General features: G+C 35.1%; 1 protein-coding gene and 1 non-coding gene across 2 annotated transcripts; one reads left to right on the forward strand and one right to left on the reverse strand.

Moving 5' to 3' along the window:
• Positions 1-5,671: 5,671 nt before the first annotated feature.
• LOC145672847 (uncharacterized) lies at positions 5,672-78,633 on the reverse strand. The gene is made up of 6 exons (XM_081742001.1): positions 78,362-78,633; positions 47,803-47,988; positions 46,596-46,787; positions 45,101-45,501; positions 31,890-32,040; positions 5,672-8,611 (listed from the first exon to the last, which is right to left on the reverse strand). The coding sequence occupies exons 2-6, from the start codon at positions 47,981-47,983 to the stop codon at positions 8,307-8,309; spliced, it is 1,230 nt and encodes a 409-aa protein (XP_081598127.1). The 5' UTR covers positions 47,984-47,988; positions 78,362-78,633; the 3' UTR covers positions 5,672-8,306.
• Positions 54,256-54,330, forward strand: TRNAR-UCG (transfer RNA arginine (anticodon UCG)). The gene has a single exon. It is a non-coding gene; the product is annotated as a tRNA-Arg (tRNA).
• Positions 78,634-144,179: the final 65,546 nt, after the last annotated feature.

Here is a 144,179-nt window from a genome sequence, read left to right on the forward strand (position 1 = left end):
ACGCTTCTACAAGGTTCATTCGATTCCCCCCCCCCCCCCCCCGACGAATGTGGTGTTCAAAATAAAAACACACATGTTATCCACGCCTTAATCATGTGGTTGCTGTGAAGATCGTCTTCTCTCAAGAATATTACTGCCGACAGATTATTTGGAGTGTTAGAAAAGTCATTTCGAAATCATTCCGAAATTTTAACCTTGATATTTACAGTGCAATGTATCGCGAAATTGGGTCTGTGAAAGTTCGGGATTGGCTTTTGAGGGATGTAAAAGTGTTAGGCAATTCCCTACAAAAATTACAGGTATCAGTGACATGAAACGCGTGTTCCTGACGAAAGCTTTGCACCAAGGACGTCCCGGGGTTGTTTTCAAAATGGAATCAACGTACAATTTTAACGATCCTTCTAAACAGTATGTGTCGCTACTGAAACGAGGAATGAAGTTTGCCGGCGTACCAGATGCCCCAGTACTACCCCTGGAAAGTCGAATCACTAATACACAAAGAGCTGACATTGCAAATCTTTTGAAAAAAACGATTCGGAGATCACTGGAGACTTGAATCTGTGCTTCAGTTCTACATTGGCGGAGTGGACGCACAGCCTGCACGTTGTACTGAAAACGAAAGTGTGTCCGAATCTTGCTTGGAAAAGGAAGTGGTAGTCGTATGAAACACAACACGAAATTGAAATCATATTACTGCGTGTATTCTTATAGCAAAAGTTCATTGTTTTCAATCGGTAGTATGTATGTTCGTTTTATGCCGTGTAACCCTTTAATATTTGCATACAGAGAGAGAGAGAGAGAGAGAGAGAATTATACGTGTACATGCCTCATACATGCCAGTGTACCATTGTAAATAAAATATGCTCAAATGGAATACTTTTGTATTTCATTTATGGAGTCTCAGGTACATCATTTTCGGTGTGTTCGCATTAAAATGCACTTTGTCCAAAATGTTTTTAACAATAACTCGCCTATTACTGAAAAAAAAAATGTATTCATTCCATCTCAGTTTGTAATACTTTAATTAACATATACCATTAACAGTTTACTTAAGTCCGTGACAGTTTCGGAGCTATTAGTTTTTCCTGCTCTCCTAATTTTTTTTTTTTTTTTTTATTATTTTTGATTATAGACTTAGCGCTTTTTGCCTTGGAGCCCCTCGTTTCTATGAAGGTGCAAATTGTCTAAAGCAGCCTTCGTCACTAATTGTTGCTGTGATGTAATATACTCTTTCCTTTCGCTTGGACTTCTTTACTTACAAACTACTGAAAGAAATTAGTATTCTCAAATGCTTAATTTCCTTTCTTTCTCAGTAACTATATGCAAATGTTGATATAGTTCTTGAGTAATGTTAGTGTATGTTATGTTTATTTTGGCTATTTAATACGCCTTTTTTAGTTCCTGTTTACTGATTTTTGTGTTTGTTTTTTTCTGTTTGAAGTGCCTAAATATTCGTTCTTAACTCATTTTTTAAAAAAATTTTCATTCTTCAAATGTTAAAGTCTTTCTCTATTTGCGCACTCATCTGATGCTTCATAAAGAGTTCTCCACTTTAATTCAACAACTGCGGATGTGATGCTCGCAGGTTTGATTCTTATATTTCAGTAAATCATAATTTTCCTCAGAATACTGTATATAGGGTGACCCAAAAGTTGATATAGTCCCGTAATGATCAGCTCACTGCATTTTATATAATTTCTTATTGCTATCCATAGTTCCTTTATTATTTGTTCTTAATATCTTTTTACTTATATCTTAAGCTCGGAACAGCCGAAGCAAATAAACCTATAAACTAGAATATTATACTTGATCAATGCAGGGGTGTATACCTACTTGGGCCACCCTGTAGATGCTGTCCAATTATAATTCCTCCAATTCTAACCTTGCATGTGTGAATGTATATCTCTCTGTCTCCACATTTGAATATCGCTCAATCCTCTCTTTTTCTCTTCCTCAATAGTGTCCGTCACAAACTCATGGCTGGAACCAAACCTCTGACTCTTGAAACCAAATATAAGCGCTCTACAACGGATTATCGTCACTCTCTATAGGTTTCTTGTTATTAGGCTGTGGGTATTTAGGCATTTCATACAAGAAACATAGACACAAAAATTAGTAAAGAAAGTAGCTTTCGTTCTGGAAATTTTGTCTAAGATCCTCCTTGCAGTGGGCGACCAATCACAGTAAAAGTGGGTGATATTTTGAAAAAAGTTGAGGAAAAGTGACATGTGAATAGTCGTGATACCGACAAGAATCTAAACATCCATCACCAGTGTTAAATCATTTGGAGAAAGCTAGCTGAAAAGGGTTCTTACCCCTTGAATGTATGTAACCCATCTTACTTTCTTGAATTTCTGGTTGGACATATTTTAGGATAAGTTTTTCTCATTCGATATTGCAAATTATTCTTTTTAAAAAATATTCAATCAATTGATTTTTTCAAATATCTATAATTCTTTCTTGGAAATAACTTACTTGAGTAGTGAAAACCACATCGAAATACGACTAAAGTTTCTCGATATAATCGTGTTAGCCCTACAAACATATACACATACAGATCAAACTGAAAACCTCCTTTAAAAAAAAACTGCAAAAAATAAAATTTGTTTCATGATCATTCGAAGTTGCATTTTATGTACGCAACAATATCCCTTTTCTAATGCCTTTCGTTTGTTTAATTTACAACAAGACATTACATTTTTTTAGCTTTAATGTTTGTTAGTGTTTCGAATAATGAACAAACAAACATAACGATAGCGGACGTGACGAAGCTGTGACGTATATGGCCACATGATTTTTGCTTAATAGCTATATCCTCAATGTTATAACTTCCTTGATGAAATTGCAAGAGAGCTCCTTTGTGATTATATGGTTAGCTCACATACCTTTAGTGCGAGCGGTCCCGAATTCGATTCCTGGTGGAGACACTCTGTCGAATAAGTGTAAAAGGGTTTTCAGGCCAATCATTCTAAATAAGGGTTTCCTTATTTACATCAAGTAAATGTTGGGATGGTGTCTAACATAATGGTCCCAGTCCGCTTCTTCAATCCACATTCCTTTCTTCCTCCCTTATTCCTTGGGCAATGTGATCGCCAAGCGACGTCATACGTGACGGGCTAACCGAAAGTTCAGATATCTAATTCCTAATCCTAACACTTTTGGCGCGGGAGACCCAGATTCGATTCCTGGTGTAAGCTTATGTAGTTCGGATCCCACGTCAAGTTGTAGATTCGTCTCACATAAACCTCGCTGCTGAAAGAGTATTCTAAACTCTAATCCAACCAAATTGCAACAATTTGAATCTTTCAGGCTAGGATCGAATTCTTGTATTGAGAATATCAAATTTTGAGTAAGGGAATAAAATATGTTATTTAGCCAGACTTTAGACCTTGTAGTTGTAATAAGATGTCTTCTTGGGCTGACGCAATTGTCTTGCAGTTTCAGCTAAGTTACTGGTAATAACTAGTGGTGATGAAATTTCAACTATAACTAAACGGTGTGACAAACATTTTGGCATTTGAAGGCGGCGCTCCAAGTTCTCTTTAAATGCTGCTAGCAAATGAGAGGCTAGCGGTATTGCCACGTTTATTTTGTACACATCCACGTCTATCCCATGCCACCTGATCGCACTGTAGTTTGTCTGCTTAGCCATAGCCACACTCCTTTACCACTTGGCAACGTCGCGCCAGAGCTTGTGTTTTATTCGTTTAGCTGAAATGCCAAGATGTTTGTCACAGGCTTTAACTCCTTCGGCCTTTTGTGGTAACCTAGGTGCAAATATTTCTAATAAAGAAGCAAATTTCAGATGGCAATGATAAGAAATGTGTATCAATGAAAGAAATTTAATCTCATCTATTTTTTCTCTAATTATTTTGAGAATTGAAAAAACCTGGTAAATACACAGACTTGCTCCTAAAGTAACTCCGACTGTTGAATATGCTGCATACATTTATTATAGTGACAGGCTTACACATGTGCGGAATAAATAAATAAACACTTTATGTAAAGAAAATGAATAATATTTATTTGTTAAACTGCAACGACAACATAACAGTTGCGTTTGTCATGTGTTAAAACATTTTTATTTTATTGATTTATTTAAATTAACAATAGATAACCTGTAATATATATAAAGTCTAGAGAGAATATTTTATGTAAAATTTTGTTTACATATTTTTTTAGAAAAGCAAAATAATATTGTATAGATATATTAAAAAATGCACTACTACGAAGATGTACAATCTCTTTGGTGACTAGCTGCTTGCAGACTTTGTTTTCTACTAGAATTAAAGTGCAACAAAAACTATATAGGAAAACAGTGCATAAATAATAATAATAATCATAAATGGATACGAAACAAATTAGATACACAAAATACATATAGATACATTATTTTATACAATTTATACGTTTTTATATTTTTTTTTTAAAAAAATGAAAAAATCAAAGGAGAGGTTATTTCTTTCAAGAATGAACAACAATGTTTTCGCTTTTGGGGTCGCAAGAAACTTACATACTTTAACTGCAAATCGGCAAAAAAGGTAAAAGGCAGAGCAAAAACAAGCAAGTACAAAAGTTTTTGTATTTATTTACAAATTGTTTACCTTTAAGAAAAGAAACAAAGAAAGAAAGAAAATTGAAAAATACTTTGGTTGCAATGTATTATTACAATATGACTAAATTTACAGTGATAAAAAATGCTTTAAAAAATTAGCACAATAAACAAAGAAAAAATATTGATGGCAAAACAGTGTGACTAATTCAACAATAACTAGAATAAATTAATGATGGCCACCTTGATTGCTTGACTTAAATTAACTATTATTTTGGTGGGTAACAACTCTCATACAAAGACTAGGTAAATTTGTGTTTGTTTGTTAATTTTTAAACTTAGGTCGGTAAATTTCTTGTCGAAATGTTTTATTAGATATTACCTGATACTGAATGTAAAAATACTGTAATTGTATTATTTTTATATATTAAAAAACAATAAATTTTATAATACTGATAAGATTTGACTCAGAAATTAAATTAAATGCTTTGTGACAGTGTCTAAGATTGAAATAATAATATTTATAAATCGTCACATGCTAACACCAGTAACTGATGTGTTTCAACAAGCGGAATGATAATAAGTCATATGTTTATGAAACATTACAATAGTTGTATAATGACAATAACTGTCAATTTGTATTATAGTTTAAAAATAAATCTGTTTTAGTTTTATTGATTCCGTATTCTTTATATATATAAAATCAGTTTACTTTAAAATTCGTCACAATTAATATACAATGTAGTTTTTAAAGTACTGATCGAAAAACTCAATCCATACACATATTATGGAAAAACCGATAGCGTTTCTGCGATTGTATGTTAAAGTGTAGATTTATGTGATTTTGAGTATAACCACATTGTGTTAGTCAATAGGCTAAAACAAAGGTGTTTTGAGTACATTGGGATTTAGGATTAAGTTGTGCATACAAAAATATTTTGTGTGCAATCATGTTCAAAAAAGATTAAACACTCATTTCTTTCTTCAGAAGCTCTCAACGTTTAATCTTCAGCTACATTTTTTTAAATCCTTAATTTCAGACTTTTTTGTAAAGTTTTGTATCAAATCATATCAGTAACAAATATGAGAACGAGCTTTCAAAAGAAAGACAAAAGTGTTTTTTAATATGATTGTACGTGTCAATTTATTTTTTACTAATCATACAACATTTATTGAAACAACTCATACTGAATAATTAGAAACTACTCTTGGTCCCATAATTTGCATTTTCAAAAAGGCAAATAAGAAATCAATTTTTAACAGTTGATAGGTAATTTATAATAATACTGTAGGTCCAGTCAATCTTTGAAACTTAATTTTACTATAGAATATATTCAATTAATGTCTTATATCTAATTGATAGTTTGTAAAAAGAGTAATCGAAACAAAAAACATAAAATTATATAGTCAATCTTTTTCATGAAATAGAAATATGTTTACTTAAGAACATAAGAAATTATGTATTAAACTTAAAAGTACTTTAAGATAATACAAAGAATTCAAAATCAATTAATATTTGATATAGTCAGTCTTTTATCAAACACATAGAATCATTTTCCTGAATACCTGATAGACAATTTGAATTTTAAAAATATCAACTTAATATAGTACACTTAATAGATAGTTAATGATGATGATGATGATAAACATTCGGAAACAATTTCTAATCAATATATTCAATCCTTGAATTCAAATTGAATTAATTTTGCAAACTACTTCAGAATTATTTTTTTACATAATAAAATTAAACTTTAAAAAACACCGCTTAGTGGTGATTATATTAATCTATTGATATGTATTATTCAGTAAAACTACACAAAACTACTGCACTTTGTACATAGTAAATAGAAATATAATGGGTTTATTGCGTATACAATGTATCCAAAGTTCACTACTGTTCAATGAAAACTGTTAAAGCTTGTGTTTGTCAACTCAAGAGAAAGCTCACACACACACGCGTTGTCCTTCATTTTTGACTAATTTTTTAAAATGTAAAATTCAAAACTGATCACAGACTATTTTTGGAGGGAAAATACATAACCCTTTAGCAAGCCAGTATTACTGGGTCTTTAAGGTTAGTTTCCTGTATATGTACTGGCATCATACTGACCATAACTTGTTCGCTGTTGTACTTTATATTACAATCTACTAATAAGAACACTTTGCCACGCTGAAGACAATTTGTATCATGAACTCTAACATTTTACAGTTAACTTGTAATATGGTATATAAATAAAATGTTATACTGATTCTTATCGTATAGATATTGTAAACTGGGATATGGATTATACTGCATGTTGTAAAATAAATATATTTTTAATATGTATAACGTTTACATACTTGGTAGTTCTTTTAAACTTATAATGTAAATTAAAAAAATACTTGGCAGTGATATTCAGAGATATAACTGATATTCGGGGAAGAAAAGGTTAAGTTTTTGTTTCTCATTTCTCCTTATGAACTTACGAGATTTTAACAAGTTCTTAGTGAATGATAAATACCAAAACTCTTTACCACTAGCAAACCCAATTGTTTTGGTTTTTGAAATAAAAATTTTTGGTCTAAATTTCTTTGGTAAGTAGCTTTTTTAAATTTTGTATCACTGTGGAATTTTCAGAACTAACTCAAAATTATTTATTTATTTTTTTAAAGAAAGAAAGAAACAAAATAGTTCCAAACTGGAAAGGAATATACATATTCACTCTAATATTTGACTGTTCTTTTATTGCAATATTTAAATACGTTGTATTCGTATACCCTTTATATTTTCGGAGCTAAAGTATTTCTTTCTTCAATTACAAAACCATTTGACTCATGTAATGAGTAAGTTCAGCATTTACAATGAAAAGGTGACAATATTCAATGGATTTCTGGATTCGAAAGCCGTTTTTAACATTAAAACATTTTATACGTACAACTTAAGAGGGCGCTTTGATTATTTTTTTAAAATTTAATTATCATCATTATTATTATTCTTATTGAATAAATCAATATAACAGTTTTCAAAAACAGTGGAGGTAAGCGGGGCGTAAAGAACCACCGTTCTTCAAGTTATGCAATATATATATATATATATATATATATATATATATATATATATATATATATATATATATATATATATATTCCCATGACCTTGCGAGCTTGGTTCTTCTCCTTCTGCTCGTAATTTTAGTATATGCAAACCACTATGAAACAGACCAGTAATGCCATAAATGATTTATTGTTGATGTCATCACTGGTAGGAAAACATCTTATTCAAACTAAGCAATATCTCTAAAATACTTTTTTTTACAACACATTTTAAATATAATACTACCAGTTTTCGAAACTCAAAACACGTACGTTTTGTTACTTTAAATTACTTGAAACGACATACATGAATGAAATGCTACAGTTCGCCCTCTTAAGCATGTTGTGTCATGTTAAAAATATTCGTGAAAATAAGTTGCTACAAGGACAATTTTATTTTTTAAAAAAAAATCCAAACAAGTAAGGCACACATGAGTTACATAGAAACAAATATATTTATTACGTGTTTTGTACATATACCGAACGAATATCACAGCACGGACGGTATTGTAGTTTTCTTGAAAAATCTTCTTTCGTGTATTATGACTACTTCTCAAAGACCGTTTCATTGCTTTTGATCAACATTAATCTAAGTGCAAATTTGTCCTCTTTATATGTATATATATACATACACACGTATTTTTAAAAAAAAATGTCCGAAAACTCATAGAGAGTCAGTCTATCATGTGCTAATTTCGTTGATGAGTTTGAGAGTCGTTGGAGGTCCGAGACGAGATTGAGGCGTGGGCGAATGATTATTATTATTATTATTGTTGTTGTTGTTGTTATTAGGCAAATGAGACATACTTGTTGACGTAGGATGTTGACTCTCACGATGCCTTCGTAGATCTACTTTTCTTTGGAATGCCTTGTCACACAGTCCACAGGAGAATGGCTTATACCCAGTGTGTTTCCTCATATGAGTGATAAGATTTGAAGATTGGCTAAATGCCTTACCACATACTATACATTTGTGAGGCTTCTCTCCTAGAAAAAAAAAAGAGAAGAAATCATTAACTTATGCAATAGATATTTAAAATTTGACAGGTTCAACTCGAATTTTATATTTTTAATGAGTTAGGTTTCTCTAAACAAAACTCTAAACAATCTCCTTTTGCTCTATTTTTTTTTAATCAAGAGATCCAATAAATTTCATGTGAAAATTTTCTTGTACGCCTTATATCTGGAGAACTACATATAGTGTTGCCAAACCCAAACTATCACTTAACTCAGTATGATATACTTATTCCGTTAAATATATATATACGAAAACTCGATTTAGGAGCCGTTCAAAAATGTTGTGGTCCCTGATCCAAAGACTAATTTTTGGTCAAGATCGCAATCTTTTGATCCATTTTTTGGATCATTTCTAATTTTTTTTTCTAAAAATATAGGTAGAAGTACTTCATAGTTATGGTACTTATTGGGTACAAATAAGTTGGGTATCCGTTCAATACTACATAGACGCAGCGGTTTGTAGTATTAGATCCCCTCCCAAAGTTTGGACCCACCCAACAAAAATTTCTAGGTATTCGCCTGCTTCTATCCAAACCGAAAGTATTACAGAAATCAACCACTTCCGATCTTAATGTTGATCGCTATAAAGTAAATACCAGAAATTTCTATCGAATGATATCTAGAAGTAATTTTCTGCAAATAATTAACTGTTCTAATAATGTATTTAATCTTCACTCTAACCTTGCTACTAAACTGGGAAGTGGTAGAAATTCAATACCATTTATGGTTTCAATGTTGACACAATATCACGCGATATAAACCTTATGTACACGTGACACTGTTACTTGATTTATATTACTCGATCTCTTCCCGTTATTAATAAAACTTTAGGGAACGACTCGATATGGAAGTTCATTAAAAAAAAAAAAAGACAAAGTAGTGTCTCGTTTTCACCACACGAAATAAACAAATTGTAAACAATCTGTTTTATAATACAGAGTAGCCGAAAAGTAAGTATACAGAACCTGCAATGATCAAGTATGACATTTAAATTGATTAAGATAATGAATTTATTTGCTTCGGTTTGTTCCGAGCTTAACGTATAAGTGAAAATAAATTAAGAACAGATAAGGAAGAAACTAAGTCAATACCTATATGGATAACAATAAGTACGTGATATAAAATATCATGACCGATCAGTACGGGACTCTATACCTACTTTTGGGCCACTCTGTACTTTGAAGAAGTATGACCCTAAAGAGAGAAATACAGGAATAGTTCCCCTTCCCTTCTCCTAATGGATTGACAGGTCAAATCGTCAGCAGGAAGCAGGTGAGGAAGTGGGTTTGGTATTTTCCGGGGTGTGAAGGGAGCAAGAAAGGCCTGAATGATTTCATAAAACTGCCCGAACTACTCTTCACGGTCCTGAAGAAGTATTAATTCAAAATGTGACACGTATCATTAAAACTTATTTTAATTCCATAACTTCGATTTCTTGACGTATGTGCATATGTGAGTGTGTTTTATTGAAACTGCTTGCTCATTTGTCCTACCTCTCTTGATGAGAGAATTAGAAACAAAAGGCCCTTCCTATCCTATTGTTCTTCCAAAGCAAACATTAGTTTTATTATGAGGCGTGAGTTGAAATGATTGGTACGCGTTATGCACAAGATACAACAACAAAAAAATAATCTCTTTTATTTTCAGTGTTGAGTAATTGAGGCCGTTCCATGAAAAATGTACGATTCTTCTTAATACACTTTATACACGTAGCAAATAGTCTATTGTATCTTCGGCAGACGAGAAGAAAACATTTTCTGTTGTTTTAATTCTTCGTACACCTTCAAAAACATACGCCAATCACTTTGCCTGTATGGGGATGAAAAACGTTTTTCCAAGAATTTGTCTTGTTTCAAAGATTGTATGTTTCTTTCACAAAGTCTGTCTTGCCTCTTCATCTTCCTTTTTCCAAGCAGACATGTATGTTTATCAATTAACATAATTGCTCTCTTTTCAGTAGATGGATCGTATGTTTTTCTTTGCCGCCAGTAATTTTCGTCTGATTTTTTAAAGAAGTGCTTTTATTTTTATTTTTCATGAAAATAAAGTATGGTCTGAGTGAAAACACTTTTAAGGAAAAGGTCCAAACACACACAGAGACACACAATGAAAAAAAAATAGTTTCCTTAACGCTTCGTCACAAAGCTGCTTTTAAAAAAATGGCTTGCGTCAATATTTTTCTGAACTGTCATTCTGTGTGTCCTTATACAGCTTCTTTTTCTTCTTTCTTCTCGGAAAATTATTACAAAGGTAAGATGTTAAAAACTGAAGGTGAACTGAATAGCTTTATGTCTTAACAAGTTTTTGATTGTCTCTCTTTTTTCAATGTACTCTTTTCTTATCATTTTTAAAAACTATGTTGTAACTACAAATTATTTCGTTACATTTTTGTTTATTCATGCCATCTTGGTAGTTGTTGCTAAGAAAGCTTTTCAAAAAGGGTTGTCCATTATATTACGTTTCAATGATTCTATTGAGATACTATAGATTATTCTGTTGAGGCTAGTTAGAAAAGACGCGAGAGGAATGCTTCTTGTGTTTGTTCAGGGACGTTGTTCTAACGTATTTTAGCTGTCTTAAGCTTCTCACAAAGTAGCCGCTCGTAACTACTAACCTATGTCCTAATTAGAATTGACGTAACTAACCTATGTCCTAATTAGGGTTGACCACAAGACGAAACGAGACAGATTTTTCTGAAAGAAACAATTTCCGAGACGGGACATCAATTCCACTACATCTTTTCCGAGACGAGACAATTGCAAATTTTGTCTTGTAGGCGATCCTAGTCCTCATATTATCTGGGATTATTGTAACAAGTAGTATCATATTATGCAATTCATACTTTCTACGCTATAAAATAAATTATAGTTTTTCAAAACAAATAATAATAATAATAATAATAACGTGTAATTGTTTTACTGGTTTTAAAATGTCACATAAAGATATTACAATGAAAAAAATCTTGATCTTTAAAATATTACCACTGAAAAACAAAACATTTTTGGTACTCATTTATAATGTTATCAAATATGAGTTTTTTCTTTGTGATAAACTACGGATGGAATTACGGTCAATCAAAACCGCATCCACGAGAGGGTCCACTGGGTCAGGAGCCCCCCCCCCAAAAAAAAACTTCCTAACTCAGTACATTTGCACACTTTCTGAATAAAACTATACTTTTTTAACAGGGAAATGATTGACGTAGCATACAAATTTGATTTTACACTTCATCTGCGTTTTCTCTTATAAAAACAAATCTAGTTCTATCACTTAAAAAAAAAGTAGGTGGGAATGTTTTACAATAACTTATCGTGTTTTTGGGTGCAGAATAATACCCGTTTAATGCAATATAGGCGTAATCGCTTGTAGTATTGGACTTCTTCCTAAAGCTTAAATCTCCAAACAAAAATTTCTGAATGAGTGCCTGTAACCAATGAAAATATCTACATGAGGAAAATATTCAGAACCAAGAGAAACTGGAGTGGAGAATGACGGACACTTCATAACGAGAAATTGCATAATTCATACCCTTTACCTAACACTCTTAGGATCATTACGTCTATATAGGAGGCTCAAGCGGGCAGTTCATGGTGACTTCAACTTTCGCCTATTCAAGATCCGCTTAATAACCTCAGGCAATGGAATTTACAGATGTTAACTCAAGAGAAAGTGTAGGCGAATATTGCATTCAAGATTCGGCTTTCAAGATTTCCCTAATGCGATATTATGTTGGTAGTACTGACAAGAAATGACACAAAAAATTATATATAAATCACATATTAAAACAGTATAAGCCCAATAATTACAGTATATGACTAGATATTAGTTATGTTTCACATCCGAATATGAAAATATTACACCAAATTACAAAATGTATTATGGAAAACATAAAATGAAGTAACATAAATTCTACGAGAGTTTGCATAAATCTTAAAATAAACAAAGCACTAAGAATCATTAGTCACACGTAAATGAAATGCAGTGATATAGCCTACAGCATCAACGTACTGTATTATGTCTGCTTCTTGTGATTCAAACTTTCTTTTGAGTTCCACTATACGTCGATTAAGGCGGCACCACTTTGCTTTCGTTAATTTAGCGACGTGTCCCATTTGAAGTTGATACATTGTCATTTAATTTCCTTCTTGCTCCTGTTTCAAAAGATCTATAAGTATGTATATATTCAAGTGTTTTCTTGTTTATTTTGGATTTCGAGTACCATGCTGCCGCTCGATTAGTTGTTCTGTCTCCATTGTTATTGTAGGCTTGTGTCGCTTAATCTTTAATCTGTTTCTTTCAAGTGTATTTTTCTAATTTTTTAAAATACTCTTTCATAAAGAAGGCAGATTTCATCAACCAGTTAAAATATTTAAATACATGAAAATAAGGAGGAAACGGGAATGATGTGATACTGTGTTTAAATGAATTTTCAGGAAGTTACACGACCTTGTCTCTGTTCCAATAAGAGAAAGAAAAACTTATTAGAAACTACTCGAGAGATGGACAGTCAATTGCAACAGTTTGTTAGTATATTCAAGAAATCTACTACGAATTCTGAAGAACTTGTAAAAGTGAAATAACATTTCCGATTACACTTCTATGCATCTCATGATTGTTGCGCACTGGCTTTCTATCGATATTTCACATACAGAAGACTTATTTTACATCAATCACTCATCCCTCAGTTTTACCCATAAGAGCAAGTGCGAATAGAGGAAAGTACTGTAGGTGTATTATCAAGGGCAAACTTGGCTGGAGCAAGATATTCCAGCAATTGATCGGGGATTGGAGGAGAAAATTATGAATGCTACCCAATTACTTGCTTGGACATATCAGAAACAAACTTTTTTGAAGCTGGTGTATTGCAAATGTAAAACTATCATGTATTTAGTCCAACTCTTCATGCTCGAGATTGTTTTATTCAAATATGTGCATTAATTGTCGGGAGATCATTTTGGGAATTAAAAAAAAATAACAATGAAAGTGACATATTGACGTTATCTTAGTATTGTACTACCCTCGAATTATGTTATTTTTATTAATCTTTCGAAGTTCCTTCTTTCTTTTTTTCTCTTAAGTTTTTCAGTATAATACGTATTTTTCCTTTCCTGAAAGAAGCAGAGTTTATTGTATGAAACGTAAATTACTAAAATATAAACGCTCTTCTTAAAACTTGTTTCATCGACTTTCTGAAAGAGCAATGGGTCTGTTCCAACCCAACCGTATCGTTTATGTCCCAGCAGTGCACCGTGCCAGGGATGGGTTAATTCTTGTGTCTTTTATGTACTATAAATTATTTATATCGTTTATATAAAAACTAAATTTTGTTTAAATAACGTTTTCTATACCAACTATTTTGCTAAATAAGTTTACAGAAACTTCCGTATAATGCTCCATTATTTTCAAATAGAAATATACCATACTTTGTATATATCAATTGTAATTATGGCGTGTTGACATATTACATTTTTTTTTACTTATATAAATATTATATGTATAAAAACAAGGAAATCAGGAAAATACGCTTGAATGAAACACAGGTAGAAGATTAAGGGATAAAAGTCTACTCTATCATTTGTAACTTTATATCTACCTGACCTACAGAGATGAATTGTATATCAAACTAAGAAATTTTATTATTATTATTATTTTCAAATATGGTATATGGTATTAACGCTAAGTCTTTGAAAACAGAATAATGAAATCAAATTAGAGATAAGACTATGTGTGTTATCATATGTTATTTTTTCTGCTATGTAATATTTTGATTTATCGATTATGCAGTATTTCGGTATTCGGTGTACTTTTAAACACCGACATATCAATACCAAAAATTTACTGTTTGATTTTTATATTTCAATATTTGATATTTTTTAAGATTATGATATACCGATGTTTCTCGATGCTTCGGTATTTGATATTTCCATATTTTTCGACACTTCATATTTTTGATATTCCAATATTATTGTGTACCACAATGTGTAATCAAACAAAATATTTAATTAAATTTTAAAATTTGTACAAAATAGACAATGTATGAAGTGGAGGCAGTTTAAACATTTTTTATTGGATTATGAATCCTAAAAAATATTTAAACTGCCTCCACTTCATACATTGTCTATTTTATACACATTTTAAAATTTAATTAAATATTTTGTTTGATTACACATTGTGGTACATAATATTCCCTGTGCTTTAATTAAATATTTTGTTTAATTACACATTGTGGTACACAATAATATTTTGAAATATGTTTTTTTTTCCAGTGCCCTGATATTTGATTTTATGATATTTTATCATTCAATATTTCGATGTATTTTCATATTCCGACTCTTATATTTCGGTATTCGGTATATTCGATGTTTCAATATTATGATAGTTTTCGATATTATCATCTATATCAATCAAATTTCGATAGTTTACTTATATCAATTTCATCTAAGTTCGTACATTGCACTCATCGAAGTAGTTATAGACTGGTTGGTAGAATTGAAATTTAGCGTCCCGTTCAGCACCAAGGCTATGTAAGACGTGATCCTACAGTTTAACTGGAACCCGAACTACATGGGCTCCTACCGAAAATCGAACTCCGGTCTCCCGCGCCACAGGCGCGTAGGCCTACTCCAACCAGGGCAGGCTCTACCATATGTGCAATACGTGCACTTTCACGGGGCGGCAAAATCTGTCTGAATTATATTATTTAAAATAAATATTGCTTGTCGGAAACAGACTTTATGATGATAGTAGTTAAATTTACTAAGCTGACCTTCTATTTGAATACTACATTCATAAATCATGTTTAGGTCCATTAGTTTGTCACATGGACAGTGCTAAAGCAAATGGTCAAATTCCACCATGAATTGCTTGATTGTTGTCAAATACAAGAACTCAATTCTCGAACAGTAGCGAACACCTGTTTCATTTAGTTATGCCAATTTTGATATGAAAATTAGTCTTGCCTTCGTTACAAACAAGTTCCTTATCATTGAAGATGGAAACAAGTTTTTTTAAAAAAAATAACAGATGTAGAGGGAAAATCAAGAAATAAAGATAAAAAAGCTAGTCGCACTGATATATTTCAGACTGAAGCTCGATATTGAATTCTATAAAAAGGATTACCATCTTTCCTCTGCAGGTGTGTTTGCCTTATCTTTCACTTACATGATAGGGCCTTTCTAATTGGAGTGACGTTCCCCTCCCCTTCGTTGTTTATGATGGGGTTAGTATACTTAAAATTGTGGCTTTTAACATTTGTTCTTTCTGGAGAAAGGGGGCGGCAAATGATGCATTTGCACAAGGCGTCAAATTGCCTAGGGCCGGCCATGACTCTAACCATATATTAGAGTCCAAAAGAAAGAAAGAAAGAAAATAGAAAGAATAGAGAGAAAATATACAGAAAATAGAGAGAATAAGAAGGAAATAGATAGAATATAATTTTTCGATAGAATAATGTGTTATTTTTTATAAGTAATATTTTTTATACCTCTTTAGTTGCATATATCGTCAAGCGTGATTTGCGCTTATGCAGGCAAGAGAAATGCTTGAATCTATTCGTGTACGCGGTCACTTTGAACTATCTGAACTCCGCAAAGAAGTTACGTAATCCAAATAAATGATATACATCAAAGCAATTTCAATCTGAATAATAAAAAAATAATATCACACAATATTTATACTTGTTATAGCTTTATCGCAACATTAACACGTAATAGTAACATGTTAAAAATAGTACACAAAAGAACCATTACCATCCAAAATTTCCATGAAATCCAATCGATTAGACCGAGGTTTTTAGAAGGTGGTAAACATCCAAAGGCACGCAACCTTAAGTAAAAAAAAAAAAAAAAAGTGTTCGATATAATTCACATAATGAAGAAAGCTTTTATTGATTTCTTCATCTAGGTTTATGAACTAAATTGTTCTAGTATTACGAAATGAGTTAAAGCCGCAATTCGATACCCAGTGGGAACGGGATTTATTTCTTATTCTACTCTGGCTCCAATTTTGCTTTGGGGCTCACCCAGCGTCTGTAAAATGAGTACCTCGAAATCCCCGGAAGATAAAGGTACATGAAGAAGTCATAAAATTTTCAGACGTACCGGTATGTGCAGTAATTATTAGGACATAAGGTTCCACTATAAGTACGCGTCTGTTACTCCACGTGATCATTGTGGAATAAAAACAAATGTTTGAATTATGTTTTTTTTTTTTAAATACACAGCTAGAGCATTATCTATAGAGTTCGTTAGCCGAATCAATCCGTTAACATCTTCATGAATAACGGTAGCTATCCATATCCTGTTTAAAATCTACATTCCCTAGCTTGTATGCAACTTGCACAGTAGCAAGGAATTGTTGGTTGCCTATAACCAAACAATTGTTGTCCTTTATCTACTAAAATGTGATTAATTTGATTATGCGTTTTTTCAACTGGTGAGGTCCAAGTTTATTTAAGAACGTCGCGATGTGGGATTTCGTAGTCTTAGCGATGAGGTTTCTTTGATGTTGCAAGGTTCACGAATCTAACGCCGTTATAATTTCCTTCCTTATGCAGACTTTCATTCCCTATAATTGGTTTGAAAATATCCTCTCGTCCTATCTTCGCATTGAAATTCCCTAATAACATTTTAATATGGTATCGCGGGAGTTGGTCAAATATCCGTTCTACTTCTTGGTAAAAAGTATCTCTTATATTGTCATCCTTATCTTCTGTTGGGACATGTATATTTAAAACAATAATATCCCACCACATCCTTCCGGTTTAATTGCTGACATTATTCGTTTGTGAACGAAAAACCCTGTTCCTAGTTCGTTTATTTTTATTTCCCTCCCCGTATAAGGGATTAAAATTTTCGTACTTCACTGATCCATTTCCTTCCTATCTAACTTCCTCAGCTCCTACTAGGTCCATCCTATATTTCTCTAATACACTCGTTACCGGTACGGATTTTAACGCATCTGCCCTATAAAGACCTCTTATATTCAATGTTTCAAATCTCGTGTCCATTTTATTTTGCTGAGGTCGTACCAAGTTATCAGTCCTGGTTCGAGACTTTTGTGAATATTTCTGAACAAGCACCTTTTTTTTTTTTTTTTTTTTTTTTTTTTTTTTTTTTTTTTTTACAAAATTAGGTTGTTAGCCTCAAGCCAAACCCCTAAGCTGGAGGACCATCCCTTGTCGTCTGTTCGCTACTGCTTATTCAATATATTCGAAGCTAAGCTCTATATCTAGAGACCTTCTCCTCAATCCGGAACCTGAGGAGGCGCCATGCAATAACGACACAGCATTTTTATATTTGTTTTCCTAACTTTTGGGGGATTCGGCCAGAGTGTGTTGGCTTTATAGTCCAGATCCAGTTTCTGTGCCTTTAGATATATCACCAAAGGAACAGAATAGACATTTAGGGGAACTGCAAGCCGTAAGAAAAAAAAAAAAACACAGAATCTACATACGCTCTGACAACTCTGCAAGAAAATCTTGCATTTTCTTCGCGATCCTGTTCAAATGTGATCAACATAAAAGAAATAGATAGATAGAGTATTGATTTCTCGAACACGATGAGGATTCTTCACTTTTTTTTCTTCTTTTAAGTGAAAACCTATCATGTCTGTTTCCCCTCTTTTCTTGTTAAAAATACTATCTATCTCTTCCGCACTTCATTCATATACGATTACACAAGCATCCATCATTGAAACCAGGTTGTCACAGAATGAATAATTTGTATGAAACAACGGAGAAATTATTCAAGATTATGCATACAGTACTTTCATACAAAGACAACGTGTGTTCTTGGTTTTCTCTCTTGTCAAGCTTTTCTCTCTCTCTCTCTCTTTCTTTTTTGGTCCGCGTGTACAACGCTTCACCTGAAGTAGACGTGTGTATGTGTGCACGTATATGACACGTTTCCACTTAACTATTTGTAAAGCGCTTTCCACCAACCAGCCATCAATCATTTAATTGACCAGTCTATTTATACAGTATTACATTTACAAATAAATTATTATTACTTCATACTATTCCTATATTTTGCTCACGTAACATATTATTAAGTACAATATACCGGTACACTACACTGTAATTGTGTCTTACAATGCAGCTATACTATATACTAGAAGTCTTCAGCGCATAGCACATCGGTAGCCCACACTCTTTTCAAATATTATAAGTGCCCGGTTAATTTACTTAATTGCTGTCCTGCGAGTGTCATTGAAACTGCTAAAATGGTCCGCCTTGTCTGACGGGTGAAAGATTCCTGCTATAGCTATAAGGCTCGTACGTTCGTTAAAGAGCTTATTTTCTTCTGGTGACACTAGCTATGAAAGGCTATCTATCTACAGTCGACTGCTAAAGGAGTTTATTCAATGGTATATGGTCTGCAATATGAGTTTGAAATATTGACCAATAATATCGGCTTCCATACGTATTATTTTTGGTTTTGTAGGCCGGAATGTGTTACCTCTTAACTGAAGTAGTGGTTCGTCAAGAGCAGAGATGGGCATTTTTCATAACCCATATTTACCCTCAATCGACACACTCATACTCACTCGCCCTCAATTGATTCCGTCACACTCACCCTCGCACTCATATACCAAAATGAGTTTCAGTGAGAATGAGGGTGCCTCTCTTGAGGGCAAAAATGAGTGAGGGTGCACATCTGTGCCTCGAGAGTAGTATACATATATCAAGAGGATGCAGCTACTTGCATTAAGAACTTCGATTTAATATGGACTATAAACAATTTTCAATATACTTAGATTTCTTCCCTAGTAGCAAGTCCCTAGTAGCGGCTAGTTGGCGCGTGTTTGGTTTTTGGCTATCTATGCTTGCACTTGAAACGCATGCTTTCATACAATCTACCTTTTATTGCACTTGCAAGCGATGCTTTAGACCCTTCGCAGAGCGTCATTGCATCACTGGACGTTCATTGGCTATTGACTTGATTTGACTTGTATAATGTTTGCGTCAAGCTTGAATGGAACACTGAATGCAAATTTGCCCCCACGTAACTTCGTTACTGAAATCCAGCTTGCGGATGCTTGCACATTTTCCAATTAAGCTGGATGCAAGCTGGATGCAAGCTTACAACAAGCGGTTTGCTAGTTGTTTCTGCTACTAGGGTTGGGATCTAAGAAGGTTTTAGAAAATGAAACAACAGTTTGATGTAGACGAAAGATAAGGAAGCAGCTGTACCAATGGAAGCTTCATGAGCACGGGCGTCTCTGGCAGGGGGACGAGGTGGACGCGTCCTCTCCAATATTTTGAAGTACATAATATTTAATATTTTATTCTAATTTAATTTATTTACTGACGACAGAATAACATATAAATAATAATAATAATTATATTTATTTGGAATATAATATTCAGGCTGTGAAACGATTGTAATCGAGTTCTTGATAAACCTTAGAAGGTCCGTGAAGGTAAGCAGAAAGGTAACAAATGAAATCGAAGGTAATAAACAGGTTGAGCTAGATAGTACCATTTAAACACTTTCTTTGATGCCCCAAATTTTACATGCCAGAGACGCCAGTGTTCATGAGTATGTTAATGTTACGATTTATCTCGTATTAATAATTGAAAACTTAATAAGGAAATTGGAGCTGTCGGTTCCTAACACTTTCAACTTTCTCCCGGCGAATTCAGTGACAAAATTGCAGGAAATGTTTTTATTAACGTATATAGGTTAGCGGGTATTTTCTTCATTAACTATGTATCGTAACTTGTATCGAGAATAGCATATGCCTACTCGTATATATTACAGTGATCAGTGGCGTATTTACGATTTTGTTTCGGGAGGGGCTTTGCTAACTTTCGGGGGGGGCTTTGCCTGGAAATGTGAAAATTCTGCAAGATATTTCATTTACTTTACTATACTAAGTAAGATTTCGAGGGGGGCTTAAGCCCGGAAGCCACCCCCCTAAATACGCCACTGACGGTGATGTTTATAAAGCTAGTTATAATGTCTTAGTTTTCAATATAGTAATAATAGAACTAAAATTTGAGCAATAGAGCAGAATTCAGAAGATGAATGATGATAATTGTCAGTTTATTTCACGAAATAACGGAAATGACGTAATCCTTTCTGAGATTATTTTTAAGCGATAGTTTCTCTGTCAGAGTGACAAAGCTTTTTGAACTGGCAGTATTATTATTGATCAATTAGGCCTACTTAATCAATTTTTGAGCTACCAAATCAAACGTATGTTGACAAATTTTCGCAAGGGAATTCTATTTCCACGTAATTAGCCTTTTATCTGTCTTCTACTGTGAAATTGATCGACAGACGCGTGGTGGTGTACACGCACTGAATACACACACACACACAGAGACACACACAAATGTCTAAAATGTTTAAAGCTGTCGCTTATTCCGAATCAGTTTTGCTCACCTGTCGTTTGTAACTGGCATATTCAAAGGAAGCTTCCGTTATGACACTCATTTAGAAATGTTGATCAATATGTTTTATATAAAGATATGATATGACGTGATTAATTTCAAGTCGAAATAACGCTTTAAAAAGAACAAGTTGACCCTTTTAATGGATATGCTTCAAATTATAATGAAATACACGGTTTTACCTATTTCGAGATTATTTATTTTTTTATTTTTTTTTTTTTTTAGTTTGATATAGTATGTAAATTAAATATATTACAGCAGTCGAGTGGTTACCATGCCGGGGACACAACATTCTCACTGTTGATGGCACCTGAGTCAATTAGAGAGCTACCTAAATAACAAATAAAACTATTTCAATTTAGAAAATTAGAAGTAGTGCTGGCGTTGGAATTCGGTGCAGTTACCACTCATTATTCAGCTAAGCGTGTTCCCTTCACAGGAAGAGGGTCTCGTTGATAGATTTAGTTCTATAAGGAGTATTGTTTATTCATTTATTTTTTCTTGCTTTAGCTTTTCGCAGAGGCTATCCCGTCCCTTGAGTAGCTTACTTCTTTGTATCCTACTTGATGTATTCTGGCTGATCCAAATTGTCTTGTTCACAGTTGACGGTTCGAGGTGAAATATGTAGCCCATCTCAGGTTGAGTCGGGCGATTTTCTTGGTACTCCAATTAGTACTACAATGTCCTTTAGTACTACAGGTGACACTTTGCTTGCATCCAGTCCTTCTCCTGGTGCCTTTTGTGGACGAATGTTTAGGAAGGGAAGCCTGTTGTGTATGATGCACCTTCAGTAGTCACCTCGAGTGTTAACCCATTCCCTCGACACTGCTTCACAGTACGTACGTACGAAAACTTAGCTTGGGAAAGGGCCATTACGAACCCTCCCAAATTCCGGTAGATTTTCGGCACCATTTCCGGTGTCATAACACTCCCAACATTTACGCACCTGCAAGGTCAGACACAATACTGCTCTCGCTAGCAAACTCATTGTTCCAGTACGATACGCCGGGTGGCAGCACCGAATCGAAAACTGTCGGATATACAGCGAACAACCTTCTGTAATTACGAAGAATACGGAACATAGATCTTAAAATTGGCACTGACCCACCAAAATCGGGTCCATTTGGACTCGTGTTCTTGCATGGCTAGTTAAGAGAGTCTATTTTCCAGCACTCATTTTCTAAATAGACATCAACCCTCCTAATGCTATGGAAGGTACTTACTACTAATACTTCTTCTAATACTACTCTTATAATTAATGCTTCCATTTGTAATAATAATGTTACCAATGCTGCTATAAGGAGGAACAGTGTCTTGTTGCTAAGCACTTATCTCGGATTTCTCGGAGGGATCCTTGATTCAATTTCCGATTCGATATTCTTGATACTGTCGAAGAATTACTGTCGTTCGGATTCCACCTTAAACTGTAGGTTCACGTCTCATATAGACTCGGTGCTGAAAGGGACAGTGAACTTCAATTCAACCAATCTTCCTCCCCATTTTTCCTTCTCCTCCTCCTCCCACTACCACTATAATAATAATAATAATAATAATAATAATAATAATAATAATAATAATAATAATAATAATAATAATAATAATAATGTAAATTATAAATTTTTTATTTGGAAAGTCGAAAAATTCTGGCCTCTCAATATTTTCCCTGGGTCAGGTCACGATTCCAGATTACAGGAGGATTGGGATTTGATAATTTGTTTAAGTGTCAATTAAAACGAGCTTCGTTGATATTAGAGTAAACGTATTATTATATCAGTAGTAAAATAATACGAGAATGAATAAAATAAATATATGGTAAGCCACAAGCATAAAATAATAATAATAATGATAAATGAAAGATCTGTACTCTAAGAGAAATGACCATAAAAATGGAATTATGACTTTTCTGTTTACCATATAACATATAACGCATATACGTGCATATGTATGTAAATATACATATTACTATCTCAGAACAAATGCTTAGATATTAAGCACCATAATGTCACATGCAAACTATCTTGCTGTGAGAACTTTGGAACCCAGAAGGTAAATAGCGCGTTTGGTAGCTTAAGCCATTGTTTATGTGCTGATGCTATCGTAATATAAGGTAAGTAATTCCCAGGGGATATATACAGTATATATTTCGCCCTCTTTGTTTTCCTTTTCCTTACCTAATCACTTCTGAAATAAGTTTCTTCATTTTCTTCCGATTTTCCCATCGCAGTTTTGAAACAAATGAACACGAAAGGCGAACTTTTATTACAAAAAATTAGAAAAAAAAAAACTATCAGTTTTGCTTAAGGAATCCGAAGGTTCATTTCAATATAAACAAAAGTTTGGCAGTAATTCATATCACGTGCCAAATTAGTAAAATTAGGATTTCTTTACACGCTTCGCTAATACTCAAATGTATTTTGCCTGTCATCTATAGTATTTGTCGGCGTAAACGAATTTTTCTAGCAAATTAGAATGAACTGCTGGCACAGCAATAAATTATAAGGAAACATTACAAAAAGAATAAATTACAATGAAATGCTGGCAAACGAATAAGTTACATATAATTACTGGCACAGAAATATATTCCAATGTATTACTAGCGAATAGTTAAATTTCAATGATAACAGATAAAGATGTGATAAATGAGATTGAATAGGAAGACATAAAGGATACGGGTGGTCCCGCGTAGCGTAGTCGCTAACGCTCTCGTCTTCGGTGCGACCGGTCCTGTGTTCGAATCCCGGTGGAGGCACTCGGTCGAAAAACGTAAACTCTTTTTCAGGCCAGCCACACTGAATGAGGTTTTCTTGGGTTTTCTTCATTCACACCAGGCAAATGCCGGGGTGGTACACCCAATCCTTTCTTTCTTCCCTTTGCCCGGATAGTGTGCTCGCCGAGGGACGTCATCTCTCAAACGTGATGGACTAAATGGCCTTAAGATGCCGAACGCCCAGAAATCTAAATCCTAAATCCTAAAACATACGGTTGATATTCGAATAACATTAATCGATATTACAATAACAATCGATACCTATAACAATCAATTATCATTTATTTAAGAGTTAAGAATGGTCCTCGTCACACTCATCCAAATAATTTAAAAGATGGTGATGACGATTCATTGTAATTTTACAGCGAAATCTTAGATTGTGCATAAAGGAATTTTTCTCCATAGGCTTTTTAAGTAATCCTCTACACGAAGAATACAATTCATTCATATTTTCGATTCTAGCGTGTCCTGCCCATTATAATCGTCTCAGTTTAGTTATCCGCATCACATTCGTGGACGTGAACGTATTGTGGAAGTTCACATGAAGTAATTTTTACCAATTCACTCGTTTGTTCGTTTATTTTTGTATCATGTTTTCCTCAAGACTTTATTTAACGAAAATTTCTGCTTAAATTTATGCCTACAACTTCAGCATGCAATTGTCAAACCCAAATCTCCAAGATGTTAAGCTTTTTATATTTTAAATAAGATTTCTAACTTCTTTGATGTTAGTTCAGAAAGTAAAGTTTCTGTTCGACGTAGAAATAAACAATTCAGTCATTAAATTATTTTTATTATAGTATTATTTTATTCTAATTTGTTACAATCGTTTAAATTTATCCTCAATGACTCAGTACTTTTTAGACAATCTTATATATAAACGAATTTTGGTAAAGCAAGCTCCTTAAAATTGTTTAAACCGCCAGTGTATATGGAAATACATAGCGTTATTCTTGTTTCCTTATTTGGAATTCCAGACTTTGAATAAATTCTTGTTTTTCAGAACCATTCCTTAGGCCCTGGTAGGCTTTCTTTTACTTCATTTCTTTTCTTTTCTTTCTTTCTTTTTTCTTTCTTTTTTGTTGTAAATTCTAGTAACTTACTAAATTATTGGTGCTCTTTATTGTATTTATTTACGAAAATTAAAGAGTGACAGAGAACGTAAGGAATACCCTTAAAAATTGCGAGGTGTGTTCAAAAAGTATCGAACCTTATTTTTTTTTTCCACGCGTAAACCAATGAAGCGCAGGAGACTTCCTTCAGTGTAGATGTAGAGAGAACACTCATGCGCAGTAGTGAATTTTTTTCCCGCCTGCAGAAAACATCAATCGCTGGCAGTCGGCCAACGAGTGAAGATGTGTACTGAGCAGTGGTTAGATTTCAGTTCTACGTTAAAATGACAAAAGCATTTGAGCAAAGATTTTACATTAAATTTTGCCATAAGCTTGGCGATACGCAAGCAAAAACCATTCAATCGGATCGGTATATACAATTTTGAACGAGTATTTGGGCATGAGGAGAATATCCGCGAAATTTGATTCAGGCTTCCATCGCCAAACACAACATTCCTGTGTGTCGTCATGCTCCGTATTCACCCGACATGGCTCCGTGTGACTTTTTGGTTATTTCTCAAGCTGAAAATGCCACTAAAAAAAGAACCTAATTTCAGTCAAGAGAAGGCATCATGCAGAATGCGACGTCACAGTTACTCACCATTCCAAAATACGTTCCAGCAGTGTTTCCAATCGTGGCGGGAGCGCTGGGAGAAATGTGTGCATTACGAAGGACACTACTTTGAAGGGGATTAGTGTTTCGGATTTGACAAATCAATAAATGTATTTTTGCCAACCAAAGGTTCGATACTTTTTGAACACACCTCGTACTTTCAGGACTTTAAAGCTGTTAAATGCGTTCTTCTTTATTACTGTTATTGATTACAAACTTTCGTTGTTAATAAATTACTAAGGAAAGTCAAATCAGAAATTATAGTGTTATCTCTTCCATTGCTATTTTCTTATGAGATTTCAAGCAAAAAGAAAGGAAAATAAGAAAAAAGGCAAGATGTAAGATACATTGAAGAAAACTACATAAAATAAGATTTTGTATTGATATACTAAGTCAATGATAAATGACAATGCGATTCACCAAGACACCATTTTTCTCTTTCTTCCCCTAATAATAATGACAAACAGTAATACTAGTTCTGATGAAAAAAGAAGCATTCCTTCTTAATAATTTTCTTGCTGTATCCTTGAGATAAATAACACAGATTTACTTTGTAAATTATTGAAAATTGTGATTCTTGTAAAGGAAAAGAGGATTTTTTTGTGCATAAACGAAAGGAAATGATTTTATCAATAGAAACTCTGTATCTCAAGTAGGAAAACTAGTATATATATATATATATATATATATATATATATATATATATATATATATATATATATATATATATATATATATATATATATATATATAAAGAAAGGGAGTAAATTGTCAGAACATATATCATCAACATAAGGTAGTTTCTCAGAGTGGATAGTCAAGTCTTTTTGGCAGCGATTTTGTTCATAAGAGCTCTTTGAAGTTGTAGCAATATATATACAAAGCACAATCAGTTTTATCTACAAATTAGATTGCTTTCATAAGAAGAGACTAAGGGGGATACGTGCTTAGGTGTAGTATAGATCGATAGTAATCGATGCTGTGGTGCATGTATATATATATATATATATGTGTCTGTATGTGGAAAAGAGGCGGAAAGAAAGAAATCATTGAAGTTAAGAATGTCACCCTCAGTGTATGTGTTTGTGTCTGAGTGTAAAGAGGGAGAGACCTCCCTATTTCCGAAGCTCTTTAGACTTCAATATCTATCTAACATTGCCTGATACCGATAAGATCGTGAAATATTCGACATCATCACGCCATCTACATAAAGAGCGCTAGAGACATAGAGCTGTTCTATACGGTTTTCTCTTTTTTTGAATGAAAAAGCAGGTAAAAGGTACAGAGAGTAAGAGGGATAAAAAAAGAGGAAAGCCTTCCTCTCTTAACTTCATCAGCCAGATTTTTACCACTAATGAGATTTTTACATTAAAAGCTGACAAAAGGAGTGGCTTTCGATGATTGAGGTAAAGCACTGTAGCGTGTGTGTGTGTTTCTAAGGCGCCAGTATGTTTTTTTCCCACAGAAGGAACAGGTTGCCATATACACTTATATCAAAATTAAGTCATAGAACATTTCTCATTTCAAAATTTATTAATTTTCTGATCTACAGCTTGTTCATGTGAACAAAATGAAATATATTGATTTGACATTAATAAAATATTCAAAAATAGAAACAAATCAGTAAAATGCACAATATGAAAATGAAATTTTGTCATCGTTCATTCTAACAGTATAATATTTTAACTTTCTCACTCTATAAAAGCAGAATATATTTTCCGTAAAATTACAACAAATGACTGGAAAATATGTTGCCATGATATTTTTGTTAAACTAAACTGCGACATTGTAAAAGGAAAAATGAAATCTTTAAATTTTATGCCGGTTAGGCTAAAGGAGACAGTGATGATGAGAGATGAGTGAAATGGTGGAATGAAGAAAGTGGGAGGAAACGGGAGAACCCCGAGAAAACACACGAGCACGGTGTTTGTCCAACACAAAGTCTACACGGCGCGAGCTGGGATCGAACCAGGGACCGCAAGCACCGGAGGTGAACGCTCTACCACTTTTTTTTTTAAAGTCAACTGACTCACCGAACGTGTTCCAGTAACTTACTTAACTACTTATATCTAATTTTATTTACTTTACTCATTTGTAACTTGCTTTCTCCATTGACCAAAGCGACAGGAACACGAACACACAAATATCGAGGACAGTTAAAATCACAAAGGCTCTCCCACCGGGAATCGAACCCGGGACCCCGTACACCAAAGGCGCACGTGCTAGCCACTAGACCAGCAGGGAGGGCACCACTGAGCCACCGCGCCCCCATTGTAAAAGGATGTTGAATTATAACTTTTGGAGTGCAGAATGGTAAATTTTGAGGTGGAGGATTATAAAGTTGGAGGGTTGCACCCAAGCCCTTGGAGCGGGATGCGCATCCCTGATTGCATTTGCACAAGAGAGAATTCTAGGATTGCCAGATTGAATTGAAGGGAAGCCCGCAGACCAGCGGTATTTGTACGATTAGATACACAAATTTGAAACTAAAGATTTTTACATATTATTAACAGCGTCACTTCTAACACTTACAACCACTATTACTAACTTCTAACACATACAATTACTAGTAACTAAAAATATGCCGTATTGAACGAAATACAAAATTAACATAGAACATTAGTGACTATAAGATGTCCTTATTTTTCGTATTTTTCAGAATTCTTCACTGGGTCAAAAAGAGTCTTACTTTTCGGAAACGCTTTGTAGAAATCTTGACAGGTCATTTTCAAGTTAATCTGAACAGAGCCATTACAAGTTCTGTTTCTATCATCTGACCTTAAAGCTTTAGTTACACTAAATGCTTCCTCGACATGTGCATCATTAACTGGCATATCGAAGCTATACTGCATTATTGTCAATAATTTTGTATATTTGCTTTCCAGTCGTGTTATTTCAGAATTTGCCAGTGGGGGAGGGGACTGTCTACTGAAACAATAATTTCACGTTTTTTAAATTTAGTTTATTAGTATGCAATTTATTAAAAAGCATGTGACTCTCAAATTCGGCGGAGAGCATTTGTCCCCTTGTTCTCCCCAAACGACGCCCCCGCTGCTTTCTCAAGAAACACATTCCACATTTACCACAAAAATCATTATTATCATCCTTTCTTTCAAGTGTTGATATTATAGGTTTCGAAAACAGAAAAGACACTGGATAGTTAATTTCCATCAAAACTTAATTTTAGGCAGCTAATCATTAAAAATGCTGTTGGTGCTACGCGATAATGCAGGCGCACTAATGAAAAAGAATTTAAACCTATCATTTTCTTACAATAAAAATATTACCTTTGTAAATAACCAAGTACGACAAGTTATGAACGATATTAATTAATTATATAACTCCATATTTAAACCCGTTTATTTAGTTTAGTGACCCTTGGACCTTTAGAATGTATTCCGAACCCGGGAGCACTCTGAGCAGTGGCTGGAGATCTGGTGACACTGCATGATTTATCGACCAACTTCTGTTTCAGTGATATTAAACCTTCAAAGTTCTTATTGCACGAAGTGAATTTTGTGGGTGACAAACACCGTATGCGAAGACTTTCTCGGGGTTCTCACGTTTCCTCCCACTTTCTTCATTCCACCATTTCCTTCATTTTTCATCATCAGCGTCTCCTTTAGCCTACCCGGCATAACCGTGGGATGTAAAACTTAAATATTTCCTTTTATTTCATTTTGTTAAGTTCCCATTTCCTTTAACCTACAGAAGATAACCGTGGAATGTAAAACAAAATATTTCATTTCATTTTGGTTCATTTTAAATTTTCAATAAAATGTGTTGTACGATTATTCTGACATACATTCATTACATTGCAACATAAGCGATACTTGTGATATGGATGGTAACACTGCCATTTGTAACAGTGCTTTGAGCAGATACATAAATAATTCGTGGTTGTGTGGTGTGGCTGCCAACAGGGGCAGAGCTTTGTTCCCACAGACAGGAAAAAGGGAGAAGAAAAAATTGATAAAAACTAACATGAAAGATGTGAATATATGCTTCCAATCACTCATGCACGCTTCAATCTGGCACCCGGAGCCCCTTCTCACGTTCTCTCTTCTTCCCCATCCCCTTTTCATTATTCTTCCGTTGCGTTGCACCTACCTTTTCCTGCGACAACACTATCACATTAACAAGAAGAAAAGGTGATAAAGAAGAAAGGAAACCAGGAGAGAGGGATGCAAACGTCAAATTATCTCTCCTTCCCCTGTTTCTTTTATCTTTTTGGGGTTAGGGTCATTTGTGGGGTTCTTGTCTTTCTATTTATGAATTGATAATAAATTAGTCACTCCAACAAGTAGCAAGGAACTTGTTTCATACAAGATACAATAATCAAGGTGTATATAATATATAATACATCATAAATATGAAGAGCAATATAAGCAATATTTTTAGATTTAATTTCCATATAATCTTTGGCATTTAATTTAAGCTCTCACTAAGACATTAATATTCATATCGCCTGTTTATTTCAAGAGTGACATAACTCAAAATTCCTAACTTTTTAGGATAAGCGTTTGAAAATTTCGAACACAGAAGAACGACACAAGTGCTCTCTAGCGCCCAATTTTGGAAGCATATCTCTGAAATTTTTACCAGAGATAGACATCAAGATTAATTTCATTATCTGTCCATAAGTCAATAAGGGCGATTTTTGAGTTATGTCGCTCTTGAAATAAACAGGCGATGTGTGTCTACAACGCAAGCTAGTATTGTAAGTACTTAGGTAGTACTTATTAAGTACCCTTAATGATCTGCTTATGCTGTTCCGATCGGCCTATCTTAATGAAGAAATTTATTGATTCGAGTTCCTTTATCATGGATGATTTTGAAACAAACACACGCAAATCCGTCTCCGTCCATGGTCTAAAAAAAAGTGATCGCCAAACCGTCGATCGCGAACTACTAGGGACATTTTCGGTAGATCACGTTAACACTCCGGTTGGCTAACCTTGATTCCTCCACTGAGCTGACGCTAACGACAGGGGGCGCTGACGACAACTGCTTGTTTCTCCCGCGTAACTGCCATTGTCAGCTTCATCTAACCGTTGAGCTCCTTCGTGGCTAAGCGGCGAGCGTACGCGTCTTTGGCGTGGGAAACCCGGGTTCTATTCCCGGCGGGAGCTCGCATGTAGTTCGGATTCCACATAAATCATAGGTCTCGTATCATAGAGCCTCGCTGCTGCAAGGGACGTTAAGCTCAAAATCAACTCAACTTATCTCATAGTTGATTGTATATGCATGGGATTGTGCACGTTATGATTCTCGTGTGTATATTAGGCATTTGGTAACTTTGATAGTTTCATTTCATATTTACTCGAGATGTAAGTTTATAGGCAATAAACAAATGTAAGATTTTTTTTAAAAAGTTGGTGGTTATTTTAGTTTGTAGCTCACAGCAGGATTTAAAAACGGTAGGTAGCTCAGAAGCTTCATAAGTTTGGCGACCACTGGTCTAAAATGATGGCGCACAATCTCAAATTTGTTTTCCTAAAATAATGTCAAGTAAAATTCATTTCCAACAATGGATGAGACTAACTTGAATTTAAAGTCAGTAACAGCTATAATGAAGCTTCCAAAAATGACACACATTCGAACTCATTACCACCGTTTATTCCTAAAATGACGCTCACACTCAAACTCATTAAAACTGCACATTCCTAAAATTACGCACACTCAAACTCATTGACACTGCACATTCCTAAAATGACGCACAATCAAACTCACTGCCACCACACATTCCTAAAATGACGCACACTCAAACTTATTGCCACTGCACATTCCTAAAATGGCACACACACTCAAACTCATTGCCACTGAAAGCCTGAAATGAAACTTACTTGCTTGTCAACAATACGTATTATAGTTCACGCTCATTTGTACTCGTTGCCAATCTATATGATTCAAAATGATAGAATAATTAACGCTCTCTCATACTCATTGTTACTGTACGCGTATATGCCTAAACTGACGCTCACATTCAACTTCATTTCCGTTGATAGCCTAAAATGAAGCTTACTTGCTTGTCAATTCGGGGTTTATCATAATTGACACTCACTCGTACTAATTGCCATCGTATGTGTTTAAAATGACGCTCTCTGAAATTCACTGCCATTGATAGTCTAGAATGAAACTCACCAATTCATTGTCCAAAATGACTATCATCCGAAATCGAGATCATGACATCAGTCGAACTTTTCCCCATACGATTCTAAAATCCACTCCCGAATTGATTCCTAAGTGGATTGCTGGTTGAACCGCATTAAAAAGAAACGTTTATAGACACTTATTAATTAATAACAAAAATTATTTAGGTGCAATTATATTATTTAAAAGAGAAGAGTAACACTTACCCGTATGAATATAAGTGTGCTTTTTCATGTCAGACTTCTGATGAAACCTCTTCCCACAGTATTGACAAGGATAGGGCCGAGTATCCGAATGAATGAGAAGGTGCGTTGATAAAGTGGAGGAACGTTTGAAGGATTTCCCACACTGCTTACACTGCAAATAAATAATTGAACGTGAACGTAGAATTAATGTACACATTTGTCATACACTCTGTTATAAACAAATTAAATCAAACATCTTGAACGGAATGAACAAATGTGATTAATACCGTAGGTCATCTTAACACTTTGAGTGTCATGTGCATATACGTTATGCACACTTCACGTGTTATTCAATAGGCCAGTAAACGCTGCTGGTCCCGAAGTAAAACATCTGGTTTTAGGGCTTGGCTCCCTAAATATTAAGATTAGCCAAAGTAGTTTATATATTCTATTACGATGACTTCAAGAAGAATAAAGACTTAACCTTAAGAACGTTAAAAGCCCTGGACTATGAACTGGGATTTCGTCTTATAATTTTACTTTTATTTTTGAAACATTCATCCGTGTTCTTGTAAGAGTGGAATCCACATTCATTTAGTAAATACAGCCTACAATTTTAAAACGGCATTAGGTCGCTTAATTTCGGCAATTTCATTTGTTATACTTTTCCACATTTTGTTTGGTTAACCTTTAAATTACGGAGGGTTTAACCTTTAAACTGCGGATCTCCGTAAGGGTTTACAAAGAAGTCCATTGCTTCACTCCTATTTATCGAAGACACATGAAACTTACAAAAGTTATTGCAGTACCATTTCGAAATCGAAATATCCGTAGTTAAGACAAGAAACAGGGTATTTTGAAAACAAAATATCCTGTAGTTTATAGGTTAAACGTAAACAGTGGCGTAATATCCTCTGCTGAGGCTGTACGAGCCATCAAACATCGCACTTGTAGTGTTCTTCCTTGATGGGGTAGGCGAATGACGGTCAAGTACCTAGCTAAGGCAGCTCTTTTCACTGCTTCTATCTGGACATTGAAAGTAGTAAGGTCGAACGATTAGGGTTTAAAGTCTCTTCTGAGCATCAATGCTATGTGAGACAGGACCTACTGTTTTAAGTGAATTCTAACCACTTTTCAAGTAGATATCCAATTCAAGTATACTTATCAGGGATCAAATTCATACACAGATCACACAGAAGGCACGCACGTTAGTAATTTAAATATAAAGGGAGTCTGTTAGGTCTCGATACGAGACATTTCGTGACGACACAGAACTCCTCCAATAGAAACAGATACCGTACATTATTGAGAAGAGACTCCATTCACGATACTTTTTGAGACGAGACAGTCGAAACTCTTGTATTGTAGGGAATCCTAGTTACAGAAATAAAGACTTCGTTAGGGGCTTTACAGTAGCAAGAGTGACCACAAGAACGGTGGAATCATGACGTTATGTGCGTCGTTGAAATTTTAGGGCTCGAGAAAAGATTGGCTGAAACATTTAAATCAGTTTGCAAGTAAAAAAAAGTAAATAAAAAATATAAGAATATGCAATTATACAGGACAACACGTATTAATTAAGACGATATATAGCGTTAGAATCAGAGCATTGGAAGTCAGGGTCTTGAGTTAAAAAAAAAAAGTAAATAAAAATCGAATAAGTCAGGTTGGAGAAAACCGCTCGAAAACATCTCATTACGAAGAGTAAATTACTCCTGTTTTTTTCCAGAAAAGATTTTTCCTACATTATAGGGTTGTTAATGAAAGATTGCTAAACAATATCGTTAGAGCTATTTTCGTAAAAAATGTTTTATTTTATTTTCACCATCCAATAAACTATCCTTATTTTGGAGGATAGGAAGAAAATTTGAACTCTTCAACCTTGGGAGAATCTTATAAAAACCTTAAGTTTAAAATTTGGTCTGGATAGAAAGGAAAATGAATTGAAATCTTCCAGTGTTACGTCCCACGATAATGCCGACTGGGCTAAAGGGAACAGATGAGAAATTAATGCAATGGTATAATGAATAAAGTAGTAGGAAACGGAGAACCCCGAGAATATCCACCGACCCACGATGTTTGTCCACCACAATGCCCACTTGGTGCGAGTTGGGATTGAACCAAGGATCCCATGCACCGGCGCTGAACGCTCTATCACTGGTCTGGATACGTTGAACAATATGACTTCTAGGCGAGTATACATTTATAACGAGACGGGATCGTAAAATAACTTTTTCGGTATATAGAGCCCATGCAATTAGATTTTTTTCATGATCAACACATTCTTCTTTTCTATTATCTCTCGAAAGTTAATAATAATAATAATAATAATAATAATAATAATAATAATAATAATAATAATAATAATAATAATAATAATAATAATAATAATAATAATAATAATATTTTAAAACACATTTTTCTGACCAGAACAAAATGAATTATTTAAAAACTATACGATTTTTGTTACAGTTTCAAGGACCTAACGTCCTCTTCATCAGACATTGAAAAAAGACAGATGACAGCAAATCTTATATCTTCCTTCCTGAGAAAAATCCTGAAAAAAATGTGTTTTAAAATGTTATTGTGATTATCCAGAACTATGGAGTATATTAATAATAATAATAATAATAATAATAATAATAATAATAATAATAATAATAATAATAATAATAATAATAATAATAATTTTGTGAAGTAAATAGTGAAATTAAACCATTAAATTTTACATCTCACGGTGAGGCTAAAGGAGACGGTGATGATAAGAAATGGTAGAATGAAGAAAGTGGTTGGAAACGGGAGAACCCCGAGACACACGGTGTTTGTCCACCACAAAATTAACTTGATGCGAGCTCGGATCGAACCAAGGACCCCATGCACCAGAGATGAACGCTCTACCACTGAGCCACCGCGGTACCCTAAAATAAGTAATGTGACACTAAAATTCCAAGAGCTACGCTCGGCCAGTTGCCGCTCATGGCACTTTCAAGTGATGCTTCCCAATAAATTATCTCTCGCTTTTTAGAAGGGAGTTCATAGCTTAATTTAAGTAGCTCCCCGAGAGTAATGTTCCTAATCAGAGATCGAATTCAACACCACGCACTTCAAAGACATGTGTTTCAAAAGTTCTGATACATAGGAGCACTGAAGTTAAACACTATTTAAAATAGCAAGATAAAGAAAATGAAAAGAAAGAGCTGAACATGGAAGACCAGTAATACAATTAAAATATGTGGCGTACGTAAAAATATAGGTTTCATGCGTAAATCCTGTAGTTTTAGGACTTAAAGTAGCACTATAGGCATTATCCTTCAGCAAACGTACAACTCAAAACGCATTTTTATACCTTCCGTATAAGTGTCCAATCTATACGTACTTTTCTTATGAAAAAAAGAAATGATTAGGATTTCACATGTAGATAGCATACAGCTGACGTAAGAAACATACGTATATGTATGTAATATACGGAAGACTGTTAAATGTCAGACATCCTGCAGCGGCATGACGTAACATCTAACCGGGAAAAAGGCAGTAAATATGTAGCATATGGGTAACGTATGCTCCGTACAGATTTTCGTAGTAAACGTATAGATTTCGTAAATTTGTACAATATACCGCAGTCCGGATTAAGGATTCTTCTCAATGCAGTTCAAGGAAATAAGGTGAAATTTCAACTGAATTGGAGCTTAGACCCCTTTCAGCACCGGGGCTATCTGAAACGTGGATCTGCTAAAGCTTAACGTAGAATCCGAACCATATGAATTCCCAAAAGGAATCGAACCCGGATCTCTTGTGCCAAAGGCGTAACGAAATTTTTAGTTTAATAGCCCATTATGCTAAATTGGGCAGATGGTTTGTGAAAGTAAATGGCCATTCAAGAATTTCGGGGGGGGGGGGAGAATTAGAATGCGGCTGGAAACTAAATATCTTGAGAAAGCCCGCGAGCACGATGTTGTCTATTATACACTCACATGGCTTAGGATGTAACCAGGGAAATCTCAAGCCAGAAATGAGCACTCTATAGTGCTGTGCCACGGGAGGGGGCGAGCGAGGCGACGGCCCCAAGCGCCGAACTAGAGGGAGCGCAAAATTCGGGAAGAAAAGGATACATATAAAATTGAAAGAAAAAATAATAAAAAGTGCTCAAAATCAAAGAAAAGCAGGGTTTATTTTAGAAAATTTTCTTACGCATCGCACCAAGCATAGTGACGCTTCACGGCTGATCTGTCGACCTCACACATATGTACGGGGACACCATCATATACCCCGGACGCTGATTTACTAGAGATGGCCACAAAGTTCTGGTTCTGGCGGAACCGGTTCTCGGAAATCCGGTGGTTCTGGAACCGGTTCCGGACCTGGATCCGAAAACCCGGTTCCAGACCTGGATCCGAAAACCCGATTCCAGACCTGGATCCGAAAACGCGGTTCCAGACCTGGATCTGAAAACCCGGTTCCAGAACCGGATCTTGGGGACCGGTTGCCAGACCTGGATCCGAAGAACCGGTTCGACCTGGATCCGAAAAACTGGTTCCGGAACCGGATCTGTTCAGACCCGAAAACCGCCAGGAACCGGTTCTGGCCATCCCTATGATTTACCACGGCACGGCACTGCCATTCTACCATTGAACCCTCTTCCGTTCTGAGCTATCGTACCCTCTTCCGAACAACAGTCCTAACAAGGCACATATTAAAGAAACAAAAAAGAAAAAAAGAAAATTATGGCTCATTTACGTAAAAATGTTCTGTTTTTGATATATTTATTTAAGGGATACATCCTGTATGATACGTTAGCAACAGACGGGAATTTTAGACAGAACCAGTTAACGGTTGTTCTATAATACGGAACAACTGTGTATTCCGCTAAATGTAGTGCATATGTAATAAAAATAATCATAAAAATAAAGAAGTCAATAACACCTAATTAAAAACCTCAGAAACTGACGCATGTCTGGAGCTCATTTAGATGTTAATTCTTATTAGCAGGAAGTCGTCGGTTCGTTTTTTTTCTTCTTAAATATTTTATTTGAATTGTGTTATTAGTCGACAAGCAGATGGACTGTCTGCCAACTATTATTAGTATGCTACGACCTGCAAAAAACTTCTTTTTGTTTTTAATGACAATTTATCTTCCCATCCCTCTCCGGTATACTTTTTCTCCCCTTATGCTTTTCAAAGTTCAAATGTTACATAACTTCCCCCTAACCTCCCCACTCTTCATTTGTTACAATAATAATAAGTCTTTCTGCAAGTTTCAAGGTCGTACATCACACCTTTAGATGAAGTTTTTGCTTTTTTAATTTTTTCTTTCTTTCTTTTCAGCGTATCGCTATTTACAAAAAAAAGTATAATACTTATATTTAAAAAAAATGAAAAGAAAATTCCATGTCAAGATTCCATGTAAATGTATTACTGTATATTTTGCGGCACGAGACTTCCGGTTACAACCGGAAACTATGCAACACGTTAAACTTCCGTTTGGTAGTATTACATTTATAGTGTGGCCGACCTGCTGACATACGATTTGTGTGTCGCACGCTCGCTAGTCATTTGTTTTAATTATGGAAGCAGCACATAAAACGGCGAAGGACTACGGTTTGTTCTTTCTTGCATGAAGGCATGGGGGAGAGGTGGAAAAACGGAATTATTCTTTTCTCCCCCCTCTCTCTCTCTCTGTCTTGCTTTTGCAGTTAATTTTCAATGTAAATCTTCAATTTTATACTATCATTACCTTTTTAACGAAAAAAAGCCCAAAGATGAAAAATATATACACAAGATAAGATCCCATTGATTTGAACAAAATTATGTGGTGAAATCAAATTTTCATAGTGTAGTTTTCGAGAAAAAATCGTTTTTTAACTATTAAGATGAAGCTCATACTAACCTATGCACTAATAAATCTTTTGAAAAAAGTCAAATGTAATCTATCAATTTAACGTTCCACGATTATGCCTGGTAGGCTAATGGAGTCGGATGATTAAAGCAAGTGAATTATGAAAATGAAGTGAAATCTTTCAGATAACATCCCATGATTGTGTCCTTTAAGCTAAAGGTGACCTTGATTAAGGCAAGTGAATGATAACGGAAGAATTGGTGGAATGAGAAAGCGGGAGGAAGCGGGAGCACCTCTAGGAAACCCACCAACACGATGTTATCTATCACTGACTTGTTTGACCGAGTATCCAACCAAGGACTCTACGCAGCAGAGGTAAGCGCTCTACCACAGAAACACCGTGCCCCCTTCAAGTGAATGATGACGGAAGGATTGATGGAATGAGAAGGTGTGAGGAAACAAGACTACCTCTAGAAAATTCACGGACACAATGTTGTTTACCACAAACTTTCTTTACTGAGGATCAAACCGAGTCATTCTACCACTAAGCCAGCGTGCTCCCCTCAAATGAAGATGAAACCTTTCAGTTTTACGTCCCACGGTTATGCCGGTTAGGTTAAAGAAGACGGTGATGATGAGAAATGAATGAAATGATGGAATGAAGAAAGTGGGAGGAAACGGGAGAACCCCGAGAAAATTCACGAGCACGGTGTTTGTCCACTACAAAGTCCACACGGCGCGAGCTGGGATCGAACCAGGGACCCCAAGAACCGGAGGTGAACGCTCTACCACTGAGCCTCCGCCCCCCCTCAAATGAATGATAATGGAAGGATTGGTGAAATGAAAAAATGAAAAAAAAAAAAAACGGGAGTATCTCTAGAAATTGACATTGAAAAAAGCTGAAATATCCAAGCTGGAAGCATTTGAAATGTGGTGTTGTCGCAGAATGCAGAGCATATCATGGACCGAAAGGAAAAGGAATGAAGACGTACTAAAGAAAGCTAATGAAGGACGACAGATCATGAAGATAATAGGAAAAAGAAGAAACAGCATTCTTGGCCATCTTATTCGGCACTCCGATTGGATCACTGTACTGAAAGAGGGAAAGGCAGAAGGAAAACCAGGAAGAGGAAGACCAAGGATAGAATACCTAGATGCAGTTGCAAAGAAGAGGCCTTATCAGAGTATAAAACAGCTCTCCATAGCGAGAGAAAAGTTTTAAAATTTTCATGTTGCCTACCAACCTATGGTTGAAGTGAACAAGAAGAAGACCTCTAGAAATACAAGGACACTGTGTTGTCCATCACAAACTTACTGGGCCGGGGAGCGAACTAAGGATCCTATGCACAAAAGGTAACTGCTCCACCAGTGAGCCACTGTGCCTCCTCAAGTAAATGATGATGGTGGAATGAGAAACTGGAAGGAAACGGAAGTACCTCTAGAAAACCCACGGACACGATGTTGTCTACCACATACTTGGCTGGGGAGCGAAAACTAAGGACCCCACGCACCAGAGATAAGCGCTCTACCGCTGAGCTACTGTGCCCCTATCGAAATTATACAATGTTAAGTAGCAGTTTGTATCTTTTATTGCTTTATTTCTCCTAATAGTAACATATATACGTCTAACAATAACATACTACTTGTTAACGTATGTATAAGGATTTATAAAGTAGTTATATTAACTAATATAAAGTATGTATTAATGAGTATTATATTTCTTGAAATTTTAACGAAATTTTGAAAAGGAAGTGCAGTATAATAAAAAGAAGGAAGACAAAGTGGTAAGTTTGTATCAAAAAATAGTGATTAGAAATCTGGGGTATGCGCCTGAGCGTTCATAAAAGATATGAAGAAAATTATTAAGACAATATATTGTTATATTGTCTGGTTAAGACAATAAATTGTTAGCATAAATAGGCATGAAGTAATAATGGCAGATGAGGTAGTTTGGTATAATCGGAATTGCAAGAGCGTACAACTGGAATTAACTCGCAATCAGAGACCGTGGATCTCTTTCTCACAATCCAACATCTGAAAACGTTCTAGATTTCAAAATTCTCATTTAATAATAATAATAATAATAATAATAATAATAATAATAATAATAATAATAATAATAATAATAATAATAATAATAATAATAATACATTTGGAATGGAAGTAAGCAAACCGTGTAGGGTGTATCAATTCTCACAAGTCGGCATCACAAAATATTCTACCTTTGATTTCAGAACTCTTCATCTGACAAAGCTTATGGGATTTAGGTTAGGAGATTAAGGAGCCATTTCTCCCAATCCAGTATCTGAACACCTAAACAGATTCTTCCTGAACATTTTCAGCTTAGTTCTTCAAACGTTCCATTATGTTCGTTAGAATTCTTTTCGAATAGTGTTGATCCGGTACAACTGTGCTGTGGTGATTCAATTATCGAAGATTGTTATGTCAAACTTCCATGTTCCACATTTGTCAAAATCCTTAGAACTGTGATTACGTGATCGTGGGTTTCCTTCAACCAATCCAACGTTAGGAAAACACGTAATTCAACCAATGGCAAAAAATGGTGCCATTCGTTCGAAAGTACATACGATTGCAAATAATATATTTTGAAATATAATTTGGAATATGTTGAACTAATAGGTCAATCTCGTGTGGCTTTACCTATAATTGTTGAGATTTTCTTTAATGCATTGAGTGTATTATTAATAGTTTGTCATTGGATATGATTACAGCAGTTATTTCAGCGATTTAGACCCTATACACGAGTAATGAATAGAAATATAATTTGCAAGAAGGGGAGAACTATATGTATACATATACCTAATTACAGATAGCAATGTCCGTAGAGGCAGTAGATAAATGATAAAACAAAGAAGAAGAAGAAGAAGAAGAAGAAGTCAAATGCATGCTGTTATACTACTCTTCTATAGCGTGAACAGGTGACGTATATGAGCACGTGTATCCCACACAAAGCTTTACCACAAGCCCCTGTCAAACACGCAACCGTACACGACAATATTCCTTTCTCCTCTTTTTCTCTTTCTGTAAATCTACATTGTTCTTTCCTGAATCAACACGTCCCTTGCCCATACTCCTTCTTCCTCCCAAGCACTACTGTCGGTGCGATCATGGCTTGATATTGTGCTAACATTACTTATTAAACATAATTTTTATGACGAGGTTTAGTCTAATCGTTTCGCAATAGCAATGTATGAGTGATTCATCTATATGTGTTTGTGTTATTTCTATTTTGCTTCGGGTGAATAACTTTTTTTTAAAAAAAAATTATAAATACATTCTGCATTTGCTTAATATCTAACAGTTTTTTTTATGTAGTTTCTCTTAGTGGTAAAAGTGAGGGGGAACGCGGGGGACGCCATCCCCCTGCCTCGAAAAATATGTACGGCGCCCCTTAGATCATAAAAAATTACAATGGGCAAAGATAGGCAGGGGGAACGGCCTAACGTTATGCCGCTACCTACCGTCCCCCTACCTTTTCAGATCCACTTTTACCCTTGGTTTCCCTTTATTCTTTTTCTAAGTAGCTACTACGTTAGTATATTGTCTCTTCTTTTTCCGCAAAAATTTGACTAAACTTCAAATCCCAACTTGGATGGCTAATAACTCTGGAACCAAAGTTCTGCACTGGAAAATATTATACATGCTTACTAAGAAAGTCAATGTGTATCTCAATGCCAAGTTTGGTCAAATGAGTTCTATAGACGTCATATTGTCTTTGTGATTCTTTTTAAAAGAAAATATTATATTGCATAACGCAACTAATAAATCTCTGCCGCACCAGGAAGTTTGCTAACTAAATATATAAAAGCCCTACAGCAAAGCAAAATGTGGATACACGGAATTTAAAGACTATTCACTGAATAATATACTACTAGGAAATTGTTAAGAGTCTTCATCCCGGCGAAATTAAAATACCGCTAATTTTACAGTAATTATGTGATATCTTCAAATAGATAAAAGATAATTTAAATATGGAACAAGAGCGCCCTAGACAATATTATTTTGCGTGAGGTACCGTTATCACAAGTCACGTAGTGGCTTTATGTTTTCAGCTGTTTAGAAACGCGAAAATAAATGCCGATTTTCAAAATGGCTCGAAATCGAAAGCAGATAAGTGAGTCGTGGTAACGGTTTTTCATGTAAAATGATATTGTCTAGGGCGCTCTTGTTCCACATTTCGATTACCTTTTATCTATTTGAAGATATCACATAATTACTGTGAAATTAGCGGTATTTTAATTTCGCTAGGATGAAGACTCTTAAGGATAAAAATTTGTCTTTCTTTCTCTGTTGTCCGAATTGCTTAACTCGAAACATTTGTTAGGGACAATTATTGTTGTCCACAAGAAATACATTTGCAAATCGATATGAGGCGCGAATTAAGACGAGACGTGAAATTTCAATGAATCTCGTGGACAACAATAGTTCACCCAAATCTTAGATTTCAAACTGTCTTAGAGAAAACTATGTACAGCAGAGCTTCACCTATTATCTTTAAGTCGTTTTTTTTTTTTTTTTTTTTCGAGAGTACCAAGGATTCAAATGATTATCGCAACCAAGTGTTTGTAGTTTGAGGGAAATTTCATGGGTAAATATTTAACAAAAAGGGAAATAAAAGGGAAATTTTCGATAAAACGTGAAAATCTAGGTTCTAAAAATTCTCGCACGGATTGATTGACCAATATAAATGCTTAAATTTTTCTTTGTTCTTCAAAAATAAATCAGTACAATAGTAGTAGTTTTTGTATGTGTGTTTAAAGTAGCATAATTTGTACCCATTGTTGGCTGGGTGTATTTGTGTGTATTTTTTGTTTAAAAAAATGAAAGAAAAGTTTGAAAAAAGGCAAAAAAAAGTAAATGAATTGAGCAAATGTGGTTGACACTTCCTTTAATATAGCTAAATTGATCTTATCTCATAACTTCTGTCATAGGAAATGGATACTCAACAAACTAGGGGAAAATATGATAGCAAAAGGTAAAATTTTGCGTCAATCGAGGGAAATTTTCGTAAAGAAACCTACGAACACTGATTGCAACACTGGTGAAGGAGAGGCGAATGATGTGACAGTAAAATAATCGTTTGTAGAAGGCAGCGCGATGGGGCAAAATAGAAATTCTACATTGCTGCAGAGATATGTGTGTGTCTTCCTCTCTGACTGGATATAAATATGCGTGCAAAATTTGAAAGAAAATAAGATTAGATAGACATGGGTGATTTTTTAAAATAGGAAAATGTGACACCAACATATAAACAGAAAAAAAATCAGTTAAGTTCTGCAATATTAGTTTCCTAGGACGAGGGATATATAAATTGATGCATCTCATTGAGCTGAACAAAATTATATTGGTAAGTGTAAATTCTCATGCTTAATTTTTGAGAAAATCAAGGGGAAAATAATACTTCTGTAAACTTAAACATTCTTACTGTACGATAACCATGACGATACGTACAAAAACCATGTCACTTATTCAGATGAAACTATATTGATGTACGGTATACCCTCATCAAAGTATACTCTTCAGTATGACACTACAAGACAACAGTACAGAATAGGGATGACCAATTCCAGAATTTAGAAAATTCCTGATTTCGGAAAAATTCCGGAATTCAGAAAAATTCAGGATTTCGGAAAAATCATGGAATTTGGATTTTTTCAAATTCGGGAATTTTCCTGAATTCCGGAATTTTTCCTAATTCCAAATTTGTCCGAAACCCGAAAATTGAAGTTTCAGATTCTGTAAATTAAATTTTCCGAAATCGGAATTCCGGAAAATTTTGGACATCCCTAGTTGATTAGATATAGGCCGAAATAATTAGCAACTCTTCAACAGTAACTTTTGTTTATTTTTTTTAACTAAAATGTTGTCAAAAGATGACATTTATGTACGTCAATCGATAATTTACATCGAGCTGAACAAATTTAATATCCTTCTGGATTAACTATCATGCGTAGTTTTTGACAAAACTAAGTAGAAACGAAATTTTAGGGCGCTAAAGTGTTTCGTTCGTTGCTAATAATTTTAGATAGTTTTATTCAACTGGAATAGATTACTCTGTATTTACGAAGACTGTCCAGAAAGTAACAGACGTTTTGACGTAAAATAAATAAATAAAGTAATAGAATGAACAAACGAAATTTATTATATACATTTGAATGGTAACTCCTAAGCTACTTTTCCACATAATCGCCATGCAAATTAAGGCACTTATCAAAGCGCGGCACAAGTTTTTCAATACAGTACAACCCCTCAAATCCGAACTAATTGGGGCTGAAGATTGTTCGGATTTCGGGGGGTTCGGATTACCCGGGAAATAATATTACGTACTTATTTCGTCACTGAATTAGCGGTAAAACAACGACTGAGGTTAGACAGGGTGGCAGTGACCTTGATTGGCGGGTGTACACTCATGTCCAAAATGATTGTCGCATATCAATAACTGTCGTCTTGAAAGAATATAATTAGATAATGATTTAGAATAAGAATTAAGTCTAAAAATGTTAAAACCTTAAAAAAACTAAATTTGTGTGATTAAATCTATTTTTTTTTCATTTTCCAGCTGTAGTTATTTTTTTCTCCTGAGAACGTGTTCGGATTTGCCGGGTTTTTGGATTTCTGGGGTTCGGATTTGAGGGGTTGTACTGTATAGTCATGATAGAAATCTGCCGCTTGCAATTTCAACCACTGGCTTACACCAGCATGCAATTCGGCGTCAGTATCAAAGCGTTGTGTACCGAGCCGTGTCTTCAACGCTGGGAAAAGGTGGTGGTTGCTTGGCGACAAATCCGGGCTGTATGGTGTGTAATCGAACACCTCTCATCCAAAACCATACAAGGGCTCTCGGGTACGCTTGGCCATGTGTGGGCGTGCGTTGTCGTGAAAAAACATCTTCGCGCTAAGTTTCCCTGACATTGACCTGTGTTTTTTTTTAACAAAACTTGAATCACAACAAGCACCTCACAAGAGACAGGATTTTCTATTGCAACGTACATTCTAACACATCATAGAAAGCACAATGAGAACGTCACAGTTCTCACACTACCACAGCTGGGATGCGTACTGAGTGTGATAAAATTCTGACATCAATATGGCGACTCTAGCCACGCATACTGCCACGATAGGCCAAAACATCTAGGACTTTCTGGACGGTCCTCGTATTTATTTATAAAATTGTACATTGTTAAGTAGCAGATTGTAGATATTGTTGCTCATCTTCTTCTTACAGTGACGCGCTTACTACTTGTAAAAATATCGTGTAGCTAAATGACTTGATTTTGATCTTTTACGTTGCCATCACGACAGTCGCATGCAGGAACGGAAAAGAAACGAGAAACGCTACACAAAAAATGTATAGAAAATATTAATGAATTCTTCTTACCTGGAAAGTTCTTTCACAGCCGGATGAGTTCTTTGGCGGATGATGAGTCACTGACACGGTTCTATCTTGTTCACGAGCCACCCACTCTACACACCTTTTGGAATGTGTCTCTAGACTTTGAGTTGACGTGAAACTTTCCCTACAGACGACGCAGCGATGATGATTTGACAGAGTGTCCACTAATTTTGAAGGTGTTGTTGTGGTAGTTGTCCTTCCGATGGACGAAATGCGTGACGACGGAGAGTCTGGTTGAATCACCGAGGTTGGAACTTGTTCCTCAGAAGGAGCTGGGCTCAGTTCTCCTTCCCGTTCACAAATGCTTGCGGGCGACCAAATTCCATTAGTTCGCTTCGATTTGATGGACAAATTCAAAGGTACATCGTTACTACGATCATCTTCATCTGAAACAAGTAAGTAGTAACTTACAAGTTACATAATACTCAAATAAAAACAATAATAATAATAATAATAATAATAATAATAATAATAATAATAATAATAATAATAATAATAATAATAATAATAATAATAATAATAAATTTAAAATGAAAATATGTTAAGGAGGCAGACTACTAAATATTTTTCAAAAGCTAAAACTTTTCTTTCGCCCGTTTTTCGTAAGTGGAAAGAGATATTGAAATGTAACTTACCACAATAATAGATAATGTTATTCTACATCCAAAAATACGAATCGGAAGAATAATCATTGTTGCCATCCATAGAAATTACAGTGTGGCCAAAATATGAATTACCCAAAAATCTAGGTTAAGACATCGACTAGAAAAATGAACTCAGCGGTAATTGATGACTTATCATGTTGTCTTGGTTCCTTGTTATCTACATTTTAAATAATATTTGTATTTATTTTGTAATAACGTTAATAATTTATTACAAAATAAATAAATAAAAATAATAATTATTCTAATTTCAAATTAAAATAATAATAAAATTATCCTGTTACTCAATGATAAAGGATTGTAAAAAACAGCTCTGTTATATTATGTTACGTGATATTAAGACAAATTCTTTGTTACTCGAGATTTCCTTAAATAAACTTTATGAAAATGTTTAGAAACATTTTCATCTTCAGATTCTGAATTCAGAAATATCATTCTTATAATCAAGATACAATTATGTATCCTGTAAATAACTTTAAACTTTCAGCAACAAAATTGTTGCGTACACTGCTTAGTTCAATAAATAACACAAATTTAACCTTCTTCGTTACTAATCAGACAGAATTCAACTATGTTCAAAGTAGAAGAATCCCTTGAACATAGTTTAAGTTTATCTGATTCCTCGAGGGAGAAATATCTTTCCCCCTAAAATGATCTGACAATGTCCAGATGTGATACTATATAATGTTTCATAAAGACCACAAATTGTACACTACGTAAAAGTGCTTTGATCAGAAACGGAGGAAGAAGCATGGCATACCCAAGATCTTATTAATTTAGTTAAAGAAAAGAATTATCTAGTATTTCGTATTACTTACCTATTCGAGCCTTCTCTGGACTGTAAACTCTGTCCAGAATTGCAGCACGCTCTGGAGACAGAGCTTCTGGCGGACGGGACAGATGTGGCGTGTAAGGCATCAGAAGACCAGGAAATGGGGGCCATAAATACGGTGGATATGAGACTGGAACCAATGGACTCAGGGGACCATATATGACTGTTGCTCCTGGTTCTAAAAATACAAATAAAAAAGGGGATATATTATTATTATTATTATTATTATTATTATTATTATTATTATTATTATTATTATTATTATTATTATTATTATTATTATTATTATTATTATTATTATTATTATTATTTACATTTGCTAACTAAAAGAAAAAATAATATTTTAGTGTCTATTTTTTTAGATTGAATTATTAATTTCTAATTCCCTTATATAGGTGTTTGGAGCCCAAGATTTGTCAATTAATCCGTAAGAATCAGCTAAGTGATTTTTCATGCTCTTTAGACTATTGTTCGTTACTTCTTTATATGAGCTGCTTCTTATGCCTCTCAACATAAACTAAACCCATGAAGAGCGATGGCCGAATAGGTGGCTTGTTGATTATTGATTGAAGTTTAACGTCCCTTTTCAGTACCGAAGCCATATGAGACGGGTGCTACTTTTTAAAGTGGAATTAAGTGCTTCCACCGCGGATAGAAATATGAATCACGCACATAAAAGTATGCATGTGGATCATTTGGCCATAAGGCACATCAGACAGACGGAATTTATTTGCATAATTGTAATTCTTACTCCTATTCACGTCTGTTTATTTCTGGTTTTCTAGACCAGTGTTCCCTACTTCATAATTCAAGTAGTTTCTTTGTAAGTCCGTCACTTATCTTTGCTTTTGCTTCAACTTTACCTCCTATCAATCTCTCCTGCCCCAGATATTTCCAAAAATCTCCTAAATAATTCTTCATTGCCTCAAGATGCTTGGTTAACAAAACCAAAACTTCCATAAACATAATCCCAACTTGTTTTCCCATTAGACATCGAATTTAAAACAATACGCATAAAAACTTAATCTCTAACTGTTTAAATGGATGAAATTTTAACAAATGTTGATAAAAAATCTATCAAGAACGATCCGAACTATGGGAATGAATGTCAAAAAAGGTGTTTCACATATATTTTATGCCAAAATTGTACAGTGTTTCATAAAGAACATGCAGTTAGTAAAGAGAATATTTACCTCGTAAAGTGGTTCCTTTAATATTCCTGTCTCGTGGTGAAACGAGAGAAAAGGCGCTGTGTCGTTGATGTGAATTTTCCGGTGAATCAGGTCGCGGAGACGCTACCATTGCTGGCGAGGTAGATGGAGTAAGTGGCGGCGAATCCTCACGTAAGTTTTTGATCAGAAAAGATTTTGGCATTGCTTCTGAAAAGAAAAAATAAGAAACATAAAAGAAGTAGTACTTGTGGGAGGTAAGTTAACTGAGTATACTGGTTGATCATCATGATTATATTTAAATAGCAACAAGTACAGAGTCTGATAGACTTTCATACATAAAGTGTCAAGGGCATGACATGGAGCAGACCTAACGCAGAAGCGTGAAAGATTCACCACTAAGGTAGTAATGAGTGATGTATCGTGTTAGCAAAATAGTGTTGTTCTGTGAAATCTAATGGCGCCGAGAGTAAATCGATTCTGCAAAAACTACATTGTACAATTTTCCGATGTACTGTTCCAGTATAGTTTATGCTTGATATCTTACTGTGAATGATATAGTGAAACGATATACAATGCAATCTTTCTCGGACTGTATATTGCAGATTAAGCCATGTCCGAAACGGACCCTAGTTAACTCTTTGAGACACGGTGGGAAGTTGTATTTACCACCTTTGATATTCATTTTTTCGTCCAACTATTAACTGAAAAATAAACTTAAATTAATTTGGTGTGTTTTGAGATTGTCTACATGTATAATTTTAATAAAAATTTTAAAAATTCAAAACAAGATTTTTTTTTCGTGCAGCAAGGGGTAGAAAATAACGCTGGCTCCCGTGCCTCAAAGAGTTAAGCGGATACTACCAATGCTGCACAGATGGTGCCAAGGATCAACCGGCGCAGCATGCTACATGGCCATTCGGTTCTGCGTACCCCAATCAACCATCTACCATCACAAAAAGTTACGTGTCAAAGTTACGTATCTATAGGGCAAATATTCATGCGCTGAAAACTATGCATTTCGTGCAATGAAAAGTCAACTGAAGAAAACAACACTAGCGTGACCCTGCGAGACATCAATGAAAGTTTGTAGACACCATACACGAGCCATAGATATACAGTTGATCGACAGTTGAAAGGTTCTAAGGACTAAGCGGTTTCATTCGTCAGTTTACCATAAGTTACCCACGCAGTCTCATGGTTGTGGCTGGGTTTTGTAGGAAATATTACGGCTAAATCGTGTTGCTAACTGTATAAAAATCAAAAGCGGCTATTATCAGGAACACGTTTTGACGGATATCTACAACAACAAAACTCCACATTGTATGGAGCAAACACCATCAGGTTGGACGAGCAAAACATCAGGACAAGACATCCAGTCACATAGCAAAATCATCGTTCACATTCTACAGAGGGGTGGAAGCTAGGACTGAATCCCTACTATTTCCAACATCCCAGTGAATAGCCTCAATTTCAGTGGAATACTGTACCTTTGGACTTCCGAAATATGTCCTTCCTCTCTTAATGTGCACACAGTTTCTGATCTCTTTAGAGCGTCAAAATATGAATTAAAATATCCCTTGTACACGTGGCAAAAATCTTCTGCGGTGGAAACTGCGTTGTCGGTCAATTGTCAAGAGTGTTGGTCGTTACAAAAAATACAACCAATGGTAAAATAGTGAACTGTCGTAGGTAAGTGAACACCTTCGAATAGAAGGACATGCTTTTCGAAGAACTAGTCCAACAGAAAGTGTATGTTTCTGAAGTGAAACTTTCTGAGACGAGAGATTTTCATTTTCACAGCTTTTGTCTCGTAGGTAATGCTACTGTGTTCTTTCTTCATCGATTTTCGTAGCGTTTATATCCTTACTTGGTATACTACAATACTTTTTTATTTTAGTTACTACGTATTTGTTAAGGCTTCAGAAATGATTTCAGTTAATATTTTTCCTTAGTTTTGAACAGAATATCACTGATTAGTATTTTGGTTACTGTTTCTCAGAAATTAGAATAGCACTTTAGTTACTGCTTTCTGTGACTTTGTAAAATATTTCACTTAAAACTTTTCTGTTCCTTAAACAGTGTTTCAGTTACTCTTTTTGAAAACTTTGAGAAGCATTGTAGTTGCTACTTCTTCTTAGAATTTTGAACAAAAAAAAAATATATTACTACTTATCTGAATTTTGAATTATACTTCACTTTTTAACGATAACGTTTATGTATATTTAGTTTTATGGCAACAAGGACAATAGTCTGGTACCTTAAGGACCCATACATGCACACACATGCATGAAGAAACCGTCCAACTTGCATGAAGAATGATAAAACCACAGGCAAGTTGATGGTGTGTGGCCTCGTTCAAGCATGTTGAAATTTTAAAAAATCTTCTGTAAACTTGCATGATGGCTTTGTCGACCTTCATTCAAGTTAATCGTGTATGTACTCGTTCATGCAAGTTGGTTGTTTTATATTTAGGTCCGCCAATCACGACAGCGGAACAAATCACGTGACTCTTTCCTCTGATTCATTCTTTTAGTAAGTTGAACAGTAAGTTGCTATGTGTGTGGGCAAAAAATTCTTCCAATATGCATGATGAAACAAATCTTTCATGCAAGTTGGTCGTGCAAGCGTGTGCGTCTACTGTGTGTTACAAGTTACCAATGTTTTCTTTCTTCAAATTTTTGATTAGAATTTTAGTTAATACTTTTCTGGACTTCGTTAAATGTTTTTCAATGATTACTTTCTAAGCTTTCGAACAACAGAATTTCGGTTATTGCTTCTTAGTATTTCAACAGCGTTTTAATTATCTATTTTTCCGCAATGATTCTATGTATTTTCGCGATCGTAGACAGCAGTGATTAGGTGCCAGTTTGAAAGAAAGAAAGAAAAAGTATGTACTTGGAACAAACCAAGGTTAGTAATTAAGTTATTTGTTATTATTAGTATTATTATTATTGCTTTTTATCTATCATCTGTCTCATTTTCGATTGGTGCTTGCTGTGTACACAATTCTGTTAACAAAGACAATGGTATTGAGATGGAAAGAGAACTAAAGAAAGAGAGAGAGAGAACGAGTATAAAGATAAATGATGGAATAAATCTGTACTTATCTTTTATTGTGTTAATAAAATATGGGCCAATTAATGACAAGGACTCATTGTTAAGATTCTATTGTTATTCGTCTTTCAGCTTTGAGAGTGATCAATAACTCTTTCTGACCTGCTTGCACACACGAGTGTCAACTACGCCTTCATACGACAAGACAAAGTCAGATATAATATCATTCTATATAAAGCGAATAATATTAATAATTACTATTATTATTATTTCCCCTCCGTATATTCTCAATAAGCTTAGGTTTCCGTTCGTTTTCAAGGACAATGGAAGAAACAGCAAAGAGAAAGGAAAACAAGGAGAATGAAGAATACAAGAATTCCTGTATACAATAGGTTTTCTTCAATCTTCCTAAGAAGTCTTTCTTTTTTCGAATTGACGCAAAAAAGACACGTGCTGCTCATGGCGCCATGATATGACAATAACCAGATCAAACAAGAATTTCTAAAAATTACGTTACTAATTATTATTCTTGTTAATAACAAGGTCAATGATTCCCAAAACACATTCAACGTAACATGAATTATTGTGTTTCGTATCCTGTCGTGTATGCATACGTGCCAAACTAACCGCCCATGTGGGTTGCATAACATTCAAACATATGTGTTGAAAATGATCAAAAGCTGGGTTCGAAAATCATTAGTATTAGGAATTATATTTTTGGGCTTTCGGGATCTGTGGCCATGTTAGCCCATCACGTATGAAGGATAACATCTCTCGGCGATCATATTTGCCCGGGAAATTGGGGAGGGAACAAAGGAATGGGGAAGGAAGGAAGTGGAATGGAACCATTGTGTGAGGTACCATTCCGGCATTTGCCTAGTGTGTATGAGGAAAATTCAGTAAAACCTCATTCACGACGACTGCCCTGAAAAGTTTTTATACTTTTCCGACCAAGTGATCCCACTGTCAATTGAATCCGAGACCGCTTACAGCAGGTTCGTAAAATGAAATGAAATGAAATGAATCCCATTATGCCCTGTAGGTCAAAGGAGACAAATAATAAATGCAAGCGAGCATTAATAGCTGATATATTCGGACCCAAGAGGACTGGGAATGGGGAATGGCGGAAACTTCTTAACGAGAAACCATATAATTTATATGCTTTTCTAAACATTGTTAGGGGCGTCGATCAAATCTAGGAGGCTAAGGTGGGCAAGTCATGTAGCCAGAATGGAAGAAAGTAGAAACCCTTTCAAAGTCTTAACTGGAAGTCTGACCGCAAATAACCATTAGGAAGACCTAGGCGCAGATGAAAGGACAATAATAAGATGGATCTCGCAGAGATTGGAATACAAAGTAGAAACTGGATGCAGTTAGCTAAGGATAGAAGTCAGTGGAGAGCTTTTGTGAACGCAGCATTGAACCTCCGGGTTCCATAGGCCAGATATATATATATATATATATATATATATATATATATATATATATATATATATATATATATATATATATATATATACAGTGGCGGATCCAGGATATGATCAAGGGAGGGGCTGAACCATACTTTGCCGTTTTATCCAGTGTAAAACAGGATTGAAGCCCATTTTATCCAGTGTAAACCTGAGCGTCAAGGGGGGGGCTATAGCCCCTATAGCCCTCCCCTTGGATCCGCCACTGTATATATATATATATATATATATATATATATATATATATATATATATATATATATATATATATATATATATATATATATAAACCCCTCCCCTAAGTTGCACCGTCAAAGTGAAATGATATAAAACCATCCCAGGACCGAACCTAATCTATGTTGAAAATTTGTTCGAGATTGGTATAGTGGTTCAAGAGTTATTAAGTCACAAATAAAGTGACTTTCATTTTCATATATATAGATTTAATATTCTTTTCTAACAAAAGTTTAATCGTTTCGATGCAAGCAAACTTTTTTTTTCCTCGTATCTACTAATACGCCTATGTAGCATCTTGAAATATGTAAAATAAAATTAAATATCTTATATTTAGAGAATCAAGTAACATTGTGAGATAAATCTATCTTTTTTTCGTTTTTTAACCATTATGGATTTAAAAAATACATGACATTTTTCGTTGCGTGTTTGTCGTTGATTCGTTGACTATAACATCCATAACAAACAGTATGAGATAGGCTCACAAATGAGAATAAAGGGTCAATAACACAGATTATCTATCCACTTGGCATGATCAAAATCTTACAATATTAATTTTCTTTTTCACATTTTGTTTTTCAATCTCTATATTCCGGCTTTACCCATCCTCTTTTTCCCTACATATGTTTATCGCAATTTCGTATCGAGTGGCTATAATGTGTAAAAAATTAATATTTACATGCGTGTGCTGAAACCACAGTAACGTCCGTCGACTGGGCTATAGAGACAAGATTTTCATCGCTTGTTTTATAACGTGACATAACGGAATATGTACGATAGATATATCATAGTTTTGTAAACACACACATACAAAAACACATACGTATATAATGGTACACAAGAGGTAACTTTTAAAGCATTAACTCATGAGCGATATAGAAACTGCAGTGTTTTTATGGATCAAAACTGGGAAAATAGAAAAGTATTTTTTTTGTAGGTAGATAGGACGACAAATAAAAATATTGCATATTCTTTATTATTCTGTTTTATTATTTTTAGTACTGGATAATATCTTTTTTTTTTTTTAATTCTTCACTATAGCCAAACGACATAGAGTAACATTGCGTTCTCTAATGAAGATTAATTATGCAATATATAACACAGAATTTTCTTACTGTCCGAATAAAGTGATAAATATGATATAAAGTACGTAAACATCCTGAATAAATATATATATAAAGGATTAATCGCAATCACGATAAAAGACATTCATTAAACGTATGTGCAGACGGCTTTGCTGACTCAGTGCAGATACTATACAATTACTTGAAGTGATAATAAGGTTGCCTTTCCTGTAAACCCACAGGAAGGTTGCTAGGATAGCACGCCCATTCTAAATTTCTAGAATAGCAAACTGCACCTGTAAATTATACGAAATAATTGTCAAAATATAATGATGATCAAAAACGATCAATCGATTGGATCCATAATTCTCGGGTCGCTGAGGTGAATAGTGACTCCCGTTGCGTATAAGTCCGAGTTTAGCCCCATTAGCAATCGAAAACTACTAACATTAGTATCGAATCCATTGTTTTAGGACTCAATAAGTTGATTGGTGACAGTTTCAATGATCTTTTAATCCAACTCCAGTCCTAAGTGAAAGTAAAACCCCTCCAGCAAAGCAGGAGAAATGGAAGGGATGATACATGAAAACGATCGAAAACGACCGACATTAGTATAGAATCCATAGTTTTTGTGGTCCCTAAGTTAAATGAGTGGCCCCACGTAGCGTAGTCGCTAACGCTCTCGCCTTCGGTGCGAGCGGTCCCGGGTTCGATTCCCGGTGGGGTCGAAAAAGTGTAAAACGCTTTTCCAGGCCAGCCACAATGAATGAGGTTTTTCTGGGTTTTCGCTATTCACACCAGGCAAACGCTGGGGTGATACCTAACTTATAGGTTCCAGGCAACTTCGTTACGTTAAGTCCAAACACTACAGGATTTACAAATGTAACATACGATTTCACGTACGCCACCTACATTTTTTTCTCAGTGTAGATTGGGAATTTACAGGAGCAACGCCGAATGTATATGTTTGGATGTATGTCCTTGAATATATATACTTCAGCGAACTCCGGAACATCTCTAGCAATTTCAATCAAACTTGGTAGACATGTCATTTACAATCTGGAGAAAGTACTGGGAGTAAGACACCCCGACGGGTAGGAGTTTTGAATGGACGACATGGAAAAATAATCCATAACGACCGGTACTAGTGCGCAATAGATAGTTTTTGGATTGCTGAAATCAATAGTGACGCACCCAATGGCGTTTAAGTGCAAGTTCAGCCCCATCGGCAAAAGGTGACAAGAGATGAAAAATAAAATACAGAGTGGCCATCATCTCGTATCATTTGCTTATTGCTATCCATACAGGTATTGACTTAGTTTCTTCCTTGTCTGTTCTTAATTTATTTTCAATTATGCCTTAAGCTCGGAACAAACCAAAGCAAATAAATTTATTATCTTAATAAATTAAAATGTCATACTTGATCGATGCAGTCTGTATACCTACTTTTGGGCCACCCTGTATAGAAAACGACTTAAGATTAGTGTCGAATTCATAGTTTTCGCGGTCTGGAAGACAGTTTTCCCATCTGAAATGACTTTCGAAATATAGTTAGCACCAACCTCAAGCTGATTTTTTTTTAAATCATGTCAATTTGAAGAAAAGACCTATTCTGTGGGAGTAGGGTGTTTCTAAATTTATGCTACAAGTAGACTATCTTCTATATTTTTATCATCACACTTTTATTGAAATGAATATCCCAGATAGAAAAGGAATTCAAATATTATCCATAAACCTATTCTCCCCGTGCGAAGAACGGGCATTTAAGCTAGTGAACTTATACAGGGTGTTTCAAAACAACACCGACAACGTTTGGGAGGTGATTCCTGATACGAAGATAAGACAAAAAGTATAGACCATCTTGGGTGCACAACAGATATGGAGTGGGTCAGTGGGTCGGTGGATCAAGTGGGTCAAGTTTTCTGAGTGGGTCAGTGGGTCGTGGATAAGCAGCATGTGACCCACTGTGACCCACCGTGACCCACTGCGACCACCGTTATCCACTGTGACCCACCACTCACCATGACCCACTGCGACCCACGTACTCAGTCTGATCTACCGACTCACTCTGCTCACTGCATTGTAGACAGTATCTTCTGAAGACTGGTAAATTTTCCTGCGTTTTACTTTCAAGACTTTCATTTCCATTCATTTTCCACTTGTTTCTGTCTACTTACCTGGGTTGAGTATATCTAAGTGAATAAAGAACTTCAGGCACTTTTGGGTATTGATATGTAATTGTAATAATAGCAATAGGACTTATACTACTACTTGGCTTTCGAGGCCTGTGAGTTTTTAGAGGAGCTAACTACTGGAAAAAAATACATTTTTGAATGACTGTAATATGTAAATTATTATATAAAACATTGAATGTAACTATGTGTGCCTAATCATCAGAGCCCAATTGCAAAGTCAAATGAAATGACTTTTGGTAGGCTATATAGTTAAGCCTTAATCCAAACTGGGATGTTATATCGCTTTCATTATAATACATATCCTAAGGAGGTAGTGGGGATCCGAATTTTTGCGAAAAAAATTGAGTATCTCGCAAGCCGTTAAACTTACGGAGCTGAAATTCAGTGCATTAACTCTTTATTGAAAATAAACCGAATGTGTCCTAGCATTTTTTTAAATTCTCCTTTATTTGAGGGGGGTGGGGGTGGATTTCTATATATGAAAAATTGGTAGTGAGTTGGTTTGTAAAAATGATCGAAAACGATCGATATTAGTTGAGAAAAAATTCAAGAACAAAAAATACAGTGCTTCGCTTCATGTATCCATTGCTTTCTACTATAATTGCTGAAGCTTATTTATTATATGTAGCGTTTACAGCACAGGGCAATCAACCTATAAAGTTGTGAGAAAAATAAACATGAAATTTGTACTGTAAGCTTACATGTTCCAGAAATACACGTTCCAGAATAATAAGGTACTCACGAAGCAATTTTTATAGAGGGAGTTTGGCTACGGTAATATCTTTTGAAGTACTCTCCAACTGCTTCTATAAAAATTGTTGCGGAAGTACCGCAGGATTCTGAAACATGTATTTTTGGATATCACACATGTAAGTTCCTCAGTGAAGTCAAGTCTTGACCCGATTACGGTAGGTCCCATAGTTTTGGAGCTATAGACCTTTAAAGTTAATTTTTTCATGTTTTCAACAGCAGGAAGCATTTATGCGCCCAAGATGGTCTATACTTTTTGTCTATATCTTGGTGTCAGGAATCACCTCGCAAACGTTGTCGGTGTTGTTTTTAAACACCCTATATATAAAAAACAAATACATAGATAAACACACAGACAGAGAAAAAGAGAGAGAGAACATGCAACTACCCTTTTTAAATGGTCGATATGAACTATAGTCAACATCCATGACATGTGCTTAAAATTTTAATGTACACGATTGCTTGTTCTTTATGCTATCTTTCGCATCCCCTCCTCTTTTGTGTACAGAAAGAAACATATATGAATGTGTGCGTATTCAATCCACAATCTCTGTTCCACGAATACGCGTGTGACATGTTACGTATTATGAAGGTGAATTCGTGTATTGTATATTCATATGAGAGGAGGTGGTGCTATTCATAAGCACGTGAATACAACCTGCTATATGTATACTGTGAATGTATTTAAGGATTTTTCTTTCCCACACTCACCTCCTTGTCATTTAAGGGAAAATGAATCTTCAGATAAAATTGTTTGTTTATCTTGATTACATGAGGAAAGAAAATAATGATCGTATTCTTTGAATATCATATATTAACTTGAAATTACTTCCTTTATCATTATTGATACTGTTTTATTTGCTTATTTATTTTGGTATAACAATGTGGTATTATTCTATTCCTGTGTCTTTACACCTGATTGAAGGTCTAATTTTATGTGCAAGATCATTTTTTCATAGGTCATTAAGTAAAGTCTCTTTACTTAAAACTTTATACTTATCTCAGTCAGCTAAGTATACATTTCAACTACTTCAATTGGGAGAACTCTGTATCAGAAACAATAACGCTTTCTTCGTACCATAGGCAGAATGTTGGTGCTAAGAAAATTGGAAATGATAGTTTCTAATACTTATACTTTCAAAATACATTAAGAGTCTTCATCCCGGCGAAATTAAAATACCGCTAATTTTACAGTAATTATGTGATATCTTCAAATAGATAAAAGATAATCGAAATGTGGAACAAGAACGCCCTAGACAATATTATTTTACATGAGAAACCGTTATCACGACTCACTTATCTGCTTTCGATTTCGAGCTATTTTGAAAATCGGCATTTATTCTCGCGTTTCTAAACAGCTGAAAACGGAAAGTCGATAGGTGACTTGTGATAACGGTACCTCACGGAAAATAATATTGTCTAGGGCGCTCTTGTTCCATATTTCAATTATCTTTTTATCTATTTGAAGATATCACATAATTACTGTAAAAAAATAAGCGGTATTTTAATTTCGCCGGGATGAAGACTCTTAAGCTTTTGGAATGCCAAAATGCGAGGGAGGATCAAAAACTAAGGTTACAAGGCCAATATTTCCGGGGTTTCGTCTGTTATAGATGAATGTGGAGTGTGCAGTAATTTTAATACATGGAATTGACAGCTGCAGAGTTTCGGCCACCCGCCACCTATGGCGCTAGTTGCAGATAAACACAAATGGCGACTCGTTTGAGAAACTGGTCTCGCGAAGTCCGCTCAGTTATTCGATTTCTGAGGACAAAACATGTAACAGAAAACTCACATAGTCTGAAACCGAACCAGAAACCCCTCGCGACTGAAGTGAGGATTCTACCACTCTTGCGCCTTATAACGATTATAAGTGACATATGATTAATAAATATTTTTCTAATTGAAACTGTGTTTTTCGTGCTATGAATCTGTTATTTAACAGTGGAATAGCATCGTAAATGCAAGATATTAACTTTACTTACAGTAGAGCGTCGATTATCCGAAGTAATTGGGTTACATGGGTGTTCGGAAAACTGGTTTGTTCGGATAATCGAACTGTACATGTTTATTTGCCAAAAAGAAGTACTGTACAGTAAATTTATTCATAAAAAGAAGTGTGCTGATTGTTGAAACACAGCGACTGGCGGCTTGGCCGGTCAGCAGCGCCTTATGAAGGCCCCATTAGAAGCAATGTCCCGCCAGCGGTGGCCCAGTGCTGCGACTACTGTGGGAAACTTGGTTTGGGAGTGAGGGGGATGATGGACGGTAGGGTGGGAGAGTAACAGGTGCGAGCGAGTACACAGTTCGGTTAAGCGGTCGTTCGGTTGACCGACGTTCGAATAATCGACGCTCTACTGTATGTTTTTTTTTTTCAAATCTCACAAAATATATAAAAATAATATTTGAATTCTGAAAAAAAGCCCTAGTTAAAATGGTTAGCTTAGCTGGACTTAAGGCAGGGACTTCTGGATAATTGAAGCGGGAAGATAAATATTTAGTTGCGTCGAACAATGTACCGTACTGAGTAATACTTGCTTCATTACATAATGTCGAAGAGTCGAAGAGAAAAAACAAAGGTAATTTCTAACCTGTGATATAATTTTCATTATAAGTATTAAAAAAAAAAAAAAAAGCATGAGAAGTAAGCAGCTGCAAATGTCTTTATTTCACACTTTTAAAATGTCAAGTAGTTCGTAATCTCTTGTGAAAATCTGAGCACAAACAAATCTGTTCTATTCCTGCTCATCAATAATCACCAACAAACATCAATAAATGTATGTTGTTTTATTATGCTTTAATTAAAATGTGTGTCAGTTAATAGTGACATAACTTTATTTCTTGCTTCCTTAGTAAAAGTTCAGCATTTCTTTTCAGCACATAGGCTATATGACACATAGTTCTACAGTTTAAACTTTAAAATGATAAACTTTGCTATCTGTAAAACTAATTGAATCGCCCTTTCGATGATATTACTTTGTCACAGATAATTACTAGTTCGAAACTCGAGTGTTTTAAAAAAAAATAAAATGAAATGAAATCTTTAAGCTTTACGTACCACAGTTATACCGGCTAGGCTAAAGGAGACGGTAATGAGAAATGAATGAAATGGTGGAATGAAGAAAGTGGGAGGAAACGGGAGAACTTCATATTTGTCCCACCACAATGTTCTCTTGGAGCAAGGTGGGATCGAAGCAAGGACTCCATGCACCAGAGGTGAAAGCTCTACCACTGAGTCATCGCGGCCCACCTCGAATGTTTCGAATATCGATTGTTGTGAATCACCACACGGCGCTAAAAATTGTCAGTCGCTTGATACGTTCGTTTTAGCACTGAACTTGAAGACATGTCTGCGTATTTAAGGGATAAGGTGGAATCCGAAACAAAGTAATGCATTATAATTTAAAGACTCTCCTACAGGGAATCGAACCCGGGATCCCATACACCAAAGGCACGAGATTTAGCCACTAGATAAATGAAGAGAGCAGTTTCACTTATCTTTTTCTTGAAAAAAGGAAGTCAGTTCCGTTTCACAGTGTGAAACTACGGTAAGAGTTCCAAATTATACGAGTTCAATACAGAACTAAAAAAAGTTGCCTTTTGGTTACAATAGATCAGCGTTTCCCAACCTTTTTTCAACTTGCGGCACACTACGGGTGTAACTTCAATTCTCGCGGCACACTCATAGATATTATTTGTAAATATAAAATACCGTGGTATTTTTTCTGATTAATGATTTTCTCACAGAGAGGAAAGCTCGATCACTGCTTTTCCCCGTGGTTAATCATTATGCTTACTTTTCATTCTAATTTAAAAATAGAAAACAATTCAATGAAATATTGGACTCAGGTTTGCAAAACTACGCTTTCTTTTTCGAAAACTGTATCCAACCTTAGAAGATAGACCACTAAATAACGAACGGAAAAACAAATCTCTTTTACTTTTAAGACACAAATGTAGGTAATTTGTATGCATCTTTGCTTTGTCGAAAGTACTGAATGATATTTTGAAATTTCAAGTTACGAAATAGTCTGCAACAATAAAGGAACAACAATAGTCACAACAATGATAACAAATACTTTTTCAACATTAAGATCGTACACAAGAGTAACACGGTATGGGTATGAAACTTAAAATTGTAGATTCATACTAGAGGTTCATAGTAATGTGAAATACAAATATACATTTTCCGTTATGTGTTGCAATTTGATTTTTATAGAATTAATAACTTTGTTTCGATTTCCGCGCGGCACACCAGCGGCCCATTCACGGCACACCAGTGTGCCGCGGCACACCGGTTGGGAAACGCTGCAATAGATGGATAAGTCAGAGATATAGAACCACTTCCGTGGACGCTGGATAAATCTCTTAAAACTTTATCCATTATCGCTTACTGTTTTACTTCAACAGAAATTAATATTGAAACCGCACGAGGTAGTTGATATTTATCACTTTCGGTTATAATAAAGGATTAAGGTCAGCGACAGTGGCGTATTTAGGGGGGGGATTCCGGGCTTAAGCCCCCCCCGAAATCTTACTTACTATAGTAAAGTATATGAAATATCTTGTAGAATTTTGACATTTTCAGGCAAAGCCCCCCCCCGAAAGTTAGCAAAGCCCCTCCCGAAACAAAATCGTAAATACGCCACTGGTCAGCGATAAAAAAAAGACATATTCTTGCTGTACGGAACACTATATTTTACTGTTACATAATTCATACTATAAAAACTATACAAATTGATGATGTGATTATACGAACACAGTGAAGAATATTTGTCAACGTTTAAAGATGCAGAAGTCATTATATATTATACACAAATAATAAATATTGTTTAAATGTTATTATATTACATCCTTCGTGGTCCTCTCCTGACGTGGAAGAATTCTGATAACTTTGTTGATGAAATTCAGAAAAAAAAATAATTAGGGCATAAAATTGTGCAGATAAATTTACAAAGTGGAACGAGAAACATTTCAAGACCTAAAGAAGAAAAATCTTATCCAGAATCGAAACGAGATTATACTTCTTCAAACTCCTCACTAGACGAGAGGAGAAACCTTATTGCTAATTTCGTCTCGTCTATAACAACACTAATTAGTGGTATTCTTTACCTATTTTTTATTTAAAAAAACTAGATTGCAAGTTAGTAGAAGAAACAATGGCTTACTGGTGGTGGGACGCTCACCTCTGGTTGGAAACCGTGCCATATGAGTGTATGGTGGATAATACACCGTGTCCGTTAGTTTTCTCGTGGTTTCCCATGGTCTCTTCCCACATTCTCATATTCACCCATGTTTCCACAATAATTTACTTTCAATTACCATCCGTTTACTTTACCCTAAAGGACATCAGTTAAAGATTTTTGTTTGTTATTTTGGACAATTTCATGTTTAAGATATCTTAACTGAAGCTTCTTTCAGGTGCTTAGAAAATTCATACCCAGATATTGCAAATAACTTTTATAATGCCTAGGCCTAGGCGTTAATTAACTTTTGCATGTAGTTAAGCATATCAAAGAAACTTTATGTCCCTTCCTCGTGGCTAAGGAGTTAGCATACGCGCCTTTTACATGGGATACCCGGGTTCAATTCCCGGCAGGAGCTCATGTGGTTCGGATCCCAAGTTAAGTTCATGTAGTTCGATTTCACGTTAAGCTGTAGGTCCATATTTCATATAGCCTACCTGCTGAAAGGAACACTAACCTGATAATCAAATCAAATCAAACTCTCTCAAAACTTTGGCAATTGCACTTGGTTTCCTTGTGCGCTGAACCTTCCATAAGAAGCAGGAAATTAAGAAATTAAAAATGGAAATATGTCATTACATAGACCCTATCCAAGAAATGTGTACTCATGTCCATTACACAACTATTTTCTTGTACACGTAAATTATATATTATTCGAACAATTATCAGTTATTTGAATAAAATGTTCGAATATTTATAAGAATAATTATTCGTTGTTCTAATGCAGTGGTTCTCAACCTTTTTTGATTGATGACACACTTTACTGAAAGTCCAGGACATTGCGATACACTTGTTTAGTATTTTTATTATTATTTTTAATAATAATAATAATAATAATAATAATAATAATAATAATAATAATAATAATAATAATAATAATAATAATAATAATAATAATAATAATAATAAAAACTAACTAACTAACTCTATGGCCTATGGAACCCGGAGGTTCAGTACCGCGTTCACAAAAGCTCTCCACTGACTTCTATCCTTAGCTAATTGGATCCAGTTTCTACTTTGTATTCCTATCTCTGCGAGATCCATCTTAATATTATCCTCCCATCTGCGCCTAGGTCTTCCTAATGGTCGTTTTCCTATGGGTCTACCAGTCAAGACTTTGAAAGCGTTTCTACTTTCTTCCATTCTAGCTACATGACCTGCCCACCTAAGCCTCCTAGACTTGACGACCCTAACAATGTTGGGTAAACCGTATAAACTATGTAGTTCCTCGTTATGAAGCTTCCGCCATTCCCCATTCTCGTTCCTCTTGGGTCCGAATATTCTTCTCAGGATCCTGTTCTCAAATACTTTCAGTCTATGTTCTTCCCTCAGAGTAAGCGACCATGTTTCGCAACCATACAGAACAACAGGCATGATTATCGTTTTATATATTTTAAGCTTCAAATTCCTCGACAGAATTCGCGACGACAAGAGATTTTGAACCGAATAGTAACACGAATTCCCTGCTTTTAGTCGACATTTAATTTCTTCGTGAATATGATTTTCGTCTGTTAATATTGATCCTAAATATTTGAAAGTATCCACTTTATCAAAAGTATTATTTAATATTTTAACGCCTCCACAATTTGCCGTATTACGGTCCCGACGCACTTCCATGTATTTAGTTTTCTCTGCATTTACTTCTAAACCCATGTCCCTGCAAGCGTTTAATAAGATCTCTGCATTTATTTCTACTGTTCTCCTATCATCCCCTATTAAATTTACATCATCAGCATATGCCATAACCTGGTGAATGCCGTTCAACTCTAGGCCCTGGTTGCTATCTTTGATTTTCCTTATGGCGTATTCCAGCACAAAGTTAAATAATAATGGCGACAACGCATCTCCTTGTTTCAGGCCGTTTTCGACGTGGAAGCTCGTGGACAAAAATTTTCCTACCCGGACTTTACTTTGGGATTCACTTAAACATATCTTAATTAATCTAATTAGCTTTCTCGGTATTCCAAGCTCTGTAAGAACGTTGTATAATGTTTCTCTCCTAACTGAGTCGTAAGCCTTTCTAAAATCAATAAATAGTTGATGTACCGGGGTATTGTATTCCCACTTCTTTTCGAGTATTTGGCGAATGGTAAATATTTGGTCGATAGTTGATCGATTTCGTCTAAATCCGCACTGATAATCTCCAATAATTTCATCTGCGTATGGGGTCAATCTTGCTAACAGAATATTTGAAAGGATTTTATAGGATGTTGACAGAAGAGAAATGCCTCGATAATTATTACAGTCAGTTTTGTCGCCTTTCTTGTGAATTGGAATAATGATTGACTCTTTCCACTCTTGTGGCAATTCTTCCTTGTTCCAGATAAGGAGAGTGAGTTTGTGTATCTTGTTCCACAATTTTTCGCCTCCAGCTAAAATTAACTCAGCCGGAATTTCGTCTACACCCGGAGATTTGTGTTTCTTTAATTTCTTTATAGCGGCTTCCACTTCTATTCGATTGGGTTCTGGAATATACGGTTCTGCGGTGTGTATCTCCTTTTCTCCACGCACATTAGTTTTTGGCTGCGTGTTCAGCAAATCGTCAAAGAAATCTTTCCATCTATTTAAGAGGCTATCCGTATCAGTGAGAACTGTTCCGTCAGATTTCTTTAATATATAAGCACGAGGTTGATAGCCTTTCTTAAATTCGCTGATCCCCTTATACATGTCCCGAATATTTTTATTTTTACTATTATCTTCAAGTTCCTTAATTTTAGCTTTCAAAAAATCCCGTTTCTTTGTTCTAAAAGTTTTGGAAGTTTCCCGCCTGATATCTGCGAAGTTTTGTGTAGTTATTTCATTCGGATTTTGTAGCCACCGTAATTTTGCCTGTTTTCTCTTCTCTGCTAGTTTAATGCATTCTTGGTCGAACCATGGTTTGTTCCTACGTATTTCCGCGTGTCCCAATTTTTCTATTGCTGAACTTTTAATGCTATCTCTAATTTCAATCCAAGTATCCTCAACACTAGTGCACTCCGAGTCTTTTAAAACCGAGAATCTATTCGAAACTTCAATCTGGTATTCCTCTCTTACCTGGCTCTCTTCTAATTTCTTTAAATTAAATCTCTCCGTTTTCGGACATTGAGTATTACCTTTATTCAACGATAATCTCTCCCGTATTATCGCTGCTACCAAGTAGTGATCAGTGTCACAATCAGCCCCTCTAAACGACCGGACGTCAATTATGCTAGATTGTCTTCTACTATCTACTAAAACGTGATCAATTTGATTATGTGTTTTTCCGTCTGGTGATGTCCAAGTGTATTTATGAACGTCGCGATGTGGGAATTTTGTACTCTTCACGATTAGGTTTTTGGATGTTGCAAAGTTCACGAGTCTAACACCGTTGTCATTACTTTCCTTATGCAAACTTTCGTTCCCTATAATCGGTTTGAAAATATCCTCTCGTCCTACCTTCGCATTGAAATCCCCTAATAGAATCTTCATATGGTATCGCGGGAGTTGGTCAAATATCCGTTCCACTTCTTCGTAAAAACTGTCTTTTATATCGTCACCCTTATCTTCAGTTGGAGCATGTACATTTAAAACAATAATATCACACCACCGTCCCTTAAGAGTAATAAAAGAAAGTCTGTCAGTAACAAATTCAACCCGTTTAATTGCTGGTAATATTCGTTTGTGAACGAAAAACCCTGTTCCTAACTGGTGATTTTTATTTCCTTCCCCGTAAAAGAACGTAAAATTTCCGGAATTCTCAGATCCATTTCCTTCCCACCTAACTTCCTGAACTCCTACTAAGTCCATCCTGTATTTCTCTAACTCACTCGTTACAGATTTTAACGCGCCTGCCCTATAAAGACTTCTAATATTCCATGTTCCAAATCTCATGTCCATTTTCTTTTGCTGATGTCGTGCCAAGTTATCAGTCCTTGTCCGAGGCTTTTGTGAATGTTTCTGAACAAGTACCTTTTTTTTTTTTACAGGATGAGGGTGTTAGCCTTACCGAAACCCCCAAGCTGGAGGACCACTCCTAGTCGTCTGTCCGCGACTGCTTATTCAGTATATTCGCAGCTAACCTCTATATCTAGAGGTCTTCTCCTCGATCCGCAACCTGAGGACGCGCCATGCCGTGGTGACAGGAATAATAATAATAATAATAATAATAATAATAATAATAATAATAATAATAATAATAATAATAATAATAATAATAATAATAATAATATCTATTGTAATAGTGAGACCTATTAATTTTTATAATGACTGTATGTAACAATGAGTATTATTGCTACCGCTGGAGGTGTTGATTGGTACAGTATGTCTCGATTTTAACTAATTGTTATTAAATTCTTCATAATTTTTAAATTCTAAGATTTCACGACACACCTTAGGAGACTTCGTGACACACCAGTGTGTCGAAACACATAGGTTGAGAATCACTGTTCTAATGTACTGTTCGATCATAAAAGTATGAGATAATTCGCACTTTAATGTAATATATCTTTTGTCATAGATTTTGGAAATAAACTGTTAAATAATAAATGGCACTACCGAACATCTTCTTACTAACAATGTCTAGGTATTGCCCCATCAGGAAGTCGCGGTCGGAAAGAGGGATTGCCGCCGTCGACGGTGGCGGGCCTCAGGAGGCAGCCGGCACCCGTCCGTGGCGGCACCACGAAGTACTTGTTCAAAGTTGCCGACCTTTTGTCGAGTCGGCAAGCGGTCGAAAATCGTAAAATAAAATACCCTTTGCCGACTGTTGGCGACCGTCAGAGTCGGCAATACAGTCAGAAAGGCCTCTTTCCGACCCTCTGCCGACCTCTTTCCGACGGCGACGCCGGCGCATTTACTGCGCCTTTACGACTGTTTGGCGACTGCTCGGCAAGACAACTTTCCGACAGCGGCACCGGCGCATTTAATGCTCATTTCCGGCTGTTTGCCGACTGCTCGGCGAGGCAACTATTCGCCGCCGTTGAAAATCGCGTTGAAAGACGTCGGCGTCCGGCGCCGGCAATCCGACCGCGGCATCTGGTGGGCATGGACAAATTGTTTGACTGTAGGCGGAAGAATCCTGATTGGGTGATCAGTGGCGGATCTAGCAAGGGGCCGGGGGAACCTTGACCCCTCAGTTATTTGAGTAATTAATGTAATTTAAGGTATTATATATATTTTATCAAAGTTTATATTAAACTCATGGTACATTTTCATAGTCTTGGTTCTGACTGCTCCCCCCCCCCCAGTTTTTACCTTTTATATCCGCTTGTGGTATTGCTACTATTTCGCTATTATTTTTCAGAAATAATAAAATATATATTTTTTAAAATTGTCTTCAATATTTTGAAAAAGAAAAACGTACAAACAGTAGAAAAGTTATTCAGGGCCGTCCATAGATTACATGAACCCTCAGATAAAATTTAATGAGCTCCCAGGGAAAACAAGAACTGTATATTGTCGTCACTAATCAATATTAGTTAACTTTTCATTAATTGCCAACTCCACTTTTATGAAAATAGTCAAGTAACAAATCAAATGTAGCTAAGTTTCTGTATTATTAATGTATTATCGATAATTTTAATCTAAAAGACCGCGGCATCTTCTCTTATGCCCGGCTTTGGAGCTATAAATAATCATTCAATAACAATGACAGAAAAGGAAATACAGAATTGCAATTAATGAATACTCAAAATGGACCAACAAAAATCGGAAGTTTCGCTTGTTGAAGCTTCATAGCTGTTTTAAGTCCAGAGATTATATGAAATGCGCTTGAAACCTAGACCTCAATGTGGTCTATCCAAATCATGCATCTACCGGATATCAAACCTAAGTCTCTTAAACCAAAGGCAACCACTCAAAAAAAATATTTTATCATTTTGCAATTGTTTTTTTCCCATTTACAGAAAGAAAAAATAAGTGTTCCTATGACTCAAAGTTCAGACAAATGTAGGCTTTTTTTTTTTTTTTTTTGTCTTTCAACTCTAATAATAAATATTTTCATTCGTTGTTGGTAGTGTTTTTCTTTATAAATGAAGAAATTAATTAATTAAAAAAAAGACACTGAGAGAAGTTTAACTTAATCGTTTGGTGCCACAAAATTTTCCTAACGATTATTTGCCCTTAATTTCAAATATTACCAAATGGTATAAGATAAACACACAATGCTAGGTTGGAAATGAGAGATACAGTTTAACTCGGTGCCGTCTCGTGGAAAATCAGCGTCCGGGGCGAGAGTATAGACCCTACTACGACGTTTCCGTATATATGAATGAGGTCGACAGACCAGTCGCGAACCGTAAGAAAATTTTCAAAAATAAACTCTGCCTTTTCTTGATTTTGGACACTTTTTATTATTTTTCCCTTCCATTTTATACATGTGCACATGCATTTTCCTAACATGAGTAACATTATAGAACCACTCCCTAAAGCAGGAAGAAGATTTAAGCACATATTAGTAATATTTCAAGTAATTTTTCCCTTCTTTTTTCTTTCCTCCTTTTCTTTTCTTTTTCTCCGTAAATTTTGCGCTCCCTTACTTCGGCGCCCGGGACCTTTGCCCCGCTCGCCCTCCGACGACACGGCACTGGTTTAACTCGGATTTTTTTTAGTAAATATAGATAATGGGTGCCAGGGATGTACGCAGGGGTGGGTCCTGAGGTTCGGACCTCCTCTGAAATCCCAAATTTTTTGTATATTTAGTTTAATTTTAGGGATGATTTTACAAATTTTAATATATTTTATCCTCAAATTGAATTTTAACATGCTCCCGAAAATTTTTGAACCCCGAAATCAATTCCTGTCATGTCCCTAGTGGCTTTTCTTCAGAGAAGTCAGATCGATGAAAAAAAAAAAAAAAACTTTTATCGCTACAAGCTAGAAACGGAAACATTCGTTGTGTCTTAATTATTGTATACAATACAGTAGGACGTCGATAATCCTAACGTCAAAAATCCGAACGTGGTTCCTAGAAACTTTTTACATTTTGTCTTAGCGCTAGCGATAAACAAACAATAGGGTTGCCCGTCGGCGTTGTGTGAAGTCAGTGTTTTTACAAAAGCTCATTCATATGTATGTAATTGTTTGTCAATATATATATATATATATATATATATATATATATATATATATATATATATATATATATTTTATTTTCCCTTAGACCTATACAAGTTAAGTTTTAAGTGTGAGTTACAAGAACAGTGTAATTTAGTGTACGAGCAGGTTTTTCAGAAACAATAAATGTAAGTAGCCTTACGTAGGGTATTGTAATTATTGTATGTACTGTATAACCACCGTATCGATAAAAGAGCATATCGTACAGTATATTTAAGCCTAAATGGCATTTTCTTGGTCATTTTCGAAAATCCGAACAATCTGAAAATCCGAACTACCTGTGGTCCAAATTAGTTCGGATTTTCGACTTTCTACTGTAGTTAGAATGTTAGGTAACTTGGCTTTTCTTAGCTTGTAACAATAGAAATGTAATTTTTACCGATGCGATTTCCTTCAAGAGCCGCCACTGAATGTATGCCAATAAAAAGTTGACTGTTATGCGGCATAAGCATTTTTATTGTGAAAACCACAGTAAACAATTGACATTACAATTACAATCGATAATAATAAAAATCAATCACTGTTCATTTTAATGTCACATTTTAACGTAGAGTAGTCCAATTCCGAATCCCTTAGTCGAATTCCAGCCTCCCGCAACGAAGTTTTCAGCTTTTCAGCTACTCGAGAGAGAAACTCGGAATAAAAATTCGAAAAAAAAAAAATAGATGAAATTTTTAATTTAACACCCCACGTCTATGTCCTTCAGGCTGTCCGTATCTTTATACAGATGATTAATGAAAGCAATTGATTTATGAAATTATTGATGAAATCAGAATGTGGGAGAAAACGGGAGAACACTCATTGATAAGATGCTATCTACCACATCCCCACATCTACCAAAGGTGAGCGCTCTACCATTGAGACACCAAACTACTCTGGAATAACGGTTCTAACCTAGTTTAGAAACAACATAATGATAATAAATGTGTGTTTGTATAGTGAGAAATAACTGAAACGTATAAATTTAATTGGTAAATAACATTTCATATTAAATGATGCACAACATCCAAATCCATCGGTATGTTAAAAAAAATCCACAACCAAAAACAGCAATAAATTTCGATTATTGTTATTATGTAAGATTAATACGGTAATTGATCTGAGTCTAACGCCGAGCCAATCATCAGCGCCAAGATTCTTTAACATAAGACTATCTTCTTAAAGCAAGATTCAAAATACCACAGAGAGAGAGAGAGAGAGAGAGAGAGAGAGAGAGAGAGAGAAACAGGTATGAAATATGTAAAAACGTAGGTTACATGCGTAAATCCTGTAGTTTTTGGACTTAATGTGCGACTATATGTAACATCTTGCAGCAAGCTTATAACTGAAGATATATGTTTTATAATACTTTCCGTATAAGTGTTCCGTCTATATGCACTTTTCGTATGAAAGAAAGAACACTGTATAGGTGGTAAGCATATCACATACTGATGCACGTATGTAACATATAATTGACGTTTACGAAAGACTGTTAGATGTCAGACATCTTGCAGCGGCATGATGTAACATCTAAGTACGTATGTAGCATATGGATAACGTATGCTCCGTACAGATTTCCGTAGTAAAGATATAGATCTCTATATTTGTACTATGTACCGCTGTCCGGATAAACCAATTTTTCTCAGTGCACTCGAGCACTGAGACTTCCTACTCTCACTGGGGATTGAATCCAGGATCTCACACTCTTTATCCACCCAGTCAGTAAGGGGTTATTCTTCTTCTGTTAGTGTATAGATCAATGTTCCAGTCAATCATAAAATTGGTTACCTATTATATTACCCAAATCCTCTCCGAGACTGTATTTATGTAGTTTGTAAAGCACAATTCAATCTCCTCTTGTTAGAACGTTTTATATCATGTATCCACTAATTTAACATGTAAATTGAGTTTCCTCTGAAAATGAACACCGAATTACTTGTTTTTATTTTCATCTTTTTAATTGTGAATAAATAACATACAAGTGTAGATAATCCTTAATAATAGCCCTTTATGTATCTATTGAAAATTGAGCAACACATACTATTCGAACATTTTCCTCTTTGTTAACTCATAGGGTCTAACTTTAAGTAGAAATGTAATAGTCGCTTAAAGCTTGCTAAATATATATATTAACTAAGTCAGTTGAAATTTTGGCATAATAATAATTCACTTTAAAAAAATAAATAATGCAATTGACAAAACGTAAGATTTTCCGTACCCACCTAAAAAAAAGTATATACATTGTCAATATTAATGTTTGATTATTGTAATTTAAAAAAAAATACACAAATATTTTGAAAGTATATTTATCACCTTAAAACTAGAGACAAACTCTATCATCCATACATAAATTTACGAAATATAGAAGTTATCTTTGTGAAAGTTAAGATTGATCGCAAAATGAGACGGGATTTTTCTTTCACACACAATATTTATTTATTTGATAAGAATTGTTTAATGTCTGCGTTCAGCATCACTGCCCAATCAGTTATATTGTTAACATCGATACCTAATGAGACGGGACATTTAATTTAATGTAAGATACAAGGCATATGAATACTCCAACCGGAATTGAGCTCGAGACCAGCCACACAGAAAACAAGCGTGTGCCATTTAACTTTCGAGAAGCCCAAAAGAGAGTCGGATTTCCAAAAATATATTAGGATTAGGCTGAAGTAAGTGCCTTTTTTTAATAATTACTTCAGCTATATAATAATAATCCATATGTAAATATACCATAAAATATGCTAATGTTAAATATATACATATAAATAAATTAATAATTTAAATTATGTATTTTGATCTATTAGAATAATTTGTATGTTAACAGTGGAAGTAAATTACCACTATCTAATACGTTTCGATTGGATTTGATTGAAATTTAGTTTTAGCGTCCCTTTCAGCACCGAGGCTGAATGAGACATACGCCTACATATTAACGTGAAATCTAAACTACATGAGTTCCCACTGCGAATCGAATTCGAATCTCCTAAGCCAGAGGTACAGACGAGCAGAAACGCCCGCATTTTTTCGCGAGGGGGGAGGGGAGAATAACACACAAACGAAGTCGCGAATATATACATCATAATATACATCAGGGTGTCTATCGTTCACGAAAGTCTCGAATGTCACGAAAAAGTCACGAAATCAGAAAACAGTCATGAGTCACGAAAAAGTCACGAAATTTAGCTTTTGGGTCACGATTTTTTTTAACTGTGCAAATGTAAGTACAGATTGGAAAATATTGTTCTATAAAACGTCAAAATACAGCATCAAAAATGTCTATGGCCGGTTTTAGACGCTACCAAATCGCAAGAAAAGTACGTTTCTATAGCATGGATGAAAATTCAGCCTAATTCGCACACAAATTCGCTCTTGAAAATGTTAGGAAATCTTATGATTTGGTAAAGAAAAGGTCACGAAAAAGTCACGAAATTTCATTTTGGAATTTTAGTAGACACCCTGTACATGGTACTTCAAGTAAAGCACTTATTGACGCAGATAGTGTAACGTGAGTAAGCAAATCTAAAACGTTTCTATATATATTTTGAAGAGCCGAACCTCTTTCGAAATCCAGGAGAGGGCACTTGTCACCCTACTGCGAGCGTTCATGGCCATGAGTGTGAGCTTTCGATACATTTCAAAACAAAAAACGTATTTTAATGGATTGTATGAGCTATGCATAGACGTTGCAGGTGGATTTTGGTGCACCAGAGTATTGTGTAAGTGCAACACAAAGAAATGAATAACTTGCTGAAGTGAGATGCGTTCAGTGAAAGTTACTTTTAAGAACATTGTGTATGTGTGTGTGTATGTGACAGACAGGGAGATTGAGAGAGAGAGAGAGAGAAAGATAAAATCACTGACCTATCCCAAATAAAATTTTATTTTGCCTAAAACGTCGGAATGACATTTCGTTAAATTTCTAGACAACCTTGAATATAATATTGAATACAATACAATTAAATAAAGTATGTTTTGCGATACTAATAACTTATCGTAATGTATTGATTGTCAATATATATACAGTGAAACCTGTCTTTAGCGGAATCGAGCGGGACTTGCAAAAATTTCCGTTAAAGTCAGGTTTCCGCTTAGTGGAGGTAGACCTTTCCTTTCTTTCTTTCTTTGTTTTTTTTTTTTAATACATGCTTATAGAGGGGCATACTGAGAAAATATATTGCTGTACGTACATTGTTAGATTACAGTACTTCTTTCTTCTATGAATAAATACCCCAAAAATTAAAATGAATACAAAATTTGCTATGCACACGTTTTCTTTATTTTTCTAATAGCCAAGCAAGGTTTTCTGTGTACATTGCTGCTTGGCTGCTTGACTTTCCGCATACACTTTAACCTGAGAAATCACACTAAGTGAATCAGAATCATTTTTCCGTAAGGCAAATTTTTGCAGTTCCTTTAAACTTCTGAGAGCATCTTGATATGTATTTATTCTACACTCTTCTTCGAACTCAGTATCGTATTCCTCTTCTTAATCTATCTCGTTTTCTTCTTTCCGACATTCCGTATGATTCTTGATTAAGTTGCGGGGATTAAGGACAATTTGTGGGGGTGAATATGAGTAGTGGTTGAAGAAGGTCAACACTGTCCAGAAATATTTAACAAAAGAACGAACATTTTATCGCAGACAGTGGAATGTATATGTCTCACAAAATGTCTAAACATCTTCTAAACGCTGTAGTCCGGAACTCAGAATTTTCCGTTAAATGTTTATTTTTCTTTCCGTTGTCCGCGTAACACAGTTTCCGCTTAATGAAGGGAATTTTTACACGTTTTGTACTCCAAAATTCATGGGACCGTGAAATATTTCCGTTTAAGACAGTTTTCCGTTTAATAAAGGGTCCGTTGAAGACAGGTTTTACTGTATATATTCTTTCTTTTCAATGCTTATTCCATATAATTTAGGAGATGGACGATAAATACAAATTGATAATGATAATGATCAATTGTTGGCATATTCTTAAAAGGTTAAAGGAAAGGAGATAATCTTCATGTTTTATTCCGCAAACATTCTTGATCTTACTTGTTAGATTGAAACCCTTCACCTTGCTACCAGAAGTGAACGTTTTAAAGGAACTGAACCTTTAAAATCAGTATAAAAGTTTGAGTTTTATAGCTTATATATATATACATTGTTGTTCATGAAGTATCTTCGACTGTAATTCATATAATATTATTACATGATATTCTGCTTTTTTCCTTTTTTTCTTTTGGTTAGCGTATGTGCCTTTGGCGTCGGAGACTCGAAATCGATTCCCGGCGAGAGCTCCTGTGGTTCAGATCCAAGTTAAGCTGTAGGTCCACGTCTCATATAACCTCGCTACTGAAAGCGACGCTAAACTAAAAATTCAAATCAAATCTTTTTATTATTTTTTTTACCATGATTTGTATGCTTGCAAAGCCCACCCCTAAAAGGCATATCATATCAACGAATGCATTGCTTTGAAATATAGAAGCTTTCTAGTTAATAAATTGTCTTCTCATTCTTGGAACAGAAAACCTGGCTTCGATTCCGGCGAAACCTCATACAGTTTGGTTACCACGTTAAAATACAGAAATATCTTACCCAACTTCGGTGATAAAATGGAACATTAAATTAAACGTACCCTACATCCCCCCACCTAAAATACTTTCAAGTAATATTATTGGTGGTGAGTTGAATGATTCAGTATAAAATGAATGAATAAATAGTCTCTCAAAGCAAAAATGTCACGAATTAATATGTAGCTCTAACGTTCATCCATAAACTTATAATACGAACGTACATATTTAAGTAACGTTTCATACACATTAGAGTACTTACAAGTCTTTTTATTAAGAGATAAGTATGTTGCATTAACAAGGAATAGGCTTACATAGAAATGTATGTTTAAAGACATTGTTAACCTAATATATATGAAACGAGAAAAAAAGTTTTTAAAAAATACGTACAGTGTCTAGAAATCGAATTATAGTATTTTATAAAAAGACATTTTATATGATTTTTATTACTTCCGCAACATTATGAAAATAATTTTAAAAATATATACGTTACAAGAAAAAGAGAGAAGAAACAAAAGGACACAATATACTCAGCACAAGCTAACGTGATCTGATATTGAATAAAGATTCTCTGTGCAAAAGAAAAGAGCTTTATCAATTAATCATCATGCTGCATTTTGCTGACGTAATATGATATACGTTAAGTTTTGGTTTATTTTAAAACTTAATAGGAAATTTTAGATCTTGGAAGCCTTCAGCAATTTAACAAAATACTAGTTTTGACATTTCATATTTTTAAGAATGTGAATAATAGAGAGATAGGTGATCAAAATGGAAAGAAATGGGACCCACTATGATCATATTGTGTGACCATGGTTCGAACACGTGGAGGAGTACTAAAGATTGGTTGATTTAAAATGTAGCGTCCCTTTCGGCACCGCGGCTATGGAAACGTGAACTTACAGCTTAACACGGAATTTGAACCACGTGAACTAACATCGGAGATCGAACCCCGGTCTCCGCGCCGAAGGTGTGGATACTGATCATAGAGTTACTAGGGAGCTCAGGAGCGCTGAAGAGTGTTTTAATACTAAACTATCCCTGGTTCGATCTCAGATCAAGTAAGTTTGTGGTGGACAAAATCGCGTCCGTCAGTTATCTCGGGGCTCTCCCCGCTCCCTCCTATTATCTCATTCCAACCGTTCTTCCATTCATCATATATTTCCCTTATTCATCCGTCTCCTTTAGCCTTAGAGGGATAACCGTGGGACGTTGAAATAAAAAAAAATACTACTAAACTACACTTTCCGCCAATTCATTACATAATAATTGCTTACATCTTCCCTTCTTAATTGCTGAGAAAACGACTAAAACTTTCTGTTAATAAAAATAAGCCTTTTCAGATATTCGTGTAAATCAAATTAGATTTGATGAGAAATGATCCCAACAGTTACCGTTTGTTTCTGCGGCGATGCAACTTCGGCCTGCCATAGAGTAATTAGATAGGCAGTTATGTGCATAATATGGTTAGGATTTTGTTCTAAACTTGCATTGATCTTTTTCTTTGTTATTACACTTCTTAAAATAAGTTAACACATTAATTTGTTTACATTCAGTAAAACGTAAACAATTAAAACTTATTTCGTACATTATTACGAAAAAGTAAAAATAATAATAATAAATAAACAAAAGCAAAAAAAAAAAAGAACCAATGTGTATTATTTCTGTTTGTGAGAATTCCCGTAATGTATGAGCACTTATTATGTTTATCAGAAACTCAAATAAGAAATTTTCGCCAATCGGAGAGTATGTTAACTAAGAACGTTGAGTAGATGGGGTTTCAGATTTCCTTTCAGCAGCAGCAAGGTTATATAAAATTTGGTTGCTAATTAAAGTTGTAGCTGAACTCGTACTGCAATTGGATTCTTTGTGTATACACCGTAACAGAATCCGAGACTTCGTGCACAAGTTCAACATAATAACAGTGAAGTAATAAGAGAATTTTGATCGAACAATCTATTAGTATTCAATGAAGCTGTCATACTGCATATACCAATTGAGAAGTGAAGACAAAATGAAACATTTAGTTTAGTCTTCCATGCTTATTGGTTGGATTTGATTTTTAGCGTTCTTCTCACCACTGAAGCTATATGAGACGTTGACCTACAGTTTAATATGGAATATGAAGCACCATAAGGCATTCAGACTATCCAACAAGGAATCGAAATCAGAACACCTACGCTTTTGCCCTTTAAGCTAAAGTAGACAGATAAGCCTTTATTATGGACGTGAAATATCATGAAAGAATTGGTGTAATGGGAATGTAGGAGAAAACGGAAAATTCAAGAAAATACACGATCACAACTTCTCATGGACAGGTTTCGAACCACAGACCTCTTCTATTACAGATTACCATGCTGCTGCTCAGGCATCGTGCCCTCATACAGTATCCTTGTAGAGCGACATTCAGTGAATGTAACAAAACTTTGTTACCAACTTTGTTACCATGTATCACAAATTTGATTCAAGATCTCTTAATGTGACAGTCGAACTAATTAACTTTCTCATGAACTGCTGTAAAGCTTCACTTCAATGTCATTACATAATTAACCTATCATAATTTTATTATATTTATTGTTCGTGCATACGCTTCTAAAAAGTAAAATACCCTTTAAACACTTTTAGTACAGATGTTGAGGGGGGAAAAATGAAATAGTTTTTATAAAGTGTGCTTTGCGTGTCCATAAAGTGATAACTCTCCAAAACACAGTATCTAGTATGACATATTTAAAACACTTCTTCTCGACAAACAGTTCGAAAACAAAATGATGACACATTTTGCACATACATCTGGACATGCTTGGACAACACAGTATCTAAAAGGGGTGAATATGTGTAATCTGGAGATGTTCAAAGAGTGTCGGTAATGTGTACAGTGTCCGAACTGTGTCTAAAAGTAGTTTATTTTTTGTAGTGTATATAACATTTTTTTTTACTTTAATGATACGTTCCTTTATGTAAAATGAAAATTTTATGCACTGGAAAGTAAAAGCATTTCGTAACTAACACAACAATCTACCAAAACATATATATCTATGGCAATTTGGAAGTTGCAGAAAGACTCTCTTTACCATACTTTTCTTAATATAGATTATTTAATGCAATATAAAATGTTTTATTTGATCTTAATTATACACATTTCCATACATTAATTCGCCATTTTATTGGAATATTTTATGTTTATATAACAAAGCATATTCGGTGATCCACTATTAATGCGTCAAAACTACTGTTGGTGCATTTAAGTGTAGTATTATTTGCATCTAGTACAGTTTCCATCACAATCAAAAAGTTGTTAAATGAAATAATTTACACTTACCATCTCAACCGTAGGCTACTGGTTGCTCATCAAGAAAATTGTGTGCGGTTTCACGGTACGAATCACATTCACGCTTTATATGTGTAGTAGTTAAAGAATTGGTGTTTTTTTTTATCGTAATCGGCAGTTCATGTATTCATATCTCACTAAGACCGCTTATGGGAAGAAACTTTTGAGAGGAAAGGGAATTGGTTTATAATAAGACATTTAGAAAACATTTCCTAAGAATCTCCAGAAAGACGTTTCTGAGTCCCCTATTATTCACTTCTAATTACTGCCGGGCTTGAAGAGAAATTATTCTTCAGGTATTCTATTTGTCATCTTATTTTTGCGGAAATTTTGAAATTTTTCTTGTACATGCATATCGATAAACAAGAATTAGGAAAAAGTCTCGGAAATTTAATGATTACTGGATAACAAGTGGAAAGGATGAACTTTCGTATCGAAAAAAGCGATGAATATGTACCGGCGCGAAGTCGGTAAATCTTATACCACGTTAAATATTCTAATCAAAGTTCAATCTTTTCTTCTTCTTTTTTAAAATATTTTGATATGAATTTCCCATTAAGAAAAATATTAAAACATTTTACCAAAGAAACTTCTTATTTATGATATTTAAGGGAAACTTGTTACATACCTGGTTCACCCGGAACACAAGAAACTGTGTCTTCGGAGTAATTCTAGTCCGACGGCTAACGCACATGTACACCGACAAAACAGGTGGCCGAGAAAACAAATCCTTCTGAAGTTCTGACTGACTTTCAGCCGGCCAACTGCGTAACTGACTTCGGCATTCGGATAGCAGAAACTTGTAAGTATACTACAATCTAATCTAGCCCCCTCTCCTACTTCATGCATAGTTTTATTTTCCTTTTCTTTTTTTCCCTCTCTTGTATCATTTTTATTTTCTTGTCAGATACTTCTATACTTAAGTTATTCTCCCCCTACATTCCACCCCCCACAAAACTCCCCCCGCTCCCCTGGAATCAATAACTTTTCTATCCATATAAAATATAAGGAGCTGCTAAGGTGGGTAATGTTAGCTAGAGTGAGTGTTTTATAAAATCTGCACACCCGGTGATTTGAGTGTAGAGCAGTGATTGGTGAAATTTAGATTGGTGGGGAAATCATTTCCATGGAAACAACCTCAGCCAACCAATCACAAACAGCGCGCAAACTGTTTTTCGCTCTGACTTACGAAAAAGAAGAAGACAAAGAAACACATGTTGTGTTTCAAAGTGTGTGTTAATGCACGTGTGTTGGTAGTTAGTTTCTGAGTAACCAACCTGTTCTGATACATATATATATATTTGGCGGGAAATCTGCACTCTCCTTCTTTCCTACCTGACCGTACTAATGTGCTTACAACTACAACCACTATTATAATAGTTCGGATTTTTACCGTTGCATGGCGCTTTTGCCACCAACTGTCGCCCAAAGCTAAAAAGCTTCTGCCAGGTGCAGTGCACATCAGCGCGTGCGCATTAAAAACATAGGGGATAATACATAAAAAAGAAAACAACAATAATAATAAGAAAAAAAACTTAAGCGAAGTCTGCTGGACGCGTGCAGCACGCGTGTTCCCTCGGGGGAGCAAGAAAAACGATACTTAACGTAAAATTATACATGATCTAAAGTTCGCGAACCATGTCAGCAAAATAATTATGTCAAACCGTGTTGGCAGGTACAACCCGTAACAATATTTATTTTCATATTATTAAACCACAAGTTTTAAAACATTAAGAAATTTGTTACTTAATTTTGTTGAATTTTTAAATAGTAGTGATGATCGCGAAATTTAAAACTTTAAATAAGTATTTTCTGCTTTTTCGGGAAGTTTACTCTTGGTCTGGTTTCCGAGTGGTATAAGTGGTAACACATTTCAGGATAGAAAAGTACATATCGAAAATTGAAGAGCTTTGTACTCCCTTGGGATAATCATTAGAGACGGTAAAGGGGAAGGGGAGGTCATACTGAGATCACTTACATCGGCGTTAAATCCAAAACACAACTTTAAAGGATAAACACTTTCTTTCTTTCTTCATCGGTATAAATAGAAATCAAATTTGGAGATATTAAAGGAGAGAATAATAGTTTAGAAATTGATTACAACAAATTTCAACCGTTTCTTGAGATCAATAAATGTATACCTAATTTAAGAACAAACAAAACACAAACAATACAGTAGGTATACAATTCAAAATGATGAGCCCTCTTCACTGGAGAAATGAAAGGAAATGAAATATTTCAGTTTTACGTCTCACGATTATCCCGCTAGGCTAAAGGAGACGGTGATGGTGAGAAATCAATGAAAGGGTAGAGTGAATAAAGTGGGAGGAAACGGGAAAACCTGAGAAAACATACACACACGGTGCTTGTCCACCATAAAGTTTGCTTGGCACGAGCTGGGATCGAACAAAGGACCCCAGCATGCACCAGAGGTCCGTCTTCACTGAAGTAGTGCCTAGCACGTGCACATTTGATGCATGGAGGCCTAGGTTCGATTCCTGGTACGAGAGCCGTACAATTTTAACCCATTATAGTGGTCCGGGATTCACTTGAAACTGTAAGTCCATGCCTCACATAACTTCGGTGCTTAACTTCAATAGACAACAACATCAAAATTATGAGAAAGTAAGCATTTTCTTTCACAGTGACAGAAAGCAATACCGTCGGAAAAGTGAAGTAAAACACATCAAAATTATGATAGCACGAGTAAAGCAAGCATTCTATAGAAAGAATGGACTATTATAACGTTTTTCAATTTTATTTTTAAAGTGGGTATCACACGGGATCACACTTATATTTTTCCCATCGAAAGCAAACTTATCTTCTTCTTTTATATTGTTTGTAGCATCGTCATAGAGCTATCCAATTACAGAATTTAAGAATTAGATTTCTGGGCTTTAGGCATCTATGGCCATTTAGCCCGTCACGTATGAGGGATGACGTCACTCGGCGAGTACATTATTCGGGGAAAGGGAAGGAAGAAAGGATTGGGGAAGGAAGGAAGCGGCCTGGGATTTGTAAGTTAGATACCACTCCGGCATTTGCTTGGTGTGAATGAGGAAAACCCAGGAAAACCTCATTCAGGATGGCTGATCTGGAAAAGATTTTACACTTTTCGACCGAGTGCCCCTACCGGGAATCGAACCTATCCCTATAATTTTAAAATGCTTTTAATTAAAGTTTCCTTTATTTTCGGCCTATAGAAGAAACCTAGTTATTAGTTTCTTTTTTTGCAAAATTGGAAGCCTTTCAAGAATACTTCATAATGAATGATACATATGCTATTAGAGCGAAGGATAGACAAAATGGATGTTTATAAAATGAACTGGAAACCGGTTTGCAGAAACATCGAAAACCGACATTTGGATTTTCTCCAAATACAAGTTCGGTTTTTCACCGAAACCGGTTTTGGTTTTTCTAAGAACCGGAAAACCTACCTCTAATTAGAACTTGTACAGTATTTACATTTATCGATCTGCTATTTAAATAATCTAGTCTATACCTGTTTAACATTCTCAACTATAGTGTGTTATATATATGGCTTGAATAACTTGCATTATTAATTCTTTATGTTTATAAAGGGATGTCTTTGGATTTGCTGCTTGATTGAAGTTGAACACCCCTTTCCAGCACTGTAGATACATAAGACGGAGTCTGTAAGTTAAAATTAGATTCGTAACACTATTCAGATTTGTTTTGATTTTGATTTGATTTAACGAGGCTATATGAGATATGGGCCTACGGCTTAACATGGGATCCGAACCACATGTACTCTCACTGGGAACCGAATTCGGATCTCCCATGCCAAAGGTACGAACGCTATCCGTTTAGCCAACAGGATGATCTACTAGGGTTTGTATTCGAGAGAAATGTCCCACGGGGAACCGAACCTGGGTCTACACGAGCCCAGTTAGCTACTTGGTCACAAACAGTGACGAGTATACACTTGGAAGTTAATGATTTTAGACTTGAATTCGCTCGTAAAATTATTGAATTATGAACCTAATTCTCAAAAGAAAAAAGTATAGTCCTAAGTACCTATCACTTACCCAGCTAAACTAACTCTTTGTTTTGGAGAGTGAAATGACTACAGCCATCTTTGTTGTGGGCGGTCTAAGGCTTTTTAATTTTAGTTTAAAGACACAAAATTATGCACCGAAGCTGAGAGATGAATGATAATAAAGGAATAAAGAAATAGAAATAAACAGGAAACCAATACACACGGTGTTTTTCGAACAAAAAGGCCATTGTGTACGAGCTAGAATCGAACCACGATCCCAGGCATTAGAGGTCAGCGCTCTGCTACTGAGCCACCGCGGCCTTCCTGATATACTACTTCATATCTAGACCAATAGTGAACATTGTGTATTTGCATATGTCCTATTTTTCCTGCTTCTTCCCACTTTCTTAGTTCTCTAACTTATAGAGAGTATTATACACTTGCAATTTTATATATCACTCATCTCGTTTAGTTTAAATAGAATACACATTAGTACCAAACTTAAGATTTCATCTTATTTTACAACTACTTATGCTGAAAAGAGTCACAGATATTGATATGTACTAACAATATGCCTCTAGATAAAATCACTAGAATAATTTTATATAGGAACATCTATCATAGAAAGATAAGTTGTTCTCTGATCCGAGGATTTTCTAAAAGAATTAACATTGACTATGAATGAAATTGATTTCTAATATGGAAGAAATGCCTGCAGAGTATGCAACCAAATTAACTTTTGTGTTTCGGCGGGAGGTGTTAATGCAGGATATAATGTTCGATTTTTCTGAAAACCTTGGCTTTCAAAACCGAAATCCGGTTTCGGTTTACAAAATTGATTTATGGTATCGATTTTCAAAACCAAACTTCGATTTCCTCATTGTGCAGATGTTATTTTAAGGCAAATATCAACAGAAACAATAAAAGGAAGTGAGAATAATGTGTTGAAAGACAAATATTACACTTACATGTCACAAAGTATTTAATTTGTGTTACAAAGTGAGTATACAGTAGCAATGTTCTACAACTACATACACGTGCATGATATGTGCGTTTCTTGCGTAAAAGCCAGCTGGGAGTCTCACTTCCAGTGCGCGTGGGCCCTGGTTTGAGTCTCGAAGTTGATATATTAAAACATAGTAACTGTAGGTGCCAGCAGTATCTAAATGTTACACGTGAGATTGTACTTGCATGAAGACAGACAGAATATTCAAAAAAAAAAAAAAAAAAAAAGGAGGGGATCAGAAATCTGGTTTGAAGACGGATCACCTGGTGAACGGGATGTTTGAATACATATTTACCAAGCAAAGATAATACTTTGGTGTTAGACCTTTTGCCAAAAATATTTTGCTACATCGAATATTTTTTACTGGTATCTACGGCCGAAACAAAACCCCGGAGGGTAAATGTCACATGCTATTTTCGTCTTCTTTTTATTTCTAGCATAGCCTTCATTGAGTACGGGCGCGAGTTTTAGAACATTCGATGTAGGTCTACCGAGCGAAGTAGCTCAAGTGGTAGAGCGTTGACTTCGCATTCGGGAGGTCATGGGTTCGATTTCCGCTGGCGACCATCCAGACTGAGGTTTTCCAGGGTTTTCCTAAGTCCTACCAGCCAAATGCCGCGATGATCCCTACTAAACAGTTCTTGGCCGATACCTTCCCAAATCCTTTCCACTATTATTATTGTTGTTAGATATCCAATATAAAATGGCCTTTGAGCTATCTGGTGATGGTTAAATAAATAAATATAGTATAACTCTGTCACTTTATCTGAAAGCCCTAATACTAAAAAATAATACAATGATGTTCCAACTGAATCACTCACTATATAATTACTACGTAAGTTGTTTTTCTTTATTTAGCAAAGCACATTATACTACACATTACTGAATGTCTAAATTACTTTTTATTCATTTTGTGTATCTATAGTGAGATTTGTACATGTTAAAGTTCATACTAATGGCAAACTTGATTTAATTTCCTTCCCCATTTAGTCCAGTCATTACACAAAATATTAGAAAACAAAATTCATACAAGCAAGGGAGTTTGTATGAACATTCTATATATATATCTTTACGACTCAAAATATATAAAGACATCACAAATAAAAGTTATGCTCAAGCCGCCATCTTGCAAAATGGCTGAACACCCAATATTTACGAGGGCAGTTCGCAGATTTAGGTTTAAAATAATATAGCGAACACACTAATTGGTCAGTTGGTACAAATCACAATAAAATAAGCTTTCATACGACATATAGCAATTGTCTGTAATATCTATTAAAGGGAAGTAATGGCAGGAAATATTTAAGATTTAATGCCCAAAATTTCCTTTTTTCGAAATTTTTTCGGCTGTAACATGGCAACACTGCATGGAAATCATACCCACTTCCAAAAATTGTACAAGTATACTAATACATAATAAATATATTTTATAAGTTTATATATTTTGAGTCTTAAAGGCATATAGAGTTCATACAAACTCACTTACTTGCATGACTTTTATTTCTAAACCGTCATTTTTGAACCTATAATGACTGGACTAATAATTAAAATCCAAGTAATATTTAAAATGTAAAAATCATTTAAATATTAAAACGATTAATACAGCTCGCGTTGTACAATACAAAATATCATGTAGGCAGCCAACTTAGGTTGGGCTCTTGAATGCAGAGTAGCAAAAGAGTCACTGGAACGATGGCAAAGTCGATAATAAAATCAATCTCATTTCATAATTGTAGGACTGTGAAAATATAATTTCTCCAGTCTTATATCTGATTAAATAGGTGTATTTAGAGGGACGTGCTAGAGGATATGATGGTAGGAAAGAGAAGTAGAGGGCGAAGGAGACTACAATTAATGGATGTAAAAAAGATTCTAAAATTAATTTTTACTTGAAGCCAAAAGCATTATTTTGTTTTACCTAGTCAGATAATGAAGAGTGACATGCGAAATTTCAGTATATTCGTACCCTTAATTATATCCTATTCAGATCGTTAAGCTATTTACAACAGTTTAGGGGACATGGTACCTCAGTAGAGCGCTTACCTCTGGTGCGTAATGTCCCTGCTTCGATCCCTGATCAGGTAAGTTCGTGATCGACAACATCGTGTCTGTGGATTTTCTCGGTGTACTCCCGTTTCCTCCCACATTCTCACTCCGCCAATTATTCCACCATCATTTGCTTCCCTTAATCATCCGTCTCTGTTAGCTTAATCGACATAATCATGGGACATTAAACTGATAGATAATAGTTTAGCCTGATCCAAAAGTTTTACGACACACCAAACATTCCCTCAGGACTCACATGTGTAGAAACTCATAGGTTGAGAATTATTTTCAAATGAAATTATTTCCTTCAGCCAGAAAAAAAAAAACAACCTAAAACTAAAAATTTTACACTCGTACTAATAATTGGTTGCAGGCAAGGCCATTCATTATTAATGTTAGGAAAATTATGAACAACGCGTTTGTTTATTATTTTTTTTTTTTTTTCAGTTGTGTAACATTAAACATAAAATAGTCCGTTTTTACTGAGCTTTAACAGAGAAAATGGTTATTCGAATTAGTATTACCCGTTTAGTGAAACAAATTTTCTTCGATTTACAAGAAGTTAGATATAAACCTGTGACGTATGAAACCAGTACAACTCGTCAGTGAAGCAGAATTATCCGATATGCAGGATTTAACTTGTACAAGTTCGAGCAAAATTTCAACCAGTTTTCATGACTTTTGCAAAAAATAAATAAATAAATGAATAAGAACAAACAATTTCAATAGAATTACTAGCTGAACCTGCACTGTCTACTCAGCGTATGGTTCTATGACCATGAATCTCCTTCCCACTGTCCATGTCTCCTTACTCACACAAGTAAACCATAGGAGACTCACAAAGGAAATGAATTGCTATGTATAGATGTCGGATTGAGTTTGTAGCAAATTTGTATAAGTAACACGATATCAAGTAGTAATATTTATTTTCTAATAAATTCATATCCGTCCGATACGCCTCATTGTGTCTTTGAAGCCTTTGAAGTTGCCAGCATGCAATAAGTTTTGCCATTCAGATTTAAGCGAAGCGCCTGCAATGTCCGTCAACCCACCATACATAACTTCTCTACTGGTTGCCTAATACCGTAGTTTCGGCCTGCAACAATGTTAATCTTATGGGATCAAAACGGCCCCTAAAATGAATAGAACAATAACGACACGGTTTTTGAAAATTTGAATGAGAATTGGACAATCTACACAAAATTTGGAATCGACTAGTGAAAACGGCACGTGGTTTTCGAGATCTCATTGTCGAAAGGATTGGGGACAAACATATAAACCTAGCATTTTAATATATAGACTAGCTGAACATGCGCTCTCTACACATCGCATCATTCACATATGAGCATGAATCTCTTTGTTATTCCTCACATCTGTACATGTCCCTTTACAGGCACAACTGAAAGACGTCTTGACAAAAATCGGCAAGAGATACCTTAAAGGGGGGATTTTTCGATTACTTTTTCAATATCTAGCACCATTAGCAAGATTTGAGCTTACTTCCGGTTGGAGTTTTTAATTCATGTATGATCAATGTTTTCTTTCTTCTTGCATGCAGTATGTAATAAGCAAATATATTACGTACACAATTAATTATAATGGCAGTGATATATGGTGTTCATCGGGCAAAACACTCCAAACAATAAAGATTCTTCTAGACTGAAGAAATTCTAACCTACATCCAACTCTTCACAACTTTCTACTAACTAATTTCGACAGTAAATTAAAGACTCCAAAACACATCTTCCAGCAACTTATAAAATATGTTCCTCGTGTCGAAATCAGTGAGATTATCTTCCGAAATAATGGTGTTATTTTGAAATTCTTTAACCCAAATTTCCATCGTCATGTGCGGAACAAAGCAACTTTTGTGTTTTTTGGCAAAAACGCCAATACAACAGAACTCCAACCCAGACAAAACAACCTCCGCCTCCTCGAAAGCCACCTATGTTATCAGTAGTCATCAAGGGCGTTGACCCTGAATATACAGACACTGAAATCGAAGAACTCAAAGCGGAACAAGTTCAAGTACATAAGGGTATTCGAATCCAGAATGACCGGGGACCCACCTATCTAGTACGTGTATTAACTCCTGAACAATCTGTAGTCGATCACATACTTTTTACAGTAGCATACATTTACAGAAGGAGATACAAGGTTGAACCTTCTAGAACTCCAGCACCGCATCCTATACGCTGTGAACGATGCCAAGCATATAATCAACATGTGACCAAAGATTGTAAAAATTCTTTGATTTGTGGTTACTGTACCCAAGCTCATGCTACTCGGAATTGTCCTAATGGAAATACAAATCCTAAACGCAACACACACACACTCTGCTCAGAATCCCACTTACAGCTCTAAATGTAAGGTCAAACCATCAGTTGATCCTACTCAACCAGAGCTTACTGTTCCAATCAGAACCGTTCAACGCCACCAAATAATTCGTTAACTCATCCTGTAACACTTGAAGACATGATTCGTTTCTTTACAGTTACTACCCAGAACATTCATCCATTTCTGCGTACTCATATTCTTAAACAAGTCATGCTTACAGTTAAGCAACTATATAACATTCAACTTTATGCTACATATTCTGGTCAACATGTTCACTTTCAAATTCATCTTGTTTCAACACCTGTCTAAAATTATACGTATAATCACGGATTTATCATTTCTGTTTTTAAACATCCGCTCCTTCAACACTCGAAAGGCACTACTCCACACTTTACTACTGGAAGAAAATATTCACGCCTTTGCGTTGAACGAAAGATATCTTTTGCCGCACCAACATGTACGGTCCACCTGGAGATCGAGCAAATAGCGGAACTCTTATAGGAGTACGAAGCAGACTACCTCAACGCATGATCACGCATCTTTCAGGCCCCTCTTCCGGAGTACATCACCCTGATCTATTTTTCTTCACGTACTATCTATGTTAGACCTAATGTTCAAATTCCCTTGACATTCTTCCAATACATGGACACCACGTTTCATCATTATATTATTATGACTGATCTCAATCTATCCAGTCGCACTCTTATGCAATAACGGAACTTCCATAAATTTCTAATGCTCCACACAAATGCTGAACTATGTGCATTACCAAGACATATCCGACCTTCCTCGAATACAACACCTGACGCAGTCATTGTCTCCTCTACATTACAACCATTCGTAAACTGTCATATTTTATCTTCCATCGGCATGATCACGACCCAGTTAAAGTGACATTACATTTTCCAAACCACCGTCAAGCTCCTGACACACCACCACGTACCGTTCTCTGTTATGACCGTGCTAACTGGAACAAATATAGAGATTTCACTACTGCCTTATCTATTGTACCTTCTCCAGTACATCACTCTGACTTACATACCACGCTTGACATGCTCACTACTGCTATACAACATAGTAGCCATCAACATATATCCACGATTAAATCTAACTGTGCTCGACCCGCACTTCCTCCTCAATATCGCACACTAGTTGCTCTTGCACGGCAGGTATACCATGGATATCTTCGAACACGTGATCCTGGGCTTTTACAACTACAGCGCCAACATTTACGCCAAGTTCACCATTATATCATTGCCTATTAGATCCAAACAGTTAACCATCTTGATCAGGAACATAATCCTACCAAATTCTGGAATGCCTTTCACAGGCTCTGTGGGACACGCTCGTCTCTTTCTTACTCGCTCGTCGTCAATTAGACCTCGCTACAAACTGACACAGTGAAGGCTAATGTGTTTCCTCAATCGCTTCAAAGCATTTTTACGCCACCAGTCATTTCCTACACCCTTGAAAGTTTACACACTAGAATCAGCAACATAACAGATCCACATCAAACACATCTTCGTATTAGTGTTAGTCATGACTTGGATTCGGATCAACCTCTTACTCATCCGATTACACCTTTGGAGATCACCACAGTCTTAGCTAATAAGAAGAATACAGCTCCTGATTTTGATGGTATAACTTACCGACATATTAAAGAGGCTCCACTGTTGGTTCTGCTCCTACTCTCTGCTATTTATAATCTTATACTTCGAACTGGTGATTATCCGGCTTCTTGGAAAACTTCAAAAGTTTTAATGTTTTTGAAACCGCATAAGGATAACACCAAGGCAGAGTCTTTACGCCCAATACAACTTACGTCTACACTGGGAAAGATACTTGAACACATCTTAGTTCGTCGCCTACATACTCACTTCTTCCACAATCACATTCCTCTACACCAAACTGGTCTCAATGATAATCTACTCAAACTTACCACTGTTCTTACCAACCACTTCAATAACATCCAACCTTCCTGTCTATTATTATTTGACTTGGAAAAGGCTTTTGATTCAGTTTGGCACGATGGATTAATTTACAAACTTCATCTTCTACGACTACCATTCACATATATCAGACTGATTTATCATTACCTTACCAATCGCATAGCATATGTCTGCATTAATTTATCTTTATCTTTTCTTATTTTCCCACTTACTGGTGTACCCCAAGGGTCATCACTATCGCCACTCCTATATATATTATATGTCTCTTCCTCCTGACCCTATTCACACCTTTACCTTTGCAGATGATACTGCTTACCTCGCCTATGGGAAATCTATTCAGTATATCAATACTATATTTCAAGAGGCAATAAATAAGTTCTGTGACTGGTGTAATACTTGGCGACTCCGAATCAACTCCACTAAAACACAGGCACTTGTCATCATACCATCAGGACGTACCAGTCGAGTCCGACGCAATATATCTCTTTTACATCTTACTATAGCAGGCACACGCATTTCCGTCACACGTACAGCGATTTATTTGGGTGTTATCTTTGGTGATCATCTTTCATGTCGTGGACATCTTCAGCATTTCATATCTCTGGCGCAAAATAAACTAAATCTTCTGAAGAGATTAGTCGGTACTTCATGGGGCCTTCATCAAGAGACTGTGTTAAATACTTACAAAAAACTGCGTACCAGATACATCACTACTCGTTGGAGGCAAGGTCATCCCATCCTTCGCAGTAGTATACGTATAGATGCTGAACATGACGTTCCACCCAGTCTACAACCTACACCCCTTCAGTACTTAATTACAATGTTCTTTCACATCCTGACTAACACATAGACGACTTTTTATTAGCATATCAATCACCAGATTTATCATCCAACATCTATCCATCTTTTGCACGTTAATTCACAATAACAAGAGCGTCATATTGTCTCTCATTATGTGTCGAGTCGCCCCGGCACATGAAGATAACCCTTCATCTGTCTAACTAACCAATATCAATGTGTTGTGGCGTCTAATTTGCACTGCATCTTTTCATACATACATCATGACAAATAGTGAACATACGATGAATGACGATTATAAATCAATTGATGAATAAATATTTCCATCTAATGGATGAATAAAGATATCAAATAAATTAAATAAAACCTCTTTGTCCTTCCATTTTATCCTTAATTCCCCATATACACTTAAATTCACTCCCAAGAGAAAGTATTCCCTTCTACGGGTTTTCCATGATAAAAAAAAAGCGTTTTTATTGCTATTGTAGCATTTTAATAGATAGATTAACTTCTAACGAAAATGAAAGAAAAATGTTCAAAGATTAAACACTTTCCAACCGATAGGTCTTAATTGACTTGGATTAAATTATATCGGCAAATGTAAGTTCTCATGTGTAGTTTTCGAGAATTTTTTGTAAACCTAAAAATAATCACTGTACGATAATCACACCATTTATTGAAATGGAAAATATATTGAAGTATATTGTCATTAAGCTTTTCACTATGACACTAATAAGATTGATTAACTTCAATTTTATTTAACTATAACACTATGTAAAGGTTTTTTATATATATATGTCGATAAGTGATAAAGAGCTGAAACAACTGACACGCGTGAGGATAAATTCTAATGCTTAGTTTTCGAAAGAAAACAAGAAAAATAATTTTTATGACGCAAAAAGTGCATCGTTTGTTCGCAATAGTTACTTTATTTTATTTTATGAAACAGATTGTTAATTTATTTATGTATATAAAGCATACTGTTAACTAGCAGAATATATCTGTTGTCTTTCCCTGTGGTAACACACATACTCCTCATGGTGACACAGATATTCCGAAGAGTGACACAGATATTCTTAAGAGTGATTCAGATGTTTCTAAGAGTGACACAAATATTCCTAAGAGTGACACAAATATTCCTAAGAGTGACACAGATGTTTCTACGAGTGACACAAATATTCTTAAGAGTGACTCAGATATTCTTAAGAGTGACACAGATACTCCCAAGAGTGACACGACACAATAGTCCGAACAGTGATGCACACCTACTTTCTCGATACTTGTATATATATATATAACAATCATTACAATTTCTTACACTCCTTTCCTTCTCACCTCGAAATTAAAAATACTCGGGCTGGTTCAAAAATAAGTAGAATGATGTGTTCGCGCGACGCAGACGGCTGGAGTAGGGCGATTTATAGCGGGAAAGGTAGTGGTGGAATCTTGGGAAAGCAACGAGAGCTACTTGGAGATGTTTGCCAACTGAAGACTGCCCCACAACACGCCAACGCCCACACTACCTTGCACAAGATGGAAATGTTGCCCCAGCCGCTCTACAGCCCCAATTTAGCACCGATGAACTTCTTTTTGTTTCCAAGAATAAAAATGAAATTGAAAGGCAACCATTTTAGAATACTGGTAACGTCAAAGAGGCCGTGACGAAGTGCCTGAACGAGATTCCCTCGTACTTCTTCCAGGAAGCGCACGGTGATCTTCAGAGGCATTGGCAGCGGTATGTTGGTGCACAAGGGAGCTGTTTTGAAAAATTTTAGTAATTTGTATTTTGTTCTGAAATTCTTTTCCTGGATTTATTCTACTTCGTTTTAGGACAGAGCCTATATGTATGGATCACGCGTGATGATAACATTCTTTTGGACACCAAATATAGCCTACTGTATTACAAATACCATTTTGGGTTTATGTATTATGAGAACGTACATGTAAAAACGAAATGCATATTTCCAATTCGGAATTAAACAAATTCGTCAGTAGCTACATCATGGTAACGTAGGGGCATCGACTATGTCTAAAATCCACGCAAAAATAAGTAGTTCTTTCTCTTGAAGAAGTTGTATAGTCGGTAATTACCAGGTGATTATAGAGTTACAACAATTTAGCAAATAGCAATGTTAGTTCCTATTCGTCATATATTCACAGTATCATTGATTACTTCTTCCGTGATTGCAATGTTGAATTGTCACTTTGCGATCTGTCTTATCTACAATTCACTCACTTCCCGAGCAATTTCTTCACATGAATGCTGTCAAGATGATAAATGCGTTCGCTTTGTCCTTGACCTTACGTCATTGCTTTAACAAGTTTGACATTGTCAGCAATACGGGTAAATGGTTAAGCTTATTCGACGTTAGTCATCTGTTACCATCTTTAATTTTTCTAATCGCATAGGCTATTTCGAAGAAAAATGGAAAAGTAGCTACGATAAGATTCGTCTTGGTTATACCGTTATGAATTCAAAAGATTAAGTCAGGATAATTTCAGAAAATTTTCCCGGGAGGGAGGAGAGATTTATAATATATGGGGGATGAAAGTAGAAAATACTGGTAATCCATGTTCAGTACGATAGGAAATATGCCTCAGGGGAATTTCATTGCTCTAGGCAAGAATAGCACTCAGATCATTCCTTGAAATCATCACTGGAATAAGTTTCTTCCTATTAAGCATCACATTTATTCAACATACAGGTATTCCAGAGTAAGTATAGAACTGTTTTTTTTTTTTTTTAATTAATGTAAAGGAACTTGAAGATGAATTAAGTATATAACATGCAGGGCCGACTGAAGAGGACGTCAAATTGGAAGATGAATTTTGTGTTTTAAATGTGAATATTTATTAGAGAAAATTTTATGATGAAAAATTTTCCAAATAGCTTCAAATAAATATTAAACAGATTGAGATACAGGTAAAATACATCAAAAGGACAATAAAGTCGAATCTTTGTGTAGTTGGCTGTAAAACATCCCTTTACAATTGAAATAGACTTGTACATCAGTTGGCACCAATGTCACACTCACAAGTGATGCTAGTTTCAGGAAAATTTCCCGCGGCGCAGGGAGACTTAGGAAAAAGACTTTTAAAGAGGATAAAAGGGAGATTTTACGAATATGAAATAAAATGTAAGAAAATTTAGTTTTTCAATAGATGTTATATTAAGCAGTACGACTAAAGACAGCGGCAGTCTTTGCACAATCCCACCATATGCACAAAATAGAAATATGACAGACTCTTCATTCCTCTCCTAACAACCCTTTCGCGACCTTGGTTGAGAATATCATTGCCAAAAAACGTATGTCTTTAAAATAGGTATGGATCAACAAACAAAACGAAGTCATCTGCTTGTGTTGCTTGCAGATTGGGTGGCATTATCACAGTCTTCAAGAGTGCTCCGCCTTGCCATAAACAGTGTCTTCGCATAGTGCTTCAAGTGGAAGTGAAATGCATATTATCGAAATTGAAGCGACTCCTTGATCTAGGGAAGGGGGCGAATACTATGAAAAAACCTGAGGAACAAATGGATTTTTTTTATCGTTTCTGAAGGAAATTTTAACTTTAGTTCCTAATATAAGTAACTCACAATCGCTGCCGACAGCTTAATACTCACTTTGTTAATGTATATTAGTTCATTTGTCATTCGTCAACATTTTCGTTTCTATCCTGAGTCGTCTTTTTTTTCATTATTATTATTTATGATGATGTGTGTTTTCACTTTTCAATAGTACTTTGTATTTCATGTAATAATAACGACCAACGATTAAAAAACAAAAAACAAACAAAAAAAAAAAACAAGGGGAGCATTTTATCGAAAAAGAAAGCTACGAAACTTGAAACAAAATGAAAGAAAGGGAAGGCTCTAAAAATCTTTCTTTCGACTTATGGACAAAATTTCGAAAGTGATATACAGAGGTTAAGGCGGGGGAGTTGTCGATACTAGTTAACTTAATCGATACTTAACGAAGCATTTGCAAGTCGACAAAGTTCTTGAAACTGTAAGTTTATTTTACTTGATTGCAGTAATTTAATTGTTAAACTAAAATGGAATGGATATGGTTTTTCCGGTTACGGATTTGAGTTAAATATAATGTATTTCAAAATTTGTTTGAATACAATCAGTTTTCACGCAATATATGCGTGTATAACTCGAAAGGGCAACTGTAATCGAAATTTCATTAGGATTATAAATAACATTTTTTTTTCTAGAACTCTCACTGTAAATCACATCAGCCTATACATATGGTCGTTGAATTATAACAGTGTAAAAATCATTATCAATAAATTCTCTCGTCTTAAATTTAGATAGAGCGATATTTTTCAACATTTGGTAATATTTCTAATGAAACTAGAGTACGTTTATGGATGCATCTGCGGAGGTAGTCCGAGAGTCTGGATCCTCCAGAACTTAAAATTTTTAAGAAAATTAGCACAATTTCAGGGGCCAAATACACAAAATTATTTGCATTTTGTACAGAGTCAGCCCTGGGCAATTTGCTGCCCCGTGCAATGGTATCATTTGTCGCCCCCTTTCTTCAGAAAGAACAAATCTTAAAAGCCACGATTTTATGTATGCTACCCTATCATTATCGGGGATGAAGGGAAGGGAAAGAGCAATCGCACTCAGAATTACCTAAAGAATAGAAATACAATCTCGTTTTGTCTGATTTTTCTTTAAATAATAGTCTGTTAAGTTAGTAAAAGATAAAGCAAACACACCTGCAGAGGAAAGATGGTAATTCTTTTTATAGAATTCAACATCGAGCTTCAATCTCAATATATAAGTTGGCAATTCCAGGGCAACTAGCTCTTTTATCTTTATTTCTTGTTTTTCCTTCTATATCTGTTTACAAAATTAAAAAAAAAACAACTTATTTCTATCTTCAATGATAAGAACCTTACTTGTGACAAAGACATGACTAGTTTGATATCAAAATTGTGCTAACTAACTAAATGCAAGAGATGTTCACTACTGTTCGATAATTGAGTACTTGTATTTGATAACAATCGAGTAATTCATATTGAAATTTGTTTGACCATTTGCTTTAGCGCTGTCGATGTGACTTTAAACGAATGGGACCTAAACATGCCTTATAAATGTAGTATTCAAATAGGTCAGGTTAGTAAATTTGACACTATCATCATGAAGTCTGTTTCCAACAAGAAGCATTTATTTTAAATGATATAGTTATGGCAGATTTAGCCACCCCTCGAAACTTGCCGGCCCTGCAAATGCACGTATTGCACATATGGTAGAGCTGGCTCTGATTTTGTAGATTACTCCGAAAAATCTTCGGTCCCAAGAGAGAAACCTTGGGTGCGCCACTGCTTGTGTTTACATTGTGTTAGTCCTTGCCTCATTTCGAACGTCTATGTTAGAAAGAGACATGAAACGACTGAATTGTTTTATAGGTCTAAGGGCCCCTGAAAATAATATTTGTGGGGTGAGGGACCTGATTTTCAAGTTCCACCACTGGATCGAAGACAAATATCGATTAAGTCGCACAGTTTTGCCATTTGTTGTAAATTAAACAACATTTGCCATTGAAAATGACATACTCAATTAAATAGATACGAATGTAATAATAAGAGATTTTGCCAAATTGACAGCCAGAAAAGTGTCTTTATAAGATGAACTTTTCAATAACAAAGAAAACGTAAAATTAAGCTAATTACTATAATCGTATCACTAGAAAATGCAATGTAAACATGCTTTTAGTGAAGCATAAGAGCATACCTCGTTGTCAAAATCAAACCTGTGTTAATGTTAGACTTGAAACTTATGAGTTTTATTCTGTTTCGATTTTGTTTCAATTGCACTTGTCAAAACACATCTTATGTGTCTTGTACTTAATAAAAATGTTATTATTAAAATTGGAACTTTGGTCAGTATTCATAAGCAATCAATTGGTTATGATTTCGCCATTTTTCGTTAATATCATGTTAACAGGGAGACTACAGATATTGAAGAAAAAATGAAATGAAATGAAATCTTTAGTTTTACGTCCCACGGTTATGCCGGTTAGGCTAAAGCAGACGCTGATAATGAGAAATAAATGAAATGGTGGAATGAAGAAAGTGGGAGGAAACGGGAGAACCCTGAGAAAACCCACGAGCACGGTGTTTGTCCACCACAAAGTCCACACGGCGCGAGCTGGGATCGAACCAGAAACACCGAGCACCGGAGGTGAACGCTCTACCACTGAGCCACCACGCCCCCTCCCCTAGATATTGAAGAAATTCGCAATTGTAACAATTATTTAAAGAATTTTTGTCCATCACAACTTTTTTACTCTTTTGTTATCATTTAGATGGCATGGTACCTAAATATGTTTAGATGATTATATTTCTAATTCCACATATGCCATGTTGTTACTCTTAAAAAATGGAAGACAGTAAATATTACAAGCATTTGCTACGACATTTATAGAAATACGCAGTAGCAATATTAATTGCTTTGAATTGCAATTAAAATGCAATTCCTGTAGCTTTCTTAACTCCATAGGAAGACAAATAACCAATACGTACCCACGCAACGACAAATATTATATGGCACCATTTTTTTCTATGAACCAGTAATACAAACAAAACTTCACATTTCCAAATGAAACTATATATATTAAGCGCAGGGACGCAAATAACCACTCGCCCAGGCCGAGTGGTTCATTGGTGTGGGCGAGTTTTTAATATCACTATTACTTATTTCAAAGGTAAGTAAATGATTTCTATTGTGGGATGTGGTCTGGTACCTTTTTTTGGGGCGAGTAAAATGTTGTTGCTTATTTGCATCCCTGCATTGAGAGGTCAGTTCAAAGAAGTGGGGGCAACTGCCCCCTCTTGGCCCTCTAATCGCCGCTCCTGGTCTTTGGAACATAAATACCAACGAATAGAAAAACTGAAAATGCGAAAAAGAATGGACTTGGGATGACTTCCAATTCAGGTCTTCAATTACTGTAAGAAAGAAGACTTCATGAATAACAGAAATTCGAGAGCAAACGGGGAGATATCATTATGCGCAATACATTACACAACAATGTGCTCTGTAGTGCATATGCGTAATGGCATTAATGCCGAATTATTAGATTATTACTATATTAATACTATGATATCTCCGCTGTGTACGACACGGTAGAAAAAATTGTAAATTACGTAGATTACGTTTTTCCGTGCGCCACATACGTTTTTTTCTCAGTGTACTATGAGAATGTGGAAATTTTCTCAAGTATGAGCTTAATTTATCCTTGTAAATTATTCACAGCAGCTTTGGGAAATTCAAGATAGCTAATAAAACTCAATTATATATTTTTAAGATTATATATACTGCTTTGGTCAGTTGAGTTTTATTAAGTACCTTACTTTATCCTCTGTAACTAAAAAGAAAACCTCTTTTAATTCAGGCCAATATCAATCTTACAGAATGGGGATGATTGGGAAGCCTTAAATAAAGTTTTCCATCTGTATTCCATCAAGATAAAGTTTTTACATAAGTTATCGAGCATTTGTGTCTAGCCAAACTTCAACTTGTGGTTGATTTTACCCCCTTTTATCACCTTCTCGTGTATGGTTCTAACTTCAAACAACAGGACTAATTTCGGTGGTTCAAAAAAATCATTAAAATCGGATAAATTTTACGTAAGTTATCGTGGAAAAGTAGACACAAATGTATGCTGAGTCTAATGGGGTAGAAGGTCGCTCACACTTTTTTTGATTATTAACCTAGTAAGAAAAACTATAGAAAGACTTTAATTTCAAATTATCATTACATACCGTACTTCAGCATTATAACGTTAATATCCTTCAACATACTACTGTTGTTATAATATGATGAAATGAAATGGCATTGCATATCTATGTATTTATTTGTTTTTTTATTTATTTTTTATAGTTCCAGATCGTACAGCACGTTGACCCTTTTACACTGAAACATGTAACAATGTTAATAGACAAATAATAAACTAACGGAATGACAACAAATATATTAATAACAATATGTTAATATTTGCAACTTAAACTTTGGATAATGCGAGCCAAAAAATTACTTCAGAGGTTACAATGTCTATCTATGATAGGTGGAAGTCTGTTGAATTAAGTAAGAAATTTGTACCTGAGCGACTTTTGGATTATTACAAGTCTAGGTTTCGTAACATAGAATAGATTATTGTTGTTGTTGAGTTGAGTTTAACGTCCCGTTCAGCAGCGAGACTATATGAGACGTGGACCTACTGATTAACATGAAATCAGAACCACATGAGCTCCTGCCGGGAATCGAACCCGGGTCTCCCACGCCATAGGCGCGTACGCAACATAGAATAGAGTTGTATTACGTATAATTCTAATGGGTATCGGAAATCAAGTGTGAAATATAGAGAGGGAGTATTGAATTTGCCAATTGTTATTTTATGAAGAAACCAATATCAGCTTTATTTTTCTTCCTGGCGTGAACTATGATTTGAGGCCCCATCAGTGCGAAATTAAAATACCATTAATTTTACAGTTATTATGTGATATCTTCAAGTAGATAAAAGATAATCGAAACGTGGAACAAGATCGCCCTAGACAATGAGATACTGTTATTACGACTCACTTATTTGCATTAGATTTCCAGCTATTTTGATAATTGGCATTTATTTTCGCGTTTCTAAATGGCTGTAAACGAAAAGTTACTAGGTGACTCGTGATAACGGTACCTCATGCAAAATAATATTGTCTAGCGCGCCCTTGTTCCACATTTCGATTATCTTTTATCTATTTGAATATATTACATAATTACTGTAAAATTAGAGCTATTTTAATTTCACAGTGATGGTGCCTTTAAGTGCCTAGCACATTTTTACAGTACCAAAATTATTGTAACATTAGATTCAACTAAATATTTTTCAATATGAGGTTTAAGTTGCAATGGATGAGGTAACGAAAAATCATCGTGCAGCTTGAACAATTAGGAAGAAAAAATAAGGATGGAGCAATTAATAGCAAAATATCAATGGCTTCAATTTTAATTCAGACTAGACCAAACCATATTACACTCTTAATTTGCAAGATGGTTACATTACGTTGCCCCCTTTTTTTTAACGTTAAAACTGCGATATGTATCAACATTTTCTGATATCCACATGCTGGCACTACCATTATCGAACAATATTAAAGCAAACATGTCTTTGTTTGCCCACATCTTTTGTGGTTAAAGTTGAACAGTGATCCAGTCTGCAAGTACTTTTTGTATAGAATATACACTTATATATATTGTGTTGAACTCTTGAGCGCAACTTCTGCCGGACAACAAAACCTGCACCTTGCTCCTTTTTTCATCCTGGACCATCTATAGCAACACCTGCTTCTCTCCTTCGCATCACCCGGAAAGGTGAACGGGGGGAAGGAGGCCCGTATCTTGCTGTTGCTTCTCTCGTGGTGATGCAGAAAATATAAATCACTCTTTGCAGGTGCTTAGCTAGATGTATGCGTATGTACTGTACTTTATGTATGTATTACTTATATGCTTCATAAGAAGGGTGTAGCATTTGTTATTGATATTACTATGCACGGTACACAGAAAAAAAAAGCAAATTGGTAAACGACACCAGCTTGCGTTACTGTTGTACCTACTTTTTTTATTCACTATTAATAAGCCATAAAATTTTAATACTGTAGCACTTTGTTATGATACATGTAGAATACCAAAATTGGTTTATTTTGCTTGAATTTTCAAGGTGTCATAAGGATTTGTTCGTCTAACCCAACCCAAATCGTAAATTACAATATATATCAGTTTATGTCTATGCTTGTGTGAAGCTATCATCAGTAGAAAATCAAGTCAGAAAGATTTATGTCTGCACTGCGAATTTCTCCCGTAGCTGGTGCCCTTCTTGTTTTTTATACCTTGCAAACTTCATGCTACCTTTTCTCATAATTTATCTCATGATATGTGTATCTTTGGTGCGTATCCTAAAAACATGATAAAATCAGATATTTCTCAAAAGCTTTTGAGTTACTATTAAAAGAATGGTAACGACCTTTTTAGAGAATTGTGAGTCTCTCCAATCAACGAGTTATTTCAAGACATAGCAGTTGAAGTTTGATTTCCTTGCCATAAGCCATAACAAGGGCTTCCGTTGAATTAATCTAAACATATAGTTCCCCGGTTGTTCTGCGTGGTCTTCTGTCCTAGAGACCCTTGCTGCAGCAATGATTGGCCCTCTCCTTCTGGGTGTCATGAATGTGTAACACCATTGAAACAAAACAGTCATCCTGCTAGGTCTTTCGACTTCAACAAAAACATATAGGCTACAAAATATGTAGTTTTGATAATTATTACACTGATATATTGATGATAGCCTTCGCCATCTATTCACTGACTCTTCTGCTCTTCTCCACTCAAAAGTTTAGCCAAAGAAACTATCTGCAAGATATTGTGTTTTGCACAATGTAAGCCGTTTTAATCATTTTACTATATTTACGTTTTGGACACTACTTGTACAGCGGGGGACACTTCTAAATGGTACACCTTAGCCGTAAATCTCCATATGGCTGTACCATTTAGAAGTGTCCCCCGCTGTACAGTATCTTTACAATGGGGGAAGGAATCAACACAAGTTTGCTGCTAATCGTAAATTTTATAACGTATAAATCTGATGAAGACAAGTGAAAAATAAAGTATTTAAGTATTCAGTAATAAACTATGCTAGAGAGTCAAAAGGATCACGCACTTGAAGTTTCAATTTTGTCCGGTAGATGTCAACTACTGAAGGATATGTCTGCTTCCATCTAACGGCGAGATATGTAACTTGTACTATCTTTATTTCAATAGTACAAAATGGGACATTGAAAGCTACCTTAAAGTCACCGTTAAATAAGTTAACGGACTGAGTCAATTAACGAACTCATCCAATACAATCGCTCTATCTATCTACTGCAAAAAATATAATTAAAAAATTCGCTTCCATTCAAGAGTTATCACAGAAACTAACGGGTGGACGGACGTATACGTAGGGACATCCAGTGATGAAATGGATTACGAAGATATGACCGGTACAGACCCATAACCCTGTAATTGTGACAGTTCCGTGATCCGGACAGACCTGGAATCACCCGGGTAGACCCAGTATGACCTGGAGACATCATCATACACATGCGAAATATGTGTAAGACTGCTTATGTAATTCTAACGAACTCAATAATGTATCATTTTGTTCTTGCTTGTTATTTATTTCTGTGTATATCAAAGCATTGCTTTGAAAGATAACTACAAAGTTTATGAGAGTGTGAAATTGTGAGATTCACAAAGAATAACGGCATGCTTTTTCTTTTGTGGGATCGTCAAGTTTAATACCAATTAACCAATTATAAAATTCTGCAGAGCTAATATCTCGGCTACTTCCAGGTCGCTGGATCTGTTCGAGTCACCGAGTCTGTCTGGGCCTCTGGGTTGAACCGAGTTACCGGGTCTGTCTAGTAGATAATTTTCAAAGAAGTAGTTTAACCAATCAGAGAGCGAGACGAGGCATTTCCGAGTCGAGACAATGCTGTTTATTGATTAATGAAAGGGATGTTTGCTATTTATGAGTGTTTTTTATGTTATTTATTGAGTGAAAATATGTGTTTATTGAGAATTTATGGCTGTGAAAGTTGAAATTCGTAGAAAATACAATTTGACTGAAGGTTATCTTGAAAAAATAAAACTTTATTGATGTGTTTTGATACGTTCTTTCATCATTTATTATTGCCAATATGTGAAACGATGTTGGAAAAATCCTTGACACCTGAATTCTTAGAAATTACAATTTGCTCAAGGTTTTTGAGAGTTGATGCAAGGCCAAGTAAAGCTTTATTATTGGCTATATACGAATTCTTTGATGAATTCTTTAAAGATTTATCTATCTTTGTTGGAGGATATACTTGTGATTCTGTGTAGGTATTTATGACGTGAGACCGTCCTTCACCCGAAAGGAGCCGTGAAAAAAAAAATTAGGATTGACCGTTAGATACAACCATCAGATTTAATTACAGAGTGGCCTTCACATAGATACCAGAGTACCCCTCAAAAAGATTTTTGGAACACAATTGTGCAATTTAGTTAGTGTTAAAAAAGAAACTGTTAGGGATTATTGTATACTTTTTAGAGAGCTTTGTGAAGATTGCATCCTAGGAATGTGAATGTCCTTCAAGAAATTTTTTACTCCCTTACAGAAAAAAAGAGAAAATAAAACCCAAAGTTGACATTGAACTTGGAAAAGCTTTATGTATTCTTCCCCTTTTACGTAACAGTTAGGTTGTTACATGAATTTGTTTTCCTCGAGTTTTTGTAAAGATTGTATTGAAACGAAATATTCTTTCTTTTAATGGTTAAGACCGCTGGAAAAGAAAGAGAGGCGCCGGATCCCATATTGAACGCAAAGGTGGAAGGGCGGGGGGACTGAGTTGCCCAAACTTGTTTTGGCGGGAAGACCTGTTTATAAAATTGGTAAGAAGAGAAACGAACATTTTATTATTGAACAAGTATTCCGTTCAGAGTTGATCTCTGTTTCTTTGAGTTGGTGATTCTTGGCTGATTGATATTATTTGTGTGATATTACTCGTTGTGATTGTTTTTGTATGAAACATTGCTGGTGATATATTCATTACGCCTGTGATTAGTTCATCATTAAGGTAAGAATATTTATTATTTTTATGCATTTGAAATGTGGACATAGGGAGGGAATCAGTTCTCTTAGCAGACATATCTTTGAATCAACGAGTATTTGTTTATATGTTTTAGAGGGAACAATACTTGATTGTACGGGTGGAGACACGGGTTTGATACCAGAGGGAACTCATATGATATCCTTGATGTTTAATGGAATGAAATTGCTATGACTTGGAAATCGTTTGAAGTAAATGGTAGTGGATATAATGAATGCAAAAACAAAATGAAGTTGATCAGTTTAACGTCCCACAATTATGTCAGTTAGACTAACATATTAGATTAGATTAGATTATAAATTGCAGTTAATGAAAGCGGGATGAATTCCGAGAAAAATTAGACATAATGTTGTTCAACATAACTTTGTACTAACAGAAATTGAACCCGGGACCAGAGTAAACGTTTTATCACTGACTTGCCGTACCACTTTTAGCAGTAGTAAACACACTTATCAATTGTAGGTATTGGTGTTTGAACTCTTGTATTGGAAATATAAATGATAGAATCATATCTTAACAGATTTTTTCAATGTAAATACGGACTTCTATAAGAGTAAAGTACTATTATGAGACGAATATATGTTTGAATTTTTGGGTTATTACAATCCATTGAGATGTGAAAAGTATTTGGAAATGATAAAAGATTAAAAAATGGAATTAATTATGTTAATTTTATTCATTTTATGCTAAAATATACGTGAATTACAAGCATTTTTGTGTTCCTATAGACCAGGCTCTTCTAACCATATAGAAGGTATACTTTCTCTTTTGAGAGACTCAGGTAATCCTCTAAGTTTGTGAATGAAATAGGTATAAGGGTTTGTTTACGTCCATAGAAAAAGAAGAAGAAAATAGTAGCAAAACTCGTGAATGAACCAGTCCTCCCTTTCCCCCCCTAGAACATCCTTTTCCGGGCTACGAAACTATCAATGAATGAGACAAGTCTAACTGCTTTGGGTAACATACTTGTTTTTGTTAACATTTTTTTTTTCTTTTTCCTTCCTGGCCGGAATTCCCTTGAATGACAAGTGATGTTTTTATGACGGTCGGCCGTAAAAGGGAAGACTTTTATGTTTTGACTGAATAAAATGGAAACAGTATTCATTCATTCATTGGAATCTTTTTTATTTTTTAAAAAATTAGGCTAGAAAGATTAAATATTCATGAAAGAGATAGGATAAAATGGTCTATACGCATTTTAGGGGCGTAGAAAGACATTTTTACGGTGGGGTGACTGGTATATTTGTATCTTACATACATGTAAATGATATTTACTAGTTTTACGTCGCAAGAATACACATGTTGAGCTATTTTATCGTAGTTTTTTTTTATGATGAGTGAAATGGTGGAATGAGAAACGGGAGGAGAACGATATCAAGACAAGTTTGTAGCATATTTTGTATGAACTTTTGATATGAATCCATTATTTGAGGGTATTTGATTACGTTTTTGGTTTATGATCATATATATTGTTTGTATATGTGTATATATCTATATATGTACGTGCCCACAACTGTTTATATGTATATATGTTTATATGTAGGCATCTATTTACAAGTATATCTGCCTGTTGCTTGTTTGTGCGTTGATAGACATCCGTTTCTTTGTTTCTCTTTCTCTCACTCTCTCTTTCTTTCTTTGCATGTTTGTATGTATGTGTGTGGCTGTTTGTGTGTGTGTGTGTGTGTGTGTGTGTGTGTGTGTGCGTGTGTGTGTGTGTGTGTGTGTGTATGTATGTATGTATGTGTCTCATGCTGCATTATCATGCTTGTACAAATGCATGCATTTGTAGGTCTTGGTAGACTTCCCTTTGTGTTTCCTGCTGTAGTATTGTGGCTTTGCCTATGTATGAGGTATGTGTGGTGCGGCATTGCCGTGCATGTACATAGGTTACCTCTGTAGGCCTTGGTAGCCTTCCGTTTTGTGTTTCCTGATGTATTATTGAGACAATCTGTGTGTAGGTGATGTGTGTGGTGGAGCATTGCCGTGCATGTACATAGGTTTGCCTCTGTAGGTCTTGGTAGGCTTCCCTTTGTGTTTCCTGCTGTAGTATTGTGGCTTTGCCTATGTATGAGGTATGTGTGGTGCGGCATTGCCGTGCATGTACATAGGTTGCCTCTGTTTGCCTTGCTAGGCTTTTGTTTTGTGTTTGATGTTGTATTATTGAGACATTCCGTGTGTAGGTGATGTGTGTGGTGGAGCTTTGCCGTGCATGTACATAGGTTTACCTCTGTAGGCATTGGTAGGTTTCCCTTTGTGTTTTCTGCCGTATTATTGCTGTTTGCTTATGTATGTGATGTGTGTGGTGGAGCATTGTCATGCATGTACATAGGTTTGCCTCTGTAGGCCTTGGTAGGCTTCCGTTTTGTGTTTCCTGATGTATTATTGCTGTTTTCCCTATGTATGTGATGTGTGTGGTGGAGCATTGCCTCTGTAGGCCTTGGTAGGATTCCCTTTTGTGTTTGCTGCTGTATTATTGATGTTTTGCCTATGTAGGTGATGTGTGTGGTGGAGCATTGCCGTGCATGTACATAGGTTTGCCTCTGTAGGTTTTGGTAGGCTTCTGTTTTGTGTTTCATGCCGTATTATTGCTACTTGCCTATGTATGTGTGTACATATGCGGGTTTGTATGTGTGTTTGCACATTGTAGCTTTCCGTATGTATGACTTTGTATGATGTGCTGCGTTGTATGCATCTGTATGTATGTGTGGATGTGTATTGTAGCTTTTTGTATGTATGACTTTGTATGATGTGCTGCGTTGTATGCATCTGTATGTATGTGTGGATGTGTATTGTAGCTTTTTGTATGTATGACTTTGTACGATTGTGCTGTTGCACTGTTTTGTGTCATGCATTGGTACACATGATTTTATATATGATATTGTCTTGTTTGTATTATACCTATACACAATTTCAATTTTAATATCATTTGAATATAAAAAACACTTTGTCACTTACCTAATGGCTTTTGCATAAACATATTTGCTTGCACAAGTAGGAAACTGTCTTAGATGTGAATACGTAATCATTAATATCCGGTTGCGGCAACGCGGGTGGCCGGTAGCGGAAAACGCGGTGCGGCGCGGCGCGGGCTACGCGAATGGAAAATGCGTCCGAACGCCGACGCGAATGCAAAGACGTACATTATATTGTAACGTGTGCGGATAGGTACGTGTTACGCGAAGATCAGTAATGCTTAGACAACATATGGTATCTATACACACCGCTCCCGTACGCAAGAGATCCATAGTAGTTTTTTATATAGGTACGATATGTAATATTTGTTGTTTTTGTACGCAACACATTCAGTAAATGATAATACAGGCTAGATTTGTGTAAGTCACTATTCAGGTGTACGTGTACATTTTCCCGCCAAGCACAAATTTGATCATTTTTTTGCGCGAAGGTTACCAGTACGTGACATGTTTGCGCAGTAGGTGCATTACATGATAGCTAGTAGCCAATGATAAGATGACCGTGTACATTTCCCGCCATGCACAAAATTGTTTATTTTTCTGCGCGACGGCTACCAGTGCATGATATGGATGCGCAGTAGATACATTACATGTTAGCTAGTAGCCAATGTTAATATGCCCAAGTATATTTTCCCCCCACGCACAAATTATAGTATTCTTTATGCGCAAAAGCTAAATATGATTAAGTTAGATGTGCAAAAGATATAGTTACGTATTATGCAGTATTAAGAAAAGAGTGCTAACAGAGTTGAGTGCAAACTACAAACTTTTACGGGAACTTATAATAAAATGTTGGAAGTATCTATCATGATAGCCGAAATGTTAAATTTCCTTTGTTAAGATTAGAACATTGTTTTTCCAATGTCCTGGCGTCCCTATGTTGATTTTCACTGTACTGTTTAAATATTCTTATTCCTAATGTCCAAACGGACATGTTCACTTTTCCCTTTTATTCATTTTATGTTTTTCCAATGTCCTGGCGTCCCTATGGTGATTTTCACTATACTGTTTAAATATTCTTATTTGTAATGTCCAGACGGACATGTTCACTTTTCCCTTTTATTCATTTTATGTTTTTCCAATGTCCTGGCGTCCCTATGGTGATTTTTACTATACTGTTTAAATATTCTTATTTGTAATGTCCAGACGGACATGTTCACTTTTCTCTTTTCTTCATTTTATGTTTTTCCAATGTCCTGGCGTCCCTATGTTGATTTTCACTGTACTGTTTAAATATTCTTATTCCTAATGTCCAAACGGACATGTTCACTTTTCCCTTTTATTCATTTTATGTTTTTCCAATGTCCTGGCGTCCCTATGGTGATTTTCACTATACTGTTTAAATATTCTTATTTGTAATGTCCAGACGGACATGTTCACTTTTCTCTTTTCTTCATTTTATGTTTTTTCCAATGTCCTGGCGTCCCTATGGTGATTTTTACTATACTGTTTAAATATTCTTATTTGTAATGTCCAGACGGACATGTTCACTTTTCTCTTTTCTTCATTTTATGTTTTTCCAATGTCCTGGCGTCCCTATGTTGATTTTCACTGTACTGTTTAAATATTCTTATTCCTAATTTCCAAACGGACATGTTCACTTTTCCCTTTTATTCATTTTATGTTTTTCCAATGTCCTGGCGTCCCTATGGTGATTTTCACTATACTGTTTAAATATTCTTATTTGTAATGTCCAGACGGACATGTTCACTTTTCTCTTTTCTTCATTTTATGTTTTTCCAATGTCCTGGCGTCCCTATGTTGATTTTCACTGTACTGTTTAAATATTCTTATTCCTAATGTCCAAACGGACATGTTCACTTTTCCCTTTTATTCATTTTATGTTTTTCCAATGTCCTGGCGTCCCTATGGTGATTTTCACTATACTGTTTAAATATTCTTATTCTTGATGTCCAGGCGGACATGTTCACTTTTATCTTTTCATCATTTTTGTTCTTTTCTAACTTTTGGAGTTTCTATAATGATTTCAACATATTATTTTAATATTTTCACTAACATTCAAGAAAGATGTCTATGTAATGCAACCCTTATAATTACACCGTAGGATACATGACTTTCATTTCCCCTCCCACAACTTATTTACTCTCTCGTTTCCTTTAGAAACTTGTTCTTATTTAAATTCTTCTAATAAATTAGTCGGAACACTTTGTGTGAACTGATGAATAATTGTTTTCCTTTCCCACTCAGTCGGCATTCCTTTGATATTCCCTCCCACTCAGTTGGCATGGCTTTGATTTCCTCTCCTACTCAGGCGGCTTAACTTTGAATTCCCCTCCCACTCAGTCGGCATTTCTTTGATTTCCTCTCCCACTGTAGGCGGCACTCCTTTGATTTCCTCTCCTACTGTAGGCGGCATGGCTTTGATTTCCTCCCCTTTCATATCTTTTACCTAACGTTTGCAGTGCAAGCTCCAAGAAAAATTGCAAAACATGTTGAAACTTGTTTTCTAACACTTTATATTTGTGTGACGTCATACTTTGTATTGTATATATACCGTATTGTAGTACAATTATAATCATTTGAATGCTGACGAGGATACCTGCATGACGTAATTTATTACATCTTCAAATTTAAATTTATTGTATATTATCAGTCAAGATAAAAATTGAACATAAGAAGAAATTATTGTGTTAAGGAAAACAAAACAAGACAAACAAATAGATATATTGAAGTTCAAGTGACTATTAACAGACATACAGAAACATCAAATTATTATTATTATTATATTTATATTAAGAAGAAACTCAATTCCTGATTACAGATGGAGTTCTTCAACTTGGAGTTTAACGTCGTCGATGAAACCCTCTTCCAGGAAGAGTTGAAGGGGTTGGATAATGCTGAAAGAGTCCTGGCGGCTTGGCAGAAAATTGTGCAATTACAAAAGGATGGTCATAGAGGGAGTGAAAGGTGTGAGTATTTGCTTTCATTATTACATCAGTATTTTGCTTCTGATGAACACACAGTTTTGAATACATGTCTTTCCTCTGCAGATGTGTTAGATCTTTTTTCTGCAGGATTTTTCAGAGGGGAGAACATGTATCATTTAGCGCACGAGAGGTTTATTCATTATTTTAATAGGGGAGAAGGACAACTTGATAGAGTAAATGATAGAGAGGTATCTGAATTTTATCAGTATGGCTCGCGTTTTGTTTTGGCCCAACGTAATGTTCTAGCATCATCATGTAATAATTCCATAGTCAATACCCCTCAAGGAAATTCAAACTTGGGTAATATGATAGATGAAAGAATGATTGTTGATGATGCTGAACAACAAGAATATAATCAAAATTCCGTTGATAATAATGATGATTATATGGAGATACTGGGAAAGTTTTTAGAAGAAGAGTTGGGTATCGATGCAGTTTCATCTGCTCAAATAACCCAAGGGACAACTCCTGTAAACAATGTTCATCCAGATGTGCAATGTTCACGGGATACTATTGGCTATGGATCAGTATCTCCACAAGCAGGACCATCTCACGGAAATGTGTCGCATAGGCGCGACCAAGTTGGTCACAAACAATTTAAAAAATCAGATGATGGTAACTTCGAAATCGTAAGAGACAGCACAAAAGATTTCACGAATTTTAATCTTCGTGGAAGAGAAATCGCTGTTCGTCCAACCGGTGAAAACAATATTGAAAATCCGGAAGGATATATTAAGAAATTAGTTACCTTTGCGTTAGACGAGGTTCTCGCTGACGCCCGAGCAGAGGATTACGTTGGTCTCTGTATCGATAGCTCGAACAGTAGAAACAAAAAACCAGCGTATATTCCTTGGAGAAGAAAGAGCGATTTAAGTGCTGAAGTCATTTTAACTTCATTGGAAAATATACTAAATTCCAATGAAGAATTTTTGCTCGGAAATGAACTCCAATTTCGATTTCATATAGTTAAAAACGTAAGCGGGCAAGGTATTAGGAATGATTGTAATGCCGCCCGTTACGAAGACATGGAAAAAGTGCTTCACCGTCACATTGTCTATATTAACGGCTCTGATATGCTCTGTCTGCCAAAGAGTATTGTCTGGTATTTGGAGAAATATGAAGGAAGTAAATTTACAGTGTATAATTTGAAAAAAGATAATGATAAACTTTGGAAAAGTAAAGCAGAGCGACTTTGTAGTGATGCAAATGTTAATGTTAAAGCAAAGAATGGTTGCGATCTAAGCGATGTTGATACCTTTCAGAAATATTTTTCAGGGAAGTATCAAATTGTTGTTTATATAAGAGATGAATCCGTTAATGAGCGTAAATATAAGGTACTTGTCCCTGGAACTCCTGCACCGAAACAAATGTATATTTATTATGAAAGAGGTAATACAGTTGGCCATTTCGCACCAATTAAGTGCATTACATCGTTTTTACAAAATAGAAAGTACTGCACTAAATGTTTGGAAGCATACAATGAACAAATACGTAAACACAAGTGTGAATTGCGGTGTTCGGATTGTAAAAAGCAGCATTACCAAAACCCCACATTAAGAAAAATCAAGTGTGATGCATGTAATAGAAAGTTTCCTGAGGGTGAATGTTTTAATAATCATTTGGCACGTAATAAAGCTGGCTTTAGTGAGTGTCATTATGTAAAGGTTTGTCCCGATTGTGATCGTATGACTGACAGTAGACTTCGAAAAGTTGCACATAAGTGTGGTGAACATTTTTGTGCCACGTGTAAGGTTCACGTTGAACCTAATCATCAATGCTTTGTGCAAAAATTGAAGCCTACACATATCAAAAGGTTTATGTACATTGCATATGATATAGAAACGATGTTAATGCCAGAAAATGAGAATGGTGAAAGGAAACATGAAGTCGCCCTGATTTGTAGCAGACATACATGTTCACACTGTATAAGTAAATCTCTGGATGATCCCTGCAACTTTTGCGGTGATAAAAATGGAAATCGATCGTTTTCTTTTAAAACAATGGATGACTTCATTAAACACGTGTTAATGGCGCGTCCAGTGTTTCAACGCATAGTAATTTTGGCTCATAATTCTGGGCGTTTTGATGGTATCTTCTGCTTAAGAAATCTAATTGAGAAGCAATATATTATTCCTGATGTTCTGATACAGGGTCAAAAAATATTTTGTATGAATATTGCAAATAGATTCTTCTTCCGTGACACTTATTTGTTCATTGGTTGCAAATTAAGTAAACTACCGAAAACGTTAGGTCTATCTGGAAATTTGAAAAAGGGAGATTTCCCATATTTATTTAACACTTTGGAAAATCAAAATTATGTAGGTCCGGTTCCCGCTATTGAATATTTTGATCCTGATTCGCGATCCACGGAAGAAAGACAACAATTAATCGCCTGGCACCAAGAACGTGCTGCAAGTGGCGAGGAGTATGATCTCCAAAAGGAAATGTTGGCTTACTGTGAAAATGATGTTAGAATTCTTACAGAAGCTATCATCAAATTTAGTAACATCATAGAAGAGAAGACGAATGGTCTCCAATGTTTTATTGCTTGTTCCACGGTTGCAGGGTTAAGTATGAAAACGTACCGTACTCTGTACTTACCGGAGAATACCATTGCTGTAATTCCACCAAAGGGATTTCAACATAATGAGCGACAAAGTGCAAAAGCACTCTTGTGGTTAAAATATGTTGAGCATCAAGTTGGTAGGAATATCCAGTACTGTGGTACTGGTCCGGAGGTACGCTTCGGTAAATACAGGGTTGATGGATATGATCCAAGTACAAAAACAGTGTATGAATTTTATGGATGCAATTTCCACGGGTGTGTTTCATGTATTCCTTATAACCGTGATGAAATTATTCACGGCTCTCAGGATCCTTGCGATACGTATGCAAGACGGTACGAACAAACCATGAGACGCCGAGAATACATTCAAAATCTTGGTGTAAAGTTACATGAGATCTGGGAATGTACTTGGGACAATAAGGTGAAGACAGATAAAGATTTACAAAAGTTCATTAAAGAACATTGTACTCATCTAACGGATCCTATTGTTCCAAGAATGGCATATCAAGGTGGACGTACTGAAGTCTTCAGATCATACGTTAATTGCAAGGATAATGAGACCATTCAATATTATGATATTACATCTCTGTATCCATGGGTAATGGCACGTAGACCAATGCCGATTGGAATGCCTAAGATTCACAGGGGGCCGGATTTTCCAGAAGTGGAAAATACTCATGGCTTAGTGAAATGCACCATTATGCCTCCTAAAAACATGTATTTTCCTATTCTCCCATATGTGGCAGGTGGACGCTTACTTTTTGGCTTGTGCCGGACATGTATGGAAGAAGAGGGAAATGAAGTTGTAGGGGAATGTACACATGAGGGAATGCAGCGTGCAATAACAAGTACATTTTGTACTCCAGAGCTACACCTTGCTCTTAAAAAAGGTTATAAGATCATCGATATTCACGAAATTTGGGAGTTCGAACTCATGGACCCAGAAGAAGGGAATTCAGGTGGTCTGTTCGGGAATTACGTGAACTCCTTTCTTCAAATGAAACAGGAAGCCTCAGGTTTTCCTGCTTCTTGCAAAACCGAAGAAGACAAAAAGAAATACATCGATGAATATTATGCCCATGAAGGCATTAAATTAAATTATGATAATATAAGGAAGAACCCGGGATTGCGCGCTACAGCGAAATTATACCTTAATTCGCTGTATGGGAAATGGGGTCAACGCCCGGACACGATGAAGTGTACAATCCTCAACAACTCAGAAGAGTTTCTTAGATACCTTTCATCGGCAAGATATGAAGTTCATTCAGTGATTCCAGTCGGTGATAGGCATTTACTAATGAACTACAAGGACTTGGAAAATGATAACACCCCGTTAGGATTTTCCAATGTCGTCTTGGCAGCATTTATTACTTCGTGGGCCAGACTTAAACTTTATGACCTTTTGACTGCTGTAGGACCTGAACGAGCACTTTACTGTGATACGGACAGTATTATGTTTTTACAACGGAAAGATGAGGAACCCGTGTTACAGTTGGGTAATTATCTTGGGGATTTAACAGATGAAGTAGATGAAGGGTGGGAATTTATCACTCTGATTGCTCTTGGCCCCAAAAATTATTGTATGCGGCTTAGAAATGCTGCAGGGGAATTTCGGCACATTTACAAAATTCGGGGGATAACACTGAACCATAGAACCTCTGAAAAAATTAATTTTGAGAGCTTCTATGCGTTAGTGCGAGAAGAAATTGATTCTGTAATAATAGAAAATCCTACAAGTATTATCCGCAAACGTGGGTTCCAAATCTTTTCAAGACGTGAGACCAAAACACACCGTATGGTTAACAAAAAACGTAAACGTATTGATGACGAAGACGATATTCTTTTACATGACGTACAAAAGACTAGGACATTACCATACGGTTACCAAGAGACTTAACGTTTGACCCACGAACGCCAAATGCATATCTTTGACGGTTCGCTTCATATTGAAGCTCGTTGTGAAATAATTGCTATGCAAACTCTTTGTTAAAATTCATATTGAAACTCTATTTATTTATTTATTTATTTATTTATTTATTTATTTATTGACTCTTATTGATTGTGATTATATTAAGAACATGCTTTAATATTCTAGTCATTTTAAATATTCTAGTCATTTTAAATAGTTAGTCATTTTTAATATTCTAGTCATTTTAAATAGTTAGTCATTTTAAATAGTCTAGTCATTTTTTAATTTTGTTGAGTGAGAGTGTGTATGCGAATGTATAAAAAGGTGAGCTTTCTATTCCATGCATTCATTTGATAACGAGATGTTAAAGTTTAATCATCCCTCTACGATTTTAATTGCTGGTCCTTCAAGGGCTGGTAAAACTTGTTTTGTAAATCGATTACTTAACGAACGTGAACATATGTTTACTACAACATTTCGTGAAATTGTATGGTGTTACGGTGCAGTAATACCACACTTGGATTCTCATGCAAATATTCGTTTCGTAGAGGGAATTCCAGATATGAATACTTTTCACATTGAAGAAAATTCATTATTAATATTAGATGATTTAATGTCTGAAACCAATGGTGATGTCGCAAATTTATTTACAAAATATGCACATCATAAAAAATTAACTGTAATATTTATAGTACAAAATTTGTTTCCAAAAGGAAAATATGCACGTGATATTAGTTTAAATGCACATTATATTATAGTATTTAAAAATCCACGTGATAAATTACAAATTCAATATTTAGCTAGACAAATCATGCCACGACAAAGTAAACATATCGTTGATGTATTTGATGAAGTTACACGTTCACCTCATACTTATTTATTATTTGATTTAACACAGAAAACAAATGATGCATTAAGAATTCGTACAAACATATTTCCCGATGAAACAATGTACGTGTACACAAGCGTAAAAGACGATGAAATCATAGTGTATGTTTAGTTGTTATCAAGATGTTGAAGGTGAAACAACACTTTAGCACACTCCGTGCTCTGTGTAAATGCAAAGCGGCAAAACGTAAACATATTTTGAAAAATGCGTCAGGTGATTTAATACGAACCATTTCACAAGTTGCTAAAAATACAATAAAAGGGAACATTCCTTTAAATTCTCGTCAGAAGCAACGATTACGTAGACATAAAAAGATCTTGCGAGTTCTTTCTCAACAACGTACAGCATTAAACAAGAAAAGGAAGATATTACTTCAGAAAGGCGGTGCGTTCTTACCAATGTTACTAGGTCCAATTCTAGGAGCTGTAGCAAGTAGTATTTTTGGAAGATAAAAATCATGTCAGGCTTACGTAAAATGATTTTAGTTCCTGAGAATGCAATGCATCAATTTCAATCAAATGCTAAGTCTATAGATACACATCAATCGCGATTAGATGAAGAAATGAGTAATATTTTACAACGTCGTGATCTTAGTGTTGAAGAAAAATGGAAAATGTACCAGCAAGCATTACATCAATATTTACAATATTCATCTACACAAAAACCTGTTACATTACCTATTGTTGAAAAAGAAATTCAAGGATCAACATCATCTGAAGAAAAGAATCATTCTATTTTACCCGTTGTATCGGACATTTTACAATCAGTACCGAAAACACATCGAAGGAAAACAGATCTATTAATTAAGCAATTAATAAATTCGAATAAAATAGATTGGGATCAATCAGGAACAGTAAAGATACATGGAAAACAAATTCCAGGTTCAAATATTATAGATTTAGTGAATGATGTTGTTCGTATGCGAAAATATTCAAGACAACCAGTAGGAATTCAAGAGTTTAAAATTTTGTTAGAAGAACTTAATGTTCCTAAAGAATTTATTTCTACTCCTGTGAGTACACCAAAAGTTATTAGTAGTAAAATTCGTAAAACAGATTTTTTAAAAGGTTGGAAAGAATATAAAATGTAATAAAAAATGACAAAGTTATCAAAAATATATTATGATTATTCAAATCCTGCTTCTTTATCTAGTATTAAAACATTGCAACGTAAAACTAAATTATCACAAAAGAAAATAAAAAAATGGTTAGCATCACAAGATGCGTATACATTGCATGCACCAGCACGAAAAGTTTTCGAGCGAAAGAAATATTATGTTAGTGCACCGAATGAAACATTACAAATGGATTTAGCAGATATGCAAAATATTGCTAAGTATAATAATAATTATAAATATATTTTATGTTGTATTGATATTTTCTCACGGTATGCGTATTGCGTTCCATTAAAAACAAAAAAGGGTCCTGAAATGGTTAAAGCAATCACAAAAATTTTTAAACAGTTAAAATTACCCGTGTTTCATGTACAAACAGATTTAGGCGGTGAATTTTATAATCAACATGTAAAACGTTTATTTCAAGAAAATGAAATTAATCATTATAGTGTGCATTCGGAAATTAAATGTGCATTAGCAGAACGTTTTATACGAACATTAAAAGAAAGATTGTATCGATACTTTACAGCAAAGAATACCTATCGTTATATTGATGTTCTCGATAAAATTGTACATAACTATAATCATACGTATCACAGAAGTATTAAAATGGCACCTGCAGAAGTAAATGATTCTAACATTAATCAAGTATGGAACACGTTATATGGAACATCAACCGCGAAAAAGAAATTAACATGTAAATTTCATCCGGGTGATTATGTACGTGTCAGTAAATATAAACACAAGTTAGAAAAAGGATATTTACCAAAATGGTCGCAAGAAATATTTGTTGTAGATCGATGTATTAAATCAAATCCAGTAACTTATAAATTAAAAGATTGGAATGGTGATGAAATTAAAGGAATATTTTATGCACAAGAATTACAAAAAGTAATAATTAATTCAAATAAAAATTATTTAATTGAAAAAGTACTTAAACGAAAAAAGGGTTGGATTTATGTAAAGTGGTTAGGATATCCGTCAAGTATGAATTCATGGATTAAAGCAAAATCTGTTCAGTCTTCAACATGAATTCAACATTTAAACACGACTTTTACGTTACTCTTCCTTCAAACGCAAGTAGTAAACTTTTTGATAATACAACAGCATCGTATAGAGTAAAACTTGCACAACCTATTGATTTAAGGGATGGTGAATGGGGTGTTGCATTAACACAAATCAATATTCCTTGGAGTTTTTATAATGTAGGTGAAAACGAAAAAATTACCATAAATACTGTAATTGATGGTAAACATGAACGTCACGAAATTAATATCATACCAGGATATTATTCTTCTATAAAAAGTATTTTAGATATGTTACCTGAAAATGTACGTATGATAAGATATCATAAAAATAAAAATCAAGTATTTATATCACATATTTTAAAATCATCCGATCAATGTATGATTGGTATTACAAAAGGATTACAACACATTTTAGGTTTTATTAATGAACATTCAACAGATTTTTCTCCTGTTGTATACTTAAAACCACCAAACACACAAGAAAGAATACTACCACGTGGAAAATTCCCGTGCAATTTAGATTATAATATTCCAACTGAAGTAAATGTTTGTGTTGATGTTGTAAAGCAACAACAAAATGTTGGACCTTTACTTCGAAAACTGAATGTTTATGATGAAGAGCATGCACGCATCAAATGTTTTCTATTTCACACACCACACTATGTTAAAGTAGAGAAAAAGTATTTTGACACGATAGAAGTAAACTTAAAAGATGAACACGGGGAAAAACTACCATTTCAATTTGGAACTTCAAACTTAACACTACACTTTAAGCAAAAATGATTTCTGATAGTATTGATGATAGTTTTTACATTACACTCGTTTCAAATGCTAGTACTGATGTATATCCAAAAAATAGTCCGTCACATTTTATTAATCAATTAAATAATACTATTCGCTTATCTGAATCCGATTGGTGTGTTGGTTTAAGTGAAATACACATTCCGCTAACATGTCATAATGTTATCGATGGTGAAAATGTTGTTTGGTTTACATTAAAAGATGGGGAACCTCAGAAAGGTAAAATTACACCGGGATATTATTCAACCGTGTACCATTTAATCGAAGAATTAAATAAAGTTTCCAAATTCATAAGATTTAATGTGTCAAATACAGTATTCGTAGAATGTGATCAACGTGTTAAATCACTTACATTGTCACCAACATTGTCTTTACAATTAGGATTTCCTGAAAATAAAGATCTTGTTTTACATAAACGTGGATTTAAACAACCTTACGTTGATATTGGTTATCCACATCAAATTTTTGTGTATAGTGATATTGTACAATATCAATATTTAGGTGATACCAAGGCACCATTATTACGTATTGCAACAATTTGCAATGTGAAATACGGAAAAGTGCAAACAATTACATTTCAAGATATTCATTATTTACCAGTTTCAAAATTTTGTTTTAACAATATCGAAGTACTACTAAAGGACCATGCAGGGCGAAATTTGCCATTTCGTTCCGGGACATTGACGGTAACACTTCATTTTAAACGCGCTGCTCCTAAATAAAAGAAATGAAATCTAGACGTATATGTTATCAACGCGGTCGTGGAATACCTTATTTTTCAGGACCAGTTTATCAACGTGGACATGGTATCGGTAGTTTCTTTAAAGGTTTAGCACGTATTGCATTACCATTCCTTAAACAAGGTGCCAAAGCATTAGGTCGCCAAGCATTACAAACAGGTATACAAGTTGCAGGCGATGTATTAGAAAATCGTCCAATAAAAGAATCCGTTCGCGCACGTGTAAAAGAGGCTGGTGAAACATTAAAGACAAAAGCTGTTAATAAAGTTGGTCAGTTACTATCTGGTAGCGGTAAGAGACGGCCACGAAAACGTAAAGCTCCTGTAATACGAATTGGACCACCAATCAAACGTAAACGTTCTCGTACTGTTAAACGTAAAACAAAAAGAAGGAAGACTAAAGATATATTTTCATAATGGCTTTACTTAATTCAAATAGCCATGAGTGTTGTACTTCAGAATTTGACTTATTTTCCGTTCCAATGACACAAACTGCGATAGAAGCAACCTCTCATGTGGAATATCGTCCTATTTCTACACTAACTTCAGAAGGACCTATTGAATTTGTTATTCCTGGTGAAACAGGTGAATTTATTCATCCTGCTTATCTTTATCTTTATGTACGTTGTAAAATTACAAAATCAAATGGCAATAATTTAGATGCAAACGATGTAGTTGCACCAGTAAATAACTTTTTACATTCATTATTTAGTCAAGTTGATATTTCATTAAATGATAAATTAATTAGTTCATCATCTGGATCTTATCCTTATCGCGCATATATTGAAACCTTGTTAAATTATTCAAATGATGCTTCGCAAACACATCTTACATCTTCTTTATGGTACAAAGATACCGCAAAACAATTTAATTCATTAGATGAAACAAATACAGGGTTTAATAAACGTGCTGCTTTTGTTAAGAATAGTACACCATTTGAAATGTATGGACGTATTCATGTTGATATTGCAAGTTTAGGTCGTGTGCTTCCAAACAAAGTTGGTCTTCGTATTAAATTACACCGAACAAAAGATATGTTTTGTTTAATGCATGCTCCAAATACATCTTATAAAGTAGTGCTTCAAGAAGTTACGATGTATGCACGACGTGTTGACACATCTGCACATGTTGGTATGGAAATAAATTCAGGTATGGTGCATGAAACGGCCAAATTACCTCTTACAAGAGTTGAAACTCGATCATATACAATACCTCAGCAAGTAAATTCATACAATCTTGATAATCTGTTCCTTGGAAATGTACCTAAAGCAATCGTTATCGGATTTGTCTCTAACGCAGCCTTTAATGGGAAATCAGAAATTAATCCTTTTGAATTCCAAAACTTTAACGTTAACAAGTTGCAACTACAAGTTGGTTCAAAATCATTTCCTCCCAACCCCCTCACCCCTGATTTTTCAAATAATTTATACGTTCTAAGTTACCAGACTCTGTTTTCCGGTACAGGAATATTTTATAAAGATGATGGCCATACTGTTACCTATGATGAATATCCACATGGATACACTCTTTATGCATTTATTCTATCCCCTACTGCTACATTGGATGATACTACTTGGGATGTTGTGCGCGATGCTCCCGTTAATTTAAAAGTATCATTCAAGGAGTCATTAACACAACCAATCACTTGTATTTTGTATGCTCAATTTGACTCGCTCATACAAATAGATAAAGATAGAAATGTATATAGTGATAATTCATTTTAAATTTAAATCAGTTGAGTAGCATGAGGGTTGTTGTTCACTTCTCCGCTTACCGTGGGGAGGACGACGATGAACTTATTGTTAAAGAGTTAGCAATAGCTAATCCAGATATACCATTCATACAAAGCTGGATATTTAAACCTCCGTGCGCTAATACTGAACTGTGTGAAACAATAATAGAAGCAAACAAATACTTGTGTGATAATTTCTATGGAATCCAATGGTATGAAGGAGATGTCGAATACTCACACCTTAAAGAAATTCTTCGCAAATATTGTACAAATATTTCATCTGTTTACACTTTCGGCAAAGCTCGTCAGGACTTTCTGCAGGAAATTCTTCAACGTGATATTATCAATCTCGAGGATTTGGACTGTCCACGGTACACATCTCTAGGATTTCATGTGTCAAAGTGTGCACATTATAATCATCGCTTTGGACATTACAAGTGCAGTGTGCATGAAGCTTTATTATACAGTGAATATGTAAAAGTGTATGACTATGTTTTGTTTGTGAACAATACCAGTGATAAATATATTCCTACTCCGTTAAAGAAATAAACAAAAATCATGTATACAGATGAAATTTTAAAAGTGCTTCTCAGTGATAAACAAACTGGATCATATGTGAACGGAATTTATTCCATTGATACAATTCCACAAACAGTGCAAACTCCTGTTGGACTAATCATTAATCTTGATACATCAGATTCCACAGGAAGTCATTGGGTTGGACTATACATAAACAAAAATCATGAAGGATTTTATTTCGATAGTTTACGAATGCCTGTGCCAAAAGAAATTCATTCATTCTTATGTAAAAATAGTAAAGTTTATTATGTAAATAGTCAACCATACCAAGACGAAGAATCTGTGCTGTGTGGATATTTCGTGTTATTTTTCATGTATCATATAGTACGCAATAATTCATTTGAAAAAACTTTAAGTTTATTTCATAAGACAAAATTAAAAAAGAATGATAAAATTGTATATAACCACGTAAATAAATTTTTAAAAAGAAAACAAAATATTTATCTGAAATAATAATTTTATTGTTTGTATATATTATGTACATAAATATATAAATCAAAAAAAAAAGATTTTTTTTTAAAATAAAAGTTTCAAATTTTACTTCTTGTGTTTCATTTCACAAACATAAAAATAATAAAAAGTAAAGTTACATCATTGAAAACATGTTAGTTAATGCTGTTGATCGTTGAAACTTCCACCAAAAATTAAGTTGTTGGGCATTTCGATATGCACAACCTGATTTTTTCTCAAGTTGTATATTTTGTTCATGAAAAGAACAATATTCATTCATAACATTCGCACATAATTCATTTAATGGTGGGCATTGTTTTGATTCAAGATCAATAACATTATCTAACAAAAATAATTTCTTAATCCAAATGGATTTCTCTGCACCTTTACAATAAAAGGTAGCATCTTGCAAACATAATTGATATACAAGGTTACGTATATGTGATACAGTATATCCGTTTTTATTATTCCAAGTTAGTCCATGTAAGTTTGATGTTAACCAATCAACTTGTTTCTGACATCCTAAAGATAATTGATTGTATTCAATCGGAGATTTTACTAAACAATGGAAATTTACTGTATCATCACATGCAATTAAACAAAATTCACGAATAATAAATTCATTATTTGAAATCTTAAAACCTTGTATGTCGATAATGTATTCATTAACACATGGTGAAATTTCATGTTTACGATTCAACAAAAACGGAATTATTTGTCCTACAAATTCCATGTTGTTTAAACATTCTCGCGTTTTTCGTATAAAGTTTATACTTGAGATTTCACTATGATGTTCTTCAAACACTTCAAACAAATCAATAAGAGTTATTTCATTGGATAAATGCTGTACAGCAAAAGTTCCAGTATCATGAAGAAGCAAACACCGGTGTTGAAGATTCAACGTGCATTGTTCACAGGAAATAATATTTAAACGTAAGTATACATTTATAGTTTTTAAAATACACAGTTCACTAATATTATTCTCACTACAAGATACACAAATATAATCACCACCACCACTAATATGAGAATACATGTTTTTAACACTGTCACTTCAGTTTGCATACACACACGCACAATCACTTTGCAAAGCCTTTCTTTTTGTCTTTGCTTTCAAAAATTTTAACTAACTCACTCAAAAAATTAGGATCCTTTTCTTCAATTAAGTCAAAAAAGGTTTCATAAAAGAGTTCTTGTGTAAATATGCCGATAATATGCGTTCTCGCATATATATAAAATAAGTCCTCTACTTCAACATCCAGCAAAGATTTCAAGGCGCGATCTTCTAGTTCCTCTGGACTCAAAAACAAACAGTCATGCCCCATTTGATTAGCCAATGCTTCTGCGCATCCACCACAAATTAATATTCTATCAGTGTCCCAATTAAGAATTGCATCTATTACACAATCACGATCCACTTTCTGACTGGAACATGTACAGTTAAAACTCCAAAATCTGGAACTGGATCGGCTTAACAGTGAAGGTGATGCAAGTGGCGTTGGCGACACCGTTGGAGATGGTGTCTCTGGTTCCTCCAATTCGCCTTCTTCATCCGAAGATGATGAATAAATTTCATCATCCGAAGATGATATATAAACTACTTCAATAGAGTCCGGGGAATCCTGCCTGTTGTCGGTCTTTAACTTCTTAGTTCCCGCAGGAGGCGATGATAATGTCTCCTCGTCGTCGAGTTCGCTAAAAACTAACTTGCGAACGGGAGCCATAGCGTAATACATAAAACACTCTCCTGAAACTCTGTATTTAAGCGTTTACGTCACAACAAAATGGCGTCCTAACAACATCAAGTTCATACAAGTCTCCCTATCACGTGATCATTAAAAATCTTGGATTTTTTCCCATGCGTACGTGACTAATCAAGGTCGAACTACTTCTCTAAATACAATAGAAAACTTTTAACGCGCACCTGTGTTCTACCTCTCCCCCAAACAATATACGCTTTTCTTAGAAATTCCAAAACATCTATTGTATACAAATATTGTCAAGGACAAGCGACATTCCTGTCCACAATAAAAACTTTTAACGCACACCTGTGTTCTACCTCTTCCCCCCAAACAAACAAAAGCTTTTCTTCGAAATTCCAAAACAAACCTCTGCGTACGTGACTAATCAAGGTCAAACTACTTTTCTGTCACAATAGAAAATGTTATAAACAATATACGTTTCTCTCACCCCCACCCACCACATTCTTCAACTACTTCTCTGTCAACAATAATCGTTTAAAAGATTACATGTACACACATCTGCGACATCCATTGTTCCCACCTGCGTACGTAAACCCTCAAGGATAAACCACATTCCTCTTAACAAAAGACCTATTGCCAACACTCACCCTAATTTGCATAACAAAGAACTACTTCTTTGAAAATTATCTACTCTGTCTGGGACGGACCGAGTCTGAGAAGCGAGACTAAGATCTGGGTGACCCAGACTGAAGTCGAGCTCAAGCGACCCAAGTGACCCATGACATGTTCCATCACTACTACTAGCATTATGATCCTTAGGTTCTCTTCTGTGATCCTAAGAAATAATATGAGCTTCAAATAGTGGTTTCAGGTCTCCGATGCATTGCATCGTTTGTACCGCCGAGAGCTCTGGACACCTGCCGCAAACTGAGAACTTTCCATCTACCCAGGCTCTTCATACTGAAGAAGCGATTTTCTCTTTTGATACCATCCATTAACTGGAAGGTTCGGCTTCCTCCCTCTTTTTCTACCCACCATATCTTATAGTACGTCCCTCAAAGTACAATTCCTTCTCTGCGAATGTCCCGTTTTCTTTCTTCTTTTTTCTTAATTACGTTAATTTTTTTCTCTCCTACTATTTCTAACACTACTTCATTCGTTTTTCCGTTTCTAGACTGCTAATATTTTCAATTCTTCTCCATACCCACATTTCGAAAGCAGTAGTTCTTTTTTGTTGTTGTTGTTGCTTTTCAGCAGTGTCCATTTTTTCTGCTCTAAGCCTAGTAAAGTACACTACTCTACACGAAACATATGAACGTTCTTATTTTAAGCTCTTGATGTTTGCTTTTACAATTTAGTATTTGTTGTGTGATGTATAAACTGAATGATCTTTGTTATTAATCGAAATAAAGAGTTTGGTTTATAAGGTGTTTGATTTTGTTCTCTTATCTTACTGAGTAATTTGATAAAGCAAATAAGAGTGAAATCCTCTTATTTGGTGGACAGGCGTTCACACAACGACAGGTAGATTAAAAAATAAACATTTGCGTAAACATTTTTTCTCAAACGTGTTACACACACAAAAAGGAAGAAACTGGATTTTTGCGTTTAAACAAATTGAATATAATAGTCCTTTGAGAGCCTGTTATCAATACATTAGCAAATATATAATAACATCATCTCAGGTCATGCCAAGATCGTTCGATTGGAATGCGTAGAAAATTCATTTTCTACTTTTCGTCATGTCTGGCAACTCATCCTAACTAATAACAAAACGCCAACAAATGAACTTTTGGATTTAGAAACTAATGATACATACGAATGGTCTTTAGATTCTGTTCAAAGAGAAATATATATCTCTAAAGCCCCGTTGATAAGTCATATCTAACCGATTTGGCAGTTGAGACTGCAAAAAGTGCATTGCCATATTCCTGGTTTTTGTTCGCTCGCCATTCACGGTAATGTGATTAACATGTTGATTCTCAAACACTTTACCAAAATGATATTCTCACTCAACTGAACGACCGACTCGAAGACAAACACATCTTCACTCGTGAACAACAGTGCCTGTTTTTTCGAATTTCTCAACGAAACAGTAAATCAAGCGTTCTCTCGATGGATTACTTGGATCATTTATATTCTTTGCAATACACGAAAAGTCTGTTAAACTGAACAATTAGTTTGATTTTAAGTTTGAATAATTTCTATATGTTGTTGAATTATGCATCTCTTGACGCTAATATGCCATAGACAACTCAACACAGCTGCTACAGTTAAATTTGGCAAACCCAGTCAGTCTAGCCAGAGCACTATTTTAAAGTTATATATACCTAGGGAGGTACATGTACTTACACGAGAAGGTCCCACAAGTTGTCACTCAAACCTGATTGTCACATAGCACATCTGATAGAGCATCATGAGAAATGAAAATGAGCAAAATTTAAGGTGCTATGGATCAGAAGGATAGGAGTTACGGGGCTTCAAAATTTGAATATCCAAAAAATTATATCATGGAATTATGAACGTTTAAAGCAAATACCTTGAAAACCGTTAAGGGTCTTCACTACAGCGAAATTAAACTACCGCTAATTTTAGAGTTTTTCTGCAATACCTTCAAAACAAATAGAAATATTCGAAAACCAGAAACGTAGTGAACTAGACAATACGATTTTGCATGTGATACTTTTACCACAATTCACATATCTGCTTTTGCTATGCTGCTATTTACAGAATCCGCAAAAAATGCTAAATCTATCTATCCTATCCTTACAGTTGCAAATCGAAAGCAGATAGATGAGTTGTGATAATGGTATCACATGCAAAATCGTATAGTCTAGTTCACTACGTTTCTGCTTTTCGAATATTTTTATTTGTTTTGAAGATATTACAGAAAAACACTAAAATTAGCGGTAGTTTAATTTCGCTGTAGTGAAGACCCTTAAAGCAATCAAAACAAAAGTTGCCCAATATAATGAGAACAAAATGCCCTATCGAAAACTATAAACAGTGTTGCCATAGGTGAAGCAGTATTGCCAACTCAGCATAAAATATTTTGTTTAAAATAGCACTATATACAAGTGTGCACATATTTAAAATGCACTATCATCACTAAACATAGTGAAGTGTAGTGGTACAGTGTTGCATACTGTTGTAGCTACGTGTGCTGAACTTGTACACTGAACCAGCAACACTGCTTCAACTATGGCAACACTGTTTGTGGTTTTCGATAGGGCATTTTGTTCTCATTATATTGTGCAACTTTTTTTTTGATTGCTTTAACGGTTTCCAAGATATTTACTTTAAACGTACATAATCCCATGATATAATTTTTTGGATATTCAAATTTTGAAGCCCCGTAACTCCTATCCTTCTGGTCCATACCACCTTAAATTTTGCTCATTGTAATTTCCCATGATGCTTTATGAGATGTGCTATGTGGCAATCAGATGTGAGCGACAACTTGTGGGACCTTCCGATAACAACAGAGCAAATTGTTATGGGAGCTCCTATTAAGTTATACAACACTAATGAGGTACATGCATAACATGGTTGCATACGTATAAGCGTCACGTAGCGTTATTATTTACTTTCATGGGAGAAGTTATTTTTCGGTTATTGTTCTTCTGAAACACATGTTACTAGAGTTTTTTTTTATTTTTTTTAAGGATAGGAGGAGGATCTGCGTCGCCGAACACTCACTTTGCTCTTAAACATATGTCCCGTATTCATGAAGCTGAAGTTACTTAACTTAGAACATTAAATGTTAATATGTCAAAGGGAATTGTCATTTTATTTCGTTATGCTCTGAACCATGGAGGAAAGACCATGGTGATAGAAATGATCACCTCTGTCGGTTCCCCTCCCTCATGATTTCGAATCCAGGTCTTGCCTCAAAGTTCGTCTTTTTAAATCGTACTATTGGATTTTTGTATGCAGAATCAACACAAGCTACTACTACATAATGAAATCGCTTTTTTATAATTTCATTTAACATTGCATTTATTTATTACTTTTATGTAAAACTTACCATATTTTAGGTTTATTTTGTTCTGTCGCCTGCAAGCTAAAATCCATTTGTGGAGACATTCCCCCTCTTTTTGAGGAAATCTAAAGTATTTTATATTAGTTCCCTTAATTTTTCTGTGATAATTACTACAGCAGTACACTGCACAGTTAGGCATTCTCGATATCATTTAAAAGAACAAAGTAACAAAGAATTTCCACTTGTCACTTAAAGCCGCGCCGTTTCCCGTTGTCTCTTGCAAACCAGATGACGTCACAGCCACGACAGCGCTCCAGGCGACATGCGCATGCAACCACCTTGTAGTCTTTCCACCATGCTCTGAACGAACTGTATCACCATTCTTTGGGAATTTTAATACAGGACTTACTTCCTCGTTTAAAAGGTCAATAAATTTTTCAACGTTATTAGCATATAACAGGAAAAAAAGTCGTGAGACATACAAATTCCCATGCGTAGTTTTCAAGAAGGATGATTTTTTGTAAACTTAAAAAGTGATGCTAGACGACAATCACACTGCCTATTATAATAAAACTCATATTTAATTATATCCATATCAAGCTCTTCATTATGAGGACACCACACAGTATAGTTAATGAGATATATTAGCTTCTAAAATTTTAATTTTTCTTTGATTTCAGTGCAATGAATAGGTATACATCACTGATCAGACGACATCGAACTGAACAAAATAATGTGTCTTGGGATAAATTCTCATGCTTAGTTTTTGAGAAAAATGAATTTTTATGGCACTAAAGTGTGCCTATGACAGATTATGCTACAGGTCCTTGAACGTCATGTCTTGCGCCTTACCTACTCACTACCTGCACGAACTCAACACAAAAAGTCTATCACCGTACTACTATCAATATTCTTTGACAGCATCTCTACCATCTCCGCTGTCGTTACGTTCAACACCGTATCAATGCCGCTTACCCGAACCTATTAGATCAGACTCCAGCTGTGCCACGTTACGCATATTCAATAGTCTATCATCTTCCACTCCTTGAATGTGATCAGGCCACTTTTCTCTTGCAACACACATCGTCCCATTTACCATCACCATCCGCACATCTATTACGCATAAATTCATTCTTGGACTCCTTTGTTCTCACTAACAGAATTCCCATTGTCTCAACCCGTCCTGAGTAGTTCTAGAGTAGAAGATTAAGCCTCTCGTCTCAGCTAACATCATGCGATCTTATGTTATGTGAACAGCACTTCATTGCTACCACCATCTCGTCTCTCATCGCATTCTTATGTATTAATGGCAATAAATCATTCCTAACATCCACTCCTAATGGTGTCCTCCCACTTGCGTACATTCCCAGTTCTGTACATGTCAAAATCTTTCCCAGTTGCGTACAAGTGCCAGATGCAATGAAATGTCATGATTTAAAAGCGAGATAAGAATTCCCATTTCCGTACAGGTTCAATAGCTGGCACTATTTCTGTGAATTTTTGTTAGTTTTGAAGCAAAGGGGGATATCGAATCTAAAGGTTTCGTTTCGAGTAGCAGCCACAGCGAATAAGAGTCCTTGAATAGTTTCATTTTGCAGACTGCCTAGTAGGGGCCAGCACGACCTTCTTTATTGATGGCACATTTAAGAGCTGCAGCAAACTTTTCTCCCAAATTCATGCAGATACTGGAAGTTCAGTAGAGGAAACTAATGTGATTTCAGTGGTTTATGGTCTTCTCCGAACAAGACAAAGTATATATATATGAAAGGTTCTTTTGACTAATAAAGAAAAGTCCTGAATTGGGATCCTGAACTTTTAGGACAATTTTCCCTTCAGCTTGCATAAGTGGGTGCAGTTTCACTTTAATCAGTGTATTTGGCGTAAGATAGCTACAGGATTTAATCTTGGTTACAGACTACAAAAACAATGATGATATTAGACATCAGGTTCGAATGTGTGTGTCATTAGCTTTTCTTCCGTTAGAAATGATCGACAGTGGTTGGCTGTCTATTCAAGAAGATATCTCCCAAGCGTGAGCAGTTCTATGACTATTTCGTTGACCAGTGGCTAGAAAATTCTACAATCCCAGTAAGCATGTGGAACTGTCATGAAGAACGCCATAGAACAAATAATCCTGCAGAAGGTTGGAACTAAACAAGTACCATCCTCATGTCATCGAATTAGTCCGTTTCCTCAAGCTAGAAGCCTGGCAAGGTCGCCGATTTCTCTGTAAATTAAAGGGGGGGGGGGCATTCAGATGCACAAGGTATAAATATGAGGATGTTAGACAAATTGCATTCAAATTATGGCAAATATTGTATATTCATAAATACAATAGGTGGACCCACATGAGCATTGGGGGGCCCGGCCCCCCAGGATCGGCGTCCTTGAAGCCTGGGCAAGTGACCATGCTTACGAAAGAAAGTATCTCAGCTTGCAAGGTAACAGAAGAAAGAAAGTGTACGTGAAGCTTGACAAAAAAAAAAAAAAAAAAAAAAAGAGAGAGAGAGAGAGAGAGAGAGAAATTTGTGGTAGTTTTGATGTTTCAAAAGATGTTAGATGTTTGGTTGCACTTTCATATATTCATAAGTTGTCATAAACTGTAAATCGTGTATATATATTGACAAGAATTACATATAGGTGGTAGTAATAACGGTAAATGGCCTACTGCACATTACAGGTCTGCACGGGCTCGGGCCGTAAATTTTTAAATACACAACCATATTTCTCGGGTTTTTTCGGGCCTACTTTGCAAATATACGGTACAACGATATTTATGGGACCATTCTTTCTGGAGAACTTTTAAAGCACATCTAAATTTGTAATTTGAGACGCCCACACAATAAATCTGATTGACATTGTGGAAAAGAAAGTAAAGCTAACTGTGTAATAGAAGAAAACTAATAGTAACAGAAACAAATATGCTTAGCTTATCTGATTAGTGAAAGTTTGAGCAGCAGAATGTGGATTTCATTCTTTTTATTCACAGCAATCGACAATGACTGCTTTGAGGACTATCTCAGTAAATCCAGTAGACATCCATCTGCATAAAAATGTACACACATTGACATTTTGTTTTAAAGATTTCATGTTTCCATTTCATGAGAATTTACATAAATGAAATGAAATGAAATATTTAGCTTAATGTCCCACAATTATGCATCGAGGCTAAGGGAAACGGAATTTATATAAATGACAATTTTCTTTAGAGAATTCATATAGTTAGTAAGTGTAAACGATAACCTTTATTTCGTTATTCTCTCTGAATCACGTAAGCTTTTAAAATGCATAATTAAACCTCTAATTAAATAAAAATACAAGTTTGCGTTAGTTATTAAGTTTCTGTAATTCGGGCTTATTTCGGCTCATTTGATTATCACATGAGCTCAGCCCGGGTTCGGGCCTAAAGGCTAAAACATATTTCGGAATCGGGTCGATCCTCACATTATACATTCACTGGCTGGGCCTGGGCTAAAAATTCCGGCTCGTGCAGGCCTCTACTGCACATGGACCAAGATCATAAAGATCCAGATGTTAGTTCGACGAAGGCTCTTTGTAAGAGCTAACTGTATATCCTTTTGATGTGATTTGTGAATTCGTATCAAACACATTTCGGGGATACATTGGTCGAATTTGAATTCAACGTGAAGAGTTGAGTCGAAAAAAAACTTACAACAGTATGGAAAGCGTGTATGCATCTTTTCGTATTTCCTTGAGCATGCAATTCCATATCCTCTTCTGCTCAAACTTTATTGAAAATGCACAGAAACAGCATCAGTTATTAAATGTGTACGCAAGTGGGAAATCTTTTATCAATGTCAAAATATGTCATCGCCTATGCTACTTTTTAACGGATCTGGGAAGGATTTTGACATGTACGGATCTGGGAATGTACCCATCTGGGAGGTAATCCTCCTAATACCTTTTTACTACAATTAAATTGAAATCACTAGCCCAAGAGAAAACATTAACTTCTGTGCTCTGCCCATTTGTTGATGGGAAAGAAACTGCTTTATATGTATTCCATCTCTCTCTCTCTCTCTCTCTCTCTCTCTCTCTCTCTCTATATATATATATATATATATATATATATATATATATATATATATATATATATATATATATATATATATATATATATTATTTGGTTGTACTGTATATGTAAACCAAACACTTTTAGAAAACAGATTTTATCTACTGTCTTCCCCTAACACGGTGATATACTGTTAAAGGCTACATTCCACCAGACCTGCTATGTCACTGACATGCCATCCAAGAGAATCCCTATGTATATAATAAAAAATGTGATTGGATATAATTCGGAATATTATTCTTCATTTTTTTTAAATGTAAAAGTTATATCAACCAGAATATCGCAGAATACCTATGCTATACTCCACCTATAGGCAGTGTGTCTTCCATCATCGACTACGGCCAATTGGAATCGCTCTGGACTGGAGCCCATTCCATGTGCCGTGCCTTGAACTATCTGCCTTTCGGCAGGGGTCCGATTTCTATTGAAAATTCGAGAAAATGTCTTGTTTCCACTGCTTTTCTGTGCTGAAACTGTTTTTTTTTTCTTTCTTTAGCCAGGTTTGTTTTCCTTATGTGTGTGTGGTGAAAGAGAGAGAGACAGAGAGAGAGAGAGAGAGAGAGAGAGAGAGAGAGAGATAAGTAGTACACAGACTGATGACGGCCGTCTGGTGCTGTATGACGAGGCCGATGGCACGACCCATGCTAGCCAAAGTAGGCGCATAACCCATATAGTCTAGTTCATCCCTAACAATGTTGCACATACTACTGGTAGGAAATGAACTACTACGTTCTACTAACATTACGAAAATTGCATTCCGATTGTATTTTGATTTTTCCAGATATTTTTAAGTAATAAACAACGCATAAAATTACTAAAGTGCGTTGATATAGGATACATGTATAATTCATAAACATAAGTCAATGTGTGGATAAGAGTGAACATTTTGCAGCCAAAACAATAATCGTTTGTTGATAAGATGGACTAAAGAATAACGCGTGAGATGAGACCAAAGCCATCAGCAGGTACTAAACACAATACGTACACATATACTTAAAAAATATATCTATAGATATATGCACAGGTGAAGGCAGGAGTGGAATAGCATGTGCATTCTTTTGTGGCGGTCGATCTGTTTCTTGGCCCCCGTGCGGTGTGGTGTGAGCCAGCAGCGCCTCCGAGCGATGCACCTGCCACAGGGATAATGGATCAACCAGCCAGCAACTGCTTCTGGCGTGGTCTCGGCGACGAATTGTCTTCTTTCCTCCCCGCCACTTCTTCACTTTGGTCGGATCGACGGCAAAACTGAGAGAGGTCGAGAACCTCTCCACAAAATTCAACAACAAATCTCGACTACTTTTTTTCTCATCCCCCTCTACCTTGCCCTGGCTTTCCCCGACCATCGTTATACAAGGACAAATTGCTCTTACGCAATACGTGAAGACAAAGTGCGTAAATTTATACAACACACGGACGAAGAGTGTTAGGAAGAATTTCCTACATACCAAGTAATTTGTTGATACCTAATTAATAAGTAGCATTTGTGGTACTGTTAGTGTTATGTGTTATTTACTTCATTTGCTACTTAACATTATATATACAGTATATTTCATATATAACACATAAGTAATTTATCTATTTCTACTAGAATAACTAGCAATTTTACAGTGTGCACCGTTTGAAGAACATGATGTGCGTCCTGCGCTGTCTGCCTATCAACAATTCTCCGCATTTCTTCTTGCCCATCACTCCCCACACAAAGCTTTATAATAGTGCAGTCGCTTGGTACAAATTTCAATAAGAATATTTCTTTTCTGGATACCAGAATAAAATTTGGCATAGTTATTTAGATGGTAATACACAATAAAAAACCACCGGGACACAAGTCATAGGAGCTTCTATAAAAGGAAGGGAGGGGGATAATGATTGCAATTAAGTTCTTTGGCAGTAGGGTGATAAATAGAAAGCTAAGGGAGTAAAATTAAATAATGTGGGAGCATTTACTAAATTATTGCGTTGAATTATTGCGTGTTAAGAGAGAATATAGTGTCCCTGGTGGATGAGTGGCTCCACTCGTCGCCTTGCAATCAAGGGGTTCCGAGTGCGATTCCCGGTGGGGACACAAGTGATTCGGATCCTTCGTTAAACTGTAGGAGCCGTCCTTAGAACGTCATCATCATCCCATGAAAGGCAATGGCAAGACCATTATGGGTTCACCTTGCCAGGGACCTTCGGGCCAACTACCTGCCCTCGGACAGAACACCCATCATCATCATCATCAAGTAGAATATTAAAAATAAAATTATATGTACAAAAGTGTGTTTCAAATCTATTCTTTTTTATTTCGAAATTTGCTAAAATAAGAATGTAACCTTAATGAATATTCCTTTCTTCCTTTATTTTCTTAAAAGAAATTGCGAACAATTTTAACGAGTACTATATTTTAATCGTTCTGTACTAGAGATGGAATGCTTGTCCAAGTCTCATCTATCAATAACTCACTCACTGTATACATTGTCCATCACAAGAGCATAAGGCGGTACACTGCATGTTCAAGCTTTGACATTTGCATTTGTTCATACACATTGTTTTGCAGTGGCAGCAGGTTAATTCCGAATTTTTCATTGATACTTCTGGAAGAACTGTCCATAATGTTGTAAGCCATGGTGGGGAATCTGAGAATTTCCATCCCCAGTCGGTAACATCAGGAATGTCAGGCTGACGCTGTAGACACTGTTCCAAACACTGGCTTGAAACATTGTTCTTTTCAAGTGATATCTTAAAGCATATTCAGTAGGGGTATATTTTCAAGGGATCTATTCTTCTGTGTGAAAAGTATCCTTCTGCATTCATTGACTGTTTTTGTTGCGCTGATTGTGTCATACGGAAGCACTGTAAAATACTGTATCATATCAAAATCATCATTAGATAAAATGAATGAGGTAGACAATCGAATAAAGACGTCCGTTAGTTCTGGCAGTGTCTTCCACACATTCCAAGCTTTAGGTTTTACTAACCCCATGAAAAGAAGATACTGTGTCACAACCCGTGTAAGCATGAAAAAACGGCAATGCTTCACAAGTTTCAGGACATACATTTAGTAACATTTCACAGAGTGAAAACTGTTTTCTGTTTTTCCCAACACCGTAAATAAAGTACAAGTTCTACAAATCGAGAGCCTGCAACTCCTTCAGGGCCGCTGCAGCAATTATTATTACATCTGAATCTACTGTTGAAATTACAACATTTTGTGGCCACATAAAACTGCATCTTTCACATGTAGAAGAATTGTTGTATCTGCCTCTTCATGTGAACAAGGAGGCAGTTGGTTGTTGTTATGGTAGGATCCTACTCAAATTATGAGGTCTTCATCAGTGCAAATAACCTTACAACCAACTTCCAGTGATTCAATTTCAGAAGCAAATAAGTAGAAATGTTGCTTTTTATTTTCATCAACTTGCAAAAATTTCCTAAATACCCTTGGGAATGGTGTTGTTCTTTTGATTAAAATTTTTTCTCCAGAATCTCGTTTCAAACGAGTGTCAGCCTTACGACTTCTTGCCAAGTATCTGTCAAATACTACATCAACCCTATCAATTTCTGCAGATGAGATTCTACGGCAGGTCGAAATATTTTGGTTGCAAATTCTCCAAATGTTTTAGATGAACCTGGAGTAAGAGAATGTACAAGGGCAGCACCATCTATAGCAATAGCCGAGCAAAATGAAATATTACAGTCACTGTCATGATTCTCACAAACATCTGAAGATAAACAGGTAATAATGTCAGACTATCTTGATGGTTTGCGAAGTTTGCCGAACTCGCTAATAGATGGAGGATATGGGTGAGTTTCGTGAGAAATAAAATGTAACGTCAGGTTGCCTAATCTGACTCGCCACATACAATTTGCATAATATATTTGTTTGCATTTGAAGTGTAAATTTCCCCTTTGTCATTCTGTTGTTAAATAACACTAAATTACACCTTTTAATTACTGTATGAATTGATGTTTTCCCTTCAATCAATATCTCTTGTACAAAATTTTTATACAGACATCTTCCAAGATTCCTGGCTTCTCTGACCGACTTCTCTGCATCTTTTGTTGCACATTTTTTGCTAACTGCTGTTGTTAATATATCTTCTTCAAATGGGTTACCATAGTTTTTAAAGGAAGCTACAACATCTGAAACGTGTTCCTTATATCTTTTCAAAAGCTTTGCTGCTTTCCTTATGCAGTACGTAATTTTCATCACCTGCATCTTCTTCACCATCGAAAACTGAAAACTGTTCTTCAAAGTCAGATATCATTTTTACAACATCTGGTCCTGTAACCATCCATTTCAAAAGTGCAGCAGGTTTGTCAAAAAGTCCTATTGCTCCACCAATTCCTTTAACTTGTTTGTTATTTTGCTCATGCAAATGGTCATCCGCCATTGCTGAAAGTGCTCGATTGCTCTTCTGACTTACGAATTTGCCTTTCATGAATTCTTTATATATAAACGAATGGCGCATCTCCAGTTTTTTCAGTATTTTGATGAAAACTGGCAACCAGCAGGCATAGTTTGTGTGATTTAAAACAAACATCCAGGGACATATATCTTCCAGAATAGTTTTGAGTTGTACAAAATTTCCTTCACGCACACTTTGTAAGAAAGAGGGCAATAGAATCTGTAGTTCTATAGTTATTGACCAGAAAATAAATTGCGGAGATTCTTCATTGCGTAGATTACACCATTCGTTAAAATCTAAATATGGCATTCCTTCAGAGACATTGATATATTTATATGCTTCGTATGCTTCTGTTTTCAAAGTATATAGTGCAGCCACTGTTACTTGGTGAGCATAGCGAGCGCGCTTGACATGAGAGCACGATAGAAGCGATTCAGATCGTCCAGTTGATGTTATTCTAGCACCAACTAATATACCAGTCCATGATATTACTGAGATTACTTAAACAACATTACTTAAAAACACATAGTTAACACTTAACTACAATAATACCTTTGGATTTACTTATAAGGTCTGAACACGTCATTCAAAATTTTAAAAACGATTTTTTCGTTGTTATTACAGTAAATAGCATGTTTAATTTTGCATTAAAATGGATGTAAATATGCCATAATTCTTTATCTTTGTAAATCTATTATCTTAATATTTTTAAAAGAGCGTTATTTGAATTTAGCATGTCAATGAACATATAAACTGTCCCAAAGAACGGCAAAATTGGAGTATTTTCAGTTTGTGCCGCCATTTTGGACGCCATCTTGAATTCTGTCCGACGGGGTGATCATCTGTTTTGTGTCCCGGCGGATTTTCATTCAACATGTTATAATTAATAAATGTGCCAAGTTTCATGCTGGTATCCAGAATAGAAATATTTTTGTGCCAAGCGACTGCACTATAATGTATTTGAGAGAAGACAGGAGGCAGCAGTACAAATTTGAATTCCACACCGCGTCTCTTCCGCTCTATAGGTCCCCCTTCAACATTTTCCCTCTCTCTCTATTCCACACTCAAAAACTTTAGTGTTCTCATGGTAACTGGATTTTATTATATTTAAGATTTACTAATATCATGATATCTTCTCAATGAATATCGAAACCGGAAGTAATTGTAGATTTCTACCACTTCCGATTTTAGTAGAGAGATTATGGAGATGAAATATATTTTGGGGGCGCTTAACTGATTGCAGAAACCCGTTTTCTGCTATATATTACCGTTTTTACCGTAATAGCGATCTATGTTAAAACCGGAAGTGATTGCTTTCTGCCCTTTCCGTTTGAAGGGTTGAGAGAGAATATGGCATCTATTTTTTAGGATGCCAAATCGATCCGAGAAAACGGATTTCTAATAATCAGGTTACTCAAATCTCTGATTTGACTTGAGGTTCTTTTGTGTTGTTGTTGTTGTTATTATTATTATTATTATTATTATTATTATTATTATTATTATTATTATTATTATTATTATTATTATTATTATTATTATTATTATTATTATTATTATTATTATTATTATTACGCGCATAATTAGCATAATGTAACTAATTTATACTAGGATTCACCCAATTCGAATAAATTTATATGCAAAATTTCTTTGCATTCTACATTTTTGACTGAATGGCTTTTCGTGTATCTCGGTCTTCGCTAGTCTATATTTAATCAAGATAAGCATGGGAAACCTGAAGTGAACACCACGAGGCACGAACTATAGGTCCCCAAGCGTATCGTTTAATATGCATTTATAAAAAAAAATAGAAATAAAGCAATATTAATAATATTATTAGGAAAATGAACCTTATTGTCCTCCACTGTGTTCACGGGGAGCTGAGAAAAATAGTTGCGCAGCTAATTAGAACGGTATCAACAAAATAATAAGATTCTTCCAAAGTATGTTCACATGCCGCAAGGCTGAAAGAAAGATTTTTCTCTCTAATGCTGTTTTTCTGGGAGTAGCAATGCTGACAGCCAATGAAACAGACAAACGGATTGTACCGAAAATTCAGTTGCCGATTGACTTGATGAGATTTATATTGGGGTTAAAGGCCTAATATTATTTTACACATTAAGTAACAATTGCGCAGAATTTTATGTAAGAGTGATAGATTTTTAATAATTCTAAACAATGAGTAAATTAGTAACTAAAATTACCACGATTCCGATAAACTTCAAAATGTAATTTGATTGTAACATTTGAGTAAGATTTTCTTTACAAATTCTTAGAATTTCTTAATCAAAACTTTGTGACTGTAATCTGAAGTATTACATTTCCTAATGTAAAATACAAATTTGGTACCTCGAGAAAACTGTTATTTGCTTGCAAAAGCAGTTGATTTTCCCAAACAGAACAAATTAATGGATTTGTATTTATAGAACCAAAATAATATTAATGAGCTTGAATTACTAGTTTGAATTTTTAACACCAATATGTTCTCATGGCAAACTGCTGTTATATTTTTCATGCAAAAAAAGGGAAATCTCTATTAAAGCATCTGATATAGTTACCAAATTAGAGTGTCAAAGCGGAAGTAAGCATAGTATAAAAATAGAATGTTTACATACTTTCAAATTTTATTAAGTCCTGACTTGCTCAAAAGGGGGCTGCGTGAAATATTGGAACGATAGGCTGATAGTAAAGAAGGTAACTCATGAACATACGTATAGATATCCACAATTAACAACGGAACCTTTCATATAACACTAATATCTATATGTCAGTAAATATGAAATTACGAAATATTTTGGCTAATTATTCACTTAATATATCAACATTTATTACCGATTCTTTTGAATTAATGCTATTTGCTTCATGATTTGAAATTTTGTCCGCACAACGTTCGACTTGGGAGTCTATATGTTAAACATTTCATCTTCACCGTCCTGTTAGCCTCGGTGCATGATCGTCGAAAGTTAATTAAAAAAAAAAAAAGTCCGTATTTTTTCTTTGCATGTCTTTGCTGATTGTTTCAACTTGTTCATCCTTTATTATCTCCAAGTTTCTTTTTTCATAATTAGCAATTACAATTAGTAAAATATGAAATGTTATTTAGGTGACTCACAGAAGTCGTAGCAGAACGCGGGGCAGAAGAGATGAGACAATCCTGATGAAATCCTGACAATTGGTAGCCCTGTTTATGCACCCGAACATTTTTTTGATACTTTGATAGATTGGTAAAACTGACTCTTAGACATACACTATTTTATTATACAATTACTAATCAAACATTTATTATTATTATTATTTATTTATTTATTTTTATTTTTTTATCTAAAGTGGATAACCGAATACATACGTATAGCACATGCTTTTGTATACTTTTACTACCTTTCTGGAAACTTTTAATTTTCAGGCTCGTATTTGCTACTTACCAGTTACTCTGACAGAATAAACTTTTTTCTTTTTTTTAAAAAAAAAAGTGTGCGTGTATAAAAACTTGATTCATTTTGAAGTTATAAAAAGTATTTCGGGCCTAATAAAGACACGTGGACTATCTACATACGTAAATATAGCAAAAGCAGTGTGCATTTATATTGGTGTTATGCTGATTTGCTTGGTCATGGGGAGTGCACCTGCTGCTGGTTATTTAAGAACGTTTAAGTTTTATAGTTGAGATAAAAATGAAACATTACATAAATAATAATATTAAGAAATCCGTCACAATGTGCTGCTTACTTCAACTTATCGTTTATCTTGTCATGTGAGGTCAGCTGTTGTTTTCTTTTGCAATGTTTCATATTCATAACCAAATATCAGAAAAAAATATCCCAGAAATAGAACAATCTATTTTCACGAGGTATCTATTTTTAATAATAATAATAATAATAATAATAATAATAATAATAATAATAATAATAATAATAATAATAATAATAATAATAATAATAATAACAATAATAATAATAATAATAATAATAAATGTGTATTTTGGCCGATTCCATTCAAGGGCGCCGATCCTGAGGGCCGGGGGGCCCCCAAAGCTCATGTGCGCCCCCTATTGTATTTATGAATATACAATATTGGCATAATTTGAGTGCAATTTGTCTTAAAATCTTCATATATATGCCTTCTGCATGTGAATCACCCTCCTCCCCCAAATTTACAGAGAAATCGGCGCCCTTGATTCCATCCACTTATTTATCAAGTCTGTTTGTCATGACTTTGTAACAATAATCACCGTGCTATTTTCTGCCACTGGATGGAATGAACAGTTTATGGATTTCACTTTTCTAAATTTGTATAATGTAGTTACTAATATGCAAAATGGTTTTCCTAGTTTATTTTTTAAAATAATTATCATTATAACTTAGAATATATTTACAGTTTGTTCTTTCGTAATTAATGAACACTATATCATGTATTTTTAAAAACTTAATTATCTTGTTATTGTGAAGCAGAAAATAAGAAGTGTCGGATACAATCGGATTACCATGACAATATTTTACTGTGGCATAAATTTATTAGTTGCTTTTGTATTTTTTTTTAATAATTCAGTGTTGCAAAGTAACATATTTAAATTGTTGCATGTATGTTCCTTCATAGAGAAAAGTTCTCGCTCTGTAAGCATAACTATTGAATTGTAGCATCAAGATTTCTATTAATCATTATATGGTCGATATTTTAAGAATATATAAGAAAGGGTGCAATTGCCACGCTATTAAACCGTAGACTTAGCCGTGGATAAAAGTAACGTTGGATACTCAGTAAGTATACTAATGGCAAGAATATTTTTGTAGACGTGCTTATGTAAAATCATATGTCACGTAGTCCGTGGGATAGAGCGTTAAGATGCATAATGAAATACCAAAGCATCAAATACTAAATACCATGTACCTGATATTAGATTAAGGATTTTAATGAAAATTCTTCAAGGAAGAACTAATTACAGAATATCCCATAGAGCACATACTCAATTAACTTTTTTGATTATCAGTATGAATATCTTATGTGTATGTATTAATGTGTTTCGTATGTAAAATACCCAGTATGAAATCTTTGAGTTTTACGTCCCACGGTTATGCCGGTTAGGCTAAAGGAGACGGTGATTATGAGAAATGAATGAAATGGTGGAATGAAGAAAGTGGGAGGAAACGGGAGAACCCCGAGAAAACCCACGCACACGGTGTTTGTTCACCACAAAGTTCACTTGGCGGGAGCAGGGTTTGAACCCGAGACCCCATGCACCAGAGGTGAACGCTCTACCACTGAGCCACCGCGGCCCCATGTAAAATACCCAGTATGTGGTTACCATAGATAGTATTGAAATTATTGAGTGTTTTTTATATGATTGAAGATTTTTTTTAATGTTGAATATGTATGAATATATTCACTCATATAATTACCATATGGACAAATATGTGAATATTAAGGTTTACAAGTGCATGTCTGTTCTATCTTATTTTCTATATTTTCGATTGTTTTCACTTTGCTAGCAAGTCGGTACTTTTAAATCAATTCAAAATTACCTAATTACTTCTTGATTTTAGAGATACATGTAGAATTACCCGCCTTCTATTTTAGTCACTTTTTTTAAGATTCTTATTCATTGACAACATTCGTTCTTGATTAATACTTTTTTTCTTTGTTCAAACGATAATTGTTCACTATTATACTGTTCTTGTGTGTTTGAAAGGATTTTTTCCCACTGTAACAGTCCAAAACTTTAAAAATATTGTTGTGCTAAATATACTTTGATTTTGGAATATGCTAGAAAAAAAAGCAGGAAGTCAAAATCCTCCAGATTTTGTGAGTAAAATCTAATTTAACATTGCAATCAAATTGTAATTAATATTGCAGAATTAGGTTACGGAAATATTCCTATTGGAAAGACTTTTTTTTAATTCTTAAATTTATTTGGCTCTTCTTTTTTTTAAAATTAAGATATATATGCGATTGTAATTTCGTTAAATAATTTATGAACATTTAATTCCTTCTAAAATTCTTAAAAATAATTTTTATCACTGTTACCGAAATTGTAATTTCGTTAAATAATTTATGAACATTTAATTCCTTCTAAAATTCTTAAAAATAATTTTTATCACTGTTACCGAAATTCACGTGTATTGATATAACTGTTGTCATTTGCTGCAAAGTAATTTTAGCTTCCTATCCTCTGCAATTTTTTCTTCCTATTAACACCACTACCTTGAAATAGCTGAATGATTCTTTCAGGTTCAATAATTCTAACTGATTTATTCCTCATTTTCTTTGTTTTTTTAAAAAAAAATGAAAGACAACTGAGTCATTCAGCAATTGATTTCTTTAAAAAATCATTCACTTGCTTCTTGTAAAATAGTCATCACAGCCAGTTCCCTAAGAATTGGACTAGTATAGCATATCTCTTTCAGCCTTGCAGAATATGGATATTCTTTGAAATTATCATGCAATTTCTATATTTAAAGTTCGAAATAACTACACATTTACTGTTTCCTAGCGCCCTGTTACCCCGTTTTGGGGGGAAAAGTAGGTTATCAATATCTTTTTATCATCAATTTTGTTCTTTCGCTCTCTTGTCTTTTTTTTTTTTTTGATACTGCATCAAATGTTAGGCTTTGCGACCCGAAGTCTGAGTACTTCCAACCCACCCCACCCCCGCGGTTTTAACTTCAGTTCCTCAAGACCAAGTTCGCGATCTCATAGATCCTTTGTCTAAGACATCCCTAAGACACTGTTCACATAGGCCTAACAATTAATTTATTCAAAATCAATTTGCATAACATTTCATTCAAATTTAGGTAACACGAATTATACTTATCCTCGAAATATTAGCATATCCTCGCACATCCTCAAATCGGGAATCGAAGTCAAGTTTATGCTCTTTGTAAATTTTGCGAAACCTCAATTTCTATTACAAACTGCTTGAACCGTTTGGAATGAATATTTGAGCACAGTTAACACTTATTGAGATGTGTTTATATTATCTCACTTTTATAATGAATCTATTCACAAGTAGAGATAATTGATCATAACATTGTCCATTGTATTGTAATAGAGCGTTTTCTTTTTCATTAATTGGTGTCTGGTCACTGTGCATATGCATTGATTTGAATTTGCATAGAACTCGTCCCAACGTTGCCACCACTCTGCTAATTTTTTTCATTATTGCACTATTGCCCTATTATTTACAATTATTTTGAAGGAGTTTGGTTTATCAAAACTTGTCTGTCCGTCCGTCCGTGCGGGAGATATATCCGTCCATCCGGGAGATCTAAAGAATTACCTGCTGGATCATAATTAATTTTGGCCAGGACGGAGAGGGTTAGGAATAAAATTCATTGATGGAGATTATATTCAAACCGGAAGTGGTATAAATCAACCGTTTCCGGTTTTCTAACGTTGATCGCTAGAGAATTAGCGGTAATAGATAGTGAGAAGCTGTTTCAATCAATTAATCAATAAAGCATCCCAGGAATATAGTTAAGTCTCTACTGTAATCTCTTCTAGAACCGGAAGAGGTTGAAATCTACTACTGCTTCCGGTTTCAATTTTAATTAGGAAATACCTCACTATACAAACCAAACTCCTTAACGTGGTGTACACGTCACACCGATACTTGGTTTTTCTCATTAATTGGTGGCTGATCTGGTCACTGCGCATCTGCCTGGAATTAGCCTGGAATTTGCCTGGAACTAGCACCAGCATTGTAAGGGACACCAATATGCTAACCCTCTGCTAAAAAAAAATCATTATTGCCCTATTGTCCTGTTATTTACAATTATTTTTATTTCTTATCATTCTAAAAAAAAAATCATTAATTTTCATTTCAGACTTTATTTTTCATCTTCAGTTACAAGTGTATTTCCTTTCGCTGATTCCAGCGAAGTGGGTTGAATGAAGCCAGTATACATTAACTACTCTTTGAGTATGTACCACAACATTGTTACTACCGTATTGAAGACTAACGGCTTTCAACCTAAACATTGAAGAAATTATAGTCAGGTAAGATTGTACGTCTTGTGAAAGTTACTATTGCTTTCCTATTTTGTTACCTCATTTTGTTGAAATTGAAGGTGAGAAATCTGGCGTAATTTTGCGGAAATTGTAATACAAATTCATAGAAAACTTGCGATTCTCTTTCATTTTAAAAAGGTAACGTAACTTAGACGGTGATAAACTATGTTTTAATCTACAATATAGATATTAGAGCAAGATACTTAAGAAAATTATAATTTGCTTTTTTATTTTTATTTTTTAAAGAATTACCATCAATGCCATAATACAATTTTTTTTAAATACAGAACTTAGTTAATAAATGTATGGTATATATTAACATTTTAGTTTTTTAAAAGAAAAATTTTATTTTAATTACAAATTTTTGCTAATCCTTTCACAAATAAAGCATCTTCCCATGTTCTATTTTTAATTATTATTTAAGAAAAAAAGGACAAAATAGTATTATATGTGATGGCAACATTGAATGCCGGCGAATTTAGCTATAGTAGAACTTGAAATGGAGGGGAGGATGGACAAAGTGCCTGTAAGTGGACACCAGGTGGCAGGCGGGCGCGTGCCAGCCGCCGTGCCATGACGTAAGGAGATGAGTTGTTCGTTATTGTTGAGCCGATGAGCACAGTCTGCTGCTTTTAACTGCTTGGCCGTCGTTAGTCGGTGGGCATAACGTGTTTTTCCTCCTTCTGTATATTATATATAGAATTAGTTATCTTCAGGGCTAACGGAACTAAACATTTGAAAAAAAAAATGAAAATGATTTGGTTTTGATTACCGTTACTCTATTAGAAGCGTCTGCTTCAACCCACCTCCTATTAATTTATATGCCATGAATTAATCTGTCTGAAAACGAAGGTTATGTGTTGAATTTATACTGTTGAAAAGTATACAGGATATACATATAGGCCTATAGTATTTTGAAATTTCATTCACACTACTTAACAACGTTGAACACATACGAAAGCACAGTTTAACAGACTTTTTTTTTCTAGCAAAGAGGGTACAGTAGTATTTGAACTACTACTTGATTTATTTTTATCACAGGCGAAAAACTTCCATGAGGAATCGAAATTAGAACCACTTGCCAGAGTGAATGCCTGTAAGCCACTTAACCGCTAATACACATGCCAAAGTCATGCAAAGTACTTGACTAAGGAATGCGTCTATATGGGGAAGCGGATTGGAACAGTGATATCCAACTTTTTTTTTTTTTATTCTGATGACGCACTTGACTAATCGCCCATGACATCGCAATACATTACATATGTAAGCCTCCATAGGGCCGCGGTGGCTCAGTTGTAGAGCACTCATGTTTTGTACGTGGAGTCCCTGAATGAGAGGAGTAATCACCCACTGTTGCCGGGTCTTATTTCAGAATCTGGACAAAAAGAGAGGGGAAAAATGTCCTTATTCCACTACCCAGGCATTTATGTTCTGATGTCATACAAACCTGCACAACCAAGGCGCAGTGTTGGTTGCATAAAGGCAAGGCGTTATTAGATCCTTTTCAATTAGAGATGCAGAAAAGCCGGCTTTTTTGAATCGATGTTTTTTTTTTTCACACAAAAAGTAGGCTTTTTGGAGAAGAAAAACGATAATTTTGGAAATTTTGGCTTTTTTCATTTTCATGATTTTTCTATCTAAATAGCTTTCTTATAGTATATTCTATAGTTAGATAATAATTTCATGACCTAAATGCCACATTTCGCTCTAAAATTCACCATCAAGATGGATG

Source organism: Thermobia domestica, chromosome 2, assembly GCF_964235325.1.
Source record: "Thermobia domestica chromosome 2, izTheDome1.hap1.1, whole genome shotgun sequence".
NCBI lineage: Eukaryota > Metazoa > Arthropoda > Insecta > Zygentoma > Lepismatidae > Thermobia > Thermobia domestica.

Coding starts and splice junctions, on each gene's coding strand:
- LOC145672847 (XM_081742001.1), bottom strand. CDS start 47,983: ATGCCAAAATCTTTTCTGATCAAAAACTTACGTGAGGATTCGCCGCCA. Junction 46,788..47,802: donor TAAAGGAACCACTTTACGAG/GTAAATATTCTC, acceptor TTGTATTTTTAG/AACCAGGAGCAACAGTCATA. Junction 32,041..45,100: donor GCTGTGAAAGAACTTTCCAG/GTAAGAAGAATT, acceptor ATTTATTTGCAG/TGTAAGCAGTGTGGGAAATC.